Raw genomic sequence first — 121,896 nt, 5'->3', positions numbered from 1 at the left:
GAATAAGACAGGAGATCTACATTACTCACTTCACCTCTCTTCAAAGGAAAAAGGACTGTAAGCTGTCTAAACTCCTACCTGCCACATGGGGCCACAACAGTGGTACCCCTAACCCACCCAGCAATATCGTCAATCTATCCAACTACACACTCAGCCCAGAAGAAAAGTCTGTCCTATCTCGAGGACTCTCTTTCTGCCCTGCCACCCCCACCAACATGATACAGTTCTGTGGCGATCTGGAAGCCTACTTTCGCCGTCTCCGACTCAAAGAATACTTCCAGGACAACACTGAACAGTGCACTGATACACGGGTGCCCTCCCACCAACAGCACAAGAAAAAGAACTCCACATGGACTCCTCCTGAGGGTCGAAATGACAGCCTGGACCTATACATTGAATGCTTCCGCCGGCGTGCACAGGCAGAAATCGTGGAACAACAACATCGCTTGCCTCACAACCTAAGTCGTGCAGAACGCAATGCCATCCACAGCCTCAGAAACCACCCTGACATTATCATCAAAGAGGCTGATAAAGGAGGTGCCGTTGTCATCATGAACAGGTCTGACTATCAAAAAGAGGCAGCCAGACAACTCTCCAATACCAAATTCTACAGGCCACTTCCCTCAGATCCCACTGAGGAATACACTAAGAAACTACAGCATCTACTCAGGACACTCCCTACACTAACACCAGAAGAAATCAACATACCCCTAGAGCCCCGACCAGGGTTATTCTATCTACTACCCAAGATCCACAAACCCGGAAATCCTGGACGCCCCATCATCTCGGGCATTGGCACTCTCACTGAAGGACTATCTGGATATATGGACTCTCTACTCAGACCCTATGCCACCAGCACTCCCAGCTATCTCCGCGACACCACTGATTTCCTGAGGAAACTACAATGCATTGGTGACCTCCCAGAAAACACCATCCTAGCCACCATGGATGTAGAGGCTCTCTACACAAACATCCCACACACAGATGGAATACAAGCTGTCAGGAACACTATCCCTGATGATGCCACAGCACAACTGGCTGCTGAGCTCTGTTCCTTTATACTTACACACAACTATTTCAAATTTGATGACAATATATATCTCCAGATTAGTGGCACTGCTATGGGCACCCGCATGGCCCCACAATATGCCAATATCTTCATGGCCGACCTAGAACAACGCTTCCTCAGCTCTCGTCCACTCACACCCCTTCTCTATCTACGCTACATTGATGACATCTTCATCATCTGGACCCATGGGAAGGAGACTCTGGAAAAATTCCACCATGATTTCAACAGCTTCCACCCCACCATCAACCTCAGCCTGGACTAATCTACACGGGAGGTCTACTTTCTTGACACCACGGTGCAAATAAGTGATGGTCACATTAACACCACCCTATATCGAAAACCCACCGACCGCTATGCCTACCTTCATGCCTCCAGCTTCCATCCCGGGCACATCACACGATCCATTGTCTACAGCCAAGCACTGAGGTACAACCGCATCTGCTCTAACCCCTCAGACAGAGACCAACACCTACAAAATCTCCACCAAGCATTCTCAAAACTACAATACCCGCACGAGGAAATAAGGAAACAGATCAACAGAGCCAGATGTGTACCCAGAAGCCTCCTACTGCAAGACAAACCCAAGAGAGAAACCAACAGGACTCCACTGGCCATCACATACAGCCCCCAGCTAAAACCCCTCCAACGCATCATCAAGGATCTACAACCCATTCTGGACAATGATCCCACACTTTCACAGGCCTTGGGTGGCAGGCCAATCCTTGCCCACAGACAACCTGCCAACCTGAAACATATTCTCACCAGTAACTGCACACCACACCATAATAACTCTTGCTCAGGAACCAATCCATGCAACAAACCTCGATGCCAACTCTGCCCACATATCTACACCAGCGACACCATCACAGGACCTAACCAGATCAGCCACACCATCACTGGTTCATTCACCTGCACATCCACCAATGTAATATACGCCATCATATGCCAGCAATGCCCCTCTGCTATGTACATCGGCCAAACTGGACAGTCTCTACGGAAAAGGATAAATGGACACAAATCAGACATTAGGAATGGCAATATACAAAAACCTGTAGGAGAGCACTTCAACCTCCCTGGCCACACTATAGCAGACCTTAAGGTGGCCATCCTGCAGCAAAAAAACTTCAGGACCAGACTTCAAAGAGAAACTGCTGAGCTTCAGTTCATCTGCAAATTTGACACCATCAGCTCAGGATTGAACAAAGACTGTGAATGGCTTGCCAATTACAGAACCAGTTTCTCCTCTCTTGGTTTTCACACCTCAACTGCTAGAACAGGGCCTCATCCTCCCTGATTGAACTGACCTCGTTATCTCTAGCTTGCTTGCTAGCACACATATATATACCTGCCCCTGGATATTTCCTTTACATGCATCTGAGGAAGTGGGTATTCACCCACGAAAGCTCATGCTCCAAAACGTCTGTTAGTCTATAAGGTGCCACAGGATTCTTTGCTGCTTTAGGATAATTAGAGGAATGGAAAACCTACCTTATGAGGGGAGACTCAAAGAGCCTGGCTTGTTTAGCCTAACCAAAAGAAGGATGAAGGGAGATATGATAGCTCTCTAAATACATCAGTGGGATAAATACCAGAGAGGGGAAGTGGTATTTAGGTTAAGCGTAAATGTTGAGACAAGAACAAGTGATATAAACTGGTCATCAAGAAGTCTAGGTTTAAAATTAGAGGAAGGTTTCTAACCATTAAGAGGAGTGAAGTTCTGGAACAGCCTTCCAAGGGGAAGTGGGGGCAAAAAAACCTAACTGCCTTCAAGACTGAGCTTGATAAGTTTTTATAGAGGGTATAGTATGATGAGACTGCTTACCATAGGCACTGAATCTGGGGGAGCTCTGAGGCTGGAGTACCCAGGGGGTAAAATTAGTGGGTGTTAGTAGAGGCTAGGTCTGCTGTTACACTGAATGATATTGCTCTTCAGTCAGGGTTTAATTCTCCTCAGTGGTGCAAAGCCTATATAAATAATAGGTGAGGATTCGCTAAGGGTCTCAGCAGCTGCTGCTACTGCCCTCTGTACAGGTTGGGCCTGCCACCCTTCACTATAATTTTCAGACCTATTGGCTGCAACTTGCATATTGTGCTTCTGCAGAACGAGTTGCCAGGGAGCACTGCTCTGTGACAGACGGAAGGGAGAGAGACCCCCTGTGCGCTATTGATGTCCTCCTCCCACCCCAGCTATCAGCACCGTTCCAACGTTCCAGCGGCAGGGGAGCCTGTTGGAAACAGTGCCATAATTAGAGCTGGTCAGGCTATTTTTGCAAATGATGAATTTAGCCTTCTGCTCAGTTTGTAGATTATGCACAGAGGCTTTGATTTTTTTGTATTAAGTAATTTGCTGTTTGTAATTGAGTGGAAAAAACAGTTTAGGCAAACAAATTCAGCCTGTGGATTGTTGGGGAAAGGTTCACTGGGAGTAGTTGCTCTTCATTTTTCACAGTGTTTGATTATGTACATCACACGGGGTTCTTTCTGCTCTTTGTTTGGATGACTTGACGCTTTGAAAATGAGTAACAAATGATGGCTCATGGGTAGTGCATGCTCCTATTCATGTACAAATACGCTTGTTCGTGTTCAGAGAACAGCCATTCCACAAAATGCATTGGAAAAAAAGCTAATTGGTGGTTGAGGAAAATAACTAGAAGGCGCATTCTGGATGCACTAGAGAGGAGCACTGTGGGTAGCAGGAAGGTAGAGTGACCAGACAGCAAGTGTGAAAAATCGGGACGGAGTGGGAGGGTAATAGGAGCCTATATAAGAAAAAGACCCCAAAATTGGGACTGTCCCTATAAAATAGGGACATCTGGTCATCCTACAGGAAGGCCAGAGACAAGGATTGTGCAGGACTCTTGGAAAGAGGTAAGTAGGACATGGACAATTAGTGTGGACAAAAAAGGAAAGGGTTTCAAGATTTTGTGGAGCCAAACTGGCAAGATTTAGGATTATCCTGACTCTGTGTGGTGGGGAGTGAAAGATGTCTAAAAAGTTGTGATCCTGAATGACAGGGAAGGATGATGATTGTTTGATGGAGGAAATTAAAAATGAGCAGTTCAGTTTTTACCATGTAAACCTGAGGTTGGCAATGATCTTGTGCCTTTGGTTGATTTTTTTTTGGGTGGGGGAGTTAAGGTTTAAATTTAAAAAGGGCCCCTGTGGTGCACTCAAACTTTCCCTTGGACAGTTTTCAATGAATGTGGATAAGAAATATGAAAAAGAAAATACCATGATCTCAGTAGTTTCCCCACTACCAGTATCTGGGAAGCTATCACTTCAAACACCCCATTGCGATCAAATGCTGGTTCAGTTTAAAAAGAATAAAAATGTAATGTATTGATTTCAGCGGGATCAAAATTTGATCCTTAATGGTGGGTAGTATTTGATTCATATTCCCCTTTCCTCCTCCCACTAACCTTGTCTGGAGTTTACATCCCTCCATTCCCTTCCTTCTCCCCCACAGGTATTTTAAAATCAGTTTGGTTTGAGATCATGATTTAGGGTTCCCTTTCTGAATCTAACACTTCATTTAATCATTTCAGCTGGCTCCACAAGCCTCAGGTAATACACTTAAGCATGACATAAAACGTGAGCCTAGCAGGCTATAACAGCATGATGTTTGCTAGCTTGGAAGAGTCTGTGTTCTGAGTTCACTGTCAGGGTATGAAACAGACTGCAGTGTTAACCATTATCTAAATAAAATATCATGTGAGCTATAATAACAAAACTGCAAAGAGCAGGTGCCCTCCGCTGGTGTAGCATGGTTCAATAACTAGGAGAAAGAGCAGATTTCTGATTGCATTGTTCCGCACAACATATTTTGCAATGTAATTATGTTTTTCTCCCATGGTATTGCTGGAATTGAGTGCCACCAGGTGTTCACTGATGAGTATGACACAACACTGATTACATTTGGAATCTTTCTTTTTTAATTTAATAAACAGACAGTGGCCTGTACCGTAACTCCACCAGCTTCACTGGCTCACTGCCTCATCTTGCTTAACATCTGTAGCATGAAACTTATTGCTAGTATTGTGGAGGAGGAGTGGTAGCCACACCATAGTTAAAAATAAAGATAGCTTACCATTATAGCCCCATTTACAATCCCACAGCCCACTCAACCTCCTTTAAAAAGAAATCAGTCCTGAAATTTTGCATGCTATATCTCATCTTAGGGGTGACTCCCATGGTGGGAAGTTTTCAGGGAAAAAAAAGAATAGAAGATTTAAAGTGATGGGGTCAGACTCATGACATGATCCCACTCTGGCTTCTTTGGGCCACTCCAGTAGTACAAAGGGAACCAGGGCCGGCTCCAGAGTTTTTGCTGCCCCAAGTGGCGGAGAGGGGGGAAGCTGCGATTGGCGGCAGCTCCACCGCTGCTTAATTCTTCAGCGGCAATTCGGCAGCAGGTCCTTCCCTCCAAGAGGGACTGAGGGACCCACTGCCGAATTTCTGCCAAAGAGTGGAGTGTGCCGCCCCTCTTCATTGGCTGTCCCAGGCACCTGCTTGCTGTGCAGGTGCCTGGAGCTAGCCCTGAAGGGAACACAAACTAGTCAGATCTCACTCCATTTATATCCTCAGTGCAAGGCTACGTCTTCACGGCGGGTAGCAATCGATTGGTCGGGGATCGATATATTGCATCTCATCTAGACGCGGTATATCAATCCCCGAATGCTCTTATATCGATTCTGGAACTCCACCAACCCGAACGGAGTTGCGGAGTCAACATAGGGAGCCGCGGACATCGATCCTGCGCCGTGAGGACGGTGAGTAATTCGATCTTAGATACTTCGACTTCAGCTACATTATTCACGTAGCTGAAGTTGCGTATCTGAGATTGATTTTCCCCAGTAGTGTAGACCAGCCCTAAGTGGGGTGTCATAAGAGCAGCTGGAATGGTTACATGCTGCCCTTACTTGAAACCTTTAGTGCAGAGGGCGTCAGTGATGTAGGGGACATTGTAGGTCAGGGCCAGACCATTCTGGCAGCCAAGAATAGCCAAAAGGATGAGCTAATTAGTTCATTTTATCATTTGTGTTGTTAACTTGCATGTTATTTCATATGTAATCAGTGTGTGATGAATAGCTAAGTAAGATAGGATTATAGCATAGAATCATAGAATATTAGGGTTTGAAGGGACCTCAGGAGGTCTAGTCCAACCCCTTGCTCAAAGCAGGACCAATCCCCAGGCAGATTTTTGCATCAGATCCCTAAATGGCCCCCCCAAGGATTGAGCTCACAACTCTGGGTTTAGCATGCCAATGCTCAAACCAGTAGAAGACTGACAGGTATTTAGGAATGACAAGTGTATATTAAAGACGTAAGTAAGGTAAAGCTGTAATGCAAGGCCTACAGGCAGAGGTCTGTACAATATTTTTGCTTAGCTACACTAGGCCACAGGCTTACGGAGACTTGATATGGGTGGGTAACCTAACACTGACCCTCTGTCAATAAGAGAGGGTAACCAGACAGCAAGTGTGAAAAATCGGGGAAAAAGGGTAGGAGATAATAGGAGCCTATGTAAGAAAAAACCCCAAATATCGGGACTGTCCCTATAAAATTGGGACATCTGGTCACCCTACAATAAGATCACAAAATTACTGTAAAAGATGTGCCAGAAGGTGACACTTCAGAAAAATAGACTGCAAGATAACTGATTGTAACATCCTGGGGAATTCTCTTCTGACCTCCGGTTACTCTGGAAACAGATTCGCATAAATATTAATAAGATGCTAATAAGGAAAAGGGGCAACAAAGAGAAAAACCTATGGCAAGTAGGGCACCCCAACATTTATGGGGTGTGGAAGTACAGGTAAGGAAAAAGGTTGGAACCCTCATGCATATGAAGAAGGTGGTTTGGCATGGTCAGAACAACAATGTAATAGAGGTTCCCTGATTGGGTAAAAATGGGAAGACCCTAGCAGGAACCACCTGACTATTGATGACCATCCATTGAGAGCTCCACCAGACTCTAATATCTTTGAGGATGTACAGCGTTGACTATGGCTTGGGCTCTGTCAGGTTGGGTAGATGTGTATGTGAGTATGACATATAATACAAACAAGACTGTTTATTGTAACTGTGTTCGTAGTCACTGTAGTCATTCTTCATGTGCTCCTAAGAGTCTCCCAGTCTAAGAGTAAAGGGTAACTTTTGATTTGGAAACTGTAGCAACAGGAGCCGAGCCCAGTGTAGGTTAACACAGAATCATGAATTCAATTCAAATAAAGAGAAGGCTACAAGGTTGGAGAGCTGCTGAAGCCCATCTCTCATTGACTTTAAAACCTGTCCCATTTATCTGGATTATTTGCTTCCCCCTCCCTCTTTCGGAGAGAAACCAAAGCTATCCCTTTGTTTGCTCATTATTTGGACCAGATTGAAGAAAGTCCCAGTCTTTGCTCTCTGTGTGTTGGATCATAAACTAGTCATTGAATAAAGAAAATGTAATGGAGCTGACACTGTAGCCCTGTTTATAACACCACCAAATTCTGTTCACATTTACTTTGGTGTAGATCCAGAGTAATTCCCTTGACGTTAGCATAGTTGCTCTGGATTTATGCATGTGTAACTGAGAACAGCATTTGAAATGTAATCTGTAAAGCACCTTGAGGTACTTCCAGATAAAAGGTACTGTATAAATTAAGGGGTTATCATCACTAGCAGGTGCTTTTCTTGGGAAGGGAGGTTTTCTTAGGCTTTTCTTCTTGGCAAGGCAGGATCGTAACAAAAGCTTTAGATCTCTGAAATTTGACAGTGAATTCGCCAGTCCATGTGCCTATGATTCAACACAAGATCAAGTGATACAGTGAACTGTATGCGCTCTCTGACTTGAAGCTGTAACTCTATGCATCATGAACACACAAGAAGAGACTATAACACAAGGTATTGTTAGCACCTCAAAGCCTGGTCCTGACAAGGTGGCCTATAATATTTTTTTGTTTTGCTTTGTGCATGACAGATATTAGATGGGGCAGTTTTATTTGTGCCTCTAAAAGGTAAAAAAGATTCTAGTATGGCATTAAAAAGTCAGAAGGAATCCAGTTAGCCCTTCTCACTCAGACATCAGATCTCCTTCTATGTGCTGGGTTTAAATTGCAGTTTGGGTTATTTTTAGAGCTAAATTTAAATAGGATGATGCAGGTTGGTCATATATTCATACATGCTACTTGCTGAACTACAACATGCATTGTTTGGGTGTCGGTTTATAAATAGTACATAGTTGCAGGTGTAACCCACATCAGTCTTGCCCTCTTGTAGTGGCTGGGCCATGTACAGAGATCAAGAAGCCTGCTACAGTTGGATGACAGAGCTAGGTCTTCTAGCTCAGGCAGTAGAGGATTGTGCTTTAAGACCCAGAAGTCCTGGTTTGATCCCTGTTGCCAATGATCTACCCAGAGACCTGTACTATAGCGTTAGAATGATGAAAGCTGGAGATTTTGGTCTAAAATCTTTTGGAAATGTAATCTTGTAAGTCACTCAAATACCATTGGTGTGCATAACATACATGTGTGGATAGACTGAGGATAGATTTGTGAGCCGTGAAACATCTGTGTGCGTACGGCTAGCCATTCACCAACAGACAGCATTACATAGCGTGTGCAATATGTAAGTGTCAGAAGGGGAAAATATGAGATGGGTTTAGGGAGGGTTCTTGGATCAAAGCACTAAACTCCAAAGGAGACCCTGTTGCTCTTCATGACTGAGACATCACAACTAGGGCTGACCAGAAAACAACAATCTGATATAAAATTTCAAGTTTTGGAAATATGTTTTGGTTGCAATGTGTGGGTGCTCTCCCTCTTTCTCTAGGTATTCCGTCATGAATCCACAAAACCTTCCAGATGCATTTTTAATTGAAATTGATACATTTCCATGGAATGTTTTGGTTTTGATAAAATGACATTTCAACTCTAATAACAATGTTGACTGGACCCCTTCTAGACTTAATTTGTATTGCTGCCAGGGAGGTAAGAAGAGAATCCATTAACAAGGCAAAAAAAAAAAAACAAAACAAACCCCAAGAACAGTTAAATGCGCTTTTCACTTCTCATTTCTTGTTTTATGTCCTCTTTCCTGGCTTTTATGTGTTTTTATATTTCTCCCTCAGGTTACAATAGCTGTGCTGAATGCTAATAACATAATACTTGATGCAACTACAGGATTCATTTTTGAATTATTCTTTCCCTTGAATATTGAAAATTCATCTGAACTATTTGGAGTAGCAGCTGGGTCAATTCACCAGATTATTTTGGCATACAAAGGGGTTCAATAAATGTAGTTATTTTAACAGATATTCCTTGCTAATTTGTTTAGCAAGGATTTCAAGCATAAATGACTATTTCATAAAGGATCCCTAATGGGGGGCCATGTAAAAATCTTTATTAAATGCATTAGTCCCCTGGCATGACCTTTTATTACATAAAAATAATACAATAAAATTCATGATAGACTAAGAATAAAAATCAAATGTATGTTTTAATTAAATGAATAACACTTAAAATATTGGGTAAAAGCAAAATTATTGCAGATAGATATTTAATTGTCTTTCTTTGGAAAAATGCATTTCATTGTAACTGAACTGACATAAGTATTGAACTTTTCATGCAATGCGTGCTAAATTTGTGTAATCTGAAACTTTTATATTATTCTGCTCCTGACACTTAGCTCTGAAATAACTGACAGTTTTCATTTGATTTATATTTGTGTAAATGTCAACAGTTTGTGTACGTCTCTTAAAAAAAGTTTTGGCATGAACTTTGAGAGTGAATAAAGAAAAAAATGATAAAGGACTGTTGTCTAAAACACTGAATTTAAGGGTCTTAGACTGTGAGACTTAAGTATTCACAGATGGTTAGTTGCAATTTATAGTGCAAGTTACTACTAACTTCTGCAAACACAGCTTTCTCTCCTGACTCTGTCCTTCCCTTTCTGCTATGACTGTCTATTCATCTGTTGTGTGCTAACCATTAAATCCAAGATTATGGGAAATGTGGGAAAATGACTATCCATGGTGTTTTGTACAGTGCTATTCACCCCTGCTCAGTCCTGTGCTTCTGGTATGGCAGGACTAGAAATATTAGGGAGACATCTGTCCATGCCATTGCTGAGGGGTGATGGGGAAGAGTGCTTTGCATCCCTTGAAGGGATGAAGATATTGCTAGGGACTAATGGTGTTGAGTGCAGAGGAAGTTGGGATATGTCCATTCTGGCTGGCAGTTAAGTCATACACACACGACATGAGGGATAGGAGTTGCGACTTTATTCTCCAAAACCAAAGCCCTCTATCAACTGAAATAAGAATTTCTCTTCTAACTGTTGTCTCCTCAAACAGTTATGCAAAATTCCCTGTAATCTCAATCAAATTCATATCCCCAGCTATCTGTTAATTACATTGAAAATGCCCTCCATTTGGTCATCTAAAATTATCAGGGGACACACTGAACACATTTGATAACTCAGGATGGAACTATTCTAGTGGTATCTAATGGAGACTCCCCTTTAGTTCAAACAATAGAAGATTGTATTTTTGGGTGAGAAGGTCCTGATTCCTGTGCTCCATCCTGCATGTGTGGGATCTGGCTGATACTATAACAGTATTCTCTAGAACTGCATAGATTCTGTAGGCAAACTTTCAAAAGATCTCCGCACCCCCAGTGCCGGGGGGAGCTCGCTTGAAAATCTGGCCTCACATGACAAGAAAACTGGTGTGTTGCACAGCTCTGATTTGCCTGGAAATGGGTCTCCGTGAAGTCAGATGTCTGAGAATGGAAGATTCTGTGGGAAAAAGGTCTTAGAGCAGGGGTTCCCAAGCTTCATTGCACTGCACTTCTGACTACAAAAGTTACTACATGACCCCAGGCGGGAGGACTGAAGCCTGAACCCATCCCATCCCTGCCTCCCCATATGGAGAGGCCAAAACACCACTGTCCTGGGGGTGGGGGCAAAACCAAAGCCCAAGGGCTTCGGCCCCAGGCAGTAGGGCTTAGGCTTTGGCTTTGGCACCTGGCCCCAGCAAGACTGAGCCAGCCCTGGTGACCCCATTAAAATGCGGTCATGACCCATAGTTTGAGAACCACTGTCTTAGCATATAGCTTTCCAAGTGTGTGAAAAAAATCATTTTTACGCAGAGCTCCTCTATGAACCCATGTCTACTGTTCTCTGGGTTTGATGACTTCCTATCCCCTTCTCTAACAGATTCCAGCATGCTTTTGACTGAATTAACTGCAGCAAGATCACCCAAAAACCTATTATTGCCTTATGCATACGGATTATTAATTCACAGAGAAATAACATTACATTTGAATTTGGCTTTTATGTAAGTAAAAACAGAACAAGTACAGCAATGTTAAAAGAAAATATCCAGTGCAAACACCTTTGATGTACAGTAGAGATCAGTACAATGTTCCTCAGAATAATGTTATAAAGCAGACTGCAAAAAACCCCGCAGTGATTATAGAAAATGTTATCTGGATGTTGTTTACAGAAGATTCTTTAGCTATGGCACTGAATAATTCTATAGCTAACGTTTCCTGTTGAATAGCAACACCTTATTACGCATGAAAATCTTAAAATATAAGTATTAGTAAGAATTCTTTATAACACAATCATCAGTAGAACCTCACTAACTTGCACTGAGGACTGGATTTGCAAATTAATGATTAAGTAGACAAACAATTTTTTGAAAAAAGTACATTATTTATAAAGGGTCTGATCCAAACACCAATGGGAAGACTCCCAATGGGCTTGGATCAGGCCTGTATTTGGAACGTGTACTATAATTTGAATAATTATGAAAGTGTCCTACTAAATGCTGTATAGTGTATTTTTGAAAAAGTAGTGAAGTACTAATAATGAGACCACCCTGCAGATTTAATACCCTTGCTATTAAATCTTTGCTGAAAAAGGATGCTGGTTTTTGTGTATCAGTTATGGGTGGCTTAGTGAAATGCAAATCAGTGAAATTCCACTACACTGGTTTAAAAAAGACAACTTTAGTATTTGGATTTGTGACTATATATAAAATCCAATCTTAAATCAAGAGATCAGCTAAACTAATTCCTACAGATCCTGCAAAACTGGGTATCTCATTGGCAGGACCCTGCTCCCATTAAAATCAATGGGAGTCTTACATCAGTGGGAGCAGGAGCCAGCCCATCGTCATCGCTTGCCTAGATCCTGAAAAACATACATGTTTGTTTGACTTGATGCACTGTGTGCACTGGCATTCAGCTGAATGGGATGACTCCTCGCTGTGCGTGAAGTTAAGTATGTGCATGTGTCTTGCAGTATTAGGGATGTAGTGGTGGTGACACCCAAAACCTTGCTTATGCCCATGCCTTGGTCTTTCAGACAGACAGTAGAGTACACAGATACAATAGTCTGGTCTGGAAGTCCCCAATACTTTCCTAGGTGGAAAATACCCATTTTACAGTACCTGTTTAAAAACAAAATTCACAGTAATGAGACCCTTGAATTTTTTTTCCTGAAATAGCTGAATACCTTCAACTATGTTAAAAAGAAAGCTCCTAGAAAAATCCATGCCAGCTTAGCCTGTAATACCTGTGATTTGATTGTGGCAATCCAGTGAGACTTACAGTTCTGGCGCCTTAATATTCAACCTGATCTGCAAGCTTCCTGCCCAGCAGGGTATATTCCATTGAATAGCACCAAGATCCTAGTTAAGAAAGGAAAATATTTTTTCTGAGGATAAAGAGAGATTTTAATACTCCAGGATGGTGCCAGAAGTCCACACAGTCGAGCTTTTCAAAAATGACCAATTAAAACCACTGTGGTGGTCTTCTAAAAATCCCAAAGAGTTCTACTATCTTCCTGCAGTAGCCCATTTTTGGAGTGGAAAGGTAACTAGTGAATTGGGAAGAAGGGAGAAATCATGATTCTCTTTGAACATAATGGAATCATCATTAATATTAAATGATGATCCTCCCCTTTGCTGCGGAAGCAAAGGCATGGATTATCCATGCAAGATGGTACAGGAGGCAAGGCAGACTTGACGGGGAGGTGGCTACAAGTGCCTCCATAATATGTTCCTTCTCAGAGTTGCTAGACTCCTCTGTTCTTAATTTCACATTGACAAAAGGGTATGACACCACATGGAATGGAGAAGAAATCGGGGGCATGCTGCAGTAGGTATCAGCATATATATGGAAAACTTTCACAGGTGCTGGGCAGTAATGATTCAAAAGACATGTTCTGTGGAGCTCACCTGTGGGTCCTAGAGAACTAGTGTCAGTGGAGGAGACAATGTGCTATCTGGGCTACCCATCCTGGGGGAATGGGACAAGAACAATGTCATTACTTAAAAAAAAAATGGATTTCGTTGTAACCTTCTAACCCAAAATGCTTTGAGTTTTTGGTATCTAGAATCATAGTTACAACCTGCGCTTCTTGTGTAAAGATCTGTTGATCCTCCTTTTGCAAACTGGTTGCATCTTGGTTTTACTATCTGTCTCTAGGGGGAAAAGCTAAACACAGTTGATTTGAACTTAATATACAAAGTCTTCATTTGGCTCCAATCCGTAAAGCTCAGCTAACATTTTAAATCTGGGACCCCAGTCATTTAGAAAGTCATAGTCGATATCTGAATCAGAGGATCCTGACTCCAAAGAACTAAGAGATTCTGCAATGGACTCAGCACCTTCATAGCCATAAATGTGAAGGGTGTCATATGGCAGCAAATCCCCATCATTATCAGCTTCATCCTTCTTCACCTCAATCATAATTGCCATTTCCCCAGTGCCAGAATTTCCATTTCTTGTTGGCTTCTTGACCTGTGCATACAGGCAGGGCCCAGGCTCCAGGTTCATGCCATTCTTGCGGACAGAGTTGAGCACAGACACATCGTAGCTGGTGGTGTCCATTTCACCACCACCTTCTTCATCATAGGTCACAAGTTGCTCATGAATCTCTGCCACACTCTTCCTGAGTACAGTCAGATCTTTCTTGTGCCTCTTTCTCAGAATGATCAGCAACGTGATTACTGCAGAGAAAACATATCCCAGCAGTTGTAAATAAAGGCAAATATAGGGAATTGGAGTAAACCAAACTTAGTGTAGTTAAAATTGAACATAATCTGAAGTTCTTTCGCAGGAAAAATGCTATTAAATTCTTTTTTTGAATGTTATCTAAAACATTCTTAACGTAGGACTGATGTGTTCACAAAAGGGGCTCGTTTTTGCATTCTATCAATCTGCTTTAGTGTTGATTTCATCATCTCCTTAGAACTTTATTTTTACAGCACCAGACTGTTAGTCCTGGAGCCTGAATTCCTGTATTCATGAACAGAGAACAGGTAACAGCAGTGCAAGCTTTCCCTATGCTGCCCTACCAATATGCCTGAGCCCTGCCCTGGAGGGTATATCTTTAGCAGAGAGACCATAGTTCATTCTCCATAATCGGCTGGTGTTTGACCTCTTTTGCTGAGGCTGACTTATAGGTGTGGTGTTGTGATGTGGACACTTGTCCACTAGGAACTGAGCTTGGACCATCCAATCATTTAACATCTAGGCTATCAAACAATACCCACTTTCACACTTACCAGTCCATGTTAAACTCAAACTGATGACCTAGAGGTGAACACCTCCATCACCCAACCAATCCCCATGTCAGCCAGTTCACGTTACATGCTATCTTAATATTTTTTTAACATTATGCATTCTTATGCCACCCAAGTTACAAACCTGGATACCAGCTTTCCATTCACAAAAGCTTCAATACCCATACATCAAGTACAGCAGCCTATTGTTGCACCATTAATGTATTATGCAATATAATTTTTATTGGTGTCTTCTTGTATTGTTACATGTTGTGCCCACGTGAATTCAGCCTTTTGAGACAGGGGCCCTGTTATTTCTCTGGCTCAGATCTCAGGTACAGTTATACCTAATGGTGCTAAATAATATTAATATTTGGTGAAATTACAACTGCTCCTTAGTTACAGTAAGACAACTATTCTAATAGGCCAAAAAGAAAGTAAATGCAAGAGTTTACTGAATGTGACTTACTCTCTTGATCCTGGATAAGCACGAAGCTTCAGGTACCTCAATTAGAAAGAACATGTCAAGAGCAGAGTATGCTTGAAATATCAGATATTTACCAAGGATTGTGAGGATGCAGATAAAAATTGCCACCAGTGCCTGAATGCTAACTCCAACTTGTTTATTTGCTTCTTCGCAAAAAGTGAATTCTCCTTTCTCATCACACTTGCAGACACTGATGGAAAGTGTGTTTGTGCTGCTTAGCTCTGGCGTGCCATTGTCTGAGATGATGACAGGTAGGTAGTGGATTTTCACCAGCTCACGATTAAACTGTCCATATTTGACGGTGACATTAGCTGTGTTATCTGGAAAAGGTAATGACATCTAATTAAGTGATGATCTCAACGTCTGACTTTCTTTATAGATTATCAATTATCTGACACAATCCCTTGAGGCTCACTGAGCCTTTAAGAAACCCCACAAATAGTTGGGTGGGCATGAACAACACTTTATCTGCTGAAAAAGATTTAACCTGTTTATAAATAACAATAGCCCATTTGGACGCATCAGAGATTATCTCTGTAGCTTTCACCTCATGTTTCTTGGTGCCTCTCTTTTGCTATCTACTGAAATCTACTGAGGGGATACACTACCGTGATTGTCAACCAATGTGAAGTTGCTATCTTCTGTGGTCAGGGAATATTTGAAGTTAACGCCAGGCAACGTTTCATCCTTGTCAGTAGCTGAAATCCTGATGATCACCTATAAAGATCCCAAAGTTCAAATTTCAGGTATGCAGTGCACACAGTGGTAAAAACACTCATTATGTAATGCAATGCTTTGTGCTGGGCCTTTCATGGACCAGCTGCAGTGAGAGATCATGTGAAGCTGCATCGCTCCAGAGGGAGCCCCCAAGAGAGGCACGGTGCCTCCTGGGGCCTCCTATCCTTCTCAGTGCAATAGGAGTAATTTGAGTAAAGCCCTCTTCAAAGGACTGCTTCCTTTCCCCGTTCCATGACTAGTCAGATCCACTGGCTGATGTGGAGGGAGAATCAGAAAAATTCCTGCTTACTTTCTGTTGAGAGCAACTGGTGTAGAGCCTCTATCCTCCCCCACAGTAGCAGGTGCTAAAAGCCAGGTAGCTTGAATCCTGCCACACAAAGAGGAAAGGGATTTTCTCTCCTACTCTGCTGTGTGGCTGTGTCATGGCTTGTAATTAACCATAAAGAGAATAAACTAATGTTCATTTAAATATCTTAAGTGGATTTTTTCTAAAGTGCCTAATGGATTTAAGAGCACTAATAACAGAGAATGTCTGACTTCTGCTCCTAAATTCCTTGCTTGCTTTTGAAAATCTCCCCCAAAATGCACAATACAGCTACTGCATGTATGGTAGATGAATAATATATATGACTTCAATAAATAATATACCAAAAAGTATTTCAAAATCAAGTTAAAGGTCAAATACTACTCCTGGGTCTGTACACACAGCTCCCATCAAATGGTAGAATCTGGCTCGAAGACTGTAAATGAATGAATATAAATCAAAAAACTTTCATGTAAAGACTGCAGCTGAGGAACCCATGACACCTAAAAATACCAACTCTGTTTGTTGGGACACAAATTGGGTGCTGATGAAATTTGCAATCTTAATATTTACTCATGTTTTCTCCTGCCTATTTTACATAGCTCAGGTTTTGCATGTATGAATATTAGATAGATGAAAATGAATTGCTGGTGATAACTGCCATCTTGTAGGGTTAACTGAACTGTAATGTAATGGCTAATGTGCATGTATTCTGCTGACCTTCTGCTTGATGGGAGGGAGAGGGACTAAGGAGAGCGATGCAATGTGTGTGTGTCAAGTGATAGAGGTCTGTATTGTAGCAGCAAAAAGACTGAAGCAGAAAAGTCTTGAGTGCTGACAGCTTGGAGGTCAGTGCAGTCATGGAGTAGTCACTGGAAGCACACGCAGATGAGTATTTAGGATTAGCAAACTGGATAACTCTTATCAAAAGAGTTGTGGTTTAACTTGTGGTTGAAGGTATACGGTTAAGTATAAATGGGAAAAACCCTCTCATGTTATTACCTACCTTTCCTGGTGCAGCATTTTCACACACTTTGGGCTCATAAGGATAAGCAAATTCTGGAGCATTGTCATTTTGATCAAGAACCTGTATATAAACTTGTGTATGTGATTCTATGTCAGACGGTCTATCTGAAATGATAAACATAAAATAATGGATGATTTATCATTCAGTTGGCTACGGACTGAGCCCCATACAGAACTCTGGTCCTGTGCTTTGCATCATTCACGGAACTTCTTCATAATGAGCATGAATAGTACAATATATCACACGTTGAGTAATTTATGCTTATCCTACTTTTACTTATTAGATGTGAATTTAGGCCCAGATTTGTTCCTGCACAGAGATCTGCTAGACAGGGAGTGGAATGGGATGGGGGAGCTGGTTATGGCTCCCTGATTCACTGTGCTGGACTCTGTGTAGGTTATAACAACCTAGGGGCTGCTCTAAACTGTGCCAGCTGTCTATAACCCCAAAGGAATGTATGGCAGTTGAAGATTGCCAAAGTATAACAAGCTTTGGCTATCCTTCCTTCCCACCTGCTCCTTGACTATTATGGCAGGACTTAGAACTTTTGAAGGGTCTGGCCTAGGAAGTGGTTACAATGGCTCTACATATGGACATGAGGGGAATTTTGCTCTTTTTGTACTGTGGGAGTATAATCAGGCCAGATGCTTTTTCTAAGGGTGCGTCTACACTACCCACCGGATCGGCGGGTAGCGATCGATCTATCGGGGATTGATTTATCGCGTGTAGTGTAGATGCAATAAATTGATCCCCGATCACTCTCCTGTCGACTGCTTAACTCCAGCAGTGCGAGAGGCAGAAGCAAAGTCAATGGGGGAGACGTGGCTGTAGATCCAACGCCGCGAAGATGCGAAGTAAGTAATTTAAATTTGATCTAAGATACGTTAACTTCAGCTATGCTCTCTTCTCTCCCCCTCCCCACCTCAGTGTAGACCAGGCCTAAGACTTATGTTAGAGATCAAGGCATAAAGGTTAGCGTTTTCAAGGGATTCTTTGCATTTGTACTGAAGGCTGTGTTAAATCTGGTTTCTGGATTCTAGCTGGAGAAGACTTGCTGAGCAACCTTGAAACTAAAACATACATGTATGTTACAGAATCTATACTTCACCTTTTAATGCTCACCAACCAGTGTTCTTGAGTATCATTAAAGAGCCATATTGACAGTTATATTCACCAAATCCAGTAGGATGTAGGTAATGTGGAATTTTTCCTCCTTATCCCCTTCCCCCTTCAGTTTTACTAGTTCTTTGAACTAAGAGGAAATTATTAGAGGTGAAATTGCCTCTGATGGAGGACTCGGACACGGCCACTTTAGAGTGAGGCTATGCAGGGTCCCAGCAGTTGTGCCACCTTGCATGCTTTGGAAGGGGAGATCTATGCCCTTCCTGCAATAAGTAGGTGTGAATGATGATGATGTGGCATGCTCTGGGGATGTCTCTGGGGGAATAGTTGCTATTCCAGACTGCTTGTTGAGTGTCAGCCATGCACTGACTCAAAGGTATATCTAGCTCAGCAGTTCTCGAACTGTGGGTCGGGACCCCGAAGTGGGTCAGAACCCTGTTTTAATGGGGTCACCAGGGCTGGCGTTACCTTGCTGGGGCCCGGGATTGAAGCCAAAGCCTGAGCCCCACTGCCCAGGGATGAAGCTGAAGCTTGAGGGCTTCAGCCCTGGGCAGCGGGGCTCAAACTTCAGCCATAGATGGCAGGGCTCAGGTTACAGGACCCCCGCCAGGGTTGAAGCCCTTGGGCTTTGACTTTGCCCCTCCTCAACCTGGGGCAGCTGGACTGGGGCTTAAACTTTGCCCCCCACCCCCAGCTGGGTTGGTGGCGGTTGGGCACGCTCAGGCTTTGGTCCTCCCTCTTGGGGTCATGTAGTAATTTTTATTGTCAGAAGGGAGTTGCAGTGCAATGAAATTTGAGAACCCCTGATTAGCTTAAGAGGGAGAGAGAGGAACAAGGTATATTCTGGTTAATAAGCTGAGTGAATTTGCATAATAGTAATAAGCCAAATTCAAAAAAAAGGATACTCTGCTCACTTGCTGAAGTAGACATTTGTTGGATTTGATCATTTGCAATGCAAAATCATTCTAAGGCAAACATAGGCACTTTGATCAAAGGGGTGCATTAGCTTGTGTCAAATGTTGACAGGTGGGTGTTTTGTTTTTGAGGGCTTTTCTTTCTCTTTTAAACTACGATAATTCAGAAGAAACATACTGATTTTTTTCCCCTCAGTGAAACAGGTTTCTAGTTAACACTTACTGTCTGCCATGATTTCTTGGGCTGCCACGGTAAGGTTATGCCAGGCACTGGCTTCTCTGTCCAGATGCTTTGAGAGGAAGATATCTCCACTATTGGATACTTTGACATAGTCCCCACTAGGGCTGGATCTTCGGAGGGTATATCTGTGTTTTGTTTAAAAAGGATAATCCTCAACAAAACAAGAATAGTAATACAGTGTGTAGGATTTCAATGATTCATTGCAGAAGGTCTGGAAGTTGTTCAAAGTGGTATGATAAACTGCAGATCTGATAATTTGCCTTTACCATGAGCTTTGGTAATTGTTCTCCTCTAGAATTAACATTTTTTAAAGCTTCAAACACATAGCAGAGAACTGCTTTCTTCTCTTCCAGCCCTCCTCACCGGATAGAATTTTCCCCCAAAATTACCTGGGCCAGAATAGAGTAAGTAGCTCAATATATCTTACGTCAGCTAGAAAACTTTCCCAAATTTGCTGTTATATGAATTTATTTATTTATTACTCCTTTGCTGACTTTAAATTAGTTCACTTTATTTTAATTTTGGAGCCTATACATGCCAAGGCAGTAGTTGCAATATAAAAAATTGCAACGATTGTACATAAACATGAAGTAAGACATACACAATTGTGCATTTTCACTTGTCTGCTAATCTGTGTAGGAATAACGCACACATACTATCATAGTGACTGTATGTGGTAATTGCCCAGATGCTTAACTTTTGTGAAGTTATTGCACGTGTGTATATGTGCATGTGTGTGTGTGTGAGAGAGAGAGAGACTGCACATGCAGATTATGCATTTTTGCATATGCAGTTCTGAAAATTTGTCCAACTTCTTTATCTCCTTTAAATGTTGAGAATTTAACAATTGTTTGCTAGAGCTGGTATAGTATCCAGCCTCATTTACCTAATTTTCCGTTTTGCTGCATCAGGATCTACTGCCAAAACTGTGCCAAGCGGGTTTTTTGTGAAGTAGTTTTCTTTTACTTTATAAACATAAGATGGCTGAGAGAAGATGGGAGGCTCATCAACATCAAGAACTTCAATGGTAACGGTTGCAATGCTCTTTGTCCCACCAGGCTTGAAGAAACGCATATTAACCGTTGGATCAGTTGCTTCAATGTCAAACTTGTACTCTTTTATTTTTTCATAGTCCAATGGCTAAATGAAAAGAGAGACATTCTCAGTCAGTAGTAAAAATGCTATATATGCATACTGGAACGTGTGATTTGGAAATGCTAGTATGTTGTAACAGAACTAGATTATCAGGGAATCAGTTATTCAGTGCATTTCTCCCTTTTTCTGTGCATTTATTACTTGAGCAGCCTATGACTTTTTTTTCCCCACAGATCTATTCAAAATTCAGCACATAAATCTCAGTCTGTAATTTTATGTCTACAGTTCTGTGGCTGCAAGCTTCAGTCAGAGCCAGCTATCTCTGACTGTAGCCAGGATAGCTAGCCTAGGGTGATCTGACCTAGCTCCTTTCTTTGAAGGTGAGATGGAAATTCACATCTCTGCCCTTGCCAACTACATTTCTCCACATTCATTGAGGGGAGGAGATGGGGCTTTCTTGTCTGAGAGCCAAGACCCTTAACTGTAAACTACAGCCAGCGATGCAGCCAATAGTAGCATGCCCAAGGTCTGTTGCTGCTCTGCCTACCAAACTCGCTGGCCATGATGGGCCTCTTAGCCAAACTTGTTCACTGTATGCAGGGGCGGCTTCAGGCACCAGCACCCCAAGCGTGTGCCTGGGGTGGCAAGCCACAGGGGGCAGCCTGCCAGTCACCGTGAGGGCGGCAGTCAGGCTGCCTTCGGCGGCAGGCCTGCGGGAGGTCCGCTGGTCCCGCAGTTTCGGCGGCAATTCGGTGGTGGGTATGCTGAAGGCACGGGACTGGCAGACCTCCCGCAGGCATTCCGCCAAATCCGTGTTACCAGAGGACCTCCCGCAGGCAAGCCGCCGAATCCATGGGACCGACATGTGTGAGAGCAATTGAACTCCGGAGACATTTGGACATTTTGCCACAAGTTTGGAGTGGCACAATATTATCAGTGCTTCAATGTAACCAGAAATGCTTGGAAATCAGCATGTCCAAGAGAAAACAATTTAATCTACAATGAAATAAGAATCTGGTATAGTTTGTTTTTTGCGGGGGGACAGAATTACTTTTCTGTATACTATTAGCACCACACCTTCTAGTGCTGTTTTGTTTTGCGTTTTTTTAAAAGCTGCATATTTAGGGCAGTAGGAACGCTGCAAATTTCATCTCATGCCTTGCTATAACTCAAACTCGCTAAGGCTATAAAGTACGTATATTCAGGATTCCTACTGAAAAGCTGCTTCAGTCTGGAGGGACAGTTGAGAACTGTACTGATAGTTTGAGTGATTAGACATGGGCATGAATCAGAAAAGCTTGGATCTGACTTGAACATCAGAGAGAGATTTCACAGCCTGCCCAGGATTCAAGAAAATAAAACACCATCTCCAAACAGCTCTGAATATTGAGATGCTCATAATCTGAGTTGGTATTCTTTCCCAAGCATTCAAAAACCATGTAACAAGTCATCAGAATCATGAGATTTTGATAAGTAAAAATTGTGGGCATATTTCTTCGGGTTCTCATTTTCTGTTTTAGGGTTCACATTTTCTTTTTTTCCCTCTTCAACCATAAATGCTAGAAATCTATTTTTTTAATGAAATCTGAGATTCTTCTGCAATCACATTACTGTAAGAGCTGGGGCTTTAAGAAAATCACCAACCATTTCTAATTTCTCAGGTTCAGTCCATCTCCACCTTGTAGATAGTGTAGGTGTAGACCAGACGTGGGCAAACTACGGCCCACAGGCCACATCCGGCCCAGAGGACGGTCCTGTCCAGCCCCTGAGCTCCTGGTCGGGCAGCTAGCCCCGGCCACTTCCCTGCTGTCCTCCCTCCCCTGCACCCACTCCGCCAGCGCTCTGCGCGGCGGGGCTGCATGATCATGCAGGGCAGCGTGGCAGTGTGTCTGGCTCTGGCTGGGAGGCGCGGCTCCAGACATGCTGCTCTGAGTGGCATGGTAAGGGGGCTGGGGCCGGGTGGTTGAATATGGGGCAGGGGATCCTAGGGAGCAGTCAGGGGACAGGGAGCGGTTGGATGGAGTTGAGGTGGACGTTGAGGTGGACGGGGAACAGGGGGATTGTATAGGGGGTGGGGGCAGGGGTGTGGATAGGGGTCGGGGCAGTCAGGGGACAGGGAGCTGGGAGAGTCGGATAGCGGGTAGCGTCCTGGGAGGGAGTGGTCTGGGGACAAGGAGCAGGGGAGTGTTGGATGGGTAGGGGGTAGTCAGAGTGTGGAAAGTGGGAGGGGTTGGATAGGGAACAGGGCCAGGCTGTTTGGGGGGCACAGCCTTCCCTACTCCAATGTGGCCTTCGGCCCAAAAAGTTTGCCCACCCTTGGTGTAGACAGCAGCCTTGAGATACCCAGTTGTTCCTTATATAATACACTAATCTGAAACATGCTAATTAAATAGTGATAAAGGTGCTAAACTTATGACTGGACATAGTGGCAGAGACAATAGCCTTGAAACTGTTACATAAGTTACATTGACGTTTTGCCTTAGATGACAGTGCAAATTTATCTCTGAGACATAAACATGGGGACAAATTCATTCTTCCGGAAACGCCACCAGTTCCAATGAAATTGCACCATGGATGACTCTTGTCCATTATGTGCGTCAAACAATGAACCGAGCCTTTAAGTGGTTCAGGTCCTGACTCCTCTTTTCCCCAACCCTCTTGCAGATCATATGCTAGAGCAAGTGAGGAAGCGCCATGCCTGCTTTGTAATATAAGCAGCAGCCTTTTCCCCACTATGAGGGAGGTCTGCAGGGAGTAGGAGATGCTGAGAGACCTGGTGGTGGTGTGCTGGGAATTATGTTACTAGCAGCTGTGCTTTTAAGAGCATCTGGGTGGGGCATTGTGAAGCTGTTGTTATGCTCAGCCAATTGGAAACAGACACAGAATAAATCACAATGAATCTTGCAAGCACTTGCCACTTTCAGCACTGTGGGATCACTGAACGCTACAGGAAGAGGCCATGGATGAGGCTTAGTCACAAGGCCAATGTTACCAGCTCTTATGATTTTTACGAAGTCTATCTGTGTTTAAGCCCCTGATGCTGGAATAGAGGGATCTGAGAATCTCAGCTTCACTTAAAAATTAAAAAAAAAAAAGCTTCTAGTCTTGTTGATGACACAGAAAAGCTTGAAAACATGAAGTGAGTATACTCAAACAGCTCAGGAACCAGGATGCCAATAAAAACAAAACCAAATTTATAATTTATAGTAGTATCATGATGCGAGGGTGGGGGCTGAGTCATGATTTTTGAATTCTTGGGGTTGGTATTGTTGCAACTAATGAGGAAGTGTCCCTGGTACCAGTGATGCTGTTTAGGAGCTTGAAGGCAGGTAGGGTTTTGGAGAAGGCCCAGGCTCCTGGAGCCCCTACCACAGTACTTGGAGGTAGTGTGGAAACCCTCCTGCTTCCACATGAAGGGATGGGAAAGGCAGTGAAGGTTCAGGGAGGCTGTAAAACCTTAGAAAAAGGAGAAGTAAAGAGATTAACTGGAAGATTTTGAATTTTTCATTTCATTTGGACTTTGACTCCAGAAGGGGGTTCGGAAAGTCAAAGCATTAAAATCACTGGTCCACCAAGCTATCTAAATACCTAAGGACAGGGGAAACTGAGACACCAAGCTGAGGGGAGTCTGAGGTGTGCAGCCTGGAATCTGATCAGGTAAATCTCAGTTACACACTGGGGGAAAATGAGTTTTTATCCTAGTAATAATACTTAATCAATTCACTTAATATATATATATTACCTTGAAACTGAAAAAAAAATTGGATTTTTATGTTCTGTTTTTAGAGTATAGCTAGCTTAGATATCAATTGTCAACATGACAAACAACACATTTTTCTTTGTCACTAGGAATTGTACCTTCTTTGGCTTAATTATTCCTTGATTGGTGAATGCATTTGGTATAATTTCAAAGGTATCTCTATAGTCTCCTCTGACAAAATTGTACTTTGTGTTTCTGTTTTGTGGATCATCAGAGTCTTGTACTTTCAATTTGCCGACTTCACTTCCTACTCGAACGTTTTCAAAGACTTTAAAGTGGAACGATTCTGTTTAAAAAAACAAAAACAAACACAGCCCCCCCAACACATGCAAGTGAGAATTCTGTTAATTGTTCATCTCAATTTATGTTTAGCAACAAGAACATAATTTCACAGAGAATACTGAGATTATTATTTAAAAACTGCATTGATGCTCAAAAATGTCAAGATGCAGTACAGAATGAGCGAGATACCATAGAATGGATTTATTCTGCCCTAGCTGTGCATCAGGGCTTCTTTGCAAAATTCAGGGACTCTAATCAAACTTATGTATACAGTGCTGGGTGGGGTGGGGTGGGGTGAATGAGGAACAGGAAAGGGAGGAAGTTCTGTTCAATTCAAGTGATATTTTAGCAATTTTTATGAAGCAATACATCTTGATTGGATAAACTCTGATAAAATCATTTGGTTTTAATCATACCTGTTCATCCCTTTCAAACAAACAATCACTTTCACAACTTACGCTGTTCAAATGTTGGGAAGTTGTCATTGATGTCAGACAAAGTTATGATGACTGTAGCAGTGCTTGAATCCCCACCGTGAAGCCCTGGAGAATCTTTTGCTTTAACCACAATTTCATATGTAGACTGGTTCTCTCTGTCTAAATCAGCTGTGGCTGTAGAAATCACTCCTTTAAAAAACACATTAAAAAGGATCAGTTTGTGACATTATGCCCCATATTCTTCATAGAAATATTATGAGATGAATATGGCATAACTAAGATATATTTTATGCAAGATGGGTCATGTGAGGTATATTGGAAAGGTTATGATTTACTGAATGTGATTACCCAATTTGTATGAATTTCTGCATCTGTATCTGAAGTTAGAAATACTATGTAATAATTACAACTGTGTTTTCACCTGGTGAATGCCTATCAGACAGTATGCAAACAGCCTGGATGGGCCAGTAGGAAGGACACTAAGACTTTGAAGATGCTAATCTAGCCTCCTTCCTGAGGATTTTCCTAGGATGCTGTTTTAACACTGCAGGGTCAGGTGGTCATGTCACCTGGTACTGGACATCATTTTGGCCTTCTGGTATTTTTCCACTAGAAGGGGTGGGGGTCAAACTAGGAAACAAAGGATTCCTGCCATGTGTAAATTCTATTTAAGGTTGGGGAATGAGTTCATCTTGACTCTTCTCCACTGCCTCCCTCCCCAAGAAGGAAGACTGTTGAAAACAGCTGAAGAAACAAAGAAACTACGCTGGGCAGGGGAGCTCAGGCAAGAAAGGTCAGCCTGTGAAGGGTATACCTGGAGATTTAAGCTGAAAGCAGTGCCGTTTACCTTCAAGAAACTTTGCAACCTGCATAAAACACTTAGGGTGAGAAATTACTATTTGTAGCTAATTTCTTTAATGCATTAAGTCAATGTTTCTCAAACTGGGGTCACCGCTTGTGTAGGGAAAGTCCCTGGTGGGCCAGGCCGGTTCGTTTACCTGCCCCATCCACTGGTCCGGCCGATCGAGGCTTCCAGCAGCTCCCATTGGCCTGGAGCAGTGAACAGTGGCCAGTGGGAGCTGTGATCGGCCGAGCCTGCAGACTGGGCAAGTAAACAAACTGGCCCGGCCCACAAGGGGCTTTCCCTACACCAGTGGCAACCCCAGTTTGAGAAACACTGCATTAAGCCTAGTTTCCGCGTTTGCTCAGTAATCTGCTTTAATATGTTTTCTATCCCATATCACTTAAAATCTACCTTTTGAAGTTGTCAAACTTATTTTTTGTTTATTCTAAAACCCAGTTTGTAAGATTCATAACTGGGAGTGGGAAAAGCGGATTTCATGAGCTTATGCTGTATAGATCTCCATACAGCACAAGACAATATACTTTTGGGTTTGGACTCCAGAAGCAGGGCTGGCTGCAGGCACCAGCATTCCAAGCAGGTACTTGGGGCGGCAATCTGCAAGTGGGGGCAGTCCATGTGCCGTTAGGGCAGCACAAGCGTTTCTGTGGCGGCGGCAATTCGGCGGCAGCTTCTATGTTCAGCTGTCCGCGGCGGTGCAGCTTCTGTCTTCCAGCTGAAGACAGAAGCTGCTGCTGAATTGCTGCCGCCGCGGAAACGTGCATGCCGCCCTAACAGCACTCGGACTGCCCCTGCTGTCTGCAGCGGCAATTCGGCGCGCTGCTTGGTGCGGCGAAAACAGTAGAGCCGGCCCTGTCCAGAAGGTGTGTGCACTAGAGTGCTGGGCAATTCCCTGAGCTAAGTCTTTCCACACACAGCTGATTGCAGACCCTGTGTGATTCTACAGCTGGGTGTGTGTGTGTGTGTGTGTGTGTGTGTGTGTGTGTGCGCGTGCACAGCTGCAGCAGGACAGGGTGACGGAGCCTCGGCTGGTGGAACTGGCGGGCTCAGTGGGACCCAATGCATCAGGTGGCACCCTGAATTGGGGGGGTCCAATGTGTCACACATTTATTCTAGTATATTTCACTTCACAGCAATCTTTTGTTAGATGTTCCTGTGTGTACTTCTGCTGTTGGCTTTAACTAGCATTTTGGCTATTGCTTCTAATGCTGTGGTTAGAAATCTGATTTCTAGATGATGGAATATTTTGGACATTTTGTATATCTCCATGCCGTATTTGGAGTTTTTGAATATTTTGATTACAAATCAAACACTGGCTAAATAGTATTATCCTATTATAGATATCCTTTGTAGAGGTACTGCAGCTGGAAAAAGTAATGGATCCTTGCATAGTGTACTGCTGGCAATAATGTTACTCATTTAAACATGTACATCTAATACTCATATTTATTGTATGATGAATGAATCAGGAAACAAATGTAGAGCCAAATGGTCAGATATTTGGGATTAAGGGTAAAGCCCCTTAAAGCGTGTACATGTACTCTGTAGAAGCAGTGTTTTATGTGCATTTGAATATAATCAGGCTCATGCACTTCCCCCTATTTCTACTTAGCATGGGAATAATCTGAAGTGTGGCTGGACACAGTGAAAGTTGGCAGATCAAGCACATTCACGTGTAACAATAGCTCCCCAAATGTCTGAGAGGACCTGCATAGCAAAGTCTCTATGAATTCACTGGAGAAGTCAAGTTTAGTGCTTTGTTGCATGTGTATACATTCAGCCAAACTATGTAACAATAGAAGTCATATGGCAGTCAACAAATGATGCATCCTTTTTCTTTACTGATGATCAGCTGTCTGTGGGTGGTGAAAAAATGCACACTGTACACTATCTCAAAGGGTGTCCGGAAAAGCTGTCACACTTCCTTTTAGTTAATCTATAGTCAAGACCTCAGCTTGATGCTATTATTTTTATGCATAAATATTCTGGGAAATGGTAAAGTACATTTACATAATTCAAATAATGTATTTCTATAGTTTGAATATTTATAGGACTCCTGCTGTACTATATCATCAAAAAGGTGACAATTGCAAGAAAGAGAACTTATTGGAAAGATTAGTGAATCTATGCCTTGTTATTGGTATGAAGACGGTGGGAGATAACTCTTTGCCTCGTATAGCAGACAGCATGATGGTAGTCATAAAATAGACAGAGGTATATACAGTATTTATATATACAAAAAATTAGTTAACTACAATCCTGGGTGGGTTTACAAATCTCCAGGAAGGCAGATAATGACTAAATCAATTGCCAGTGCTTAAGGGACAAATCAACTGCTGGAAGTCTACCTCTTATCCCACCAGTGAGATGCATAAACTGGATTAGTTAGGTTCAGGGGTCCCAGGACAAAGACACTTTGACACAGATAAAAGGATTGCCTCTCTATTAGCTCTGCAGGGGGAGACAATGAAAGTCAGACAGAACTGGGGGCAGAGGCTGGAGAAGTGCAGGTTGTCTCGTCCTGGGACAAACTTGCACGTTTTTAGGCAAGTCAAGATTTATGTGAGATAACAAAAGCCTATATGCATACTGTTTTAACCTTACCCCTCCCTGTTATGTTCCAATGGATAAATTATTAATACTTTTGTTCTGAAGAGGCTGTTCTGTGTCACTGCATTTACCAGCTGGTCACAGCTGCCAAAGGGAAGTTTGTAGCAGAGGACTCATGGGTGGCGAACAGGGATACTGTGACATGAGGACCCCATCTAAAAGTGGGGTTATTTGTGGGATTCCACCCTGGGAGAAATACAGGCATGGGCCTGTCACTTACTGGTGCCCATGGAGAGACTGAGTGAAGGGTCTGGGATACAGCCACATCTCGCCCAATAACAGTTGTAAGAATTTCAGTGATGTACAATATTTCTGTGCTATCTCGTTCTTATTCCTGGTCAGTGGCATGAGTGATATCTCACTCGAAACTGAAGTTGTCAGATAAATTCAGCTCAATCTCATTTGCAAATTTCAGCCTTGAACTATTGTGCCTTCACTGCACCTGCCTTCACCAGGGGGAAATGCACCCCTTTACCCTTCCCCCTCCAGCATTTAGTACACAAATGCCTTTTGGTTTTTCAGTTCACTTTCACATTCCTAAATAATACAGACAGTGTCACCAGAACAAAACCTCTCTGTAAATACATTCTTGCTGATAACTAAACCTCCAACTCATTCTCTGGCTTGGCTAGAATGATAAAGGCTTAAACGTGTGACATTTGTAAAGTATATGGTAAAAACTGAAAAGTGTGTGTCATGCTTACCAGATTCATCTACTGTGAAATAGCGCTCTCCTTGAATAACTTGGTATATGACTGTGGCATGACCTGCAACGGTTGGGTCATCAGCATCCACTGCTGTCACTTTGGTGACTGAAGTTCCTAGAGAAGGAATTATCACATGATACATTTACTAAAAATCCTCTCTGTTAAACAGAAACATAAGGAGAAATGAGTAGTCAAAGAACTTACCTACTGGTGACATTTCTGGGACAGAACCATTGAACACTTTTTGTACAAACACAGGAACATTATCATTAACATCATAGACTTTGATGATAAATCTGGATGGTGGCTCCAGTGATTTGTTGGTTGTTCTGTCAATAAAGAGAGCTGTCAGCTCATAATCTGATTTCTTTTCTCGGTCCAGCCTCTCAAATGCATACACATCTCCGGTGTCTTCACGGACTTTAAAGATGCTGTTGGCGTACTCCCCCTCAAGAACATACATAGCATTTTTATTCCTTGAACTTGATGTGATCTAGAAAGTATAATTGAGGGAGTTAAAAGTGAGTTTTAAAATCTGAAAACAGAACACTTTCTGCATGGAGATGTACATAATATTCATACAGATAAATTTCAGCAAATAGCTAAAGCCATTACTTTAGTTCAGTGGTTCCCAAAGCTGGGGCGTGGCTTGTTCAGGGTAAGCCCTCGGCCTGTGCCGCTTCCTGCAGCTCCCATTGGCTGAGAACTGCGGCCACTGGAAGCCACAATCGGCCAAACCTGTGGATGTGGCAGGTAAACAAACTGGCCCGGCCCGCCAGGGGCTTACCCCGAACAAGCCACACCTCTAGTTTGGAAGCCATTGCTTTAATTCATCTATAAATAATTTGCAGTTGCTGGTTTGCACAAATCAAGTATAAATTAGGGAATTCCTGCCTCATTTCCCCTTTAAAGCATAGGCAGTTATCCAATTTGCAATAAGAACTGTGTGTATAAAATCTCACCTAAGTGCACCACCAAACTTTACAGTTGAGTTTTTGAGGCCATATCACCTTTCCACTATCACCTCTTCCTAGCTACTCTTTTCATAAATTAAATCCAACTATTAGCAATATACATTATCCCACTGAAGATGGCCTGAATATTCAGACCTAAATGCTGAGACTGGAAAAACTCACTAGCTTTGTTTTTCCAATAATGTTGTCTTATCCCAAGACTTTCAAAAACTAAGTGACTAATGACTTTCTGATTTCGAGAAAGTCCCCAGCACCCACCCTCTGGAAGTTTGGCCCTCTTTAATACAGTTTCCTAAGCTATCATCCGAAAACACTAGTTAATTTTGAAGATCTGGGCTTAGGTTTCTTGGTTTTAATGCCATATTTGTAAGCCTTACCCAAATGTTACATACTTGCTCTGGTTCAGCATTTCAACTGAATAAATAAATGGACTTGAGGAAACAGTTGAGGATTTTTATAATTTCTGTAATGGAAATCTTACGCAAACACTTAATTTGGGATTGCTATGATCATCAAGCAAGTGTTCCACTTATCACAGATTTTGAATCCTGGGGTCAAATCCTGACCCCGTTGGGTGTTTTGCTATTGACTTCACTGTGGTCAGGATTTCACCCATGGAATTCAGGGCCTCTTGGAGTGGTGGATCATCTGTCACACCCCAGTGGTAATATTTATTTATTTTATTTCTTCCTTCCTTCTACTGCTATTTGGTTTATAGTAGTAACCTCAGTGTGCTAGGCACTTTCAAAGCATGTAATAAGATTCAGTAGTTTACAATTTATGAAGATGACTGACATAAAAAGGATGGGGGAAAAGGGATAAAATATACAATCAGCTTTAAAAAATATTGAATTCACTCTCCCTACTGGTTCTGTACATTATTGTTAACCTGGAGGTAACTTTGATTCTTCTATTTCGACATCTTATCTCCTGATTCCTGATAGAAGATTTAAACTACTTAAAATAACATTTATTGTACAAAGATATATGCTCTCGATATATTAGCACTCTTATTCCATTTATTGCAGTTGGATACTCACCAGCAGTCCCTATAATTAACCAAGAATTTCCACTCCTACATTTCTGATGTTATCAGAGGTTGCATTTGCTTTTGTGTTTAGCATTTCTGCTTTATCTTGCTGATGGTCAGGCTATTGCTGTTAAACAGTTTTTTGTTAACATCCCCCCTTTTTGTAGTATGTCATGGAATTCTTCTTCTTCCTTTATTCCACATTTTACGTCATGTTTTTTGTGGCTTCCTGATCCTGGGGCTGCTGAGGAGTGTCTTAGAACTCCTGAGATGCAACTGAGGGCAGCTTGAATTGTGCTGGCTGGCAGTGATTTCCAGAGTTCATGCTGGCAGCCAAGGCTTCTCAGGTTGTCAGGATGCCCCAGCACATCCCCTGCACCAGGGGCCATAGTGGTGTGGCTCACAGCCTTTACACCAACTCTGCACCATCTATATATTTCCTTACTGAAGAGAGATGCTTATGATTTTAAAAGTATTCCAATTTTTAAAAAAACCCTTCAATAAGTAGAGTCTATGTAGGTATTTGTACATTTCAACACGTTCCTTAGAAGTTAATTTTATGATTGGGTTTGTGGGAAGAAACCACATTCATTGAAGGGCTTCCTAACTTTGTAAAGTGGTCTTAAGTCTAGGTACTATAATTTTGATATTAATGCCTAGCTAAAGAGGGAGAGAGAGTGTAAATTTTGGTGGTTCTAACACTTTAACTTTCCATTAGCTGTTACTTTTCTCACTGGTAGAATCTGCCCAGATAGATCATGGTCTGATTAGTGGAAAAATCTTGTTAGATTGGCTAGTCCATCCCCACAGGGACTAATGCCGGATTGTTCCCTATAGCAGTCTTATTTTAAATGCGTCAGAAAAATTAGGCTTTTTTCATATTGTTTTCTAACTCTCAATTAGATGCCTGAATATTATTTCTTGATGGGATAACTGCTTCTCCACTGAGGTTTTTTGCTTTGGATCAGCCCTTTCCCCTTGTAATGCTCCAAGGAAGTGCCCTCTCTTGATATATTTGCAGGTAACTGATAAGACAGTCTCACAGGATTTTGGCTAGCATCCCATTGCTGTGTGCATTCCTACTACAACTGAGATGCAAAGAATAGAAGATTCTCTGCTTTACTGTATGAATTCTTTTCTTATTATACTTGGTGATGTAAATAATTTGCCTATTTCCCATCCCACTGTTGTCCTATACCACACGTTAAAAACTCCCACCACATATTAAAGGTAGGAGCAGATACTGTGTCTTCTCTCTCTCAATCTCTATTTGTCTGATTCAATGTAAAGCACAGGGACTTCCAAAACTGCCTTTGTTAAAACTGTGGGGATGAACCTATAGAGAAAGCATCCTGGGTCATAAAAAATAAAATCAAACTATATGAGCCTATTCCTGCTGCTGTCACTCAATTCTACGTGCCTGCTGTTGTAGCCTTTATTTAGAGACTTCTCAAGTGTTCAATCCTGCCAATCCAATGCCTTGCATGCAGACTTTGCAAAAGTAATCAAAAGCATTCCATTGCTGGAAGACCACAGAGCACCATACAAAGTGAATTATTCTCTTATTTAGGACAGCACCAGGAATAGAGGTGTTCTTCTCAATCTCCTATTGAATTGGTTTGAAATGAAGCAGAAATGCCCTGTGTTAGCTGAGATACCCCATGGCCTCTTTCTGTCTCGCTCACCGCCAGTAAACAGCACTGATCCAGAAAAGTCTGTTTCATTTTACCAAGGCAGGCTGACAGGTGCTGATTGTCGTACATGGGAAGAAAACATACAGCTGCATTTATCAGAAAAGTGTCAAACTTGTTCAGATTGAAAGACTACATTTGAAGAACTTTGCCAGGGTGATGTGCAGTTAATCATAGGATTTTATGAGCAATGTACTATAGAAAATGAGTTTGCAAGTAGGTCAATGCTCTGTTTTTTTTTAACAATTAATTTTTTACTGAATTGTGAAAAAACCTGAGGACTACAACATTTCCAAATATAGCCCCTCCCCCGACCCCCCCGTTTTGGTCTAATCTGAGAACTATAGGCTTTCTTTTAAAAGAAAGAGAACCAAACAAGTTAATACCACAACTGCATCTAAGGTGGTATTATCAACTCACTAAGTGCTGGTATAACTCTTCTGCCTTTTAAAGTCCATGGTAAACTTTTACATTAAGTCTAATGAGAGTAAATTTCAAGAGTGGTTGGCAAAGGCCTAAAATTCCACCCTTTGTGTATACCCTAAAGGGAATCTTTCAAATGATGTTCACTCTTGCAGTATATAGCAGGCATGTCAGGTTTAGCTGCCAAATTTTCATGGTTCTAGTTTGATGGCTCGATGAATAAAAGAATAAAACAAAACACAAAAATTGACAACCTGTTTGAGATTAGCCATGAACACAGCATGCCTGGAGAATGGCTGACAGGTTAGAATTGTATCCCTTTAGTATATTTAATTCATCTAGTGTTCATGAGACATTTTATATGTCATGGTGACTGATTTTTCTTATTACAGAGACTTGAAGTCAACACAGTTGTTTAATTAGAATATGCAAATTTGCCATGCACACAGAAATAAGTTGATTGAGTGCTGATAATGACACTAGTCTAAATACAGTATAACTCAGGCAGCCTGCAGATATAGGTGGTAGGACTTAAACTCTTCTGAGACTATTAGAAGCTGAAGATCTGATAATATATTTTTGGAAAGGTAGTTTCCCCCTGGATTTGCAGTAAGGTTGTAGATCTGACCTATGACCTTGAAATTAGGACCTATTAATGAAATCCATAAAGAAATAAGCAGAAAGAACTCTCTTCAGATTTGCTACAATTGTATTTTGGGCCCAATACAACAGATTGAAATCAATGGAAAAACTCCTATTGATTTCACTGAGCTTTGAATCAGGTGCTTGTTGAGGGTAAAATCTATAAATAAACTCATTAACTTCTGAATTCTGATTTATTTACACTGACTGTATCCATTCCTTAGCTATGTGGCTCTATTAGCTGTTTATAATTCATATGTGCACAAATAAATTATCAAATTAAATGAGCACACAACACAAGAGTTTTGTTTTTGCATCAAATAGACTCTGCACATCTTGACTTTTGGCATAATTTAAAAAAAAATGTGCACAAATAAAGCATCTCATTCAAATTACTCTTCTTTTTTTAATCTGCACAGATTGGTATCTACAGGTAATAGTGAAATGCAGATGCATGAAGCTACAATTACAAATATTAAGCATATCCAGGGGCAGCTCTATGTATTTTGCCGTCCCAAGCATGGCAGTCAGGTGGCTTTTGGCGGCATGACTGCGGGAGGTCCGCTGGTAACACGGATTCAATGGTATGCCTGCGGGAGGTCCACCGGTCCTGCGCCTATGGTGTACCCGCCGCTGAATTGCCGCTGAAACCGTGGGACCGGTGGACCTCCCGCAAGTGTGCCACCAAAGGCAGCCTGACTGCCGCCCTCACTGCGACTGGCACGCCGCCCCCGTGGCTTGCCGCCCCAGGCACATGCTTGGTGCGCTGTTGCCTGAAGCCACCCCTAGCATATCGCAGCTTTATTGTCAATTTAAAAATGAAGCACAAGTTCAGTAATGTCATATGTGATTTTTAGGGAGCAACCATGGAGTAATTAGAATATGCACTTCTGCTGCACAATGAACAGATTAAATCTATTTTCAGTAAAACTGGATTCTCAGTATAGACCATGTTGCTTGTTGGTGGATCAACCGTTGTCTCAAAATGCTCTGTAGGATAGTTTGTTTCATGACTGCCACACGAATCTATCAAACTTGCAGATTATAGGTTGTTTTAGTAGAACTGACTTTGGAAAGTCAGAGTAGAGGGTAAATAAGATTGGCATAGTTTGTTACTTAAATTTAAATGAGTGATTTGTGTGTGTGTGTGTGTGTGTGTGTGTGTGTGTGTGTGTGTGTGTGTGTGTGTGAGAGAGAATTTTATTAAATAGTCTTGTAAAACTATCCACGCTTACTGCAGGCATTTTCAACTAACTCTACTATTCCCAAAGCAGGCTGTAAATTGGGTTCCTAACTCTCCCTAAATAACCAAATACTAATGTACAGTCACTGGGGGATGAGAAGTACAGTAGTAACGTGTATCCAGAGAGAGAGACTGGCATGCTAAACTACCTAATCATTTCTCTATTGTCTATAGAATTATACAGTTTCTCTGGTAATCAAGTTTTGTCTCTGATACTGAACCACCCATAACCACTTCTCATGCTCACTTTCCCTCTAAAAGGAGAACAGCAGTCAGAATTTATGAATATTGTAATAAAAGCACAAGTTCACTTCTCAATACATTTATTTAGAACCTAGAAGCATGAGCTAGATCCATAGCTGGAATAAACTGGTGTAGCTGCACTGAAGTTAATAGAGTTGGGCCAATTTACATCAGCAGAAGATATGGCCATTAAAAGACAGAATTCTGGCCTGTGTTTCAGGAAGAAGATAAACTGAGATGCGGGAAAATGGTAGTGTAATATCAATGCAACTAATTTACCATTCATCCCATTAGACCTGTATGCCACCAAAATACTTCCCAGTTGCACAGATGTCCAACCAATTTTTAAAACCTATTTGTATTTTACAAATAAAGTAGATTTTGGTTTTGTGACATTATTCTTGGTTTACTACAAGTCTTCAAATTGTTACCATTACCCCCATCCTGTAGCTTGGGATTAAAAACACATTACAATTTTCTTTCTTCTGTCACACCTACAATGTCAAAAAGTAACACTGTTCATCATGCTCTTGCATGGTATTGTTTCACCCTCGTTAGTAACTGCTGATCGATTGCTAATACAATGTTAATTACCTTTCCAACATGATGTGGTAATGGTGAATTAATCTCTTCCATGATATGCATTTGATTCCAGATCCATTCTCTCTTAAATCGTTTATGACTGTTACTGCTTGGTGAAAGATTTAGTTTTGTCTTGAAATCTTCTGTATAAACAGAGGCTGGAGCCAAGATCAGGGAGAAAAGGAGAATAAGCTTTTTCATCTTCTTTTGTAACCTAGAAAATATTGTAAAATATGAACAGTAGGGAATATAGAACAGAGATTTCTTGAGTAATGGTAAATGGCTGCTAGAGAGAGCCAAACTAATGAAGGCTCAGAATTGGCTCTGGCTCAGCTCAACATCCAAGCCAATAAACCTACGGAGCCTACATTTGTTCCCACACCAATATAGGTCACAATTAACTCCATGGAAGTTACTGGATTTACCCTAGAGTATCAGGCCAATTAATTACAGTACAACTAACGCTGATCAAAAAATGGAATTTCCATCAGTAGTATATACCTTGATAGCATTCATCACCAGGTATTTTTGATAGGTTTCCACACCCCAGTTAGGGCTTATATTCCACCCTCCATCCCCATTTCCATTGGCGTCGAAGTTTGGTGCCGAAGGCCATTTTGAGAAAATATTTTGTTGATTATTTTTTATGTTTGAATAGGGAGTATGTTGCATGCTTGTGCTCAGATACATTTGCTTGTTTGTTTAGAGAAAAAGGTTGAAAGAATAGAGTATGAGAGCATAAAGATTAAAAAAAGAAAGCTTTGCTAAGGTTTAGAGGGCAAAAGGAAAGAGAAGTTGTTTGATGAGGTTGAGTAAGGAGAGATGAAGCAGGCCAAGGGAGGTGCTGGCTGCCGCTTCCTGCAGCCCCCGTTGGCCTGGAACGGTGAACCGTGGCCAGTGGGAGCTGCTATCGGCCAAACCTGTGGATGCTGCAGGTAAACAAACCGGCCCAGCCCACCAGACCCATTCACCCCTATGGGCTGTACTTCCTTGCCAGACTACATCTCCTGCGATGCACAGAGCTCCCCCTTGTGTCTAAGCAGTTGCTCCCATGATGAACTGAGGCAACTCAGGCGGATGCAGAGTTATATCAGCTGAATAAAATCAAATGGGAAGTTTTGATTCATGAATGTTAAAAGATTCTTATGAACAGTATCAAAACAATGTTCTAACAGAAATTTAACAAAAACAGCATCTGTGAATTAGTGGATCATAGATAAGAAGGCTGCTGCTTTGCCTGCTTTTCAACAAATACAAGTGAAAGTTATATTAATTTTTTTTTGGTAAAGGAATAATCACCTGAAAAGACAAACCTATATGAAGAAACAGCCCTTTATTTAGCACTTTTGCATGTGTTGTAATAAAAAAGGTATAACGTCTCTTCATGAGAGGCTTGACTGCCAACCTTCTAGGTGCAGCCATCTTTAATCTTCAGACCTGTTTAAATAGAAGCTCCTTACTTAGGGAGGGAGGCTGCACGATATTGTTAGCCAATAGTTTAGGGCTTTCCCTCCCTAAAACATAGGGGAAAATTTTTTTTATCACTATTTGTTACTTTTATAAAGAGGTTTTCTGTGTTTTTAATCCTGGAATGTTTCTGCATGCTCTTTTTTTTATTGAAACATATGCAAAAGTGCTAAACGAAGGGATGTCTCTTCATATAGGCTTGTCTTTTCAAGTGTTTATTCCCTTACAAGCCTTAATATAACTTTCATCTCTATTTGTTAAGAAGTGGGGGAAGAAGCAGTCATCTTCCCTCTGATCCACTGGCTCACAGACACTGTTTTTCCTGCAGCTTCTAATTGTCCTCACTAAAAACATAGGGAAAAGATTTTAAAAACTTTTTGTTAGTAAGGGTTTGTGGGTTTAACTCTGGGTTGTTTCTGCATGCTCATTTTTTATAACAACACATGCAAAAGTGCTAAATAAAGGGCTCTTTCTTCATATATGTTTGTCTTCTCAAGTGTTTATTCCTTTACAAAACGTAATATAACTTTCAATTGCATTTGTTAAAAAGTGGGGGGAAGAAACAAACTTCTTTCTGATCCACTGGTTTACAGAATAAGGGGAGTATAAACTGGCTGTAACTAAGGCCCTGTGGTTTTAAACCTGGGCTGTTTCTGCATGCTCTATTTTATTGAAACACACCTATAAAAATGTTACATGAAGGGATGTTTCGTCTTATAGGCTTGTCTTTTAAAGTGTTTATTCCTTTGTAAGACTTTCACCTCTATTTGTTAAAAAGTGGAAGAAGAAGAAATCTTCTTCTCTCTGATCCACTGGCTTACAAAGGCTGTTTTTGGTGAAAAAGCACGCTGCTTCAAATTCTCTCGCTAAAAAGTAACCAATGTTAGTCTAAAACGTAGGGGGAAACTTTTAAAAATTGTTTGTTACTGAGGGCTTATGGTTTCAACTTTTATTAAGGCCCCTATGTAAAAGTGCTACATAGCGCGGAAAAATGCTTGGGGTCTGTTTTTTTAGATAAGAATAAGGCAGTTAAAGGTGGGGCAGGGAGGGGTGATGGCTCTTGTTTTAAAACCTTGGGATTATAGGACTGGTTCAGGAAAATGAATTCTACGACACTGCTGTAGAACAACATCTGATTGGACCAGTCTAAAGGTGGTGATAACAAGCCTGAGGGGCTGTGAACCTGGGAAGTTCTTTTTCCGCAGAAACACTTGGAAGGGTAAAATCTCTCTTTCTCTCTCTCTGACTCAACCACGTGCTGTCTATCTTTGCCCTTTGCAAAGGGGCTTTCTTTTCCCTTTTCTTACCCTGTTCTCTCTTTTAACCTATCTTTATATGTTTCTCTTTTTTATTTAACTCTTTTTAAATATTCTTTTTAAAACCTATACTTGTATTTAATAGTTTAAATGCCTTACTATTAACCTCCCTTTATACTTTTTTACCATGTGCTTACTAAACAGTCTCTGCTTTAGTAAATGCCCTTTTTTTGCCATGTGTGTTTTTTTAAATCAATTTTTCAATATTATTTAATATTTTTAAATGCTCTTTTCTTAACCTACCTTTATATTTAACATTTTAAATGTTTCTTTCTTAACCAACCTTTATATTTGTACCATGTACTTACTAAGGAGTTTCCTTTATATGTTTCTCTTTTATTTAACTCTTTTTAAATGCTCTTTTCTTAACCTGCCCTTATATTTAATACACCTTTTACATTATTTCAAAATTTTTTATTCTTTAATAACATACCAAACTAGTCCTTTAAAATTCTCTCCTTATTAAACCTCGCCAAAAATCTCTTTTCTTTAATAACTTGCCTCTATTCTTTCAAATTAACCCTTTAAAAAATCTCAATTTCTTTAAAGTTCTCTCTTTCTATTCTTTAATAAAATGCCAAACTACCTTTAAAATCATCTCTCCTTACTCACCCTCATCAAACAACCTTTCTTTCCTTTTTTCTCTAAACCTTACCAAAGCTTTATTTTTTTAATCTTTATGCTCTCTCACTCTTCTTTCATCCTTTTTCTCTAAACAAACAAGCAAATGTATCAAAGCACAAGCACGCAACATACCCCCTATTCAAACATAAAAAATAATCATCAATTTAAAAAAAAAAAAATGTCCGACGGCACCAAACTTGGACACCAACAGAAACAGGGATAGAGGGTGGGATATAATCCCTAAATGGGGCATGGAAACCTGTCAAAAAATACATGGTGATGAATGCTATCTAGGTATATAGTACTTCCATCCCATAGTAAATTCTGAAATTTTGACATTCATTTTCATCCAAATCAGGAAAAAAATGTGAAATATCAAAACTTTTCATGAAAGAAAAAAATTTGTTAGAACATTGCTTGATACTGTTCATATGAATGTTTCAACATTCACAAATCAAAACTTCCCATTTGGTTTTGTTTGCTCATACTACACTGCATCTGTCTGAGCTGCCTCAGTTCATCATGGGAACAACTGCTTAGACGCAGGGGGAAGCTCTGTGCATCGCAGGAGATGTAGTCTGCCAAGGAAGCACAGCCCATGGGGTGAATGTGGGTAGGAGGCAATACGACAGTTCAGGCAGATGCAAAGATTAATGCCAACTCAACCTGAAACAAAAGGTTCTGGCTCAATGAAATGAAATGTTTTGATTTTCCAGACAGTAAATTCTGCTGAAATCCATATTTCACGGAAATATTGACTTAGAAAAACCCCATCTTTTGAATGAAAAAATGTTTAATGTGAAATGTTTCAACCAGCTCTGAGTACAACACAGGAACAAATGAGCCAGCTCAGAGAAATCTTTAGGTCTTGGAAAAGTTTAAAACCAAACATGCAGTCCCCTCTGCCTTTTCTATTCTTAAATCGTACAAGGTATAGAGTTGATGTTTCTGAAGCTATTCTCTAGAACAATATTTAAATCACTTTATTATTAACTAACTTTAGACCTGACTTTCATATCAGATTGAGAAGTTTATACCATGTAGCAAAGCTGCCAAATTTTCCTTCTGAATTTTCCCTTCTACAGTACAAAGGACTTTCAGGGAAAGTTAACATTCAAATAGTTGGAGAACTTGAAATTACATGTAAATTGCTTCCCATTACCTCTTATCAACTGTCAGCAGGTATATCAAAAGAGAAGCAATTATTAGTGACAGAAGAGTAGACACCACACGATTAGCTGGATATTCTATTAAGACAATATTTTGGGAGTTAAGGTAGTCAGACGTATTCCAAAGTTACTCTTCAGTCTTAGGCAGTTACTGTTGTTCTGAAGTGCTATAGCATGGCTGGAACGTGGTGTTTTAGGACCTTCATGTCATAGTGATATGTTTGTTTTTTCCTGTCCCTTTATTCTGCATCTTCGTACGGGAGCTACACACACTGCATTCCTCCTTCTATGTGGATGTGTAGAAAACTGCTGGGCAAAACGATTGTAGCTTCTTTAATATTAAATGCTCATTGTTAAACTATGTTTAAGATGCACATCTAGGAAGTAATTGATTTTATTTGCAATTGAGAAACCTTACACTGCAAAATATAAAGGATCCTGGGGGGATTTTGATTCTCAAAGTCATGGTGACTACTTAACCGTATCTATCAACCCTTGATCATCCATAGATCATATTAATCTGAAAACAGCTTGTAAATGTCAGTTAGGATTGAATGTAGCTTTGGGAAATACTTGTGAAAAAGACCCCGCCACCCCCATCCTCAGGAAAGAGAACAACAGTCTGAAATCTGTCCTTGTACCAGCCTGTTTTCTCCCTAGGAATGAAGGGAATGGTGCTTTTCATCATTCTGTTCCAGCCCTAGTACAGTAATTATCTTGTTGTTCATTGCTGTATTGTAATGGCTAGTTGAGAAGACTGAAACACTGCACTGCAAGCTTAAATTGCTATTAACTTCACTAGAACTGACATATTTACAAAGATGCTCTCAGAAAGTGTTATCATCTTAAGTGGCCAGCGTCTTCATTAGAGTACAAGGAGGGGAGAGAAGCTTGTCTTTCACATTATTCCTACCTTACCTAAAGGAGAAGAATTCACCCCGTTAGTTTGTTTTGCTTTTTACAGGAGAATATCCACAGGCAAGAGAGATGCCTCTGAACCAAAACCACCTGTCTAATGCCAGCCACTGGGAAATTCAGATATGGATCCAAACTTTGAGGCTCTGGCCTGTATCTACCAGAGAACACCGTGCTAAGGATACCTTTCCTTTCAATTAACCTTAGAAATATGTTGTCCAGAGAGGCATAGGTGCTGGAACTAAGGGTGCTGGTGTGGGGGGAGGGGGCTGCTGCACCCCCTGGCTTGAAGTGGTTTCTATTATATACATGGTTTACAAGAGTTTGGTTCCATAGCTCTCAGTACCCTTACTGTACCAATTGTTCCAGCAACCCTGCAGAGTGGTGGTCTCTTTTCTGAACATCCTAGTCTTTAAAGAGCAGTTGCTAGAGAGAGAATAATTTAATCTGAACAGATAATCAGTACTTTGGCTATCTCCATGTTGTGGTGATCTGTGGCATGGAAATTGAAGACCTGCATCCAGAGAAGTCTAAGCAGATGGATTTATCTGTTGTATGAGCTCTGGGCCAGCTGCAGTGTCCTGATCCTTCTAAAGATTTATCAAGCTGGCACAGAGCTCCCTGTGAGGGAATATGGGGCCTTCACCATTTGGGTCTCATACAATATGTCAATCATTAACACAGAACACATACAAGAAGAAAAAGCAAGGAACATCCCTGGGGCAGAAGGGGTGGGGAATACTGCTGTAGTTTACAGTAATAACCCCCAACATGGTGCAGAGCACAGTAATATTTTTAATAAGTGGTGAATATCCCAAAGCACTATATTTTATTTAGGGGCCTCTGTCACCTACGTATCAGACTGAACCTGTTAAACAGATGTACAGTTTGGTTACAATACAAAATGTTTCACTTCAGTCAGCAGATCCCTCTTTCCACGTTCTCCCAAGTTTAAAATGATTTCACTTGTGCTGGCTGCTGGCTAACAGACTCTGTGTCCCCAAATGAGATAATTTTGCTGTCTCTTGACTTGCTTCAGAACTGCAGCTCTGGCTCCTTCCTCTGTAAAACTATTTCTCCAGTTAAGCTAGTATCCGCCCTTTGGTATATCTTTCAAATCAAGCATATAGTGAAAACAAAACCCTGGGACTCCTTCCAAAAATAATTCCTCTTTTCTTCTTGGCAGCTTCCATCATTTCAGTCAGAAATGTCACTGTCTGCTCTGCAGTTCCTTTGTATGGTATAGTTATGAGTGATGTTTGGTGCCATAGCACAGCTGGAGCCTGCAAGGAGACACTCATTTCTGGCTAGTCTGTGAACATCTCCTTCAGCAAAAAATGCTCCCCTTCTGGTGAATCAGTCCCATGGAACTCCTTTCCCTTAAGTTGTGGGTGGAACCACTCATGTTCAAGTATAACACATCCCTCGCCCCTGTCCCAGCTTTAGAGATCCTTCAGAAGTAACTGGGTAAGGGCATGAGGATCAAGTTCTGCAGATGTTAGATTCCCGAAGAAAGGCTAGGTAGTGCACTATTTCATTCAACAAACGCCAGAGATAGCAGCAGGAGGGAGGAGTTGTTGAAGCTGAGCAAGGGAAAGTATGCCCCATGCAACATGGTACAGCATGTTGGAGTGGCCAGAAGCAAGCAGCTAAAAATGCAGGGCTAGATTATACCCATGTAAGTAGGGGAGTAAGCCTCCGCAGATGCCCCCTTGCTCAGCCTATCTGTATCTTGGGTGTGGCTCAGGGGTGGAGCGCACTCTGCTCTCCAGATACTTGCTGTGTCAGCAAGAGGGTGGCAGTGCATAGGGCAGAGTAGTCCATTCAATCCGTCCCCATCCACTGCCAGGACTAGTTGGCCTGGCTTTGGGGCCTGGTGGGGCCAGGAGAAGCAGGAGTAAGCTGCATCCATTTAAATGTTGCAGTAAATTACTCCCTCCTCCTATCATCCTTCCAGAACAGGAGGCTAATAAAGGATGAGCTATGTTGAGACAGTTCCTTCCCAAGCTGTTCCTTTCATCAGATCTGAGACTACAGGCTCAGTCTAGCTTTTGTCTGACAGCTTGTACCAATAGCTTAAACCCCATTTATTTTAAGCAAGGACCTTAAATATGTCCTGAAGAGAGCAGGGAAAAAAATTCACAAATTAGTTTATTCAATTAACTGAGCTGCTCTCTCTGCTCATAAATCTTCTTTGAGCAGATCATGATTTTCTCAAATGTATTCATTATTTGAAATTGTGCTGGATAATTTCAGCAAATAATTCTCAGCCTGCAAAGTATAAGTGGAGAATTCACTGAAGGATTTTGATATTCAAGCTGCTTTTGAGATACATGTATCACATGGTATGGTTTCTTTTCCTAATTGGAAGAGTATAATTCCTTAGAATCAAGTTTTTGGTACAAATGCATGTAAATACTGTACTAATTAGAAAATTGCTTTCTGCAAGTAGTTCTGCAATATTGGCTTTAAAATGTCCTGTTTCAGTGATGGTTGCTTCAGAAAATTTTTGCAGTCCCTGTCCAGCTCTGATCTGTTTTCCTCCCATTCTTTAAAGTTAATATAATGCTTAAGTGAAGTTAGTTTAATCAAAAATAAAAGATGCATATCTAGGCTCTCAAATACACTGTTCTATAGCTTTGTCCTATGTAAATCAGTAAGCCAAATCTAATGTATGGTTGATTAAATAAATGACTGAGCAGTCGCCGTTGATACAATTTTTATTGCCCTGGCCAGGGAGGCTGAAATATCTCACAATGATCTTATGCAGAGAATCATTTTGATTTTTTTGGAATGAAGATTCCTTTGAAAGAATATTTCAACTGGAAAATATTGATAAATATCCCATGAAAGAAATTTGACTGAAAACAACAGACATGAATCAGACTCGCAACAGAAATTTTCTGATCAGCTCTAGCAGCTCTTAAAATAGATCTTTTCAATATAAAATTTAAATTGAAGGCAACTTTTTTTTGTTGTTTTTTCCTTAATGGTTTTTGTGGAATTTTCTGGATTATTATTGACAAACCGGAAACCATTTTTTTGGCATTTGTTTGTTGACAACCTAAAAATGGTAGGTTCCCCCACCCCCCAGTTTTTTAATGAGAACCTGAAAGATATTTATGAAAATGGCTGTTCTTTTCCAAAAAATTATAATTTTAGGCATAAAAACCACAATCAAATATATTTCAACCAGTTTGAGCTCTTGTATGATGAACTGCAGAAAAATTAAACCTTCCCATCACACAAAATATCACTATAAGTTACTGAAGGTGGTAATAGAAATGTTTGCCAGCATTGTAATAAGAATAAACTGCATTGGAACTACCAGATACATATAGTGCAGGCATTTAATTGATGTAGCGCCCAAGCTCCCACTCACTGATATCAATGAAAGGGCTCCCATTGACTTGGAATTGGACTTGTAACTATATAGTGGTCAATGCATGTAAACTGAAATGTTGCTCACAAACATTAGACCCAATTTTGCTCGTTACACCAATGTAAATCCAGAGTAACTACTGAACTCAGTTAAATTACACTGGATTTATTCTCAAGTAACTGAGAGCCGATTCTGACCTGAGGTCTATCTGTACAGTAATCGTATGTATTTCCGTATAGAATCTGCACTAAAAAGTTCTCACTTTGTCATCTAATATTATGTCTATGAACTTTGAAGGATAAAGGCTCATTAATAGAATAACTGGCAATAAGTAATACAGCAAGGTAACCACTAAACAACATAAGGTGAATAAATTATCTTTTTCTTTCCAAGGTGAGTGCCCACCCTATTTATGTAATGAAGAGACCTTAACTGCAGCACTTAAAGGGATAAAACCTTAGTAAATGAAAACAATCCTAGTAATACTTTGAAAACACCTTTCATTCAGGGACCCCAAAGCACTTTGCAGAAATGAACTAATAAAGCCTGCTCTAGCTCCTGACCAGTACAGTAGATACAGCATGCATTATGTACAGCTTACAGATTGGGGAACCAAAGTACTTACAGCTTCAATGACTTGTCAATGTTCCCACAATGGATCAGTATCAGAACTAGCCATAGAACCACAGGCTCTGGTCTCCCAGTCCCTTGATCTAATCATTAGACAACATTTCCTGGTGAAAGACTAACAAATCTAATTAAAATAAGAGGCAGGACTGTACTATAATAAAAGAGCATTGTTACCTTTACTGTAGCTTCTGTTAGAGAACTATATCTAAAACTGTAAAAATGAGCTACTTCATTTCCTTGGCCTTCACACGTAGCAATAGCTGAGGCAGTACATTTAGTTCAGTGCAAAATGCTAACTGGGTAGTTTTTTAAACTCTAATAACACTTTTTTGGTAGGATCCATGATGCGACATATGAATGTCCCAAGACTCTCAACTTTACAAAACCATCATTTTCTGAGATTCCAAATGGGATAAACATTGGTGTTTGTTTTTTACATAAAAAATATTTTTAAAACACTCGTCAAATGTTCTAAGCAATATACAGAAGTTAGAGCATTTGTAGGAAGTGACCTGTTTTGGCCTTCCTTTTATGACAATGGTCTGTCACTTTGTGTTTATTAGATTAATGTGCTGATCTCAGTGGTGACATGGTGCTTTCCTTCATTGTATCATTTTATTTTGGAATGTCATTTTCACCTCCTAGTTTACAGATGACAGAAGTAATCTCTTTGGGTAACCAAGCATTGTGGAATGTTTGTGACTATCTAAAAACTATTGTAGCATCACAGATTCTGAGACATCCTAAACAAGCGTGTCTTTACTTGGATTTTTATAAGAAAGATAGTGCTACAGTGGTATACATTGGTACCTAAATATCCTAACCACAATTCCTCTAAAAATCTGGTCACACATCATTGCTGCTTTTGCAGTGTCCTTTGCATCATATTCACTTAATTTTGGGTCCCAATCAGCAAGGGCCATGTATAATTATGGTTGAGGAGGCAATACACTGTTTTGTTCTAGGCCCCTATTTGCAAGTGCTTGTATAATTTTTCAGCAGAACTTCATGGGCTGAAATTTCCCAGGCCTGTTTTATCCCTTAGATGATTCCTGGGAACTTCAGGAAAAAATCTTATATTTCTGAATTAATGGAACAGTCTTCAGTCAGGACTGGTGTTTTTTCACATCTGAAGAAATTTGGTTAAGAAGGAGCTGTAAGCATTTGCAATCATGTGCTGTGCATGATGAAGATTTATTGCTTATCAGATATAGTCACAGGCTTTATGTTCATAAAGTCGGATAGCAAGAAGGATATTTGCTTTCTTATCCCAGGATACACAAAACATATATAGGCCTGCTGGAAAGTAGATCAAACAAACAGAAGTAGGACATCTGGTCTTCCTACAGCTATTGTCTAAAATATAGAGCTGATAGGGGAATAGGGGAGGGGAAGTGTTGACTATTGGGTTTTTCATCAAAGTTTCAATTTTTGTCAGTTTTCCAGCTGGCTCTAATGAAATGTCAAAAAAAGCACCAAGCAAATGTACAGATAAAAAATACTAAAGAGAGCTTGGTAGCAGCAGCCAGAACTACAGCAAAATCCCAGTGACCGTACAGAACGGGAGTCCTCTGTATGCGTTCTGGACCTGATTTGCTGAGTCTTGGACTAAAGAACTGGCAAAAACACTGAGGGGACAAAACAAATCAAGGTAGAATGAGTCATCCGCACCAATGTGGAATGAATTTAGCAAAGCCCAATGAAAGTGTTCTCAAGGTCTGTATGAAAATGAGCCATTTCAGAGTAAAGAAGATAAGCCAGGAGGAAAAAAAAAAAGCTCTTACAAAAGCTCATAAAGGTCTTTTCTTCCTCTCTCCTGGGAATTTTTTAATGAAATTGGATTGATATTTGTGTGATCCTTTTCACAAAGGAAAAAAATGTTCTTCAGAAGTAGCCGTGTTACTGTAGGTATAAACTGTTATGTGGTTCTTCCCCCACCCCACCCCGGTCTAAAATGAGAAGACAAATCCTGAGGCCATATTTAGTCTAAGGGTCTAATCCTCCTGCATTCCTGATCCAAAGAACTCTCACTGAATTGATTAGGAGTTTAACTTACATCAAGAGTTGGCCCAAAATATTTTAGCCACATAGGCAAAGAATGGGATAAAACAACAGTGAATGGAGAGGAATAGTAAACAGGGCCCTTTGCCTTTTGGTTTGATTTTGAACGAGACGCTGAAAGTCAAATGAGAGAAGTTGCTCTGAGTAGCACAGCACCAAGCAATGTAGCCATCTCATCAAGCCCAAATGAGGACATTTTGTGTCATTCTGTGATTGTCCATCTCTGACTGACTGACTGACTTTTGCTCTCGTCTGTCTTCCCAGAGAGTCCATTCCCCTTTCTTTCCTAGCCAGTCACTGCGTAGCTGCCAAGCTGAGGAGCAAGACATACCATAAACTGTGATCTTAAGCAAACATCCAATTTTTCTGACAGCCCTTGACTGAGATGAAAGGATTTGGCAATGGGAATGAATGCTCAGCAACAAGCACCACCATAATTGCCCTCCTTCCCCTGCCCTACCCCCATCCCCATTCCCACATGGTCAGCCATGAACTGCAACCTACTAAAGTTATCTCAATTCTTAGAACAAGTTAATGTGTGGCAGCCAAATAAGCACATGTATATGTTTTAAATTGCAATCTCTCTCATTTGGATTGCTGGGTAATGGTTGAGACTTGATACTATGAGGGAAGGGGAAGAGAGGAATTAAAATTCCGAAGCCAGGGATGAGGACACTTGGGGCATAAACCTTTGAAACCAATGGGAGTTTTTTTATTGATTTCAATGAGGTTTGGCTCAGGGCCTTAGATACCATGGTGACAGGCACTTCTGATCTATTTTAGATGGATGAGAAGCCTATGAGGGGTAGTTTTGCAGTATCATACGGGGATGAACTCCATAAGAGACAAGCAGGTTATTTTATTCCTTCAACTCAAACAAGGCTCTTTCCTGAGCAAACTATTAAAAGGAGACCAAGAGCCATATTGGAGACAACTGGTGCTAAAGAAGAGCAGGGATTTTGTATGGTATATGGAGTTAATTCTGAACTGATTTATACCCTGTGCAATCCACCTTGATCTCAGTTCTCATTTGGCCTGCAAAAACTCCTCAGGGTTAAGTATTTACTTTGTTGTTGAGATAGTTCAGACTAGTGTTTTGTCTATGGGGACAGCTGTACGCTAACTGCTTCTTTATCGTCTCTAGATTTATAATGAATAGTGCAAGTGGTCTTGCCTTTTTTTAAAACCTCTAATATCTAAAGACCGTGTTTGGAGTTGAGTACTATTTGTAGAACTGTGGTGTTTTCGATGTGATGGAGAAGGTCTATTGTTAGAAAACCGGTTAATATGTTTTTGCTGGCATACACTGTTAGGCTTAGCTTCATGCTCACAAAAATACGTTTGGTTGGCTTATGTCTTGATGAATTTATCCACCTCACACTGGCATGTTTGACTATGGCTATGGGACAAGCTTTTTGCAAACTGTGATCTCTAGGAGGAACATGATCGTTCAAGTCTGACACAGCCATGAAATTCTTTGTGGAAGCAAAAATCAAAGCATGTGACAGTTCAGTGAACTCTTCAGACTAGCAGACTGCATTGATTTCCTCCTTTCTAGCTACAGAGGGCCAAATTCACCTGTGCCTTAACTCTATTAATTTCAGTGCAGTTGCACCAGCTCTGAGTGTGGCCTGTGTTAGAACAAAATGCAGTCACCACTTGCCAGTTAGTGTATTTTAAAGTTATTCTTGGAAAGCTTGAAAGAGATGAAGACACACACGGTCCCTTGGGAGCCTGTCAGAACTTGTCAGGGGAAATCTGTGTTTACTCATGGGATTTGTTTTGTGCATACTGCGTCTGCCAGAAGCAGAACTCTTTTTTTCTCTTAAATGCTTCTATTTGCCTGTATTTATGAACATGGGTCGTTACCAAAATGGGATTAGGATGTCGTATAGGGCATATCAAATGGCCTTGCATAGGGAAGTTTCAAACACAGCTGTGTAGATTTATTCAGAAATCTACATGCACAAACAATATCTAATTAAACAATTGTTCCACTTACAGAGAATCATTTTTTTTAAACAGTACTTCCTTGTCTGAAAAGGGTGCTATAGAGTTTAAGGCCAGAAGGCACCACTAGATCATCTAGTCTGATCTGCTATATATCACAGTCCACCAGCACCCACATACTATGCCCCTGAACATGAATGTAATAGAAGGAAATGGAATAGTGTGTGTTTTATTCATTGAACTATGCTCTTTTTCTAGACTTTGCAGAAGCACACGTCCTAGAGACTAGGTAAACTAACATTTTTGGGAATCATTTCAATGGTCTAACGGGGGTTAATGCTATTACAGAGAAGTGAGGCATTGTACTATGGTAAGAGTGACACATGTATCATGCAGGCAATGAAATAAAATCAAATCACACAAATGAACAGTAGTGGCATTAACCAGTCTCGCCCATTTCTCCCCACATCAGTTATGCAATGCAGTTGTCATTAAAATGGACGACTATTTTCATTTTATATGAGAACCTCAGCATGACTAGCAAGCAATTCACCAGATTTTATGAGACTGCTGGCTTTCCATCTGTCCCAAGAGACGGACGCACACAAAAGGCTATTAGTACACCACTGCATAATGAAGTGAGTTTGAGGAATCTCACATCATTTCACTCTCTCAGTATGCAGATCATGTATCATGCCAGGTGCAGAATCAATGATGTCCTTGCCCAGTTTCCAGGAAAATGTAATTTGTCATCATAAAGACCAGGGAGACACTTGGGAACTGGTGGAAACCCATTTGGGGCTGAACAGGTATAGTGCCTGCTGTATTCTATGTGCTTTTGTTTTGGCACTGACTAAGAGTTCTTGTTCCCTATAAGCTCTTGAATGATATATCATAATGCCTTATCCCAGAAGTGATCTGCAAATCGGATTAGAACATTCTAAAGGGTGGAGCAAACGTTATTATTCAAAACAGTGCAGGGTTCCCTGTGCATACAGCACTTAACGTCACATGCAAATCTATTAGCACGAAGGATGCTGCTTGAGTATGCTGAAGAAAGATACTGAAGGCTCCTGAAGGGTAGTACTGGCTACGAAGGGGGAGTAAAGAGGAGAGAAAAATCTATCTGTTTTGGAAGGAGAGCAGAGAAGGGTGTGTGAGGGGGTGGTGGGGGTCGCAGGGAGGGAGAAGAGGGACCTAAGAAGGTTCGGCTCTGCTTCATGTGCTGGGACTGAACCCAGCTGCTGAATGTTTTGAAGTTCACTATTTAGCATAGCACCAGCCCAAAGTGATCGTTATTTTATATTTGTGACATCATCCTTCATTTTGTAATAATGACTGTAATGTCACAAACAGAGGATTTTGACCACTTGCATGGAATTAGTGGCATGACCAAGGGATCACTAAAAAATTCTACTCTCTGATCTTCATCCACGGCTTCCAAGAGTGGGCTGCAAACGTTTGAGAGTAGAAAGGACTCTGGAGAAAGTAACATTGTATACTTTGCTAATGCATATATAATTAAACAGATCAGCAGAACTTTTGTTTCTGATACAGAATACTTTCACTTAGTGCTCTATATTATTCATGCTGTCACATAGTGCTTTGTATTTTGTTGATTCAGAGAATTCCATTTTTAAAATCAGCAAGTGCAAGGGACCTGTGACTAATGTGATTTCTTGGCTTGGAAAATATCGTAGGAAAAAAGTAGCAAGCGACACGAGATTTACATTTTGACCACAAGCGTTTTGATGACAGTGGCCAAATGCCATCAAACTCCAGGCTGTGTTTTCACGGTTAGATTACTCTGCACCTCCACCCGTCTTATTAGATCACTCTGGAACAAAAGAGCTGTATTCAATGCACATTAAAAACAGAAAGTAAGCAATGTTTTCCTGATGAATCCTTCGTCAGAAGTGATAAGATAAGGAAAAGGTATTGTTAGGCAAAGTGCTAGTAACTTATTGGACAAGGACAGATGTAAAAAATATGACAGTGACCTAATGAGAGGGAGCAAAATTGCAAGGGATATGTTATCCTCTATATGCTCCAAATAGAAAAGGTAGTTAGGGATGATGATCTGGCAATTTAGGTTCAGTGATCCGTGAAGAAGACCTCATCTCAATTGGAGAGAGTTGCTTTGGTCTGAAAGTATTTCCTGAAGGCTGGTACTTAGTAGAAATTCTGAAACAATTAGAGCCTTTTCCTTTCCTTCTTCCTAACACTAGCCCTTGCTTCTAAATATACCCTGCTTAATCATGGCATTGGACTACAAGCTGGCTTCCTGCAAATCCCTCTATCAAGATCTCCAGCTGCTTATGACCAAGGCCTCTTGTGTCTCTAAATGCAGTGACTTGGGAATCCTTTAAAAATCCTTCTGTTTTGAGGAGAACATTTATGTGGGGCCTAGTGGGTCTCTGTTCTATCAGCTGGGTGCGGGTTTTGCCCCGATAATCTTACTGATCCAACAATCCCTGGGGCTTGTTGATTAATTAGGAAAATGTATGCTGACACATCTAAACCTTTCCAAAGGTTCTAGTTCATGAAGACTGGGAGATGGATTGAGATTCTGTCCAGTAGAATCTCTAAACATTGACCATCTTTATTTTTCTTTACACAGCCTTCCTGCCAAAAGTCTCATTGTCAGTACAACAGCCATAAAATTTAACTCTGAGACCACTGTAATCATGAGGGATGACTTTTTCCACAATGTGGCAGAAGAATTTTAGTAAAGCTTGTGTTATAAATAATAAAGATCTATATCTATATGTCTTGCCTGGCAAGGCTGCTTTTAATGAGGACCCCAGCCAAAATATTGCAAACCATTTTCTGTTCTTGCTGCAGTGAATTTAGTGTGTGTTTTTAGAAATGATCTAAGTTTTTTGTGCCTTCCCCTGGTTAATTCTGCTGGGTACAGAGGTTAAGTATTAACTAGGGTTGTTGCTGAATGTTAAGAGCTTGTACAAGCCAAAGCAGAATAAGATCCACTCTTCACAATTTTAATAATATATAAGAACCTATATAAAGTACAACAGAATGAAATGTATTGCAAAGCTTTTATTGCTCCTCCTGTTTCCGAATGGACGCAGCCCTGAGTGGTGCAGAGGCGTCACAGTTTAGTGTGGAATGCGAACTATGTTCTTGAGCAAGGAAAAAATCTCAACACCCCAAGACCTGTGTACAATAGTTATCATATGTACCTAAAAATAAACCCTACAGCAGATACAATTATAACTCATTCATTCACAAAGTCTTAGCGAACAGAAACACCATATCTCCCCGGTGTAAATACAGTGTATGATCCACAATAACCGATATTTATTACACAAAAGCGCTGAAGTTTTGTTTTCTCAGACTGCAGTAAAACTGCACCAGCTTGTGATGGGATGCATACATGCCACGCTGGCAGCAAAAAGGTTAATGGGAGCCTGAAGGCTCAGTTAGCCTACCTAAGGGCACCTGGAGGGAATGTTAGGTACAATTCCTTAGCAGACCTAGCTAGACCTTCTTTGTATAGGGAGCAACTCAGCACAGTGGCGGAAAATATAGTGCCAATCTATAAAAAAAGAAATAAGGACAACCTAAGGAATTACAGACCAGTCAGCTTAACTTCGATACCCAGAAAGATTATGGAGCAAATAAATAAACAATCAATCTTCAAACACCTAGAAGATAATAAGGTGATAAAGTAACAGTCAGGATGGACTTGTAAGGAACAAATCATGTCAGACCAACTTAATAGCTTTCTTTGACAGGGTAACACGCCTTGTGGATAGGGAGGAAGCAGTAGATATGATGTATCTTGACTTTAGTAAGGCTTTTGATACTGTCTTGCATGATCGTCTCATAAACAAACTAGAGAAATACAGCCTAGATGGAGCTACTATAAGGTGGATGCATAACTGGTTGGAAAATCATTCCCAGAGAGTAGTTGTCAGTGATTCACAGGCAAGCTGGAAGGGCATATCGAGTGGGGTCCTACAGCAATCATTTCTGGGTCCAGTTATTAGGATATTAGGAAAAACTTCCTGTCAAGGTGGTTAAGTTCCTAGGGAGTTTGTGAGAGCTCCATCATTGGAGATTTTTAAGAGCAGGTTAGACAAACACCTGTTAGGGATGGTCTAGATTATACTTAGTCCTGCCATGAGTGCAGGGACCTGTACTAGTTAATCTCTTGAGGTCCCTTTCAGTCCTATGGTTCTAAGACACTTAGGAGACAGGAGCCCCAGGGAGAGAATGGGCCTTGGGATCCTCTCCGAACAAGGGAGCTCTGGCAAAGAGCCAAAGTTGGGAGAAGCACTGAAAAGCTTCTGGAGTGGACTGAGTTCCTGTGGTGGGCACTGATAAAGGGAAAAGGCCACAGGCAGGCAGTCCTGTGGGGTGGGACTCCAGAAGAGGTGTGGGGAGCTGGGGAGAACACAGAGGGGCTGCAAAATGAGGCCCGGGATTGGCAGAGTGGCTGAAGTGGTGTCTGGTTCCGTTTCAGGTTCGAGTTTTGCTGGGAAAGGGAGCCCCCTACCTTGAAAGAAGAGTGGGCTTGAAGAGGAGCACTGGAGGGGCAAAATGTCACACTGATAACTAGTGTCATGGGACACTGACGTGGGACATTGATACCCTGTAAAGAAACTATGACGTGACTTGGCTGGAGGACCAAGTCACCACACCAGACCACAGGAGCCCTGAGGCTGAGAGGAGCAGAAGTATTGCAATGTTGGGTTTCAAGATGAGGGACACTCTCTGGGATGGTGAGTTTGTCGTGCAGTTATTAGCCCTGCTGTTTATATGTCGATATTCATGACTATCTAAATTTATTATGTTATAATTTGAAAAGGAAATATTAAAGACTTCTGATTGCATATACATAAATATCTTTTGAGGAAGGGGACTACAAGGTATGGAGAATATGGATCCACAATGTATTTTGTTGAGTATATAACCACTCTGTAATCTTTTCCCTTCTAAACATTCAACTCAAATCTCCATCTCTTCTTTACTTCCTGGAGATAGTCAACCAGTTCCACAGATCATGCCTGCTTAACCCTTTAGAACTTCCCAGTCCCCCACATATATTTACCACCTTTCCCAGTACCACTTCTATTGTGACCACTGTGCATTGTGAAATAATGTTATGAATTACACATCAGTGAAGTGTTACCAGTTTTGCAACACTTGTGCTTTTATTGTGAATCTTGTAATTTTGTTATTTCTTAAAGCCCCAGCTCCTGGAGTCATGTTGTTTAGTGAGAATCTTTTTTGCTTTCTCTCCCTCCTCCCCCCCAAAAGTTTTTTACCCTCATGGTAGTGGAGAAAAGCTTGAAAATGAGAAGCCTAAAGGCTCAAGAGCCAGGAGGCAAAAAGTAATTTTCTAAAAAATGTTTTGTGACTTCGCTTTCAAGTCAGTTTCATGCTTTTTTGTTGCCTGACTAATTTCTGAATGGCTGGATATGGCGATACCATGTTACATTGTACTGCAGTTCAAGTGGCTGTATATTGGTTGCTAATTAATGGGGTGGGCTTCAGAACCCGAGCTCCAGTCCAAGCATCTACACAGCTATTTTTAGTGCCATAGGGCAAGACCCATGAGCCTAAATCTGTAGACCTGGACTCTGAGACTCTCTGCTGCAGATTCTGCTCATGGTATAGACGTACCCAAAAAGGCCTGTGCCCATACTGGGATACAAGACTGAGGTCTCCTACCTTTTCCACAGCTGGAACACCAGCCACTGCTGCTGTGCCACTTCCACAGCTTGAGGCCTCAAACAACCCCAGCATTTGTAAAGTTCTTATTCAGATCTAGACCCAGATCCAAGCTTTGTGGCTTGATTCTGTTTAGAAGGTGGGTTTGCTCTCTGACTCTGAAAGATTGCTAGCTGTATTTCTTATGATTAGGAGGTAATTGTTACTACCTTTGATTAATGTTAGAATATGTGGTAAGTGTTTATGCCCTAGCCCGGTCTTTTAGTTCTAAATTTCTTATGGAACTGAAGCATTTGTCTTGATTTAGAAAAATCAAAGCTGAGACCATATAGGGAAAGTGGAACAACTCACAACCTCTCTGAGTTAGGTCAGCACAAGGGAAATGAGACAGCATGTTATGATGGGAAACTTACTCATTTCCTCCTCCTAGAGATTTTAGTCGTCTTTAGTAGTGTTACTGGAAGATAGACCTGTACTAGTCCGAAGATACTAGCAAACTCTAGTGACAATTCTGGCCACAAGGGTACAGAACTACTGTATCTGTTAAACAGATTACTTTGTTCCGTGCAACATTGTAATGGTTTAGTTGTTCTCCCAAAGGGAAACTACATAAGGTTTCCACCCCTTCTGCTCATTTCCATATTGGACGATTCTTTGTTTCATGGTGTTTAGAAGTCTATTAATCCTATGCTGGCTGGCTCTATAGGCAGTGGCATTTGTTTGACCTTTCATAAGAAAGATAAAATGCCAGCAGAACTAGTGAACGTATATCTATTCATTGCCAGTTTGGGCCCCTAGATACCACAGTAGTATAAAGCTGAGAACACATCAGTTGGTCATAGTTTTGATTTTGACAGTACTGTCATATAAAAACCATTTTTCCTAAAAACAGATAGAAATAAAGCAAATCTCAAATCTTCTTAGTAATAAAAATTGAGTACTTCAGGCTAACCCCAAAATGTTGTTTAAGTAAGTTGGCATTTTCAGATAAAATTTCATTTACTTTAAGTGGACTTTAAAACAAATCTTATGAATCTGGGAGATGACCATGATGGAGATGCTAATGTACCATAGGGGATGTCCTTCTCAGAATGCAGGCTGAGTTCTAAGGGGGAGTGGGAGTTTTCCACAAATAGAATGGCATGACTAATTCTGAATCTCTGTCCCAGAGGAGATTAATCTTTGTATGAAGGCTGTCCATTCATACAGGGCCCAATTCTGCTCCCATGGCAATTAATGGCAAACTCCCCATTGTCTTCACTGAGAGCATGATCAGGGCGACACCTATCTGAACAGAAATCACAGGCCCATGTGTAGATTAGAGGGTATCTTTTGTGCTCCTAGGACATTTTCAAAGCACAAGCTGAAAGTGGGTAGCATGGTGTGAGGCAGAAGAGAGTGATGGCAGCTGAAAGGTGAAATCAGGCGCCTCCTCCAAATACCTTGTGGAACAGAAATGGCCTTCCCCAGTCTTACTGGAGCAGAGACAAAGAGCCAATGGTTGCTGTGCAGATACCACGTCTTTACAGTCTGGTGAGCTTCCTGTGACATCAGACGCTTCTATTCTAAACTCTGCATGTGCAAAGGGGATGGAGATTTGTTCAGTGGGAGGGACTGATCTCAGGAGGGAGGTGTGGGAAGAATGCAAGGAGCTTGTCTGGGGCTCACTGTGTTGAGGGAAGGCCAAGAGTTATTTTGTAGGAGAGAGACTGGAGGCTGATGGGTCAAATAATAGTTTGTTTTGATTTTTAGCAAAAATCTTCCAAAAAAAAATCATATTATGGGTTTAAAGGTTTAGGTTTTGGATCTGGTCTGGAACCAAATTGTACGGGAGGGTTTAGATAGCAACTGCTACCTGAAATTCAAATGGGGTCAGATTCTGCTTTTGGCCCATCTCTAACTGGAGTGAGGCTTTGCAACCGTCCTTCCCACTTGAGACCCTGGTGCTAGTGCAGCACGACACTCTGTTTCTACTGGCCTGGGAAAGAGCTGACTTTATATGGTGTCTGAAGTGCATCTCAGGTGACCGTGCTTTTCCCTCCCTCTGAAATAGCAGGCTTTTCACTGCAATCTCAGTGTTTCCATACCTCCAAATGTAATATTTAGTAATACTTTTACCTGATAGTCCTAACCTTTGAGAGCATTTGCTTACTTGGCCATACAAATATATCTGTGCTGAGAAAGACTGATCAAATGTTTGGGCTGGCAGCATTGCTTTGCTAGAAAGGTTAATTGCCAGATGACTGAATGACTGTAGTTTTACGCTATCACAGACGGACAGGTATTAAAAATAGAAAACCAGAAAAAAACTATACCTCAGGGAAATTATATCCTTGATCTGTATGTTCCTTTGTTCCTTAGTGCAGCTACTGTTTTCAAGAGGTATGAAACTCAGATGTGAATTGAAGTGATTCAACAGCCTGAATGCTGAAAGTTGACTTTTTTTCTCCAAATTATTTTTCATATAAATTATAGTAAGTCCCATATATACCAGGGCATACAAAGTTCAAGCAGTGCCTGAAATGGCTGTGAAATAACAGCTACTGCTTTCATCAGAACCAGCCAAGGACAAAACATGGTGTATGTGTGTGTATATATCTATGTATAAAATATCTTTCTAGCTCAGTGACTTCCATGAGTTTCACGGAATTTGCACTTACACAGGATCTGGTTCTGTAAGGTGCTGAATATTTCCTAAGCACTTTTAATTCCTATGGATGTTAATGGGAATTAAGGATGCTCAACGCTTCAGAGGATCAGGCCCAAAATACCGTCTCTGCCTGCCATACTGATATTTCATGCATTACAGTGAGCTCCCGGAGGTAGTAATATATTCTCGAGAAGTATGTTGTAGTGAGAGCTGTGCAAAATGTGTGCAACAAAACCACACATCCCTCAAAATTTGCCCAGATTTATGTTTTGTTACAAACTTGAAATTCAGAGCAAGTTCGCTAAAAGGTATATTTAAAGCTCACATTCTTTTTGAGTAAACATAGTCAGTGAATGGGCCAATTTATGTTTTTGCAATGAAGTTGTAGCCTTTAATGGAAAACTTGGCAGTTTTGATGGTGTTTGTTTGGGGGTTTGAACAAACCCCAAACTCAAAGCAGAACTTGGGTTATGGGTGGTTGTGAACTTGAGAGAGGCTGAAACAAAAGAAAATGTTAATGGAAACCCCTGATAAATGAATTATGTTGAGTTTTAAGCAGCCCGAAACGTGGAAAGGAATGATGCCATGGTTACCAATTTTCCAGCAGTATTTCTGAGAATGGATCCCAGAGCTATGGAGCTGCCCACAGTAGGTGACATGGTGGCTTCAGATCACCATGTTTGCTTGTGACTGGCAGTATGTTGGCTCCCTGTGTTTTGGTGTTTGCAGTAGTCATGACACTAAATCAATTCCCCCCCAGACTTGATCGCTCCAAAATGTTGTAGGTGTTTGAAATCTAAATCCAGAGTAGAGTTTAGCAAACAGCTGCTATCTTTATAGTGGGCCATACCCATATCCCTGGATCTGAGTGTAGCCAAGGTCTGTTGGGAATCCAGATATAAATTCAAATTCTTGGGAGGATTTTCAAAGGCACAAGTAGGAGATAAGCATCCAGCTCCCAATGAAAGTCACTGTGGCTTGAGTGTCTGTCTACCTTTTGTGCCTTGCAAATTTGCCCCCCCTTGCAACCCTCCGTGTCTCTAGTTTGCAAAAAACAATCACTCTGACACACAACAGTGCAAGAAGGAAACTAATCTTTCCAACATGTGTGCTGAGCAGTTGGAGCTCATCTCATTTTAAACATACTGGAATGAAGAATGGAAAGTACTTTGTATACCTTTAAAATGTTTTTCTCTGTCACAAAATATTCCCATTTCACACATCTCATGAAATCAGTGGGAAAGACTTTTTCCCCACTTGCCATTAGAGTTTGGACCTGTCTAAATTAAACCACAAAGTGATCTGGAATGTGGATACTTATACATCAGAAACCACAATGAAGTACAAATGGAGTAAAAAAAAAAATAGATTAAGCCTTTTTAAAAACCCAGCCACCAGCAATAACCATCCTTTTCCCCAGACAGAAAGCATTAATTGCTTTAAACCCAGACAAGAAATAGGATTATTTTTTCTATTTTTTCCACTGGAAAAAGGAAGAATTTTTCTTTGAAATATTTTATATTTTTATAGCCTAGCTCAGCAAAAGCTATCATCATATGAACTTCTAAGGCAGAAATTATACAAGTCTCTTTACCTATATCCTGTTTTCAATTACTCTATTCTACTTCAACAAAAGCAGGATATGAGGCAAACATATTCTTTTGGCAAATATCTTCAAAGTGTTAACTGTTTAAGTGAATCTCTTTCTGCTTAAGCATCTACAGTACTGACCCCTGCACCTGGTCCTGTAACAAATACCACAATTTTAATACTCTTAATGACTGAAAACTTCAGGTTTCCTCACAAAAGTAGCCTATTCCATAATTTTTCTTAAATTTCATATTCTTTCCTTTTCTTTATTACAGCATGGCAAGCCGCACAGTAAGATATTGTCCACCCCACAATCCCACCATGACAGAATATAATTTCAACAGAAACAAAGATGCACTGACTCCTTTCTTATTCATAAATGTTTGTGTCTTTGAAAGTTGTATGGAAGTTGTATGTTAGCTGAGGGACTTGCTACATGAAACATTATAGTTATAACAACATAAAATCCCTGTTAGCAGATTTCATGTTTCAAGGATCTCTCCATGAAGTAACTTACCAAAAAATAGGTAAGCTTGGACAGCTGAGAGCCAGCGATGTCTACTTCCAGACCAACAGCCAGTTGTAAGGTCTAGGTACTGTTAAATGGAACTTGGAAGCTCAAGGATAAAATTTTCAAAAGTGCCTGAGTCTCATTTTCAAGAGTGGCCCAGGCACTTAGGCCCCAAAATCTCATTAAAAGTCAATGGGAACTTAGATTCCTAAGTGCCTGAGTCACTTTTGAAAATGGGGCTGATGCTTTAAATCACTTAAATGCTTTTGAAAATGTTACCCCTCGTCTTTACACAAATGTAGCTCCAGCTAGGTGAGATCTGCATAGTGGCTGCCTTTGAACATGAGAACTCTAACCTTTTGGTACTTAGTCCAGTAGCACTAAAATTCCTTTAATTTTAAGTAAGAAAAAAACACCAAGGGCCTGTGCAACCTTGATCCGATGTATTTATGTATAAAAGAAGCGAGATATAACATAGCGTACATTTTTCTAATGGCAAAATAGTAAGCCTGTTACTGTCTGCGCTGCAGCTGAAAGGTCCCCAGGTACATTTTATAGTATTGATCCTGTTGTTATGTCTCATTGTAAAAGGCCAGTGACCGCATACCCTGGTATCTCAGTTTGCATTGTGAACCAGAGGTACAAAAAGGATCTATTTCTTAATGTCTAAGCGCTCCTTACAGTGTGGGAGCATTTTGCTGTAGCCTCAGAGAACCTCAATTTCTTCTCAAACCAGTGTAAATTATGATGTCAATAGAATTATGCACAAGTGACAGCAGTATCAGATCAGAGGATGCTGCGAAGATGTCTAATGCACAGAATATTAAGTAAATAGCCCATCTGAAAACTTTAAACAAAAATCAAAGCAATTAAATAGGGAATAAAGCCCTTGAAATTAACCTGCAAAGAGCAACACCATCCCATTGTCCCTTACCTGATTCAGGAGTCAGTGAAGCTTCAGTTTTATCCCAAGTTAGGCAAGCTAAATCAACAGTATCCAGAAATCTACACAGCACTGCCCAGAGTGAAGAACAATAACAAAAAATCAGTTTTCATTTCATTAAGCAATACTGGGAGTGTTCAGCTTTCCAGTCTCCAAGGTTCCCCAGCTGGGAGTCAGCCTTTTCCCATCCTGCATCCCTGCATCCTGTTATTGTTCCAAGCCTTACTAATGCCAGTGACAGAAAGGAGTGGAGGAAACCAGATAAACTTAGACTTATTATTACTATGCTTACCTTTTCAGAGGGAGCAAGAAATAAGTAGCTGAATGAAGGGAAATGGACTCTAGCAGAAATACAAAGCCAGTGCTGGTGCTTAATACATCGAGTACTAAACAGTAAAAAAAAACCTAATTTTTTTTTATTAGTTGAATGTTTGATCACTATGGTCAGTACGGTTTATTTTCAAATATTTGTGTTCAGGCAGAACAGGATTTTTCAGCATTTTGGTGAGTCCTGGCCATCGGGATTTTTACACCAGAAACAACAAAGACTGAAGCTCACATCAGTCATATGGGTGTTCCCATAAAGTTCCACTACTTCCCAAAATTGATGAGTCAACCTTTGCTAGTGGCCCGAAAAAAATATGTACTAGATTGAAGTATATTGAAATTGTGGGAAAGAAACATGGGCCAAATTCTGTTCTTGGTAACAGTGGTGTAGATTTTAAGCAACTGGATTCATACCTGTACAACTGAGAGCAGAATTTGGTTACATGTCTCCAATTTAGGGCCTGATTCTCCTCTGCAATTTGTATATTCATTTCCACCTGTGCAAGAAGGGTGCAAAAATGCTGCCATTCTGATTTAGCTGCAAGGCAGTAAAGAGTCAGGCCAGAAAAAAACTCTAAAGGGAAAACTGTTGAATTAAATTGTTGCCCAAGTTGCATTAGAGTTTTTAAAGCAGAGGAATATTTAGGGGAGAGGGAAGGGGAAAAGTTAAACATTCCAAATGAGTGGTTTTGAATTATACTAGTCGATCTGATTTGTTCCTCTGTTGCAGCCCAATGGGAATTTCCCAGTTTCAGGCCACAGTGACTTTAATGGGCATTGCACTCATGAAACTTAAGGTAGTTCAATGTGATGAGTAGATGGGCCCTCCTAGAACTCATGTAGAATATTGGTGCTCCGTTCCGGGACAGCAACATATACTTAAGTTTCTCCTCCGACCCTATCCATAAAGAAAAAAATGTAGACCCACTATTCCTTTTACCTACAAGCCAGAGAGGAATTACTTTATTAAATAATTCAGGAGAAACTCTGAGAAGCATGAGATTAAAAAAGAGACCAATTTTTGAGGTCTTACAGGTATGTTATAATAAATGTAGCCAAATGTGCAACATATTTTATAGAAGACTTTAAATAATAACATTCTGCAGTGAAATACGCTCTCACCCCTATTCTTCATCACAATTTAGCAAAGGTAATGGGATTGATTTTTCCAGTTTTCTAGAAGACTGGGCTTTGGTTACATTATTTCACATTTTTATGACATGCAGCGGCAAAGATGAATAGCTCTTTTAAAATTTTGATACATTAATTATTCAGGAAGGTTAAGCAGCTAATGAGGGGACATTTTTCAAAGTTGTCTTTAAGGAGACTGATTACAATTAGGTTTCCTCATAAGCAAATAAGCAGTTTCTGTTTCATTGCTGAGAGAAGAGGAGAAAAGGGCAGGGAGAGGATGTTAACTGCGGTTCACTGGAAAACAGTTATCTGCTGAGGATGCAGCTTAAGCAATAGGTTCTGGAACTCAGAGCACACGACAATCCTAGATATAGTTTACTTTTGTAAATAACTCTAAATTGGTTTGACTGACAGAATCATCTTTGTTGCTATCAGTCTAACGAAGGATGGGGGATAAGATAATCCTTCATGCCCCTTGCTTTCAAAAATGCTCACGTCTTCTTTACAGGTCACTTCTAGTCCAGGTCTCGCCAAATCCACACAATCATCAACTTCTGTCGCTGTAAGGATCAGTCATATATGGCCTGATCCAAGTCCTCTAGAAGTCAGTCGGAATCTTTCCATGGCCTTTAGTGCAGTGGTTTTCAAACTTTTTGTATTAGTGACACCTTTCACACAGCAAGTCTCTGAGTGTGATGCCCCCATAAATTAAAAATGGGGGGGAATTTAATTTAATGGGGTTCGGAGATGTCAGCCCCATGGAGCTGACAGCTCATGACCCCCATGTAACCACCTTGAGACCCCCTGAGGGGTCACAACCCGCAGTTTGAGAACCCCTGCTTTAGTGGGCATTGGAGGAGTCCCATAGTGACAATTTGGCTACGTGTTGGAGAAATTGTTTCCTTTGCCTTTTCTTCCTGTATGTGTCTTGGGACAACAGACCAATCTTTTGCTTTGGATCCTATAGAACTTAATGGAGAATTGTCTGCTTCAGAGTTCTGAAGGATAGTGTGTGTGTGGAAAACAAAACCAAGAAATACTATTTTTCTATTGGTTTTTAAAGTATTAGAACCTTATTAAATTTCCATAGACCCTTTTCTCACTCTATAGATTTCACTTCTGCTGAATCCCACGGGATTTAAGAGATTATTATGAGGTAATGTGAAAGTGGATATTTTATCCAAATAGAAACAAATCTCCTAACCTTTCAGGCATACTCTTCACCAATTTGAACCCAGGCTTTCTTACTGTTGTGCTTTCTGGACAACATAGTTCAGATTTGCAATAGAGGCACCTAAATAAAAGTGGTCTGGTTTTCAAAGGTGCTGAACACTTGCAGCTCATGCTGATAGTAATGTAAGCTCAAAATCAGATCCCTGTTCCCAGACCTCCTGGCATGATGGTTTTCCCTTAGACTGTTTTTTTCCCAGCTCTTCTGTGGGCCTGCAGGGTAAATCTACTAGTCTATGGGGAAGTGCCCTGCTGACTGGCTGCTTACAAATTAATGTAATTGAATGCAAATCTAAAAGGTACTGTGTTTTGTCCAAAGATATTGGTAGAATCATAAAACCATAGGGCTAGAAGGGACCACAAGAGTCATCTAGTCTAACTCCCTTCCAAAGCCCAAGATTTGGTGGTGATGGGGGACTTCAACTATCCAGATATATGTTGGGAAAATAACACCGCGAGGCACAGACTATCCAATAAGTTCCTGGACTGCATTGCAGACAACTTTTTATTTCAGAAAGTTGAAAAAGCTACTGGGGGGAAGCTGTTCTAGACTTGATTTTAACAAATAGGGAAGAACTCGTTGAGAATTTGAAAGTAGAAGGAAGCTTGGGTGAAAGTGATCATGAAATAATAGAGTTTGCAATTCTAAGGAAGGGTAGAAGGGAGTACAGCAAAATAGAGACAATGGATTTCAGGAAGGCGGATTTTGGTAAGCTCAGAGAGCTGATAGGTAAGGTCCCATGGGAATCAAGACTGAGGGGAAAAACAACTGAGGAGAGTTGGCAGTTTTTCAAAGGGACGCTATTAAGGGCCCAAAAGCAAGCTATTCCGATGGTTAGGAAAGATAGAAAATGTGGCAAAAGACCACCTTGGCTTAACCACGAGATCTTGCGTGACCTACAAAATAAAAAGGCGTCATATAAAAAATGGAAACTAGGTCAGATTACAAAGGACGAATATAGGCAAATAACACAGGAATGCAGAGGCAAGATTAGAAAGGCAAAGGCACAAAATGAGCTCAAACTAGCTATGGGAATAAAGGGAAACAAGAAGACTTTTTATCAATACATTAGAAGCAAGAGGAAGACCAAGGACAGGGTAGGCCCACTGTTCAGTGAGGAGGGGGAAACAGTAACGGGAGACTTGGAAATGGCAGAGATGCTTAATGACTTCTTTGTTTCGGTCTTCACTGAGAAGTCTGAAGGAATGTCTAATGTAGTGAATGCTTACGGGAAGAGGGTAGGTTTAGAAGATAAAATAAAAAAAGAGCAAGTAAAAAATCACTTAGAAAAGTTAGATGCCTGCAAGTCACCAGGGCCTGATGAAATGCATCCTAGAATACTCAAGGAGCTAATAGAGGAGGTATCTGAGCCTCTAGCTATTATCTTCGGGAAATCATGGGAGACGGGGGAGATTCCAGAAGACTGGAAGGGGGCAAATATAGTGCCCATCTATAAAAAGGGAAATAAAAACAACCCAGGAAACTACAGACCAGTTAGTTTAACTTCTGTGCCAGGGAACATAATGGAACAGGTAATCAAAGAAATCATCTGCAAACACTTGGAAGGTGGTAAGGTGATAGGGAATAGCCAGCATGGATTTGTAAAGAACAAATCGTGTCAAACTAATCTGATAGCATTCTTTTATAGGATAACGAGCCTTGTGGATAAGGGAGAAGCGGTGGATGTGATATACCTAGACTTTAGTAAGGCACTTGATACGGTCTCACATGATATTCTTATAGATAAACTAGGAAAGTACAATTTAGATGTGGCTACTATAATGTGGGTGCATAACTGGCTGGATAACCGTACTCAGAGAGTAGTTATTAATGGGTCCCAATCCTGCTGGAAAGGTATAACAAGTGGGGTTCCGCAGGGGTCTGTTTTGGGACCGGCTCTGTTCAATATCTTCATCAATGATTTAGATGTTGACATAGAAAGTACGCTTATTAAGTTTGCGGACGATACCAAACTGGGAGGGATTGCAACTGCTTTGGAGGACAGGGTCAAAATTCAAAATGATCTGGACAAATTGGAGAAATGGTCTGAGGTAAACAGGATGAAGTTCAATAAAGATAAATGCAAAGTGCTCCACTTAGGAAGGAACAATCAGTTTCACACATACAGAATGGGAGGAGACTGTCTAGGAAGGAGTATGGCAGAAAGAGATCTAGGGCTCATAGTGGACCACAAGCTTAATATGAGTCAACAGTGTGATACTGTTGCAAAAAAAGCAAATGTGATTCTGGGATGCATTAACAGGTGTGTTGTAAACAAGACACGAGAAGTCATTCTTCTGCTTTACTCTGCGCTGGTTAGGCCTCAACTGGAGTATTGTGTCCAGTTCTGGGCACCGCATTTCAAGAAAGATGTGGAGAAACTGGAGAGGGTCCAGAGAAGAGCAACGAGAATGATTAAAGGTCTTGAGAACATGACCTATGAAGGAAGGCTGAAGGAATTGGGTTTGTTTAGTTTGGAAAAGAGAAGACTGAGAGGGGACATGATAGCAGTTTTCAGGTATCTAAAAGGGTGTCATCAGGAGGAGGGAGAAAACTTGTTCACTTTAGCCTCCAATGATAGAACAAGAAGCAATGGGCTTAAACTGCAGCAAGGGAGATTTAGGTTGGACATTAGGAAAAAGTTCCTAACTGTCAGGGTAGTTAAACACTGGAATAGATTGCCTAGGGAAGTTGTGGAATCTCCATCTCTGGAGATATTTAAGAGTAGGTTAGAGAAATGTCTATTAGGGATGGTCTAGACAGTATTTGGTCCTGCCATGAGGGCAGGGGACTGGACTCGATGACCTCTCGAGGTCCCTTCCAGTCCTAGAGTCTATGAGTCTATAAGATCAGGATTTGTTGTGTCTACACCATCCAAATCAGATGGCTATCCAGTCTCGTTTTTAAAACCTCTAGCGAAGGAGCTTCCGTAACTTCCACAGGCAGATTGTTCCATTTTCCTACTGTTCTTACAGTTAAGTTTTTCCTCAGATTTAATCTAAATCTGCTATGCTGTAGTTCGAACCCATTGTGTCTTGTCCTGCGCTCTGTAGCAAGAGCGAACAATTTTTCTCCATCTTTTTTATGGCAGCCTTTCAAGTATTTGAAGACCACTATCATATTCCTCCCCCCTGTTTTCCAAACTAAACATACCCCGTTCCTTCAGCTTTTGCTCAGATGGCTTGCATTCCATTTCTTTGATCATCTTTGTCGCTGGCCTCTGGATTCTTTTCAGTTTCTCTACATCCTTTCCATACAGCTGTGACCAAAACTGCACACAGTGCTCCAGCTGACACCAAACCAGCACTGAACAGAGCTGTCCTATCATGTCTTGTGGTTTAAATGATATGCCTCTATTAATACAAACCAAAATTGCATTTGGTAGGTATGTTTTTATTTAGGTGCCTCACTTTAAGCACACAAGTTTAAAAAATTTAGACCTCTGTGTTTAAATAGAAAAGCTTCTAGAAGTGGATGGGAATGTGCAGACAATGCATGGAATCCTCAGCGAGTAATGAGCTCCATGCAGAGTGGAGGAGAATTAATGTTCCTTAGGAAATGGAAGGACTCGGAGGATGCAGACTTTGTGCCAGCAAAAGATGCTGCACTATTCACATAGGACCTATGGTAGTTGTCTGTCTGCATCTGTAAATCTCTTTTACTTTAAGGAGTATTCAGCCTTTTCCACTGATGACATATCTCTTCAGCATTTATTCTACAACACATTTTTCAGTTAACTGTAGCCAGCTATTTCACCCTGACAGCTTTGCTCCTTTCCTAGTCTTTGCCCCTTGGATGTTCAGCAGCTGCTCTGCATGCTGTTTTTGTGTAGCACAGTCAGTTTAGTGCCATCTGGTTCAGAGCAGCATCTCCTTCTATCACAAGCTAAGATTTCAGAAACATCCTTATGTAAGAGATGTTGAAGTATATGTAGATGAGCTGAACTATTTACTCTTGTAAAGTTCAGTTTTTAAATAGTCTTTTTACCGGACTGGATAAAATGCTAGCTTTATTGTTCAGAGCTGTCTGTCTCATCCAGCACTGTTTAAACTTGATATTTACATAAATCCTAATAAGTATATATGGGTTTTCTTTTATTAACGAGAATAACACATTACAGTGGCCTGTAACTGACCTTCCATTTAATATGGTAAATACAGTCAATCTGCTTCTGCACTCAGTTCCATAGATGTAAATCAGGTGTAACTTCATCAAAATCAGTGGAGTTACACTGGTGTAAAACCACTCTGAAATCAGAATCAGTGTCTCTCTTTTTTTTAAAATTTTTTTTGCAAGCTTATATTTTATGTTTAAAGTACTGGGCAGATTGTTTAGTTTATTATTAATCGTGCCTAAAGGCCAACTCCATAGTGGGGCCTCACTAGACACTGTACAAGCACACGCTCTCTTTATGGTTGGAGCTGGTGGTGGGATGCCTAGCTGGCGCAGATATGCTCTCACCTCATTCTCATCAAGCTAGCATGCTAAAAATAGTGGTGTAGTCATGGTAACATGGACAGCAGCAAGCAGTGGAACAGCCTAATGACTCCAAATACAAACCTGCCCGGACCTTTTGGGTACGTATTTGGGGTGACTATTCCCTGCTGACACTTGGTGCTGCCTGTGCTACTGTGACTACACTGCTATTTTTAGTATGCTAGCTCAATAAGAGCTTGTGCCAGTATGTCTACTTGAGCTGGGAATCCCACCCCAATACCAGTGTAGACATAGCCACAGCGTAGTACAGAGTCCCTGCCCTGAAAAGCTGGTAACTTGAAACTCTAGGTCCTCATTTTTGTAGCCAGCACAGTGGTGTGAAATTCACTGTACAGTACAGTATATTGTGCCAGGTTCTAACTCCTGATCGTACTGTTGCCTCAATCTTTGCTATTACAGTCTCCATTAACACTGATAGCCACATTACTTCATGTTCTTCTATACAGAGAGCCCCAATCTCTCTGTTATACTAGTGTAAATTCAGAGTAACTCCATAACTGAGCACAATTTGGCTCATAATGTTCATACTTTTACAGTCGCTTCTTATTATTGTTCCCCCTGACAAATAGGGCGTTTACATCTCAGTAAATGACTTTTTGTGCTTTAGTGGAGGGACTGTCTCTTATCCAGTGGCCTGACATGGCAGTTAAAAACTGACAGTGAAGCTTGTGCTGTTGGTCCCTGGGGTATAAAGCCCTCCCTTTTGGAGACTTCTCTCGGTGGTGGTCACCAAAGCACTGGGGGATTGTGGTATTCAGGACACGTTATTAACAAAGAACGAAGACATTTTACGCGTTCTTAATATTTAAATAATTGGTTTTGGTGGTATCTTGTTTTGTTTTAATTTTCATTTTAGTTCTTGATTTGGGTTGCTTTCTATCTTGTCTGACTTGTCTCAAATTTTGCTGGTAACATTCCTGAGAACTGTAGTTTTAGAGTCAAATTTGCTGCTTGGAGAAGCAGGAAAAATTCTGCTGCTGTCAATGGAATCAAGTCTGCTTTTTGCTAAGAGGGAGTTTGGTTCTTCATGTTGATGCCCCCACGTATTAGAGTGTTTTATTTAATTTATGCAGTTTACTTTTTGGTAATGAAACCATTTATCATGACAGCTATTGGAATTATAGAAACCAACATTATAGCAACTGCGGATTCATTAATCATAAACACTTGCTGTAATAATTTGACTCCCATTGGACTGGGGCTTTACATTTGAGCAGTATACCCATAATTTGTTCCCACTGTATGCCCTGTAACATAACACGAAGACCAGGGCCAGTACACTGTCCTCATAAAACTTACCCACAAGGTACAGTGCAAGTGAAGCTGTGCCAGGAATTGACGTTTAATCACAGCTGTGATATTTGTGTCAGTATTTTTAAGACTAGATAAGAATTATGGAGAGACAGCTTTGCACCAGTTACAAAAATAATCCCTAAACTGCTAATTTGAAGATGTTGCATAATCATTGTAAAATTCCTCACATTTTAAATGGGGAACAATTGTATGTGACAGCTGTCTGAGTCCTCTCCGACACCAACATAATTTATGGTTAAAAATAACAATTAATGTGCAATGTGGCAGGTTTAACCTTGGTAAAAAGTTTTGTTGTTATTTCTGGGATTTTTAATCAGAGCTCTGCAGTGCTATCAGTCATTTCCATTAACTAGCCGTTTCCCTCTGTCACCGATTGAAGTTTATATCCTGGAGCAGGTCTGACTTCAGCTTCCTATAGTTAGATTTGTTAAACAGAGGAATGTAACTCTGGATGTATTTGTAATGTAAAGTTTGTAGAAAATGTGAAGAAATGTCAGCTCAGCGGGCTAATGGAAGCCGACATCTGTATGTGTAAAATAATTGTCTCAGTAATGTCTTCAGTTTGGGCTACTACAGCTGTGACATCTGCATTTGATTAACTAGATCGCAAATTAAGGGCCAAATCCTACACTCATTAATCAGGCAAGCTTGCCACTGATTTATTGATATCAGAGAGTTCTGGCTGCATACAGTCTAAGGACTACAGAATTTGACACTAAAAAATTCACTGGGGCAGATTCCTACCAGGCAAACTGTCCTATTTCCTTGTTTATAAATGACAGGAACAAATAGGTTTTTTGTTAGAAAAGTGGATTCATATTCCAGTCTGACTCCTAGTGGCATTGTCAGAATGAGCTATAAAAGGAAACGCTTCCTTACTGCTGAGTGACCATAAGAATCTAGCATGCATGCAAGATGAACTTGTTTGATTTGGTTATTAAAATTACAAACAATGATGGTAACTGGCAAGCTAGGCCAGGCCCCTCAATCCCTAATATGCAATATTCATTTTTGAGAGGCAGCTGTACTTTAATGAAGTAGGACTGTTCAGAAATTATCCATTAAAAAAGTTTTGATGGATGTTTTTTGCAGAAAGTGACTGTTTTTTCTTGGCATTTTTTGTTTTTTTGGTGGAATACTGAGTTATTTGAAAACTCTCTTTCACCCTTTCCCCCCCAGGACAAATCAAAAATTTGCATGGAAAACTTGAACAAAAATGAAAAATGTTTAGCTTTCGTTTTGTGGACCCTCTCGTACCATTCTCTGACTAGAGGAGCAAATATGCAGTCAGGAGAGCTGTACTCTTTCCCCAGGAACTGATACTAATTTGGTGTGTGACATAACTTCTCTGCCTCAGTTTTCCCATCTGTGAAATGAGGAGGATAATGCTCAGTCACCTTTTTAAAGTCTTTTAAGATCTTTGGTTTAGAAATCACTATGCAAATACAAAGTATTGTGAATATTATTCATAAAATACACTCTCATATCAGTGGATAATTGTGACAGACTGTACCCCTATGTTCACCACTTTTATAAGACTATGATAAATTTTGTACAAAGTATGCCTTGTGAGGTATCATTTGAAAAAAAAACAATTTGCTGATTATTGTTGTCTTGGTAAAATGTGTGGCAACATTGTACATAAAGTTATAAGATTCTACTGTGTGATGTTACTAAGGCATATTCCAAATCCGGAAAAGCAGCCCAAACCAGTTCCTGAGAGACAAAATGCAAACTGATGCCTTAGCCAGGTGTTAACAAAACCAAATGGACTATCACCTGGTTAAGTGACTATTCTTTGGCAGGAAGAAGGGGGTGAATGAGAAATTTACATCTTGGCAATGGGAACAGTTGTTCCCATATAAATAAACTGGCTGTCACCCGAACCCCATCTGGAGATGATTCTCAAAGAGGAGGAAAAGATATAAAAATGAGGAACGGAGGCCCGAAATCACCTCTCTCCCCTCATCTCTACTCATGGCATCAACAATGTTTGAAAGACAGAAAAAAAAAACACATTCAACTGTGGGAGGGGTCCTGGCTAAAGGATTCCAGCCAGACCGCTGTAAGCATATGGTGAGAAGCCTTTTTGCTTTGCATTCACTTAGCTTGATGATTCAGGTATTAATTTACGTTTTACCTTTTATTTCTTTGTAACCAATTCTGACTTTTATGCCTTATTACTTGTAACCACTTAGTCTTTCTTTCGCTCTCTCTCTCGTTAATATACTTGTTTTATTGTTTTGTCTAAACTAGTGTGTATTTGGATTGAAGTATTTGGGATAACAAGAGTTGGGCATATTTTCTATTAATGAAATGACGGACTTTCTGTGCGCTTGTATTGTCCAGAAAGAAAGAGCTGGGCGGTGCAAGAGGCACATTTCTGGGGACAAGTCTGGGACTGGGAATTTGCTGGTGTCACTCTGCAATATAATTTAAGAGTGGCAGGCCAGGAGCACTCCTATAACGCAGGAATTCGCATGCTAGAGGTGTGTGAGCAGGCCAGAGTGGTTGTTCTCACAGCAAAGCAGTGTAAAAGGCACCCTAGGTTAGAGAACTGAGGGCAATAGCTGTTCAGCAGTCAAGATTGTACCTTGGGGAATGTCACAATAATGGAGAAGAAAAGGGAAGCCGTGTTTAAGATATGTAGTTCTCCACATTAATGGGCCAGACTATGCCCTCTGAGATGTACATGCATCTCTAAAGGTAGGGTTTTGCTGGAAATTTGTAGTAATCTGGTTCCCTGTAGTCCAGTGGCTGCATCCAGCAATTCAAACTGCACTCAAAGCTAAATATACTTCAGGGCACTCCAAAATGAAAAGAAACTTAAGCAAAGGTTTAAAAGAACTCTCAGAAGGTGCTTTGTTTTCCTTGTTTTATTTAAGAGGTTACAGGGTAAACCAAAATCTGACATTTCAGCATCTCATTGTTTTCTGAGAGAGGCCAAGAGGGATAAATGTCAGATTTCTGTTTTTGTCCACAACCCACTAAATACAAAATAAAGAAATAAAAAAAAACAATAATTGAAGGATCTGGGTTCTATTTCCAGATCTGTCCCTGACCTGCTGGGTGATCTTGGGGTAGAGCTGGTTGGAGACTTTCTACTAGAACAGGGTTTAGTCAGAAAAGGCCAGTTTGTTGAATGCTGCCTGCTGGACAGGGTTTTGTCTTAAACCTACCTGGTTTCCTGCCAGCTTGCCTGACAGGCTGCTGGGAAGCCTGGGCTTTCAGAGTCTATCAGGCAGACTGCCCTAGGTTGGGGACCCCCGGCTTCCCAGCTCCCTATTGAAGAGTCAGGAGCTCCAGCTCTAACTCATGCTTGGCTCCTGGTTCCTGAGATTGAGGCTGGGACTCTCGGGGCTTCCAGGCATCCTACCATTCAGCAGGGAGTCTAGAAAGCCCAAGGCTCAGCCAGGGCTTCTGGCTACCTGTGAGTCCACTGGGAGTGGAAATTCCAGCTTTCAACTAGCTCTACATTGGACAAGTCATTTTGCCCCCAGCTTTGTCTGTCTTGTCTATTAAGATTGTAAGCTCTCAAAAGCAGGGACTGCCTCTCACCAGGGGTTTGTGCAGTACTTGCCGTGTCTTGCATATCTTGCACCAAAATATGCATCTGCAAATTTTGCAGAAAACATGGGCCAACATTTTAAAAATACAAATGACTCACAGAAGGGAGGAGAGACTTCTGAAAATGGAATGTAGGCCTTTCTACTACACACGGACCTGAGCAGCAAAACTGAGCTGAGCCATATTTTGAAAGTTTTCCGCCATCCCTGGCTCAAATTTCCAGGCTCTATATTGTCCCATTAGTGTGATAAGGACCAGATGGATTCAGATCTTAAAGCACAACCACCACCACCACCCTCTTCCCAAAGCTCAGGATTTCAGACCTGGTTTTCTTGTGCCAATATCTAACACAGTACACAGAAAAGAGAGGCAGATACATGTACCCTGTATAAAAGCTCTTCATGAATGAATCCAACTGGTTGGTTGTGACACTGTGTTTGGGTGTAGCAAAAGGGAGTGGAAAGAGTTATTCTGAAAGTTTTGGGGGCAATGCACTAATGGTTTAAAGATTGCATCAATGACTTATTCTCATTTATATGCGTTCTCTTTATTATACCTCAAGACCTATGCTGCTTTATTTTTGGTACTGCTGCAAACATAGTGTAAATGCAGATGATCTTAAGTGTATGACTGACATTCCCCCATGTACTGTTCCTGTTCTGAATTCTGCTTTGTGCCTCCTTTGAGCCAGTGAGTGCATGCATCAGAACTCTTAACGGTTTGGAAATCTCAGTCAGTATAGATATATTTTTCCCAATAGACACTGATCCATATGATTGGAGGTAGTTAGGGGTTATTTTAGTTGCACATCTGTTTTAGCTGTGGTGTCAGCAGGCATAACTCCACTGATGTCACTGAAGCTGCACCATTTTCATGTAGGCTGAATTTGGCCTTTGGCCTCTAATATAGAATGAATGGGGAGTTTAACTTTGTCCCTGGGACTGATGGAAATAGCATAATTTATGTAATGTTTGATGGAAGACTATATCTATTTGCAAAAATAATTATTGACTAGTGTTCAACAACATAGGCAGAGCTCAAATCTTCTGGAAATCCTAGGAGTGAACTTGCATTTATTTTTTCTTTTAAACTAATTGAAAGAGATGCCCTGAAGGAGGGGGTGGGGAGTGAGAGAGAGAGATACTGGTAAATATATTGAAGGACACCGCCTATAAGACTTAATTCCAGTGTGTTACTGTTCTTTGTCACTGTGGGGAAACATCAAAAGCTGGCAAAAGAAGTCAAGTCTTAGAGTAAGCGAGTCAGTTGGCTGAACTCAGTCTTTTCATCTTTGTCCCATAGACTCCAGTGCCAACCCTTCTGCCATCTCTAGAGCTATTTGAATTGTTTGTTTTTCCTTATTGTATAATTTGCTTCTTCCTTCTTCCACCTCTACTGGTTTCATCCAGCTGTTGTTTCATCATACCTCAGATTGTTAAACTTCAGGGTATGGACTGTGGTTTCTATTGCTTATCTATACAGTGCCTAGAATAATGGTGCTTGTGTAGTGCCCTTAGATGCTATCCCAATACAAACAAATACCTTATAATTGGGAATAATATTCATTGCAAATGAAGTCCCTTTTCTCCCTGGGAATCACTTGCAAACTGATCCTGACCTCTGTAAATGCATTTGCTTCTTGTAGGTATTCACTAAATTCCACTTCTAGTGTGGAAGAGAGATTTTTAGCCTGCAGTTTGGCTGTGAAGTGCTAACTTTGACTGTTTGTGCTATGGTGTTTGACTGTTCTCCTCAATCACATGGTATTATTTCTGCTCTCTAACTGTTTAATTGCAACTCTTTTAACCTAGAGAATAATGAAGGATGAATAATGGATAGTGGATAATAAACAAGACTCTTCTGGTTTCAATTTTTAGAAAACAACCATTCATGCTGAATTGTGTCCCTGGATGGCTTTCTTTTGCTGATACGCTCTGTATGTCTAAAATGTTATCCATTACCCTCCCCCTCCCCCCAACTCTTCCCCAGTCTACTTTAACCCGGCTTTTCAAAAACAGAAGCCTAAAATTATACTCTTAAATCTGTACTTAGCTAATACCACCTAAATAAGTGGGCAGCTTAAAAGTACTGGATAACCAGCAATGGTACTTCTGGGTGCTTAGAACTTCTGAAAATCTATCCATTTAGTAAAGTGCCCAAGCATGGATTTAGGAGTAGAACTGAATGAAAAATGATTTTTTTTTGATTCAGTGGCTGAAATGAAAACATTACATTTTGGGTTGTATGAAACATTCATTCAACACAAACTGACTTTTTTATGTTTTTGATTTCATTTTCAGGTGTTTCTACTTTTTTTAGTTATTCAAATAAATTGAACTAAATTTTGAAACAAAATGTTTTTCAGAAATGAAAAGTCAAAACATTTCATTTAAAAAATGTCAAAATGAACCATTTCAACTCCCCCCGCAAAAGTTAATTTTTTCCAGCAGAAACGACTTGCCAATTTTGACCTGAATTTGCAAATAGTTTCTACATGTTTTTGCTGAATTAAATATTCATCTGAAAAACTTTACTTGAAGTTTTAGGAGTTTAATTTTAGGATCCTATTAAAAAAAATTGGCTATTTATCGGTACAAATTTATCTTTTATATTTTTATGAAATCCAGCTAAATGACATGAACTATATTCTCCTATCCTACCTATTGAATACTGCACTCAAAAATTCAAACACACTGTTCTTGTATGTTTGAATCCATTATGATTATTTCATACTAAATATTTTCTGGCAGCAAAAAGGCCTCAGCAACAACTTGGTTGGTGCCTTCTCTTTGCTTGTCCCTAAATAAAATTAGTAAAAATCTTTTACAAGCATATGAGTTGGAATAGAAATTATGTAAAAACAAGCCATTTTTCTGTCTCCTCTTCACTTTCTCATGCTGGACAAATTTTCAGATTGAGAATTCAATATCCAATTTTGTGTATTTTGGGTAGCGGGGCACCCTACATTATTTACATGTGCAAGTGTTGATGCACTGTCATGCAGGTTCATGCAAGCTAACAGCAATACGTTTTTGTGGGTGTTAAAAATTTTTTTTTAGGCTGATTTCATGCAATCTGAAAATTTTGCTTTTTAGGCCATGTTTTTGTCAGGGAGGCAACAACTTTCAATCTTACATATTTGGGCTATAATTAAAACCTTCTGCCTGAGTCTATTCTGCCATTAACTCCTATTTCTTTTGAGGGATTATTGATGCTATGAATCTAACTGTTCATTCACACTAAGTATTTGTCAGTGCTGGACATGTGGAGTTATGCACATTGTGGCAATTATTGTTATGGAGGTTTTGCACATAATCAAATATATGTGCATTTCATATGTAGTTGATGATAATATATTAATATTTTACCTCTATATAGCTCTCTGCCTTCCAATGAGTTTTGAAAGTGCTTTACAAACAGTATAAAAGTACTGTATGTTGAGTTGACATAAAATGCTGCACTGAGACAGCCATATGCAATGAACAACAAGAAGCTTATTGGTCCTACAAAACCCTGGAACTATGGTAAACATTCTTAAGTGCCACCTACTGGCACCTTATCTAGCGATTATTTACATATCGACCCATCACTCTTGTAACACAATCTTTACCTACCCCTGAAATGCAGCCACTTATTGGGTATAATAAGCTGTGTTTAACAGCTCACAGCAACACCACAACAGTTTAGGACAAAAAGTGGATCAAATTCTCTTCTCAAATTAAAATTGCAAAATAAATGTAGACAGGCATGCTGTCCTTACATCATCTGGGATTTCCCTAAACTGAAAGAATCCCATGCCAGGTTTGAACTGATTTTGTGCCAGTGGACCATAGCAAAGCAGTTGCAATCTCTGTGGGGGACCAGGATCTGGCACATGGAGTCCACATTAGTTTGAGATAAATGACAAGATGTTAAGATGCTCGCACAGTGCTTATTTGAGCTATTGTAGAGCTCTCAGTTTCCAAAGCTGGGCTGAAAACCTTATGGGAAGTGACTTCTGACGTTCCTAGTATTTCCTGCTTCCAGTCCGGGTGGCAAAACAGCAAGAACAGCTTTTCTTGAAGAAGTTTGTTGTTCCCACTACTGGCGCTGGCTGGGGCCTACAGGTGCAGGCGTAGCACAACAATAGAAGGAGTTTCCTTTAAACCTTCAGAGAGCTTTGGTTTGGATCAAATGTGGGGCATATGGATGGCTCCACCTATTCCTAATTGTTTCTGTGCAGCGTTATCATGTACTATAATTAGGGCAACTGTATAGGAAATCGGTGTAAAGTGCTATGGGAAAGTTTGCACTAAAATATGAGCTTTTACATTCTGAATGATTCTTTAAAATCTGGTTCCTAAGAAAGCAAAAATGCCTCTGTGCAGACACCTGCAATATTGAATCACTGAACTGTAATATTCTCTTTAAGTCTGAGCTGCTGGTGCCTGGCAGTTGATTGCTCTGATGGTGGCCTCCATCTGCAGTGTGTGTGTGTGGGTGTCTTATGATTAATAAGGAAAGAAAAGATTAGCTATCCAGAGTGTTTGCATTTTGACTTAGGTCAAAGAGATAACATAACCAAATACAACACCTTCCTACTCACAGTGAGATTGATTGATCTGCACCTGCCAAGGCCGGATTGTGAGTTACCACGCAGTGCCATGCCACGGGTGTTCTGGGCCCTCCCTCCCCCACTGCAAAAAACTACACAATCACTACTAAATACTCTTCTTAAGGGATCTTCCTAGCCTTCTCTGAAGTAGACTGGGATCAGCTAATTAATGAGACTATCTGCATTGCTTCCAAGTTCTCTAGAGAAATAACAGTCAGATTGCTTAACCTTTCCTTGTCCCATGGACGTTCTTAGATAGGTCTTGATTAATTTTAGTTGCTGAAACTCCTTTCATTAGCAACCATTGTTATAGAAAGACAGCAAAAAATGCACAGTGCTATTTCTGAATTAAGGAAACTCGTCTCTATATACCTTGTGTGAATGTAGCTAGCAAGATCAACGGCACCTTCATTTCCAAGTCATCCTTAAAAATTCACTTGCAAAAACTGGTGAAGAGCTTCATCTGATTCTCAAAACTGAGTTTAAATCCTCAAGATGGCTCCTTGCTAAATTTCGAGTATGCCTTTTTAGGACTTCACTGCAGAGACTTTTAAGTTTCTCACCTGTCAGAAAAGCAAACATTTCTCCAATGCTATTGTGCTCACACATCCTATTGTCCAATTGTGTTAATATTATACTTAAAACATGGCTGAAAACCTCACATTCAGAAACATTTTTAGGATCTGATGTAATTTTGCTTGGCATTGGTTTCCTCCTTCGAGATAATTTCTTCTTGAACTGCTTGGGTGGATATTCTAATGTTTCGACTTGTGAAGCAACAGCTTCCGTACATGCAACAAACCCAGAAGACCATTATTCTGATATAGCATGTGATAAACTAGGACCCCTCTGAATGTCACGATCTGGACCGAACAATTTTTTGCATGCAATGTTAATTTTTGATGAGATAGTATACCACATCTTGGCTAAAACAAGAAACAAAATCTGAGAAATGTTTGTTTTGTGAGGTATCATCTTCCGACTTAAGTTCTGGCATAAAACTGTGATCTCATCGTTAGCATCTCGGACACCCTCAACCTGATTTTGTAGTGGATGGATTGCCTCTGCCTTTGCCGATCATTTTGTCATGCTTTACGATTTGCATGTAATGCTAATACCATTTTTTCAGCACTTCCGAATGGCTAATAGAAGCAGGAAACAGGGTATACAATCTTGAACAATTCCAAAAAACAGAACAGATGCAATGGTTGTTCCTCAAGATTCAGAGAATGGGAAGCACATGGGCTGAAAGACCTGTACTGATTTATCTGCTGAATTCAATTTTGAACCTTTGCAAGCTGCAGCCATGTTAGCTCCATTGTGGTAGCTTTGTTTTCTGCAAAGAATCATATCTAAATAAAATTTTTAAGCTTCTCTAAAATAACCTCGGTAATACCCTCTATTGTTTTGATGTGGATATCAGTGAAATCTACAAAGCACGAAACGGGGCCCTGAATACAGCTTTTGAGGCACTAAATGGACAAGATTTGTACTCCACCATAGAAGAATACAAACTACCACCAACAAACCACAGAGCCCTTAGCAGGCCTCTGACTATCCCGGGCCCTGTCCTACTGGAATGAATTGAACATCCCTTCTTGTGGCCCTGTTACCACTTGTGACACAGATCTAAACATAAAATAATTCATGCTGGAAACCTAGAATGTTGTGGGATTCCTTCCATTAGCGTCATGATTTTTTTTAAACTTGTAAATAATTTTAAACAATAAAAATGGGAGGACACAATCTGTGTGGAGCATGGGTGACTTAAAGATTAAAATGAGGGATGTTTAAGAGACCTGGGTAGCTAGTAGGTTTCTTCCTCTGCCCCTCCCCCCGCTGGTCTTTTGTGCAATCTGAAATGTTGCAAGTATACCTGTGATCTCTATAATAGAAGTGGCGTTTTTATACAGCATGGATAACAATAGATATATTGGGCCAAATTCTGATCTTGGTTAGGTAGGCTAGTGTAAACCCAGAATAACTCCACTGAAGTCATACCATAATTTAAGCTTTCCAGAAGGCTGTGATCATATCTAAATCACAGGTAGTATTAGAATCTGCTGTGGATTTCCTTATCTTGAAGTGATTTTAGCTAGTTTGGATGCCCTAGGGTTTTAAATTCCCCCTGTCTGCCCCACTCCCCACACTTTATTTTCGTATAATGATCTGGTAAGAAAGGAGGAACTAAAGAGAGCCACACAGTCATGGAGTTTAACCACTGATTAAGAAAGTTTTCAGCATCACAGATAAAGAGAATAACAATTCCTGGGTCTGGCTTTGCTTTCCAGAGTGAGACATAAAGTATAATATAGGCACCGACACTGAAGTACAATATATGAATAAGTAAATATGTACCATAGAGTGATATAAACTTCAGAAGGCCTCTGTAGCCCATATAATTTAGTCCCAGAATATTCTTATTAGCCATGAGGTTTCTTTGCCTTGTTCTCTCTATTATAACAAGAAGATTTCCCACTCTGCAACCTAGCAACGTACACACAGTCTGCCGTTTACAACTGTAAAAAACAGCAAGCAGTATTTCAATCAGACATGGATCGATTTATTTTTTGACAACAAGAAGGGTGCAAAGGTGGAGAAGATAATGAAAGTCCCGGACCATCTACAAATATGTGAAATGAGCCAGCCAAAAAAATAAAGAAAGTGGTAAGAGAATATGATGACACATACTTGAAGTTTGGATTCTACTTTACCAGATGAGTACCCATTGCCTCAGTATGTACTAAAGGAAAGATGTACGTTTCTTATTTACAGTTACAGTTTATATGCATATAATAAATTAAATTAGTAATATTCCTCAAGCAGTGTTAATAGTGGGCTGCAGTGCCCATTGAAGCTGCACAGGTGGGCCTCTGGGGGAAAAAAAATTGGGAACCTGCTCTAAGCCAGCAATCACGGTCTGTTCCCTTCCAGACCTTGCTGTATTTCCCAGAGCCCTTTTCTAATCTTCTGCCTCTTCCTTGCTTCTCTGGCTCTGCCAGTTTCACTGCCCCCTTCTCCCAGGGAGCAACTGCAGCCTCCAGACAGACATCCCTTTTCCCAAGGAGTGACTGCAGCCATTCCCAGCAGTCCCTTCTGCTTCCAATTTCCTGTCTCTATTGTCCCAGCCCAGCTCCTTCTTCCTCAGCTGGGCTCCCTCACTCAGTCAGGAGATTACTTGGCCACCTGATTCCTCTCAGCTGTGGCTTGCTGGGTTAACCCTTTCCAGGCAGGTGTAGGGTAAACACCCCAATCACCTAGGAGATGTGTAGAGTGTAGGGACAGGATTAGGAGCTGGGGGAGGAGGAAGATACAGGTGCATGGGGGGCTACAGACACCTGCCAGACAGTTCCTGCAATCACAGCTGCTTTGTACCTTCTAGTTATTTATTAACCTGTCCCACCCCAATTTCCTTCCCACCTGATTCCAGAAGTTAACACCCCTCCTAAGCTCTAGTTGGAACTGATCCCCCACATCCCATTTTCCAGCGTCAATATTTGCAGAGGTTTAACTGAGAAACCCAGGGTTCCTTATAAACAGTCCCTGCTCCTCTCCCCTGTTTTCCTCTCTTCATCTCCCCCCCCCCCACCATCCCTTCTGGGTCCCTGCAAAGCACAGCGGCAAATCAAGTGGAGGAGCTGAGGAGCGGAACAAGAATCCTGATTCCCAATGACTAGAACTCATTCCTCTCTTAAGGCTTGATTTTTCAAGTGCTGAGGGCTCCCAACTTCCACAGACTTCAACGGGAATTGAGGATGCTCAGCACATTGCAAGATTGAGCCCTGATCCAAAGCCCATTAAATCAACGGGAATCTTTCTGCTGATTTCAGGGCTTTGAATTGGACCAGTGGTTCTCAAACTTTTTGCAGCATTGGTGATGTCTTTCAGACAGGAAGCCTCTAAGTGCAACCCCCCCCTTATAAATTAAAAACACTTTTTTTATAATTAACACTATTTTAAGTGCTAAATTTATAACCCTATTGTTTAAAATGAAATTACCTTTTCTCACTGCTTTTCAATTAAGATTAACACACATTTTAATCAAAATATTGATAAGCAGAAATACTTTAAAAAAATAGTTACTGTTTAATACTGGGAGGGCATGAAGAAACTTTGTCAATATCACTTTTCATAGCAGACTCAGTGCCCCATTGTTACCCTTATTTCTGTGCTGCCTTCAGAGCCAGGTGGTCAGAGAGTGGCGATGGCTGGCCAGGCGCCCAGCTCTGAAGGGCAGAACTGCTGCCAGCAGCAGCACATAACTGTAGAAGTAAGGGTGGTAATGCCATACCATGCCACCCTTCCTTCTGCATAATGTTTGACCTTTGCACTGGGAGGGGTGGCTCTAGGGGGTGGGGCTAAGGTGAATTTTAGGGTGGCTATAGCCCCTGCAACCCCACCCCACCAGCGCTGCCCTTGCCTATGTCTGACTGTTTAAAATACAAATTACTTTTTTTTTTTTTTTGCTGCTCTCAGTGTTCTGATTGGTCTGCTGTTTAATGCAGCTGAACAATCAAGCCCTCTAATGTTGCCTCAGTCCCACCCTTTTACTCTCTCAAGACGACAAATCTGTGCACGTGATACTAAGATCCCCGGAGTCCAGTTTCCTTAAAGTAGTGGTAATACAAATGTATATTATGTTTATGAACAATGATCACTGCATTACATGTTTACAATGTTTTTTTGAAGTAAATGCGATTCAACAGAGAGGTGTGTGCAATTTTCTAAAACACTAGATTTAAACTGATCTATTTTGTTCTCTGTTTTGTGCATGTACTCACGACCCCCTGGGGAACAGCCTTGCGACCTTCAGTTTGAGAATCCCCGAGTCAGACCAGTGAAGCTGAGGTTTAGCTAGGGTAACATACTTATTGATTTACCCCACTTTAGCTTAATTAACATTAGAAGTGGGCTTGCTTTACCTTTATGACTCAATATGCACTTAACTTCTGAAACAGAAATTTGTTTGCTGCAAATGTATTACTCAAATGTCCTATTGATTGTTTACACTCCTTGCAGAACATATTGCTTTAAGAAAGGCATAGACTGTTCACTGTCTATTCTGATCTGTACACTGTAATTTTATAATACATTGCTAATCCTACTCACTTCACTCATTAGAGTAGCCCCATCGTCTTTAACAGAACTGCTTGTACGAGTAAAGTAAACTGATTTGTCCCTGTAGGTTGGCACTTTGCAATGTATCTTTATTTTTCTTTAATCACTCTGTTTATGGCTGTTACATGATTTGCTTTGGTACATTGCAGAAGGAAAAGAGAGAAATTAAAATACTGTTGTAAGACACAAAGCATTGTTTAATGACTATTACTACCCTGTAAAATCAAATATTATGTGTATTTTCTTGAAAGTAGAAGTTGATGTTATTTCATTTTTATTCAGATATGGGTGATATTTCCATTCACTTTGTTACATGCATCCTGTAATGCAGCAGAGCTGCTTCTCTGATTATATCAACCATTCAAATGCTCACAAAGGTCTCCATCTCATTTGCTCATAGAACTGGTGATGCTGCAAAAAATGCCGAGCAGGGAAAGAGAAGGTTCATATTCTGCTCTGTTATGCTGAGGTAACTAGATGTCAGATTGATTTACAAGATCAGACTCTGGCCATTAGCACTGGTGAACTGGAGAGGGCTCTGGAAGCTTCTTGTTAAAATTCCACTAGTAAGTGAAGGGGCGATTGAAGTGGTCTCCCCCCACCCATTCTCTGCATCCTGCTAACTATTCCTTGCCAGATGATCCCTGGGGCTAATAAAAACACGTCTGAGAGAGCAAATTGGGATGCACCAGGTGGTGCCAAGTGTCAGATATGCTGAGAAACATCTCCTGGCTAAAGATAACCCTCCCAGATCCTCTTACAGAGTCATCACCCCGCACCCCTGCCACTCCCCAACATGAAAATTCTGCTGATACTATCAATATACTCTCTAGTTCACAGAAACAAAGAATCATTTCCAGCTAAGTGCACTTCATATACATATTTACTAAGTGCTGTTGCTTCCCTCCTTGTTTGTATGAGAGGCTGGGAAAACAACTGACTAACTTTCCAGCCTCTCACCCCACTCTTAATGGGCGCATGCTCTTCTTGTACCCAGGGAATTGATCCACAGGATAAGGGGGAATGTTATTGGGTGAATCCCTTATTAAAACGCCTCACTGTGGTACAGTAAACACAGGAAAATCCAGCCCTCCCCTCCATCTGTTGAAGAAGATCCCCTGGCAGGGGAACGGGTCTGGTTGTGCTGTGTAAGGGGCAGGGGGCTGCTCAAGGGGTAACAAGTAATTGAAATGTTTTGTATTTAATAGAGATGCAGAATTGTGGAACTGGAGTACGTGGGCCCTGTCATGCACTTCACCCCTGATCTGAAGGGGCCATTGTTAACGTTGAGAGATTCTCTTGAGGCATATCCAGAGCCCATGGGTCAGTCCCTGTAGCTGAGCGTGGAGCTGGAGGGTGATGTAGTTGCAGTCCCTTACTCCTGATCTCCATTGGGTACCATGTAAGACAGGAGGATCCAGGTCACAGCAAATCGTGTGATCTCTTACTCCTTGTGGCCTGTCCCTGCATGCTGCCAGGCATATAGTCCCTGCGAAGCTGACCTCTGTGCCAAGCAGCCGAGCACCTTTTCCCATATGGCATCTGCCAATCACTCCACAGGGGTAGGACAATTACACTCGTTCTGCAGCCAAGGGACTATCCACTGGTGGGAAAGTGGGGCAGAATTTGCGCTTCTATGGCCTTGAAAGTGTTGAATTTCTAACCTTATAAGTCTTGCTGTCTCCTCTCAGATAGGAAGGAGTATTTGGAATCTTCTAATCCAGAATTGGGCCGTTTTTTAAAAGTTTGCAAGTTATTTGTTTTATTTTATTTTAAAGAGGTTTTCAGAAACATGACTTGTGCATTCTCTGGGTAGGACGTCAAAGCTCTCCATTAATTTATTCACCTCTGGTGGATTGCACGAGACTCAATGTTGTTACTCAGATGATGGGGTAAAATAACTTAAAGAATACACTCCAAAATACTTGAATATTTCTTTTTCTTTTCATTTGTCTGGTAAACTAAATGACACATACAGTTATGGGAAGAATCTCCCTTTCCAAAATTCCCTTCCCTCGGATTTCCTAGCAGATGAATCTTTTAAGGTATTGCCTTCCTTTTTCCTTTCAGTCCCCAGTTCTAAAGAGTTATATTTCAATTGGGTGCTACAGTAGATTTGCTAGTACTTTCTGAAATGCTTTGAAAAAAGGAACTTCTTGTTTCCTTTGCTGAGCGTGTAGTTTAGCTTGTGTTGACCCATCTGGGTTTCTATCTAAAGGATTTCCTTTGTATAACAAAGCTCGGGATGGGGTATAAATGACAGGAAGCACATTGTATTTGCACTCTAGCTGAAAATGCTGTAGGCTGCTGTAGGATTAATGCATATTAAATCCTTGATACTGAAAAGTAGGTTTTCTTCTTTTTAATTGTTTCTTTCCACTTTAGAAAGAGGCTGTTGGGAGAACAAAAGCAAAAGAAGAAATACAGGAGGCTAACTTCTTGCTCTCAGTGTCTGGGTCATGTTTATACACTAACAGAGATGGAAGAGCTTGGGAAAGGGAAAAGTGTTCTCGCTTCAAACATTAAAAAAAAATCTCTAGCTTGGTTATGTTATTGCATTTACTAGGCTATGAGGAATCCATTATATTTTTAGCAAATCACTTATCCAGTACATTTTACCTTTTAAAATTTATCCCAGAGCAGATGTTGATTGTTGCAATTTTGTTTGTGGTTCAAAATTGTTTGAGGCGGTTTTATATGCATACACTTCAATCTATGGATTGTCTGTGACCTGGTCACTTTGGCTGTGTCCTTCAAGTATTTGCTACTTGTTCACTGAAAGATGCTAGTTAGGTCTTATTAATCTACTCTCCATATAGATAGAAAGTTTTTCATAATATTTAACCTAAATCTCTCTTACTGCAAACTAAACAGATTATCACTGTCCTCTTTATAACAGCCTTTAACATATTTGAAGACTTTTATTGTGTTCTCCCTCCACCTTCAATAAAACCAAACATGCCCAAGCCTTTTAACCTTTCCTCATTAGTACTGTTTTATATTTTTGCCTGGGGATCCTCCACCCTGGCCACCACCTCTGAGGCCTGGCCCACTCCTCTGAAGCCTTTGCTTGCTGGTCTCTGCCCTTCCCTAAGCAGCTCCCCAGCCTCCAAACAGCTGATCAGAGGCCCTGCTGAACAGGATGCCCAGATAGCAAGTATGAAAAATAGAGACAAAGTGTGGAAGGTAATAGGCACTTATATAAGAGAGAGCCCCAAATACTGGGACTGTCCCTATAAAATCAGGACATCTGGTCACCCTAGTAGTGGGTGCTTGAGTACTCACTATTTTTTTTGTGTGGGTGCTCCAGCACTCTGGTACCTCAGTGCCAGTAACAGCAGAACAACCACCTCCCATGTCTGCAATACCTCACTTCTGTTAATACAGCTCAGAAATATTTCCCTTTTTTTCTTTTTTTTTGCTACATCATCACATACCACCTAGTCAGTTTCTCCCCCTCTTGTATTTGTGCTTTTGCCTTTTCCTTCTTAAGGATAGTGCATATGAGATAAGAGGGTGAATGGAAATATTTTGAGGTAGAAAATAATGATGTAAAAGAAGTCTCGTCAGATGCAAAAGGTTTGTAGACAGAGTCTGTCTCTAAAGTCAGGAACAAATTCGTATTGGGGCCAACATAGCATCAATCTAGACTGTTTATAGCACAATTCACTTTCCTGGTGTTTTTCCCTGAATAGGGTTTCAAAGCAAGGAGAAAATTTGGAGTTTGTATTTGAAATTCTGTGTTAATTTCATTGTTTTAATGAGATATTAACTAGAGAGCTGGTTGAGATTACAGAATTTTCAACTGGACATACAGAAAGCATGGCTTGAAACACTGTGGTTGTGTATGATTGGAAAGATTTTCTGCACTCTTCATGACCCTTCCTAAATCCTGCCCCTGAGCTGCTTTCACCACAGTTTTATCTTCTTCATGCTGTTTTGTACACAATGTGCAGGCCAGCCCTCATTCCAACACTGAAAAAATGTACCGCACCTTTTATGAGTGAATCAACTTTTAAGTTCAGAAGGAAAAACACATTGTATCAATCATGGTGAAGAATCCCTTGGGAAGCTGAAAGTTCAGGGAAGCCTCAAGAAAGTAAAATGAAAACCAGACTGTGTTAAACACAGTTTTTAAACCTTCAATGGATAACATTTTAGGTAATTTAATGGATAGTTATCTGTGGCCAGAGGCTATCACAGACTGCAGTGAACATACAATTCATTATTGAGAGAAGTCATTACTAAAGATAGAACAATGGTCTCCAGTTTCCAGAGCAAAAGCTCTCTTACTGAAGGTAGAGCAGCTAGTTTTAAGCCAGCATGTTTCTGATGCATAATCAAGAAGCCTTCAGATGTCATAATGTGGAAGGGCTGTATGGAGATGTGCAATAGGCTACAGAGACTTTCACTAGTTCTAGTATGTGACTGGTGAATAGTAAATGACTGTTCAATGCCTTAGAAAAAACGACTTCATGGCTTCAAAGTTGCTCCTAGGGAGAGGGCAACATCTTGGCAGCAAAGCTAAAGAGTGAATGGGCATTATGGTATGTAACCTACCATCTCCTTAAAACTGGAGCACTGCATGGCACTAGATGACCTCCTGAGGTCCCTTCCAACGCTGATATTCTATGATATTTGAAATGCTGTCCCCTAACAAAAAAAGAGCTTTGGCAATTCAAACCATTCATGAGTTCCACTTAAATGGAGTTAATTTTTTAACATCAAATTGGTTCACATAACTAAAATACCAAATCTTTCCCATTCTCTGTTCTGGAACTTGGGGGATCTGCAGGTGTTAGTTACTGGCAGCAGATTCAGTGCCATTCTGTGGAGAAACAAATTTGCACCTTTTACCAGTGCTAAATTCACTTAATGAGAGAAGAGGAAACTGCTAAAAAGTTTTCTCAGCAAAGATGCTAACTGGTTTTCAGGTTTTAAAACAACTGATTTCATTAGTCTCCTCATGTCCTGTGAATGTGTCAGAAGGTCTAAATCTTCTCCCAGAATTACTGAACTGCTGATGAAACAAATAGTGTTTTTTCCCCTTGCCTTATAACTTCTGATTACATCAGTGATGTGTTACATGAAATCACAAATTCTGGACTTCAGAAAAGCAGACTTTGACTCCCTCAGGGAACTGATGGGCAGGATCCCCTGGGAGGCTAATATGAGGGGGAAAGGAGTCCAGGACAGATGGCTGTATTTTAAAGAAGCCTTATTGAGGGCACAGAAACAAACCATCCGAATGTGCAGAAAGAACAGCAAATATGGCAGGTGACCAGCTTGGTTTAACAGAGAAATCTTCGGTAGCTTAAACACAGAAAGGAAGCTTACAAGAAGTGGAAACTTGGACTGATCACTAGGGAGGAGTATAAAATATTGTTCAAGCACATAGGCGCCAACTCTGTGGGTGCTCCAGGGCTGGAGTACCCATGGAAAAATTAGTGGGTGCTCTGCACCCACCAGCAGCCAAGCTCCCCTCCTCCCTGCCTCACCTTCTCCTCCATCTCCTCCCCTGAACGCACCACATCCCCGCTCCTCTGCCTACCTCCCAGTGCTTCCCACCTTGCCGCTGCCAAACAGGTGTTTGGTGGCGTGCTGGGATGGAGTGGGAGTAGTGGGAATGTGGCGTGCTCAGGGGAAGAGGTGGGGCCGGGGTGGGGATTTGGGAAGGAGTTGGGATAGGGGCAGGGAGGGGGTGGAGTTGGAGTGGGGATTTTGGGGAAGAGATTGGAATGGGGGCAGGGCAGCAGTGGAGTTGGGGCAGGGCCGGGGGCAGAGGGAGCAGAAGTCGGCCCCTATGCTTGAGCATGCAAGGGTGTAATCAGGAAGGCCAAAGCACAACTGGAGTTACAGCTAGCAAGGGATGTGAAACGTAATCAGAAGGGTTTCTACAGGTATGATAGCAACAAGACGAATGTCAGAGAAAGTTCCTTTTTTTGCCTCAGTCTTCACAAAGTCAGCTCCCAGACTGCTGCACTGGGCAGCACAGTATGGGGAGGAGGTGAGCAGCCCTCATTGGTGAAATAACAGGTTAAGAACTATTTAGAAAAGCTGGACATGCACGAGTCTGTGGGGCCGGATGCAGTACATCTGAGGGTGCTGAGGGAGTTGGTTGATGTGATTGCAGAGCCATTGGCCATTATCTTTGAAAACTTGTGGGGATCGGGGGAGCTCCCGGACGATTGGAAAAAGGCAAATATAGTGCCCATCTTTAAAAAAGGGAAGAAGGACCATCTGGGGAACTACAAACTGGTCAGCCTCACTTCAGTCCCTGGAAAAATCATGGAGCAAGTCCTCGAGGAATCCATTTTGAAGCACTTGGAGGAGAGGAAGATGATCAGGAACAGTCAACATAGATTCACCAAAGGCAAGTCATGCCTGACCAAACTGATAGCCTTCTATGATGAGGTAATTGGTTCTGTGGATATGGGGAAAGAGATGGACATGATATACCTTGGCTTTAGCAAAGTTTTTGATATAGTCTCCCACAGTTCTCTTGCCAGCAAGTTAAAGTAGTAAGGATTGGATGAATGGACTATAAGGTAGATAGAAAGCTGGCTAGATTGTTGGTCTCAATGGGTAGTGATCAATGGCTCATTGTCTAGTTTGCAGCTAATATCAAGCAGAGTGCCCCAGGGGTTAGTCCTGGGGCTGGTTTTATTCAACATCTTCATTAATGGATGATGGGATGGATTGCACCCTCAGCAAGTTTTCAGATGACACTAAACTGTGGGGAGAGGTAGATGCGCTGGAGGGTAGGGATAGGGTCCAGAGTGACATAGACAAATTGGAGGATTGGGCCAAAAGAAATCTGCCGAGGTTCAGCAAAGACAAATGCAGAGTCCGGCACTTAGTACAGAAGAATCCCATGCACTGCTACAGACTGGGTACCAACTGGCTAAGTGACAGTTCTGCAGAAAAGGGACCTGGGGATTACAGTGGACGAGAAGCTGGATATGAGTCAACAGCGTGCCCCTGTTGTCAAGGAGGCTAATGGCATATTGGGCTGCATTAGTAGGAGCATTGCCAGCAGATCAAGGGAAGTGATGATTTCCCTCTATTCGACACTGTTGAGGCCACATCTGGAGTATTGCATCCAGTTTTGGGACCCCACTACAGAAAGGATGTGGACAAATTGGAGAGAGTCCAGCAGAAGGCAATGAAAATAATTTGGAGGCTGGGGCAAATGACTTATGTGGAAAGGCTGAGGGAAAGGGGCTTATTTAGTCTGCAGAAGAGAAGAGTGAGGGGGGATTTGACAGCAGCCTTCAAATACCTGAAGGGGGGTTCCAACGAGCATGGAGCTCAGCTGTTCTCAGTGGTGGCAGATGACAGAACAAGGAGCAATGGTTTCAAGTTGCAGTGGGGGAGGTCTAGGTTGGATGTTAGAAAAATTATTTAACCAGGAGGGTGGTGAAGCATTGGAACGCATTACCTAGAGAGGTAGTGGCATCTCCATCCTTACAGGTTTTTAAGGCCTGGCTTGACAAAGCCTTGGTTGGGATGATTTAGTTGGGGTTGGTCCTGCTTTGAGCAGGGGGTTGGACTAGATGACCTCCTGAGGTCTCTTCCAACCCTAATCTTCTATGATTCTATGTACTAGGCCAATGGAGGGATAGCAAACAAAGCCATTCAGCTTTCTGACCCTTTTTGAGACTTAGCAGAACTGGCTACAGCACCATTTTTTGCTTATAGGTTCCATGTTCCTTTGTGAAGGTTGTCTCATTGGCATACTCATGAAATTTGTGCCACAGTTTAGAATTATTTCATAGATTACACTTTCATTTCTAGACAGCTGAATGCATCCCAGCTAGGTCTGTTGCTAAACAGCTTCAAAGCAGCTCCGTTGTGAGAAAAATAAATCAAGGCAAGATAATGATTTCTTTGTGTGGAAGATCATGCATCACTAAGCATGATTCATGACAAGACTTATAGTGCTGGCAAATGAAGTACGTTTTCGTTACCTCTTTTTGCAGAGATGAACTTATTTGTTAACCTTTATGTTAGCTTGCTAAAGAGATAAGCGTTTACTTATTTTGTTTTTGTTCTTTCTTTTGCTGCTTGTTGGCTTATATCCCCTATTTAACATTTCCAGACTTTGCTTCCTTTTAAAATATACAGTGAGTAAATACATAGGCCAAGTTGAAATAGCATTGATTAAAACCTAGTTAAAGATAGATGATCTTAAACTGATGGTATACGCTTAGGTACACATGAGGGAGATGTGCAGACAAGATAATCCGTTTAAGAGTCATGGCTCAGCTATAAAGTTGATTGCAGCAGGACAGACGTCCGCATACCTATCCATACCCCGATTTCTCTGGTGGTCTGATATAATTCTTTCTCAGCTTCAGTTTACACATTGAGATTTCTTTGCTAAAATGTTCTATCCCATACTTAACTCTTATTGTTGGCAGGTGGAGTTCAGGGATTTCCTGTTGACAGTAAACATTCCTGTTGACAGCAAAACTGCAGTGTTGCTGGCATGTAAGTGTTAATTATGTGCAGCCCATCCTGTTCCCTCTCATTGGTTATGTTTTCTTTGTGATCTCTTACACAGTATTCCCATCCTGTGCGGGTAGGGGTGGGAGATGATAGGGTTCATATAACAGTATTTGGAAGGGTAGGTAGAACAAATAACTTAAGTGCCAATGTACAAGTGAGCTGACAGAGCACCCTGAAAACAGTATGCACCTCTGAGAATGAAGGCTGGAGGTGGTGTAAAGATTTTGGGGTTATCTGAAAAAATGTCGCCTTTAGCCATTGCTACTATTCTTCTAGCACAATCAGCAGATCACTTGAGCGGTTGAGTAAGTGTTCCATCAGTGACTTCTCCCTAAAAGTGATTTGAATGACATGCACAGGGCAGTACTGTTGCCTAACTAAATTTGTAATGGTTTGTACTGTTGTATCTGTGCCTGGAAGATAAAATAATAATAATACTGTTTTCTACTTAACTAGGGACATATTCTGATACCCTTATGCTGGGTAGCATCTTACTCCATGATTAGTTCCACTGATGTCATTGGGCATATTTGTGCAGTTAAGTAATATTCATTGTGAGTAAGGGGATCTGTTCGTTTGAGTTACTCAAAGTGCTCCAAAAATACTGGGCTGGGTCATTAGTTGGTATGTCAGTGTAGCTCCATTGACTTTGCTGATGGATTTACCATCAATGTGACAATTAAGTGGTCCATTAAATATTATATCCATCATTCTATCCTTTTAAAAATATAGTTTAGCTCAGTGGTTCCCAAACTTTAATGGTTCATGTACCACCTTCTTAAAAAATTGGTATTTGAAGTGCTGCATGCAAATATCATCTTTTTTTGTGCACATTTAAGTCCAAAATAGGTATTTCTGGACGCAGAGTAAAATAAACAATTAAGGAAGTCTATAGTGTTAGTTTAGATGTTTCTTAAACATCTCAGGTTTTTAGACAGTGCATTCTTTATTTGTGTTACTCAGATTACAGGAAACAATTTAAATGTCAAATGATGACTTGGAGTCTTTTTTGGTATGCTGCTGGACTAAATCAAGAGTTTGACTTGTCTAATTTAAAATTAAAGTTCCTTCTAATTCTTCTCTTGATTTTGTTGAACACGAGCCAAAGTTCACTTTGCTTATCTTTTTACAAAAGTTAAATCAAGAAAAATACAAAATGTTTTGAGTAGCTTTTAGAGAAAATTAAAAAGTTTTAGAGTGTACTTGCTTCACAGAACATAGTTGCTTTGTCAGGTGAAAGGCTGGTTCTGCACTGAAGTTTGTCCTGTAGTTGTTTTCAGTGGTACACCAGGGCAGAAAAATTAGTCTCAGAGAAGTGCATAGTGCTGAAGGACATCAATATTTCAAAGCTCTGCCAGATACCAGACTAAACTCCTCTCTCCCTTCTCAACCAAAAGTCAACGAGCTGCACTTTATTGAACTCAATCTTAAGCCCACCGTTATATGTAAAGCAATTCTTTCAATTCCTTTGCCGAGAACCCCTCTCTGATCCTAACCTGGCCACTGGGCAACTTTCTCTTCATTTCTCCCTTGTTCCAATGCTTTAGATTCCTGGTTGCCCTCCAGCTCACTCTGATCTGGAGAGCTCTGCACGTCCCACTTCAACCCTGGCCTCTCTGAATAACCTCCACGGATTTATTTCTGCCCTGGTCTTGGATCTGCAACTTCTTACCCCTTGGTTAAGAGATTCTAAATACCTCCTTCAAGGGGCTGTGCTGCAATTCAAGAAGGCTTCTCTAGCCCACCTGTTCCCAGGTTCTTGGACTCTCTCTCCCCTTGGTTTTAGACCCAACAACTCTCCTTCTTGGGGCTATGCTGTGTCTCAGGCAGGCTTATGCAGCCCACCAGTCTCCCTTATGGTTTAGTTCCCATCCAAGCGAAATTCATTTGAGACTCAATGCTTCTCTGAAGTTCTCCCCATCCAGACTGTCCATCCTCTGTCATCTTGGGAGTCACCTAGCAGCTGGGCTTCATCATGTCAAAGAGTCTGCTGCTCCATCAAACACCTGTTTCCTTAAAGAGGCCAGGCCATGGAAAAAGAGTTGGCTGGCCCCAGGCCTCACTACCGCTTAAAGGGGACAGACCACCCTGTTACAGCATACCACTTCCAACAGGCTCACATATGACAGTGATACATGTGCTGCAGTTTGGGAACCCTTGGTCTAGCTTATTTGATCAAATATGCCTGTAATTATACTTATGAAACCCCATTAAATCTGTACAACCACCCCCATAGCAAATGTAGAGCTGGAATTTTAAGTGGTGTCACAGGGATGTAACCCAAAACAAATATTTAATTAGTTGCCAAATTTATCTCTCTTGTTCTGAAATATTTATACCTGCAGAAGATTCTTTAGAAAATCTGCAAACAAGGTCTGACACTTAACATGAAACTTCTTGAAAGTGTGAACAGATTGTTTTGTTTTTCAGAAACCAAATGAGGCTAGCAGCACCATCATGTGTAGAATTAATGCAACAATGGAATGTGCATTTTGTGCATCATGTTTTGCTGTTACCTTAACAGATGTAATGCTGAGAACACCTTGCACTGACAGCATTTATGCACATTGCTTGAATTTTATTGAAAAATATATATAAGGCTTTTGGGGCAACTGGTATAGTTACTATGATAAATATTATACTGTACTTAGGAACATGTAGCAGCTAGTAAATATGACTGTGAAAGAGATATGAAATGAGTCCTGTATGGTTATAGTCTACTAATACCTTGCACTTCTGTAGTGCCTATCATCGGGGAGCTCAAATTATACACACTAATTAATTACTACTGTACTACTTACCCACGTCCTGTTAGGAAGCATAACTTATTAATCTTCAAGTATTTAATTGGCACAGAACAGTCAGCATTAATGTACTCTCAAAATATAATACCCTGGAAAGTGACCTGATTCAAAAATTGCTGAATAGCTGCTGTCCTCTTTAAAAATAAGTAGAAGACTTAGAGCAGGCAATTCCAAACCTTTCATGAGTTCCAGTTAAATGGTTTGAATTTTTTAACATTAAATTGGTTCAGATAACTAAAATGCCACATCTTCACCACATATATCAAGCACTTAGACTCTTTCCTGGAGCTTAAGGGATCTGTAAGTGTTGCCTTCAAACTTTCCCCAAAACTTTTTTTTTTGTGGCTGTGACAAAATAGACAAAATTTTCCCAAGAGCAAAAAAATTCAGAAAGTAAAATGAGTAAGTGAAAATAGATTGTTATAATGGAAATCATTTTCCATACATCTTAAAATTATGTGTAATATTTATTTGTGCTAATAACGGTCTGTAGACATTTTTGGTGAAACTGTATATTGGGCAAATCATTTACTTCATTTTAAGGTCAGGCTGCTTTTAAATCACCTATTACTATAACTCAATGTGGAAAATAGTCATAAATTGCATTGTGTAACATTAAGCATAAAAATGTTAATGGATTTCCAAAGGATTATAAATAGTGGTGGTTGGAAGACCTTCAAAAGTTTGTGGCTTTGCCATGCTTGAATTATGGGCATGATCTTTCACTAAAGATGCATATAAATATCTATAATCATTCTGTATACAGTTATGCATCCTCCATTATGTCTGTAATGTATTTAGCAGTGAAAACATGGGAATATAAATGAGAGCACAGTTCAGCAAAAAATACATTTGACATTTTTGCTTCAGTGGTTTGTGCAAGAACAGGAGACCTGGCAATAGTACCTTCCTTCATTCTGGGTTCACTGATATGAGAAGTACTATGGGCATAGTCAAATCTGTTGCATACCAGTAAATTAAAAATGAATGATGCTGTTGATGGCTGATTAATATTGACGGTTACAGCATCATCCATTTTTAATGTACTGGTTTCATCATTTCAGCTCTTGTCAGACTGATGTTGAGGTATGTTGTCCAGGGTACCAAAGCCTGTCCACCCTCTTGGCTTCAGCACTTAAGATTTCATTCCTTTGATGTGGTAAAGAGCGGAACAGTTACAAACTGTAACAGAAAATAAATAAACAGAAGAGACTTTTTTGGCAATACCGTTATTATGTTCCTAGTCTGAAGAGTGGAAAATTGTCTGCGTAGTCATAAAATCTATAATGTTCAGCTGCCCATCATAGTTACAGGACAGTCTTTGAGTTGAATAAGTTCATATTCAAGCTCAATCTCTTTGCTTCAATATGCACTACACCAGAGCTGGTTAAACCTTCAGGCTGGCTTTGTGGTGAAACTAGGGACTGACATAACATTTCACTGAAAACAGAGAAACAGAACTATGCAACTCTTTGTAATGCTTGTCAGCATGTCATGAAATGTCAATCAATATAATCCAAACAAAGCACTGTCACTGTAGCTAGCAATACTAAGACCACTGAAGAGTGGAATTCAGGGACTTCAATACCAAATACTTTTAAGAAACATCTCATTGACCCTCTTATAAGATCTTTTAGGAAAAGTATACTCACCATTCTTCAGTAAGTGTATGCAGCATGTGTTTGTGCATAGTATATTCTGTATGGACATATATCTGTATGCTGGGGATATAGCTAGTTATGATTAATCTATTTGACATTTGTAATATTTTTTTATTTTGTTTGTGTATCGTAAAGACATCAGTCCTGCACATCAATTATTTTGTGATAATGAGGGCAAATTAACTTTACTTATGCATAAATAGTGTCTTCAAAGAACTGCATCACAGCTAACAGCACAGTATTTCTGCCAGGGCTAGTTAAGTACTGCAAGTCTTACTATCTGTAACAGCCCCATCCGTGACTCTGGGACGGCAATCATGCTTGTAATATTTGCAAAACTCCTAATCATAAAAATCTTTATACCACACTACATCATGATGTACTCATTTTCTCCGTTTCACTCAGTGATGCTGCACCATGCACAACAAATAGCTCCCAATGCAGCGCTGTGCCTAAATTACTCTCTTGCCTTTTCTCTTCAGAGTCTGTCTCACCGGGAAGCCCTTTGTACCACAGAAGAGGAAGGGGAGGAGGGGACTGTCATAACATTTCTTCCCAGATCTGGACCTTAGCGTCCAAAATATGGATGTTAGCATGAAAACCTCCAAGCTTAGTTACCAGCTTGGACCTGGTATTGCTGCCACCAGCTAGGAATTATACAGTGCCTAGCTCACTGTGGTCTCTCCAAAACCTTCCCTGGGGGACCCCCAGACTCAGATGCCTTGAGTCTTACAACAAAGGGAAATAACCCCCGTCCCTTGTTTCCTTGTTACTTCCTCCCAGGCTCCCCTCCCTGGATGACCCTAGGAGATTCCCTGCTTCCAGTCCACAAGTACTGAGAGATCTAATCTCTCTTCCCCCTCACCCAGAGGATATGCAAAGTCAGGCTTAGTAAATCTAACACAAAGAGATTTTCCCCCTGGCTTCTTCCTCCCACCAATTCCCTGGGGAGCTGCAGACTCAATTCCCTGGAGTCCCCACTAAAGAAAAACTCCAACAGGTCTTAAAAAGAAAGCTTTATATAAAAAGAATGAAAAAGGACATAAAAGGGTCTCTGTATCTAGGTGACAATATACAGGGTCAATTGCTTAAAGGAAAAAAATGAATAAACAGCCTTATCCAAAAAGAATACAATTTAAAACATTCCAGCAACTACACACATGTAAATACAAAAGAAAACAATATAAACCTATTGTCTTACTATCCTTGTACTTACAACTTGGAAACAGAAGATTAGAAAGCCAGGAGATAGAAAGATCACTCTCAGAGCCGAGAGAGTCAGACCCAAGACAAAGAACAAAGAACTCACACCAAAACTTCCCTCCACCCAGATTTGAAAAAGTCTTGTTTCCTGATTGGTCCTCTGGTCAGGGTTTGGTTCCCTGTGTTAACCCTTTACAGGTAAAAGAACATTAACCCTTAGCTATCTGTTTATGACAGGGACAGGTGAGGGTAATTCAGAACAGTTCTACTAGTAATTATTTCAGTAACAGGAAGAGATGCAGGAAACTGTTTGCTGTCATAGACACTGTGCTTAATTTTTGCTGTGGTTTTGCTCATTGCTGTTGAGGAAGCTGGTTTTCCTTTTAATGACTCGTTTAGTTACGACAACCCAAAAAACTCCTCCTCTTCACATGATTTCTAGGGGCCCCCAAGCTGGCAGGCACCTCTGAATATTGAAAAGCCTGCAGTTCATTTCTTCTGCTCTTGTTAATGAGCTTCTCTCTTTACGGTTATACATGACTGCAACTTTTTTGTTATGCCAGTGAGACCTGGATGAAATGATGCAGGAGACTGAAAGTATTCTTGAGGTTGTTTTCCTAGTCCTCTTGTGGTTCCTTCCCAATTTGAAACTTCGCGATGAATTGACTTGCAAGTAGAAGAAAAACAGTTTTCCCTTACAAGTGCCATAGCAAAAAATACTGCAACATGGACCCCATTGTTTGGCAAATTTATAAAAGCATGAACAGAAAAATACTGTCACAAGAGGCATTAACATGTTGTTTTCAAATTTCTGTTAAATCTCCAGTTTCTGAGGATTTGTTTTAATGTAGTTACCTGAGGAGTTATTTAAATGCACTTCCTCCTGTAATGCCATCAAAAGATGTGTGTAATACTCTACTTAATTATTTCAAAGAATGAAAATGAACTTTCATACCTCCTTCTGCACTAAATATGTCCCCTGTAGTAGAAAGTATGGTGCACATTATAATTTTCATGCACTGAATGATGTTTTCATGCCAGGCCTAATGCAATCTTGACTTACAGTATATCAGCATATTAAGGCAGATCAGTTGCTGCAGTAATCTGGACTATATTTCTTTCTTAGTTACTGTCGTGAATACCCTCAGCTGTTTTCATCAAATAGCCATATGACTTTTGCAGCTAAAAAGGATGAAGCATGAACTACCACTGTCTACAATGTTCTTATTGTATAGATTTGAGGGAAGAGACAGTTTTGTGCCATGATTCAGCCCTCACTTTGTAATAGTCTAAAGAAATGCATTACTGCAATTTTTGTTTTAATGAGAAACATTTTTTACACTAGAGGAGATGGTGTTTTATAGGAAAATGTAGAGAAGTTCACTTTATAATCTACCCCTAAAGTTTTCTGTCGCCCAGCTCAGCGCATATTCCATGGAACTCACTCTAAGAAAAGAAAAGAAAGAAATGCTTGTATTTCCTAACTGCTGCTCCCACAGATCTTGCTATGCCACGGCTTCACCTATAGATGAATACAGTGTCTGAATAAATACCAACAAGCTCTGTTAAGATCAAACATGTTTCTCTAAGATGGTGAATAAGCACTCGGTAAGCGATACAGCAGTGCAAATCTTGAGGCCAATAGTCAGTGACTGTAGAACAGTGTATTTTCCTGAATTGACATGGTTTACTGTAAGCCTGTTCTAACTTAGGAGCTTTTATTCATTGGTTGTTTTGACTCCTTGAATACTGCAGAAAAGTTCAATATTTTCAAAAAGATTTTATGTTCCCATTACTTTTTATAACTACTGTAAGTCTAACCACCAATTTTTAACAGTTGCCCTTTAAAATGGTGCCTGGAGTTTTGCATGGACAAAAGGCAATATCAGGGCGATGCAAGGATATTTTGTGTCCTAAGCGAAACTTCCACCTTGCGCTCCTCCTCCTCCCAGAGCATAGCTTATTATTAAGTTTCAAAAATGAAGACTGCATAATGTGGCATTGTTCATTAGAATTAATACACGTTTGGCTTGAAAATTTATTAATTTCCTTATTTAGTCTACATATTTAGTGAAAATAAATACACTCTTTTTAGTCACGTATACTTCTTTCCTTCATTCTTTCATATCAAAATCTACAACATTTTATTCTACCTTTAGAATATCCAATTATTGTTGTTAATAAAATTTATAAAATTAGAATGACTGCTACTCCGTCATACTACTGACAATATCAATATGACAAATTGATAACACTCTACACATGCATATTCACACATGATAAACATATACACTAAAATACTTAACATACACAATTGACACATAGTATTGGCGAAATGATGCAGCAGCAATTGCCAGAGTCTTAGATCTGAAACAACTCAACAAAAATAGTTTAGCCTCAGTCAACAACCTCCGAAAACTAGTAAACTTAGCATTATAAACGGCCTGTCAGAATGGGTTACGGCTGTGTGTGATGAGAAAAATGATGTCATTGCCATTTTGTACCGTAGTGAAGCAGTATGCTTGTGCTCGCAATGCAGAGCTGGCATAGGCTATAGCTGTAATGTGTGAGAGAAGAACGACAAATTAAAATGCAAGTTCAACGACATTTCTCTTTTCTTTATTCATTCGTTTTCCAGCAATGGTGTAAAAAAATATTTTTGGGTACCGCTTTTTGGCGCCCCCAAATCTTGGCGCCCAAAGCAGTCGCCTAGTTCACCTAGTGCTTACACTGGCCCTGGGCAACATGCATCCAATCTGTGTTTGCACCTGCAAAGCATGTAGCTGGGTACTTAACTGGCCCATTTCTGCACCAGTTCCTACGCTGGTGTGCAGCACCGTTGTAATCAGTGGGTTTTTGCCTATTATTGACATTAGCTTGGGATCTGACCCTCTGTGTGTAAATGTGAGGTTAACATGGGGGTAAGCAATTGGAGGTTTAATTTCAGGCACAGAAGTTTAGAGGCTGTGTCTGAGAAATTGGTCAAAGTAAGATAAATAGTACTCGGGGCGACATGTGAACCCCACCTTTGGGGAGGTCAGTCCCCCAACCCCGTCCCTACCCTGCCCCTTCTGCCCCCCTCACCTGCTGGAGCCCTGAGCCTCCCTGCCCCATAGCCAGAGGAACCCTGGCTGAATTGCCCTGAGCACTGGCCTGCCTGCCCAAGCTGCACTGAGCACTGGACCATCCGCCCTGGCCGCTTTGAGCACCGGGCTGACGACTGGCCCTTAGCACCAGCCTGGGCCACTGGTTGGCTGAGCCCAGAGCTCCAGGCCGCCAGCCTGAGCTGAGCCCTGTTATCAGATGCTACCGGTGTGGTGTTCTGCTCTGTTCAATTTTGATATCAATCGGCTGCGTGCATGTGTTCCCTCTGTGTGCTGCCCCAGCTTTGCGCAGATAGCTGACACAGCAGACCCTGAGAGAACCCCCAATGACCACAGACTCTAGTAAGGTACGAAGGAACGTCGGCTAGGTTTATTGTCGAAGAGAGACACAGTCTCCAGCTCCCTGGCAAATGAAGTCCAAGGTGCTGCTAAGGTGCAGCTAGCCAGTACTTATGTGCTCCCTGGCAATGGACTCAGCTCAGTCTGTGGCGGGACTTTCCATTGCCCCCTAGGCTGGACAGAGACACGCCCCAGGGATGCATTCTTAAACACAGGTACAAACAAGTTACACATCACTCCTGACCTATTGAGGTGCAACCCCTCTATGTAGCAAGGTACAACTCCTCTACGCAGTAAGGTGACGCCTCTCACCTAGTACATGTTGGTTCGAACAAAACAACTCTATCCATCATATTACCTTTTTGGCCCTGTCACTGGGATGGGTCAGCCTGTTCCTTGTTATCTGTGTGGAGTGTACAAGTATGCGAATGTTCTGATATCTGGTATTCAGTACCTTTTAGGTGTGTCTCTTTTTGCAGCATCAGCCCTTTCCTTGCCAGTTTCTGTGAGCAGGGCCTGCCTCTGGCTCACAGCTTAACTTTGCTTTATGTTAGTGAAGTCTTGACCATTATTTTAGTTCAGGTCTTAGGCCTCATACCAGGCCTCTGATACCAAGGTTTATATCTCAGGGCCTCCTCTTACTACAAGCCCCTGTCAGCTTTGCGGGAGAGGGGAATGAGGGTGGGGCCTTGGGGCAGAGCGTGGGCAGAGCCATGGCCTGGATTAGCCTCTCCTGGCCTATTATACCCACCACCCATGCTAGTGCTCCATGCAGTTGTTAACAATGAAATGGATGGGTAGATGACAGCATGTAATCAGAGCATACAATCTGTCAATAGCTGTCCAGTTTTTGTACTGCACTCATCACCAATATTGTCACAAAACCTTTATTTGCTAAGTAAATTGGGAGGAATATAAAGCAATTTATATTGCTTTATATTCCTTGTCCCAGTCTACTTGCCCCATCCCTAACTCTTGTCCCTCCTGCATTCGAATCAGGCAGCTTCCTCCTCCATATTGCGCCTAGTGGTGTGTGTGACTGAGAACACAGGAGTGACAGGCTCCTTGCTCTCCATTCCAGTGCCTAGCTCCAGCAAGACTGCAGCAACTCTGAGGTGCACTGCAGCAAAGAAAGTCGTGCTCTGAGCATGTCCGGTATGGACAGAATCTTAGAGAAATTTCGTTTCAAAGATCTAGCACATGCCTGGTAGAGACTGTCATAAACAGATAGCTAAGGGTTAACGTCTCTTTCACCTGGAAATAAGTATCTGAAGCACCTGACCAGAGGACCAATCAGGAAACAGGATTTTTTCAACTCTGGGTGGAGGGAAGTTTGTGTGTGAGTCCTTTGTTCTTGGTCTTCTGCCTGTATGCTCTCTCGGCTATGAGGGGATTTCTATTTCTTGCTTTCTAATCTTCTGTATCCCAGTTTTAAGTACAAAGGATCAGCTAGTGATTTATATGTTTTTTTTTGTATTTACATGTCTATAGTTGCTGGAGTGCTTTGAATTGTATTCTTTTTGAATAAGGCTGTTTATTCAATATTCTTTTAAGCAAATGACCCTGTATTTGTCACCTTAATACAGAGAGACCATTTTAATGTATTTTTCTTTCTTTTTATATAAAGCTTTCTTTTAAGACCTGTTGGAGTTTTTCTTTAGTGGGGAACTCTAGGGAATTGAGTCTGCAGCTCACCAGGGAATTGGTGGGAGGAAGAAGTCAGGGGGAAATGTGTGCGTGTTAGATTTACTAGCCTGACTTTGCATTCCCTCTGGGTGAAGAGGGAAGTGCTTGTGTTTCCCGGCTGGAAACGGGGGAGGGTGGAATCCCTCTGCTTAGATTCACGGAGGTTGCTTCTGTGTATCTCTCCAGGGACACCTGGAGGGGGGAAGGGAAAAGGTTTATTTCCCTTTGTTGTGAGACTCAAGGGATTTGGGTCTTGGGGTCCCCAGGGAAGGTTTTTGTGGGGACCAGAGTGGCCCAAAACACTCTAATTTTTTGGGTGGTGGCAGCTTTACCAGGTCCAAGCTGGTAACTAAACTTGGAGGTTTTCATGCTAACCCCCATATTTTGGACGCTAAGGTCCAAATCTGGGAATAGGTTATGATATGGTGGCAGAGGTGGGATAGATAGATAGAATCCAGAAGCCAGTAGGAATATTATATTTTTCTTTTCTCGGCTAGGGGCTTTTAAGCAGAAACAGTTTGGGTTTAAAAGGAACCAGAGAGAATTTTTTTTTCTGCTCTCTCTGGCAGTTGTGGCTTGCATATTAAGCAAGAAACCATTAAGGAGCTATTAAGGGTCTTTTGTGACAATAGCACTCCCATTGAGAGTCATTACCAGCACTATACACATGCAAATGAAGTGGTTTTTCTGGTTTGCTTTACATTGAAAAGACTAGCTAAAGGAAGAAAGGGAAAAAGGCACTGTTGCTAGGCAGACTCCAGGAGGCAACAGAGCCTGCAGTTCAGAAGATAAACACCGGAGGGCACCCCAACACAAGAAAACAGGAACCATGTCTACCAAGACAAAAATGGGGGCCGAAGAACAAATCAAAGAAGCTGAACACAGGCGAGAACTGGAAAAAAGACTACAAGAGATGGAGCTGAGAGAAAGAGAAAGAGAGGCAGCCTACAAAAGAGAGCAAGCAGCCAAAGATGCAGACCACCAAAAACAGCTGGAACTCCAGAGGGAAGCCCACCGACAGGCCATGGAATTAGAAAAGGCTAAGCAAAACACAGCCAACCCTAACAACCCTGCGCCAATGATTGTTCCACAGCACAGGAATTTTCCCACCTACAAGGCAGGTGATGACACCGAGGCCTTCTTGGAAAATTTTGAAAGAGCCTGTCTTGGGTACCGCATCCCTGAAGACCAGTACATGGTAGAATTGAGGCCACAGCTCAGTGGACCTTTAGCAGAGGTGGCAGCTGAAATGCCTAAGGAGAACATGAACGACTATAAACTTTTTCAAATCAAGGCCAGATACAGAATGGGGATCACCCCGGATCCTGCCCGTCGGCGTTTCAGAATATTTAAAACAATGTATGTAGCACCAGTACTGTGCCCATCAATAGAGGAAATGGCAGATATACCAAGACAATGCACATATGGCAATCAATACTTTGTGCTGCATATAAAATCAGCTATTTAGTTAGAAATTAATATAGTTTATAAGCAAATGTTGATTTAGATACACTGTAATTTCCATGGAAATTATGCCTATACCTCAAGATATGATGCATATAAACAAAAATTATTTATTTTATTTCATTCCTAATTTGTGTTTTAAGGAAATAAATGCCAGAGACAAGCTATTGTGTTTTATTAAGAAATAAACATGTTGGAAATGCAAGCTAATCTGTTATGCAAAGGAATCATGCCTCGGTATAAATGCAATATGCAATATGCACAATTCTTAGTGGCTTTTTTACTTTACTGTTTAGAACCTCAAACAAAATAGCCTCCATTGGCTACTTAGCTAGTAAGTAGAGAAGAAGCCCATTTGAAACTGCTGTATGGTTGTCTTTTGAGTTGAACTGTTGAAACTGAAAAAATGAGGGAAACATGGAATATAGGGGGGGACAGTTATTAAAAAAAAGAATCACAAATACATAACTAATTTGCAAATCAGGAAATTTAATTGAAGCAGGAAAATACTGTAGAGTGCTAATAATTAAATGAATGTATAGGAAAATCTCTTATTTATATATCCTATCATCCAACTGATTAGTGTGTATACGAATAAAAGGGACAATGAAATACCATTTCCTCTTACTCATTATACTATAGCTTGTTAAGAATTTTGAAGCTTTACAATAAATACACAAACTCCTTAATAACTAAATGTGCAATATTGTTTGCAGTGTTGTAGCTGTGTTGCTCCCAGGATATTAGAGAGACAAGGTGGGTGAGAATATCTTTTACTGGACCAACTTCTGATGGCAAGAAACAAGCTTCCGAGCTTCCACAGCGCTCTCTTCCAGGTCTGAACTTTCTGTAAACTCAAAAGCTTGTCCCTTTCACCAATGAAGTTGGTCCAATAAAATATATATCTCACCCACCTGGTCTCTCTAAATATGCAACAGTCTGTTAAGCCTATAGTCTAGGTCTCAAATTCCATTACAGCTCACCTGTATGATGCTGTGATATAGTACTTCAGGCCTCGTCTTACATATGGGTTAGTATTTAAAAATATTTGTAGCCTTAGAAAATGGAACAGAACACAGGCTAGATTATGTTTAAATGAAATAAATTATGCTCACAAGATTTAGAGTAGTAATATATTCAGCTGTTCTCCTTTATTTAAAATGACTGGCAAACAAACAGCCAAAGTATTTCAGACTATGGGATGCTGTATGCTTTCAAAGCAGTGAGCAGGATTTTAGCTGCATGACTTCCATCGACTTGAAGTGCTAACTGAAAATGGATCCACAACTCCAGCCATGAATGAATTAATAATACCTACATCTCTACTTATTTAATACTGCAAGAGCTCTTTGGAAGTACAAAGTGTTGGCTTGATCTGATCTGCAAAATTTTGCAAGATAGACACAGGGGTGATAAAAAGAAAAGAAGTCAGCAGGCTGACATTTTCCTCAAAGGGAATGATAAACTGGGCTGGATAAACACAAGAAGCAGCCTCCTAAAAGAAGAGACTATCATCAACTGTTAAAATTGTATATACCTTTAAAGCTTAAAAATAGCTCCTTAAGAATGGCAATTTTAAACTAATTTAGCTATTTAGAAAGTTGTAATCTCATTGTAACAGATAATGACTTCAGCTTTTTTCTTAGTTAAGGAAACAACAGCACATATTTAAGAGAAACATTGCCTTGTTTATAGATAGAAAGATTTCCCATTTTACATTTGCTAGATAATTTCAGAGTCATTTCTACATTACACTGTAAATCTGAATTTCCTCTATAATTTGAAGTAAATTGAATAGAGATTTGAAGGGGAAATGATCTTTTAAACTGTATTTACCAGAGACCTAGGGAGTGGGAAAAGAAGCTTATGCTGGCCAATGTGGTGTTGCCCAAATTATTGAAAGGTATTGAAATTTAGAAGGGTATGTTGCAGCCGTCTATATTATTCAGAAGAACATCACAGCATTCTGAAGAGATTCTATGGTTCATTTACACTTGATCTCATTTGGTAAGTCAGCATTTACTGTGCCTACTCAGCTGCCTCCATATCACCCCAGACATCATCTTTGCTCTCTGGATATGATCTAAAATGCACTGAAGTCAAGCCATCCTTTTTAACATCCATATGAAGTGACTAGGGAAAATGTGAGACACCCATGGTCTCAAGTACCAGCAATATGCAATTGGTTCCCAGGACTGCATCTGTTTCCTCCAATACAAACATCGTTATTGCCCATCAGTCCTTCTGGCTGGCTGATTTGAGCAGCTTGCTGAAAATGAACCAGGCTATTAGTGCAAGTGACAGAATCAGGAACATTATCTGAAAGGTGCCGTATCCAAGTCTTCATCAGTAATCAGCTCAGTTTGGGTCCACAGATTTAGGATGAAGACAATTGAGCTAGAAACGTGAAGATAGGAGAAGTTGTTACTCCTTAATATAAGCCTTGGTGTTGCCTTTAAAAAGATAAGTGTAATAATTTTCTGTGCTTTATTCTTATGTAAGATGCAAAGAATCCCAAATATGAATGAAAATGGATTTTTCATGGCATGGTTACAACCAGTATGCCTGAAGAAAAAATGCTGTCACTGGAAAGAGAAGATATGCAAGCTGTTATTTAAAGAAGTCATGGTTTTACCCAGTGCATTAGAGAAATTGTTCAAGAGAAGTTCATCCAGCTGAAAATACGATCCTAGCAATGTTGCCAAGGTCAGTGAGGCACTCTAACCTGCTGAGAAAATGCTAGCTATACGAGTTAAAGCTGCCTGAGGGAGCATTAACATCTGCACTCAATTTTCAAAGATTCAAAAAATGAGAGCGACTCTAGAATGAGTAAGTTGCTTATGTGGGTCAGGTCCTCTTTTTTTTTTTGGTCTCCTCCATTGTTGAAATACTATACATGTTTTCCAGCCACAACTGGGAAGTTTCTTAAAAAACCAGGTGTGTAAAAATACTGACTGAATACTATGAACTAAAGAGAGAACTTCAGCGTCCACCATTTGGTTATAGTTAGATGAAAACCCAAGACAGAGAGAGTGGTGGATCAGAGTGAGTTAGAACCAATATTTGAGTTGATTCAGGATGGTACATACTAATCCTCTACTTATCTCTGTTAATAAGAAAATATTTTAATGTTCTTAAAATATTTAAGGTCAGAAAAAAATCAAATAGCATGATCTCCCATCCTCCAATTTGTTCATATGCACACATCTATGTGTGCATGTAATCAAAGTTAATTCTTATTGAAGAGACTCCTATGCATATATTGGCTAGTCCACCAGACATGTAGACACAAATGCATGTGCCAAATTACGCATGCATAGGTGGATGCTCTGTTAAAGCCCCACTGAAAATCAAGCGCCTAAACTCTGAATCAGGAATATCGGAACCAGCAAATGCTGTATTTCTACAACCCATTCTTAGGACTGAACAGAGGACATGATTGACAAAGAACTCTAAGGTTCAAGGTCTTCCTTTATATACATACATGGCTCCCATAACTTCAGTGGCAGCCATCCACATTAAGTTGAGAGCAGAATTTGGATCTAAGTAAACACACAGAGTCTGATTCACTATTGCATTAATCCAGCTGACTTCAAGGGACTTACAATGATGTAAAACCAAACTCACACAGCAGCAAATCAGGCCCATACAATGGCGGAGCCCATAAACTGTAAGAATCATTTGGGACTATACAATGTATAGAGTTGAGAGTCTTTCCTTTGAAGTGGTGCTGAGCAGGGCCCAAAAAGTTCACAACATTTCAGAAGATTACAGTTCTCAAGCTGAGAAAGTCGGGCTTTTTTGTTGCTAATGGAAGAAGGAATTCATGCTGACCAAATGGATTTTTTTTATGTTAACCAATTGATACAGGAGAAGAAAGCATTTGAGCAAAGTCTTAGGTTTGAAAAGAAAATAGAACAAGAGAATACAATCTAAACAAATTAGGATCAGAACGTGTTGGGAAAATCTGTTTTATGAAAAAGAAAAACAAATGTACTGAATACATATTGCTATTTAGGGGCTGTAGTAGCAATAAATATATCAGCATATCTGACAGAAAGCCAGATGATCAATTTTCAAAACTAAGTGAGGATGGAGGGAAAAAACATGTTAAGGAAACAAGAACAGAAAAAAAGGGGAGCCAAAGTAAATCGACATGAAGTCTTTTCTGTTCCTTCATCAAATGTATACGTACCTTTGACCTATGCACATTTCTGTCATTCCTAAAATTAAAGGGCGAAATTCTGCATTGACTTATGTCCTGGGTGTAAGTCAACCATGAGTTTCCTTCACTATCTTTTGAAGGCAGTACAGCTAGGAATAGCTTCGAAAAACATTTCTTCAGTTAAGATTTTTCTGCAGTGAAGTTGAGATGCAAGTTTCATGTGTGGCCTCTCTACTCACAGGTCTGTGGGCACTTTTCTTTGTAGGGATACCTAGTAGAGCTATGCTAAATGTGCTGGTTTGCACAATTAATTTTTTCCCTGTTTTCAACTCATCTACTTTCATAGACTCTGAAGTTCCACTTTAAGGTTTGAGATCATTCAAAGAGAGAGATTAAACTTCCGTTGAATATCTCACAGTCAGCACTGAAAATGAAACCAAAGAGTTTTGTAAAACTCTTTGCCGTGTGTGAGGGCATCATCTTTGGAGTTATTTCTAAGCAGGCCTACCATGGGGCCAACAGTTAAAAGTTTCATAATACTATCAAAATGAAGACCTGAAACTCAGTCTTGAAAGGTTCATTTTTAGGTTCCACAGACAGCAAGAAGTTTGACTTTGGGTTTCAGTGAAGATTCCACAGACCCGTTAAAATTGTGCCTAACAGTTGGTTGGTTCAATTCCACCTTCAAGTATCTGGAAAAACCATCTGGAAGCTACATAATTTCAGGGTTTCATAGGTCTAGGAAATGGGCATCTATAAGAGTGGTAAATGGGTTTTCCGTGGTCTTTAATGAGATTATGTTGTTGTAGGACTTGATTTTTTAAAAATGGCCTCCTATTTTACACCTATCATTAATAGTGATTGAAAATGTGGCACAAAATAATGTTGGGGCAGGTTGATGTCACCAAGTGATGTTGTTACATGTAGTCTTCCAAGTATTTTTTCAGTCTTGAGAAAACATGTTGTGTTTTTTTTAGTGATGTTTTGGATGGTTCTGGGAAGAGAATTGTATGATCAGAGGAATTTTCTCTCTGTCTTGGTCTCTGTTTGGAGCACATTCCTAAGACAGAGTTGTTCCCTGGGAGCTGAGGACTGGTGTTGGGCTGAGATTCCAGAGAAAAGGAATTGCCTACATGCTGTCTGTGACCACCTCAGTTCCAGGAGTGTCTGTGTGTGTAAAATAAAACAAGTTACGCTTAGAATATACCTCGAATTTCTGGCTTCCTGGTGAAGGAAGTATCAGTGACAATCTTCAAGGCCCCAAACACCTGCTACTACATGGCAGAGGGGTCACAATACGATTACTTCACTGTTCTATAAAGCAGTTTTCACCCAGACATCTCAATGTGCTTTTCAAAGTAAGCTAAGTAATATTATCACTGCTTTACCAATGGTGAAACTAGAATAGAGAGAAGTGAATTCAAGTTTTTGTATTTAGGACTGCAGCTGTCACTGAGATACAAAGCAAGATAATTTGTATTGGAAATATGCTATATAATAGATTTTAAGCCCTTTTGCTGGACTTTGCTTTCCTGAGAGCCATGCAGATGATTGAAGATGACACTTGCTAAATGTTTAAATGTGTGCTTTATCATAAGCATTCAGGTGTATGGCTTTGTAGCTAAGCGTACCGACTGTGATGATTTAACCAGAGGAGAAGTGCTGAAGAAGAGCTTTGTGGCATGAACAGCTCTGGAAAGGGCAGTGCATTAGTTGTAAATGGTGAAAATCAATAATTGACTAGGTCAGAATATGTCTTGTTCTTTCTGGACCATATGATCAAGGCTGTTTTTGTTGTCCTTAGAGATTAACATTCACTTGAGGTTAAGCTGAGGTAAGGGCCATATGAGGACAATATGTCTGACAAAGATAAATTGTGTCATTCCTCCTTTCCATTTTGCATTTCATAGAACTAATGCAGCTCACATTTCTACAATGTGGCTTATGGCTACCTTCATTTTTAATACTGAGGTGCAGCTTCCAGAAGCTGTGGGCACCAGCATGCAACACTGCCTATCTTGACAATGATGACCTGCCAATAATTTAAGGAGATGCTCCTGCAGAAATCTACTCCACCAAGCCTGTGAAAAACTCAGTCTGTTTAGGGGTTGTGCCCATAGAATGTATTTATTTGTTCCTTATTTAATCTAAATGCATTGGCCACTGTCAGTAGAGAGGATACTGGGCTAGATGGACCTTTGGTCTGACCCTGTATGGCCGTTCTTATGTTCTGTCTCCTATAAACCAGGAGGAAGGCAACACAACTTGGCAAACAAACATATTGAGCACACTTTGAAGGAAATATTTTTATTGTACTTTGTTCTAGAAACACTTTCGCTATAGCACAGAGTACAGCTCAAGTCATTTAAAGAATGTGTGACAAAGAGAGTGAGAGGACTTGAGGTGTGGTTCATGGGGGGAGGGCATGCTCTGATTGGGACTGTTGAGTAGCTGAGACCTGGCACTAGCTGATGTGTAGCAAGGAAATTACAAAGAAGCATTTTTGTGTGTTGCAGAGAGGCTTTGTTTAGTAGGGGGGAGAGGGGTGATGAACTCCTCTAGGGGGCAGAGGAGAAATCACTCTAGCCTTCTCTGCAATATGGGGATAGAATATATACAATATGGGGATAGAATATTAGCATATGGCTCCTGCAAGAACTGCCTCCTAGAACATCACTGTAACATTAATTTAAAAGTCTTCATTTGGATCAACATGCTGGTCCTTGGAGTCTCCTACTTACAGAGGGCAGTGGCAGTCTGTTACATGACTCTCAAAACTTCGGAAATGGCCTAGTATGGCCCTTGCTTGATCAGATTGAGAACCTTCCAGAATAATCATGAGAAAGCACAGTGAAGATGTAAAACAGAGGAAACTTTTTTTTTTTTTTTTTAAAACTATGGCTATATGTGTAAATGTGGAATAAACTTGAGGAAGTTTTAAGGTAATGGCTAGAATCAATTACTGCAGCAACTGAGAATTCAGGTGTAGCAAAATGACTGCAGCAGGACGTGGGGAGCAGGTTGCTACCAGGGATAAGTTTATAGTCCTGAAAATATTTCAAAATATTTACTTACTGTGCAGCTCCCATGTAGAAAAATATTGAATTAAAATGTGACATGCCATTGTCAGTGTTTCAGGCCTCACATTTCAGGTACATTGAAGTTGATATAAGTTATGTACTAACATAGTCTAGTTATGAGAATCCAGACAGTGTGTTCTGCTAAAGTCTCTGGAGCAGTGTTAAGGGGTCCGTATAACTAACTAAGCTAATCCTCCAAGAACCTCCATGGTGGAGCACTCCCTAAGAGGTGCACAGCTGCCAGAAGAGCTCCATGTCCCCTCCTGCAGCACCCAGTATATGGGGCATGCCAAAAGTGTGTAAAGTGGGTATGTCTGGAGCCCCCTGCTTTCCATTTATTTTTTGGCCAGTGTAGCAGCTCCTAGGGGTCAGTTAAATGCAGACAACACGTAGAGCAGCCCTGGTGCTGCTGTAAATTGCTCCAGGACTAAATTGGCCTCTGAAGACTCCAAAATATGGAAAGGCACAAAGACACCTTTGACGCCTCTCCTCTACTCCATTCCTGTACTGAGTAGAGCTCTGGAAGGACAGAGAACTTGGCCCTTAATATCTAGTTGAAAGTATGGCTATTTCGTTACTTAATAGGAATAAAAAGTGAAAATAAATCTGCTAGCCAATTGGTAGTTTTTTTTTTAAAGGAAAACAATAAGTATTAGTTTTATACACCCTTTGGAAATGCCAAGTTTTGTACTGCGCCTGCTAGCTCTACAGCAGCAGTTAATTAACAAACACAATTCCCAGAGCTGTGTTGACATTAATTGTTGATGCTGGTGCACAAACAAAGATATTTTGGCATGAAAAGGTGCTTTGGTAGTTGAAATTGTTACTGCTGTTAAACAAAACAACCTCATTAATTTGAGATCCATTCAAAACATAGGAAAAGAAATCAATGTTTCTAAATGGAAGAGAACAAAAGTGTTAGGGAAATGGATGTGTTGCTCAAAGTTCTTGCCATGAAATGTGAACAATGGAGCAAAATAATGAATAAGAGTACTTGCAATAGATACTCAAGTATTCCTTTTAATTGCATGTGTCAAAGAAAGAGGTCCTGATCCTGCCAACTTTTATACATGAGGAACTTCATGCATGTGAGTAGTTCCACTGAAATAGCTCACATGCTTTCATGTTTGCGTAATGTCCCCAGTTGTCTCTGAGCGTAGAATTCCAATTGAAATTCATGGGTGGTTGGCATGGCTGAATCTCTCTCGCTCTGATCAGATTTGCTCAATTTGTACCTAAAAATATTTTTTTTCCTCTAGCTCAGTGGTCCCCAACCTTTTCATCTGGCTGGCGCCAGACAAAGGACCATGGCGGCAGTGGAGCATCCTCCGAAATGCCGCTGAATTTCTGCGGCATTTTGGCGGTGACGCCTCTCGATGATGTCACTTGTCGGCGGCAAGCGGCGTCATCGAGAGGCATTGCCGCTGAAATGCTGCAGAAATTCGGCGACTTTTCAGCGGATGCTCCACTGCCGGCCAGGATGTGGGCGCATTTAGATGGGGACCCCTGCTCTAGCTGTTAGGGCTGCTGTTAGACTGGGCTCTAGAAGCTAAAGTTGGGCTCTTTGCCTTTCCTATCTATTATCACCCATTATGATGATTCTGCAGGCCAGATTCTGCCCTGACTGAGTTGCACAGATATGACTGAGAGGATAAATGGAAGCCACTGCATAGAACGTACCATGTAGGGAAGTTATTTCTGACTCTATTTATTCCCATCCCTTAAACTCCTTCTCTGAACTTCAACTGCATGTTATGACTGTAGACGGGATGAGAGAGGGGAGCATGCCATGGGCGCACCCCTTTCTCTCTATTTAGCTTGGGAGGGTGATCAAGGAAAACAGGATCTATACTATAGAAACCCTTTGGTGCAGTAAGAAAAATGTGGATGGAGGAGGGGAGAAAAATATTTTAAGAGAATCTCTTAGGATAGAAAAAATAACAAGACAAACATTAAATCAGTAATCAAACTTGATCTACTAAGAAGCTGAAGGTGGTTCTCATGTTGCCTCTCTACAGATCCATGGTACACCCACATCTTGAATACTGTGTGCAAATGTGGTCACCCCATCTCAAAAAAGATATATTGGAATTGGAAAAGGTTCAGAAAAGGGCAACAAAAATGATTAAGAGTATGGAACAGCTTCCGTATAAGGAGGGATTGATAAGACTGGGACTTTTCAGCTTGAAAAAGGGACTGCTAAGGGGAGATATGATTGAGGTCTATAAAATCATGACTGGTGTAGAGAAAGTAGATAAGGAAGTGTTGTTTACTACTTCTCATAACACAAGAACTAGGGGTCACCAAATGAAATTAAAAGGAAGTATTTCTTTACACAACACACAGTCGACCTGTGGGACTTCTTGCCAGAGGATGTTGTGAAGGACAAGACCTTAACAAGGTTCAAAAACAAACTAGATAAATTCATGGAGGATAGGTCCATCAATGGCTATTAGCCAAGATGGGCAGGAATGGTGTCCCTGGCTTCTGTTTGCCAGAAGCTGGGAATGAACGACAGGGGACGGATAACTTGATGATTACCTGTTCTGCTCATTCCCCTGGGGCACCTGGCACAGGCCACTGTCGGAAGATAGGATACTGGGCTAGATGGACCTTTGGTCTGACCCAGTAGGGCCATTCTTGTGTTCGTTCTCTCTCTTTCTCTCTCTCTAAAAGCAATATACATTCACAGTATGAAATTCACAAACCAGATTTCCCTGACTGTAGTTTATTTGCATGCTGGATTTACATGTGCAGTCACAGTAATTGTAGCCACAAATGTTCACCTAACTTTACAATGAATATCTGACCAATCATGGTAACTGCACATGCAGATGCATTTGTGGGTTTACATTTTTTAAATTAGGGCCAGTACATGATAGTTTTGTCTAAAATTTCTTTCTCTCATTTTGGTAAAAATTCTGAAGCAGCCACTCATTCCATTGAAAGGCAGATCTTCAGCACTGCCATTATTCTCACTGTTTGGCTGGAACCTTGCTATGTTTATTAGGTAGTGGTGGATAGTTAGGGGAAGGATGTTGCTCTTCAAGTCCAGTCTCCACTAAATTTATAACCAAATGTAAAGCTGCCAGATACCATCCTCCTCATTTGAAGATCCTTTGTCAGACTTATTGGTACTGTTCCAATAACTAGTGCCTGTATTCCTAGCTTCTGAGGTAGAGGAGTCTTCCTCAGGTTTCTATTTCCTCAGGTTGCACTGCATGCATTTACAGAAGCTAATCTGAAACATCATGGATTGTGCTTATATTGTACATCTTTGCTGTAGTCCTCAATTCTGGAATGTTATTGAAAAGTCATGCTTTAAACACAAGGAAAGGATAGATGCAACATGCAGGGTTGCAGTAGTCAGAAGTACATAATGACAAGATCTCTGCTTGTAATTTTTCAGTGTTGCCATGAAAGAGCAAAGTTCACCTTACTTTCCTGGACCTGCAGTCTGTTACAGGATACACTCTAAAGAGGTGTCTTGCGTTTTACTATGTCAGTGTAGTGGGAGCAGAAAGGTCCAGTAGAGGGCAGTAGAATTCTAGGGTTCGTGTGTTGCTTCACATTAGCTGAAAGTGTCATAGCAAAGTCTTTGACTCCTTTCCCAAATCTATCAGCACCAGAATTTTCAAATGTATGACAATGTCAAGCTGTAGCATTTTATAAATGTGAACAAAATACATTTTAACAATCTGATTTCACCACATCTCCAAACTGCTTGCAGACATTTTTTCCTTGACAAAAATGTCTGTTGAATCAGAATTCACTTTGCACTTGGATTTAACAACATATATTTTTTTCCAATTTGAAAAAAATGTATCTTTCTAACTGGTCATGTAGAATGACAGATAAAATTGTTTCAAGATATTGTAATATGCCATTCTAGTATGATTTATCGTATTAGAATACTCAATGGTTGACATTGGCATTATGTTCTGTGTCTTTGCTACTGTATAAAGTAAAAGGGCTATGCGCATGTCTAACATTAGGAACAATGCACCTTCTGTGCAGGTATTATAAAAGCACTGTCTAGTTGCATATTGAGCAGGAGGACAAGCTATTATTAAAACATTCTAGTGAATAGGAACGTTTCTTTTCACCCTTAGGCTAATATTAGGTATTCTCAAGGTCAATTGTGGGAGAATATAGTGGAAGACAAAAGCATGGGTACTGCCAGTTGTATTTTCTGTTTTTCATTTAACTGCAGCCTTCAAATCAGAAGAATTTATATCTCAGGTGTACCTGACTCTGACCTTAAAGTAAATTCCTGCCGAGTTCAGGAGAGCCCTTTCCTTTGTGCTGAAAATGCAGCTGCAAGTTCTTCTGATTCATTCCCTCTTGTACACATCAGGCTGCTAGGAAATGCCTGAAATTTTCAGTCTGATTATGCTCCCATTTTTAATTACAGTTTTTCTGCTTGTGTTCTTATTTGACACCTAGAGAGTTTTATGTACCGAAACTGCATTCAGGTTAGTTCGTATGTGACCGTTGGTCATTGGAATCCAGACTATTGATCACAGCAATGATTTCTAGTAACATTTTTTTAAAAAATGTGCTTAAGAAATGCTTAGCCTGTGATCCAGAGGAACAGAAGCCAAGAAACTGAGGTTTAAAGATGGAATTACACTTGGTTTTTACACAGACTGCATCTCTATATGTGTTTTAACTTCTCTTGCAGCCATGTGACCCTCCTATACTCAGTCAGGTTGCACATGCATAAATAAGTTCAGAATCTTTTCCATGCTGCAACGTAATGCACTTATTTGTAATCTCCCTTCAGGATATATGTGTAGTGGGACAACTTAAAGACAGATGACCATTTTCTCTTTGAATTTACTTGCTTTAATTGATTTGTTTCAACAAAAGTGGTATCAGGATAAACCTTTAAAATTGTCAAAATATCAAAAAACCCAAACAAAACATCTAAAAACTAGTGAGTCTCCTATTAAACCATTTCCACCCATGTGGGTATAGGCTACTAAGTAGAAGGGCAGTTTCATTTATTGCTAAATGCCACTAGCTTCCCAGATGTCCTTGAGCAAGTCGCTTAAAGCTTTTGCCTCACTTTCCCTTTTGCAAATTGAATGGCTGTAATACCATTTGCCTACTTCACCTGGGTTATATAACACATGTATTTTAATTATTAATAAAGGCCCAAATCCTGGTCTTCTTGAAGCAGCAGCAAAACTCTCGTTCACGTCAGTGAGATCAGGATTTGTCTCAAAATGGATGTTATGTCCAAATTAGCTTGGCAGTGCAATACAGTTAACGGATGTCATATTATTACATCAAATAAATTTAAAAGAAAAAACTCTTTACCATAGTCCCTAGAAGATGCTCCAGGAATTAAGACCTATTATACAAGTAGATATTCATAATAATCTTAAATGTTTGTTATGCCAGTTGGTTGTTGGTAGTATAGAAGCGAGACGTGATTACACTATGGAAACTTGCAATGCCAGATTGCTACCGATCAGTTGGGAATCAATTTAGAGTTGGGAAATCCACAGCAGGGGCCATTATCATGGAAGTGTACAGGGCCATTAATCGCCTCCTGCTACTCAGGATTGTGGATCTGGGCAATGTGCAGGACATAGTGGATGGTTTTGCAGCAATGTGGTTCCCAAAGTGTGTTGGGGTGATAGAAGTCACGCATATCTCTATTTTGGCACCAGACCACTTTGCCACAGAGTACGTCAACAGAAAAGGCTACTTTTCTATGGTAATTCAAGCATTGGTGGATCATCCAGGACACTTTAGAGACATCAGTGTGGGCTGGTCAAGGAAGTTGCGTGATGCTTGCATCTTTAAGAACACAGGCCTGTTTAGAAAGCTGTAGGCAGGGAGGCTCTTTCCTGACTGGTGGATTACCCTTGTTGAAATGCCAGTAGTGATCCTGGGAGACCCAGCCTACCCCTTGCTCCCATGGCTCATGAAGCTGTATATCAGGCCCTTGACAGCACCAAAGAGTGCTTCAACTACAGGTTCAACAGATGCAGAATGACAGTTGAATGTGCCTCTGGTCATTTGAAGGGTTGTTGGTGGTGTTTACTTACAAGATTGGACCTCAGTGAGAAAAAAATCCCTATGGTTATAGTTGCCTGCTGTGTCCTGCATAATAACTGTGAATCAAAAGGGGAAAAGTTTCCCCTGGTGGAGGCAGAGTGGCTCTCTGCTGAATTTGAACAGCCAGATACAAGAACCATTAGAAGAGCTCAACATGCAACTATATCACTCAGAGAGGCTTTGAAAGACCGTTTCAAAATGGAGCCAGAGTAGTGTGTATTGCTGTAGTGTCCTCTACCTGGCCTTGCTCTTTTGCAGCCCGGTATAAATCTTGTAGTGATTGCTGTGTCTGCAGGAATATAACATAGTCAATGCACCTATTACTATTGTCTGTGAATGATGTTATGGGTTCTGTGACAAAGTGAAGTAACAGCAAATTGGTGAGTGTCAGACCTTGTCAGCACTAGACTGAATATGTTGTGAACTAATAAAGATGATTCCCTCCCTTCCCCTAATAGAATTTTATTCTGTAAAATGAACTGGATCATTAAAAAACATTTAAAACTTAATAAATTAAGGGACCAGAACTTATGAAGTGGAAAGAACACTAATTTCCATTTCAGGTACGCATATACCCCCGGGTACAGTGATAGGTAGTATAATGACTCCTGATGCTATGTGGAATGTTGAGGGGGTATAGAGAGGTCTTAATATTGCATTCTCTATAGGCTGCAGAGGGAAGTGAGCATGGGATTGTTGAGCCTGCAGGTCTACCAGAGTCTGCAGCATCTCTGTTTGCTGTCTGAGAAGAACAAGCATATCCTACTTCCCATCCCTGTCCTTTTACTTCACCTTTCTCCACTCCCCTCCTCCTCCATGCTGTCTGCAAGGTTGATCCTCTAGGCCCTGTGCTCATTCTCTGAAGCGGCACAGACTTGTAGGATCTCCTGGAACAAGTCATCCCAAGTTCTTTTCTTTCTCCTCCATATCTGGCTCAGGTGTTCCACAGGTGTGTAGGTGGAGACCCTGAAGACCACAGTGGCAGCAGCTGCAGATACAACACACAGAGGCACCATTGCAGAGTATTCACAATGGAAATCAAAACTTAAGATACTGAACTCACTCCCTCTTGCTCCCCAAAAGCTGCAAGCACTATGGTTTCACTTCTGCATGTGACCGATAGAGAATGCCACCAGTCACAGCACCAGCCATGGTGAGCCTGGCCCTTGGGGTGTGTGTGTTGGGGAAATAAGGGGGGAATAACTTGCTGGAATGATTATAGTAGCATAGGGCAATGGAACTGAATACTGGCACCATTTTTCACAGGTGATGGTTATTTTAGCTGATATCTCACTCCTGAGGGTAACAGAGGCAGAAAGATCAAAGCTGCAGCTAGATCCCAATGCTGCTTAGGTCCTTATGCTGTTAGCCTGTGTACTGCCATGGTGCCTGCTAAAGTGGCGTGGGAAGGTGTCTTGCCACATTGGAAGAAATAAGGGACCCCTCCCCAGAAACCTCCAGCAGAAGATTGCAGAGTTTCTCCATGAAAGTTTCATTGAGATCTCTACTGAGGATTCATGGGATATGCCGGTGACATAAAAAAACTGCTCTGCATGGCCCCATCTGCCGAACTTTAGAGAGGAATGGAAAGGAGAAAGCAACTCTACCTCTCTTGATGATTCCACTACCTCTTCTGGCACAAATAAAAAAGAGAAAACCAACAAATGTGTCCTGCTACTTTCGGGGTTGGGGAAGTGATGTTATTACGTTGGCATAGCATGGCACTTATGTCAGTGGGAGCCAAATTTAATCAAAGACACATCCACAGCTGAGTCAATGTATGCTGCCTTGCATTGACCTAACTGTAGTGTAGACCAGGCCATAGGTAGTGCATATTATTAGTTTAGTTGGCAGGTGCATTTGATAATAGGATCCTTTTCACCATTCTGAACATGTGGCAGAACTTTGATACCCTAATTATCCATGTTTTGATCTTACCTATTCCAGTAGCGCTGGTTTGTGACATTTTAATGACTGCTTAAGTTGATCCTAGGGGTTTTGGGAGCTATTTGGGGACCCAACTTTTACTCTCTGGTTGTGAAATATTTTGTCACTAATTGCTGGATGTAAAATATCAAACAAAATATTGCTGATTCTATTGACCAGTGTGACAGACCCAGGCCAGTAAGGTACAGGAGTCTGGAAGAGGGCAAATATACTAATCACTGGTTGGGTAGTTTTCTGTTCCCTGAGTGACCAGAGCAGGGGCTGCACTAGAGTAATCAGGAACCTGCTAGAACCAATTAAGGCAGCCAGGCTGATTAGAACACCTGCAGCCAATCAAAGCAGGCTAATCAGGGCACCTGGGTTTAAAAAAGAGCTCACTCCAGTCAGGTGCGGGGGAGCCAGACGAAAGGAAGTGTATGTGAGGAGCTGGGAGCAAGAGGTGCAAGGAGCTGAGAGTGAGAGGGTGTGCTGCTGGAGTACTAAGGAGGACAAGCGTTATCAGACACTAGGAGGAAGGTCCTGTAGTGAGGATAAAGAAGGTGTTTGGAGGAGGCCATGGGGAAGTAGCCCAGGGAGTTGTGGCTGTCATGCAGCTGTTACTGGAGGTACTATAGACAGCTGCAATCCGCAGGGCCCTGGGCTAGAACCCGGAGTAGAGGGCGTACCCGGGTTCCCCCCAAACCTCCCAACTCCTGATCAGACACAGGAGGAGTTGACCCAGACTGTGGGGAAGATCACTGAGGTGAGCAAATCTGCCAAATAAGTGCAGGACCTGCTAAGGTAGAGGAGAAACTTTGTCACATCAGATTTTATAGAAGGACTGTTCTTAGAACACGGGTAGGCAACCTATGGCACGCGTGCCGAAGGTGGCACATGAGCTGATTTTCAGTGGCTCTCACAGTGCCAGGTCCTGGCTACCAGTCTGGGAGGCTCTGCATTTTAATGTAATTTTAAATGAAGCTTCTTAAACATTTTTAAAATCTTATTTACTTTACATACAACAATAGTTTAGTTATATATTATAGACTTATAGAAAGAGACCTTCTAAAAATGTTAAAATGTGTTACCGGCATGTGAAACCTTAAATTAGAGTGAATGAATGAAGACTCGGCACACCACTTCTGAAAGGTTGCTGACCCCTGTTTTAGAAGGTGAGGGTGCCACCTTCTTCTTTGAGCACTAAGGTCCTGATTCAGCGATCTGTCTCCATTTAGCGAAGCACTTCAGCATACTCAAGTCCCATTGATATCAATGAGATGTGAGCATACACTTATAGTTAAGCATGTGCTTAAGTGCTTTGCTGAGTAGAAATGTGCTTAAATACTTTGCTAACAATTAGTCCCTAATTTAATTTCCTATAGCTTTGCATGTAAAGTACCATCAGAACGCAACCTTACACTGAATTTTCCTATCTTGGTCATGTATTTCACTAAAAAGGAGGTGCTTTGTCTGTAGCCCTGCTTGCTGTTTTATATTTAGTTCCTTTTCGACTCACGTACTTTTCAACACTGAATAGCTCAGTAAGAACCAATCAGGGACTTTGACAAATGTTTTAAACATCCATATCTTTCTTCACTGCCAGTAGAACACTTATTCTCATTTCTGTATGTCAACTGATGTGTGTAAGCCATTTTTTCCTTTCTTTCGTATGGCATTTTGAAAAACAGGCTGGGATTATAATTGAATTTTAACATTTGAAAGCCATTCAATTTCTTCTGGGATAGCTAGGTGGGTGGTCCTTGTACCACCACTATAAGCCTGAATGGGGCAGTTGTCCATGATGTCATATGATTTGTACCTCACAACAGTCAACAATTTGGTGATTCTTTGATTTTTTTCCATTTGTGGAGGAAATATCCACCTTCTGTGCATTGTCTGAGCATAAGAACATAAGAAAGGCCATACTGGGTCAGACCAAAAGTCCATCTAGCCTAGTATCCTATCCTCCATCAGTGGCCAAAGCCAAGTGCCTCAGAAAGAATGAATAGAACAGGTAGTCATCAAGTGATCTATCGTCCGTCACCCGTTCCCAACTTCTGGCAAACAGAGGCTAAGGAAAAAGAGGCTACAGGACAAACAGGGAATCTGGTTGAGTTCAGCACACTGCCTACAGGGAAGGCAGGATCTTGGGACTTCTTTCGTTGGAGTTTCAATTAGGTCTTTGTCTGGGACATCACAAATAGCCCATAATCCAAGCCAGGGAGTGCTGGCATCTTTTCTGTTGGCCTGGACTGTTGATGCGTGGATCCAGAAAGGATTCCTGGATTTGAGTCCGGAGAGTGGCAGTGAATTGAGATCTTGGTGTATCAGCAGGTCCAGAGTGACCAGGGTCTTACTGTACTCCTGGACCATATTGGTGTCTCGCCTGATGCTGACTGGTGCAATGCCCACAAAAACTGGGAGTCAGGATATTGGCGTTGATTTGGGAGAACTGCTAACGATCCTGAGTGTGGCATTGATTTTCGTGCCAACGAGATTAGTGTGAGAGCTGATGCACCAAACTGGCGAGCAATACTCTGCTGTTGATAAAACCAGGGTTTGTACTGATGTTTGAAGTGTGCATGCATCACCTCCCCAGAATGTGCCAACAAGCTTCTGAATGATGTTAACCCTTGTTCATATCTTCTTTTTGGTGTTGTCAACGTGTTGGCGGTAGGTCAGCATCTGATTGAGAGTAACTCCAAGGCACTGTGGAATGTGGTCCTGAGATAAAGGCAGACCACAAAAATCCACTTTCAGTGGCACTTTGGCCTTGTGGTTTTTCAATCAGAAGGCAGAGATGACTGTTTTCGAGGTGGTGGGTTTCAGCTGCCAAGCTTTGAAATATGTCTCAAGTGTCTGGAGACTGGAGATATTTGTTCATGACCTTTTCTGTGGCCTTAAGAGAGGATGTTTGCATTACTACTGCAGTATCATCTGCATAGATGAATTAAGGCGAACAGGGGAGGCGGCGAACAGGGGAGTTTCAGTGGGAGTGCTGTTGGAGGAGCAGGTTTTTGTGGTTTTTGTAGTTTGTGGTGTTTGTGTGTGAGTGAGTGTGTGTGCAGGCTGCTAGGGGCTGTGTGCTGAGAGCGAGGCTGAGCCCTGAGTTGGGGGCGGGGCTTACCTGATTAGGGGTCCTATATAAGGAGCCAG

General features: G+C 40.9%; 1 protein-coding gene across 1 annotated transcript; it reads right to left on the bottom strand.

Moving 5' to 3' along the window:
- Positions 1–9,435: 9,435 nt before the first annotated feature.
- On the bottom strand, positions 9,436–61,098 carry CDH5 (cadherin 5). Its single transcript, XM_050923187.1, has 12 exons — positions 60,935–61,098; positions 36,051–36,252; positions 29,415–29,703; positions 29,208–29,324; positions 25,053–25,220; positions 24,411–24,598; positions 20,344–20,597; positions 19,440–19,582; positions 17,160–17,284; positions 15,720–15,828; positions 15,186–15,431; positions 9,436–14,069 (listed from the first exon to the last, which is right to left on the bottom strand). Exons 2-12 carry the CDS (start codon positions 36,237–36,239, stop codon positions 13,576–13,578), a joined length of 2,322 nt encoding a protein of 773 aa, XP_050779144.1. The 5' UTR covers positions 36,240–36,252; positions 60,935–61,098; the 3' UTR covers positions 9,436–13,575.
- Between the last annotated feature and the right edge of the window lie 60,798 nt (positions 61,099–121,896).

The sequence above is a fragment of the Gopherus flavomarginatus genome, chromosome 14 (assembly GCF_025201925.1).
Source record: "Gopherus flavomarginatus isolate rGopFla2 chromosome 14, rGopFla2.mat.asm, whole genome shotgun sequence".
NCBI classification, from domain to species: Eukaryota; Metazoa; Chordata; order Testudines; family Testudinidae; genus Gopherus; species Gopherus flavomarginatus.
The sequence above is the reverse complement of the archived record's forward strand: the minus strand, read 5'-3'. Positions and strand labels throughout refer to the sequence as shown.

Excerpts from the sequence above, each read along its gene's own strand:
- CDH5 (XM_050923187.1), bottom strand. The coding sequence starts at position 36,239 with ATGAAAAAGCTTATTCTCCTTTTCTCCCTGATCTTGGCTCCAGCCTCT. Across the intron at positions 15,432-15,719 it reads CACATTGGTTGACAATCACG|ATAACACAGCTAATGTCACC; the intron begins GTAGTGTATCCC and ends TACCTTTTCCAG. Across the intron at positions 14,070-15,185 it reads CTGCATCCTCACAATCCTTG|TAATCACGTTGCTGATCATT; the intron begins GTAAATATCTGA and ends TTTTCTCTGCAG.